Here is a 144179-nt window from a genome sequence, read left to right as displayed (position 1 = left end):
TGCTACGTTATAAATGCTACTAGTGTCGAGTTTTCTATTTCTGTGACTATGTATTAATAATATACTCCTTACATAAAATAAATGCCAATATGCTGTTGATTATAAAACAAATTTATTCAGTCTTAAAATAAATATATGTATACACTTTACACAATATTGACACCGGTGTCAGAGGATACGTGGATTTTAAAAGAAATATAAAATACTTTAAAGTATTAAGTACATAGAATGATGATAAGTAAAATGATAAAAAGATATTAATACATTGGAGTTACTTTTTGCCACAGTGAGTTACAGTGTTATTGACATTCAGTCTACTTCTAATAGTCCGGGTTTTTAAAACGCTTTAACCTTACAGTTTAGGCCGGGTATACGTGATGGTTCACTATATTATATTAGTGCTGATAGTGCTGTATTAATTACGCTTTAAAGTACCTTTAAGTGTATCCGTCTGATGACACTTTGTACGTTGGAGAATACTGCGGTTAAATATATGCCGCTGTTTGATTCCCTTTAGTGTATCCGTCTGATGACACTATTTACGTTGGAGAATACTGCGGTTAAATATATGCCGCTGTTTGATTCCCTTTAGTGACTGGGTTTGCTAGGTGAGTCGTGATGTTAGAACGTTCTAGCGGTTAAATATATGCCGCTGTGATGACTTGTTGCAGTCTAAGTTCAACCTGCAGTAAAAAAGGATGATGTTACTCTTTGTGGTGATTCACACTGACGTAAGAATGTTTCCTGCGGTTCCCGTGACCGCTTAATATGTTGTCGGTCAGTGACTCTTCGTGGTGATTCACACTGACGTGAGAATGTTTCCTGCGGTTCCCGTGACCGCTTAATATGTTGTCGGTCGGTGACCGATTTAGCTCTTTAAAGGATGTTGGTTCCTGATACTTTGTCCGTGAGGTGTGAAATCCTTGCCGCTTCAGTTGTTTGTTCTTCTGCCTCCGTTTACTGCCGGTCAGTGACCGGTCCGGCTATGTTCTTTGATGTTTTGGATGGAAGCGCTGCTCTTGTGTCCTGCAAATCCGTGTGAGGGTGATCGGGTATCAACGCGTTTCGGCTTCAAAGCCTTTCTCAAGATACCTGATGAGTAGATTGGCCAGCTATTTATACCTGTTTCGGTTAACTGTTAAACTCCCAGTAAGATATTATTGTAATTTTCACTTCTAGTCAGTTGGTGAATTCGATGATTTTAACAATCATTAGGAATTGATTCTGGGTAAATTATCTTACATACATACTTTTCAGATATTTGTACTTTATCATTTGTGGATCTTCATTTCTTATTGTGCACGATATTGCAACTTGGCTATAAGGAGTATGTTATTAAACATATATCAAGATTGGATTTTGGGATATTTTTCATACAGACACGTTTTTCAGAGATTTATACTTTGTGGTATGTGAAAATTCATTTATTGTTGTGCACACTGAAGTGTGTTAATGCGTACCCTAGATATTTCTGGATATGCGCTAGTTTGTGTTGAGGCGTAAAAAATCATTATTGGCATAAACTTTGACTTTGGGTAAAATTTAAAGGTAAAATTATGGGTCAAATTTAAATACGATATTTAGTATTTTGAAAATTGATTTAGGATTGTAGTTATGGATCGACCAATTATTCTATGGTGTAGATTGTTATTTTATTAACTTATGCAGATTTTACAAATCATGAATTTGTGGTCAGAAGTTACAGCACCTAAAATTTCAAATATGTGACTTTTTATACTTAGTTGACGGACTCTAACATATATGTATCCCTAACTAAAAATGTTGTTCAATTGTGAAATTGGTACATCATTAACTCCAGGTTTGGAGTATTGGAACGTATAGCGATGAACTGGTTTGGAGTATTGGAACGTATAGCAATGAACTAGTACATCTTTGACTTTGCGTCTGGAATGTTTGGAAGTGTCTTTTATATTATTTCGTGTGTCTAATAAATTGTTAGACATCTTGAATATGATTATTCCTTGATGTGTTTAATATATGACTATTGCGTAATACGGATGTGATTAAAGTCCATAGATAATTTGGTTTGGGGTGTACTACAGGATGGCGTTTAAGTCCATTTCACTGTTTAGACCTTTTGGGTGTAGAGTACCCATTTCGAATATTAATTTGGCTTCTTGGTGTAAAAGTTTTTTCCCTAGATTGCCTCCTCTGCTGTCTGGTTTAATCTTTCTAATGCCCCAAAATAACATTTCATTTGGGTTTCCTTTATGGCATGTTTTGAAGTGTGCGTATAATTTTGTGTTATCTCTTTCTTTTTCAATACTTAGGATGTGTTCTCTCATCCTATCCTTCAACTTTCTACTTGTTTGGCCTAAGTATTGAAGTTTGCAAGTGCATTCTATTAGATATATGATATTGTTATCCGTGCATCTGATAATGTCATTTATTTTTACTTCTTTATTTGTCACAGTTGACCTGACTGATTTAGATTTGGTACTGTGTTTACAAGATTTACACTCATGGCATGGGAAAAAACCAGATATGGTTTCATTATTAAGGTCTCGTTGGGTAGTGTGGTTTTTTTTGTTGTTTGTACTCGCTAGGTGCTAGGATATTTTTCAGACTGGTAGCTTTTCGAAATATAATATCTGGATGTTGTTTTAATCTTTTTCCAAGGATAGGGTCACTTTTTGCAAGATGCCAGTGTTTCTTTATAATGTTTTCTATCTGTTTGTGTTGGCTGGAATATGTGGTGATGAATGGAATGTGATAAGGGTCTCTATCCTCATGTTTCATCATGTTATTTTTATCTTTATCCTCCAGAAGGGCCTTTCTATCTATTGATCTGACTTGTTTTTTTGTGTCTACTAGAATTTTAGGATGATATCCCTTTTCAGCAAATCTCTTGTCTAAAATTTCAGTTACTTTGGTGCAATTCCTTCTTATTCTCGAGTACTGTCCTTTAGGTATATTATTCTTCCACTTTGCATGGTGGCAACTTTTATAGTCAATGTAGCTATTTGCATCTACTTTCTTAAAAAAAGTCGTTGTGGTGATTTCGTTATTTATTATGGCTATCTCTATGTCTAAGAAGCTGATTTTAGTTTTGTTATGTTCATGTGTAAACTTTAGACCGAAGTCGTTATTATTGAAGTCTAGTATGAACTCTTCTAATAGTTCCTCATCTCCTCTCCAAATGATGAATATGTCATCTATGAACCGTTTATAGAGCACGAGATTCGCACCCCACGGAGTGTTCGATAGAAATTGCTCCTCAAAATGTCCTACAAATAAATTAGCGTAACTGGGTGCGAATCTCGTGCCCATAGCTGTTCCTCTTTTTTGTATATAATGACTTCCGTTGAAAGAAAAATAGTTATTTCTGAGTATGAATTCCATACACTGCAATATAAATTCTTTTTGGGGTTTTTCCATTTCGCTGTCTTTCGTTAAAAAGGAATTTGTGGCTTCTAAGCCTTTTGAATGGTCTATGCATGTGTATAAGCTACTTACATCGCAAGTAACGAGAATGTAGTTTTCTTTCCAATTAATATGATCAATTAGATTCAGGAAATGCTTAGTGTCTCTTAAGTGAGAAGGTATGTTTTTGACATATTTTTGAAGAAAGAAGTCAGTGTATTGAGATAGGTTTGATGTCAGTGAATTTATTCCTGATATTATGGGCCGCCCTGGGGGGTTGATTAAATCCTTGTGGATTTTTGGTAGGAAATAAAAGACTGGGGTTCTGGGATGTTCTATTAAAATAAAATTGAGTTCTTGGTTGTTTATTATGCCTTTATCTTTTGCTGAAAGGATCATTTTTTCTAAATTCTTTCTCATTTGCTCAATAGGGTTACCTGTTAATTTATTGTATGTGGTTTTGTCCCCTAACAGTCTATCGGCTTCTTTAAGGTAATTTTCTGTGTCCATAATGACAACTCCCCCCCCCCTTTATCAGCCTGTTTTATAGTGATGTTTTTGTTCTCTTTCAGCTCTTTTAGAACCTCATTTTCTTTTTTACTTAAATTCCATTTAAGCTCCTTATTTTTTTCCAGTTTTTCAATATCCTCTTTTACCTTTTTCTCAAATGTTTCAATCATACTACCTTTTTCTTGAGTGGGGTTAAAAGTGGATTTTTGTTTGAAATTGGTGTGAATGTATTTTGATGTGTAGTTACTATTATTTTCCAGAGGATTTCTCAAAAAATACTTTTTTAAGGCTAATTTTCTTGTAAATTGATTCACATTAATCAGGGTTTCAAATTTGTTGATTTTACAGGACGGGGCAAATGATAGACCTTTGTTGAGTATTGTTTTTTGTTTGTCATTTAGTGTTAATTTACTCAAATTAAAGATACCTTTAGGTTCTATTTTGATTTCTTCGTTGCTTTTTTTGATTCTCCCTCCCCTTCCTCTGTTTCCTCTAATCTTCTTTTTCCTTTCGGTGGGTCGTGTGTTTGATTTGGGCCTTCTTCTAAAAAAGATCTATGGTTTATTGTTTTGGTGGATGTAGTGGGAGTTCTAGATTCTTCTTCCTGACTTAGTGCACTGTATCTGTTCTGGTGTTCTAAATTTCTTTCTGGTGGATGTGTGGTGGTGCTCTAATTTTTGAAATTATCTTTTGTTTTCGGTGATTGTGGTCTCTTAAAATTTTCCTTTGGTGTTTCCCTATCTAGTTTTTCTTTATTTTGATTTCTCCAAGTGTGATTGTGGTTGTAATTATCATAATTTTGGTTTTCAAATCTTCTTTCCCCATGGTTTCTATAATTTTGAAAATGTGAATCCCTATTTTCATCTTGGTAGTGTTCATATCGGTTGAAATGTGAGTTTCTATTTTCACCTCTATAGTGTTCATTTCTATTGTAATAGTGCTCATTAGTATCTCTATAATTATTTCTGTGGTGGTGATTTCTATTTGAATTGTGGAAATTATTTGAATTTTGGTAATCGTGCTGTATATAGTTTCTGTATTCTTGTGTGTGTTCCTCTTCCGTGTTGTGTCTATTATCTTCCTTGTGTGAATGTCCTGTGTTACTTCTTCCTTGTTGTAATTCTCTATTACTATGCCTGTATTCATTATAGGTGTATCCGTTATGTCTGTAGTTGTCACGTCTGTAGTTTCTATTTCTATCATTGTCCCAGTTTCGGTATTGATTATAGTTGTAATTTGGTCTTTGGAATCTATTTATGTAATTTCCTTTGTTATGATTGTGGTATCTATGATAGTTATAGTTACTATCATTTCGTGTTTGATTTAAGGTCTTTCCTGTGTTTTCTTGCTCAACCTGCATGTTCCCTGTCTCAGGTTCATTATTGAATTTTTTATTGCTAAAAAGTAATCTGTAATTAGGTTGTGCTTCTTCATTGCTATGATCTGTTTGTCTTTTATAGTCCTCAATGTCTCTATTGAATTTTTTCCATTTTACTTCTATTATATCTTTGTTCAGTTCACCTAGTTTTTTAGCTATTTCTTGTTGCTTTGTGTTTAAAGAGTCTGTTAGATCTGTATGTTCCAATTTTTCTTTATAGTTTTGAATTTTGATACCTAATTCCTGTGAGGTTATTTCTCTTGATTTAATAATTACTGTTATAAGTTTAAGGGAAGCTGTTTCCAGAATGTCAAACCATTCTTTACTATGTTCTTCGTTTAGTTCGAACGTGCAGTCTTTTTTGAGTCGTAGTCCCCTAGGGACCATATTTTCTTTTATGTATTTATTTAAAAAAGCTAACTCCAATTTCTGTTTTATTTCCTTAAATAGAATATTTTCTAATTCGCTTATAGTGTCTTTCTCGTTTATATAATCTATTTTATTGAAATTTGAGTTCATGGGGTCAATTTTATTTGAAATGTCATCGAGAATGTTATTCCTAGTGTTAAATATGTCCATCCTTCAGATGTTGGTGAACCTTTCTTAACAGTCTAGGGATAAAATATGTATGTGCGTTTGGGATAGTGATTAGACTGTAAGTAAGGAGGGGAATAATGCACACCTTATAAAACTTTATCCCAATGTTTTATAGAAATGAGCTGAGGTGAGGGTAGGTGGCGCAAATAAATGCTGATTCCCTGTAACGACGTGTTACTATCCTAATGTTGTTTGTAAATATCTTTATATTTTTGATTATGTAAGTATCGCTGTGAATTCTATTTAGCCTAAATGCTACGTTATAAATGCTACTAGTGTCGAGTTTTCTATTTGTGTGACTATGTATTAATAATATACTCCTTACATGAAATAAATGCCAATATGCTGTTGATTATAAAACAAATTTATTCAGTCTTAAAATAAATATATGTATACACTTTACACAATATTGACACCGGTGTCAGAGGATACGTGGATTTTAAAAGAAATATAAAATACTTTAAAGTATTAAGTACATAGAATGATGATAAGTAAAATGATAAAAAGATATTAATACATTGGAGTTACTTTTTGCCACAGTGAGTTACAGTGTTATTGACATTCAGTCTACTTTTAATAGTCCGGGTTTTTAAAACGCTTTAACCTTACAGTTTAGGCCGGGTATACGTGATGGTTCACTATATTATATTAGTGCTGATAGTGCTGTATTAATTACGCTTTAAAGTACCTTTAAGTGTATCCGTCTGATGACACTTTGTACGTTGGAGAATACTGCGGTTAAATATATGCCGCTGTTTGATTCCCTTTAGTGTATCCGTCTGATGACACTATTTACGTTGGAGAATACTGCGGTTAAATATATGCCGCTGTTTGATTCCCTTTAGTGACTGGGTTTGCTAGGTGAGTCGTGATGTTAGAACGTTCTAGCGGTTAAATATATGCCGCTGTGATGACTTGTTGCAGTCTAAGTTCAACCTGCAGTAAAAAAGGATGATGTTACTCTTCGTGGTGATTCACACTGACGTAAGAATGTTTCCTGCGGTTCCCGTGACCGCTTAATATGTTGTCGGTCAGTGACTCTTCGTGGTGATTCACACTGACGTGAGAATGTTTCCTGCGGTTCCCGTGACCGCTTAATATGTTGTCGGTCGGTGACCGATTTAGCTCTTTAAAGGATGTTGGTTCCTGATACTTTGTCCGTGAGGTGTGAAATCCTTGCCGCTTCAGTTGTTTGTTCTTCTGCCTCCGTTTACTGCCGGTCAGTGACCGGTCCGGCTATGTTCTTTGATGTTTTGGATGGAATCGCTGCTCTTGTGTCCTGCAAATCCGTGTGAGGGTGATCGGGTATCAACGCGTTTCGGCTTCAAAGCCTTTCTCAAGATACCTGATGAGTAGATTGGCCAGCTATTTATACCTGTTTCGGTTAACTGTTAAACTCCCAGTAAGATATTATTGTAATTTTCACTTCTAGTCAGTTGGTGAATTTGATGATTTTAACAATCATTAGGAATTGATTCTGGGTAAATTATCTTACATACATACTTTTCAGATATTTGTACTTTATCATTTGTGGATCTTCATTTCTTATTGTGCACGATATTGCAACTTGGCTATAAGGAGTATGTTATTAAACATATATCAAGATTGGATTTTGGGATATTTTTCATACAGACACGTTTTTCAGAGATTTATACTTTGTGGTATGTGAAAATTCATTTATTGTTGTGCACACTGAAGTGTGTTAATGCGTACCCTAGATATTTCTGGATATGCGCTAGTTTGTGTTGAGGCGTAAAAAATCATTATTGGCATAAACCACGAAGAGTCACTGACCGACAACATATTAAGCGGTCACGGGAACCGCAGGAAACATTCTTACGTCAGTGTGAATCACCACGAAGAGTAACATCATCCTTTTTTACTGCAGGTTGAACTTAGACTGCAACAAGTCATCACAGCGGCATATATTTAACCGCTAGAACGTTCTAACATCACGACTCACCTAGCAAACCCAGTCACTAAAGGGAATCAAACAGCGGCATATATTTAACCGCAGTATTCTCCAACGTAAATAGTGTCATCAGACGGATACACTAAAGGGAATCAAACAGCGGCATATATTTAACCGCAGTATTCTCCAACGTACAAAGTGTCATCAGACGGATACACTTAAAGGTACTTTAAAGCGTAATTAATACAGCACTATCAGCACTAATATAATATAGTGAACCATCACGTATACCCGGCCTAAACTGTAAGGTTAAAGCGTTTTAAAAACCCGGACTATTAGAAGTAGACTGAATGTCAATAACACTGTAACTCACTGTGGCAAAAAGTAACTCCAATGTATTAATATCTTTTTATCATTTTACTTATCATCATTCTATGTACTTAATACTTTAAAGTATTTTATATTTCTTTTAAAATCCACGTATCCTCTGACACCGGTGTCAATATTGTGTAAAGTGTATACATATATTTATTTTAAGACTGAATAAATCTGTTTTATAATCAACAGCATATTGGCATTTATTTCATGTAAGGAGTATATTATTAATACATAGTCACACAAATAGAAAACTCGATACTAGTAGCATTTATAACGTAGCATTTAGGCTAAATAGAATTCACAGCGATACTTACATAATCAAAAATATAAAGATATTTACAAACAACATTAGGATAGTAACACGTCGTTACAGGGAATCAGCATTTATTTGCGCCACCTACCCTCACCTCAGCTCATTTCTATAAAACATTGGGATAAAGTTTTATAAGGTGTGCATTATTCCCCTCCTTACTTACAGTCTAATCACTATCCCAAACGCACATACATATTTTATCCCTAGACTGTTAAGAAAGGTTCACCAACATCTGAAGGATGGACATATTTAACACTAGGAATAACATTCTCGATGACATTTCAAATAAAATTGACCCCATGAACTCAAATTTCAATAAAATAGATTATATAAACGAGAAAGACACTATAAGCGAATTAGAAAATATTCTATTTAAGGAAATAAAACAGAAATTGGAGTTAGCTTTTTTAAATAAATACATAAAAGAAAATATGGTCCCTAGGGGACTACGACTCAAAAAAGACTGCACGTTCGAACTAAACGAAGAACATAGTAAAGAATGGTTTGACATTCTGGAAACAGCTTCCCTTAAACTTATAACAGTAATTATTAAATCAAGAGAAATAACCTCACAGGAATTAGGTATCAAAATTCAAAACTATAAAGAAAAATTGGAACATACAGATCTAACAGACTCTTTAAACACAAAGCAACAAGAAATAGCTAAAAAACTAGGTGAACTGAACAAAGATATAATAGAAGTAAAATGGAAAAAATTCAATAGAGACATTGAGGACTATAAAAGACAAACAGATCATAGCAATGAAGAAGCACAACCTAATTACAGATTACTTTTTAGCAATAAAAAATTCAATAATGAACCTGAGACAGGGAACATGCAGGTTGAGCAAGAAAACACAGGAAAGACCTTAAATCAAACACGAAATGATAGTAACTATAACTATCATAGATACCACAATCATAACAAAGGAAATTACATAAATAGATTCCAAAGACCAAATTACCACTATAATCAATACCGAAACTGGGACAATGATAGAAATAGAAACTACAGACGTGACAACTACAGACATAACGGATACACCTATAATGAATACAGGCATAGTAATAGAGAATTACAACAAGGAAGAAGTAACACAGGACATTCACACAAGGAAGATAATAGACACAACACGGAAGAGGAACACACACAAGAATACAGAAACTATATACAGCACGATTACCAAAATTCAAATAATTTCCACAATTCAAATAGAAATCACCACCACAGAAATAATTATAGAGATACTAATGAGCACTATTACAATAGAAATGAACACTATAGAGGTGAAAATAGAAACTCACATTTCAACCGATATGAACACTACCAAGATGAAAATAGGGATTCACATTTTCAAAATTATAGAAACCATGGGGAAAGAAGATTTGAAAACCAAAATTATGATAATTACAACCACAATCACACTTGGAGAAATCAAAATAAAGAAAAACTAGATAGGGAAACACCAAAGGAAAATTTTAAGAGACCACAATCACCGAAAACAAAAGATAATTTCAAAAAACAGAGCACCACCACACATCCACCAGAAAGAAATTTAGAACACCAGAACAGATACAGTGCACTAAGTCAGGAAGAAGAATCTAGAACTCCCACTACATCCACCAAAACAATAAACCATAGATCTTTTTTAGAAGAAGGCCCAAATCAAACACACGACCCACCGAAAGGAAAAAGAAGATTAGAGGAAACAGAGGAAGGGGAGGGAGAATCAAAAAAAGCAACGAAGAAATCAAAATAGAACCTAAAGGTATCTTTAATTTGAGTAAATTAACACTAAATGACAAACAAAAAACAATACTCAACAAAGGTCTATCATTTGCCCCGTCCTGTAAAATCAACAAATTTGAAACCCTGATTAATGTGAATCAATTTACAAGAAAATTAGCCTTAAAAAAGTATTTTTTGAGAAATCCTCTGGAAAATAATAGTAACTACACATCAAAATACATTCACACCAATTTCAAACAAAAATCCACTTTTAACCCCACTCAAGAAAAAGGTAGTATGATTGAAACATTTGAGAAAAAGGTAAAAGAGGATATTGAAAAACTGGAAAAAAATAAGGAGCTTAAATGGAATTTAAGTAAAAAAGAAAATGAGGTTCTAAAAGAGCTGAAAGAGAACAAAAACATCACTATAAAACAGGCTGATAAAGGGGGGGGGGGGAGTTGTCATTATGGACACAGAAAATTACCTTAAAGAAGCCGATAGACTGTTAGGGGACAAAACCACATACAATAAATTAACAGGTAACCCTATTGAGCAAATGAGAAAGAATTTAGAAAAAATGATCCTTTCAGCAAAAGATAAAGGCATAATAAACAACCAAGAACTCAATTTTATTTTAATAGAACATCCCAGAACCCCAGTCTTTTATTTCCTACCAAAAATCCACAAGGATTTAATCAACCCCCCAGGGCGGCCCATAATATCAGGAATAAATTCACTGACATCAAACCTATCTCAATACACTGACTTCTTTCTTCAAAAATATGTCAAAAACATACCTTCTCACTTAAGAGACACTAAGCATTTCCTGAATCTAATTGATCATATTAATTGGAAAGAAAACTACATTCTCGTTACTTGCGATGTAAGTAGCTTATACACATGCATAGACCATTCAAAAGGCTTAGAAGCCACAAATTCCTTTTTAACGAAAGACAGCGAAATGGAAAAACCCCAAAAAGAATTTATATTGCAGTGTATGGAATTCATACTCGGAAATAACTATTTTTCTTTCAACGGAAGTCATTATATACAAAAAAGAGGAACAGCTATGGGCACGAGATTCGCACCCAGTTACGCTAATTTATTTGTAGGACATTTTGAGGAGCAATTTCTATCGAACACTCCGTGGGGTGCGAATCTCGTGCTCTATAAACGGTTCATAGATGACATATTCATCATTTGGAGAGGAGATGAGGAACTATTAGAAGAGTTCATACTAGACTTCAATAATAACGACTTCGGTCTAAAGTTTACACATGAACATAACAAAACTAAAATCAGCTTCTTAGACATAGAGATAGCCATAATAAATAACGAAATCACCACAACGACTTTTTTTAAGAAAGTAGATGCAAATAGCTACATTGACTATAAAAGTTGCCACCATGCAAAGTGGAAGAATAATATACCTAAAGGACAGTACTCGAGAATAAGAAGGAATTGCACCAAAGTAACTGACTACGACACACAAGCTGAAATTTTAGACAAGAGATTTGCTGAAAAGGGATATCATCCTAAAATTCTAGTAGACACAAAAAAACAAGTCAGATCAATAGATAGAAAGGCCCTTCTGGAGGATAAAGATAAAAATAACATGATGAAACATGAGGATAGAGACCCTTATCACATTCCATTCATCACCACATATTCCAGCCAACACAAACAGATAGAAAACATTATAAAGAAACACTGGCATCTTGCAAAAAGTGACCCTATCCTTGGAAAAAGATTAAAACAACATCCAGATATTATATTTCGAAAAGCTACCAGTCTGAAAAATATCCTAGCACCTAGCGAGTACAAACAACAAAAAAACCACACTACCCAACGAGACCTTAATAATGAAACCATATCTGTTTTTTTCCCATGCCATGAGTGTAAATCTTGTAAACACAGTACCAAATCTAAATCAGTCAGGTCAACTGTGACAAATAAAGAAGTAAAAATAAATGACATTATCAGATGCACGGATAACAATATCATATATCTAATAGAATGCACTTGCAAACTTCAATACTTAGGCCAAACAAGTAGAAAGTTGAAGGATAGGATGAGAGAACACATCCTAAGTATTGAAAAAGAAAGAGATAACACAAAATTATACGCACACTTCAAAACATGCCATAAAGGAAACCCAAATGAAATGTTATTTTGGGGCATTAGAAAGATTAAACCAGACAGCAGAGGAGGCAATCTAGGGAAAAAACTTTTACACCAAGAAGCCAAATTAATATTCGAAATGGGTACTCTACACCCAAAAGGTCTAAACAGTGAAATGGACTTAAACGCCATCCTGTAGTACACCCCAAACCAAATTATCTATGGACTTTAATCACATCCGTATTACGCAATAGTCATATATTAAACACATCAAGGAATAATCATATTCAAGATGTCTAACAATTTATTAGACACACGAAATAATATAAAAGACACTTCCAAACATTCCAGACGCAAAGTCAAAGATGTACTAGTTCATTGCTATACGTTCCAATACTCCAAACCAGTTCATCGCTATACGTTCCAATGCTCCAAACCTGGAGTTAATGATGTACCAATTTCACAATCGAACAACATTTTTAGTTAGGGATACATATATGTTAGAGTCCGTCAACTAAGTATAAAAAGTCACATATTTGAAATTTTAGGTGCTGTAACTTCTGACCACAAATTCATGATTTGTAAAATCTGCATAAGTTAATAAAATAACAATCTACACCATAGAATAATTGGTCGATCCATAACTACAATCCTAAATCAATTTTCAAAATACTAAATATCGTATTTAAATTTGACCCATAATTTTACCTTTAAATTTTACCCAAAGTCAAAGTTTATGCCAATAATGATTTTTTACGCCTCAACACAAACTAGCGCATATCCAGAAATATCTAGGGTACGCATTAACACACTTCAGTGTGCACAACAATAAATGAATTTTCACATACCACAAAGTATAAATCTCTGAAAAACGTGTCTGTATGAAAAATATCCCAAAATCCAATCTTGATATATGTTTAATAACATACTCCTTATAGCCAAGTTGCAATATCGTGCACAATAAGAAATGAAGATCCACAAATGATAAAGTACAAATATCTGAAAAGTATGTATGTAAGATAATTTACCCAGAATCAATTCCTAATGATTGTTAAAATCATCGAATTCACCAACTGACTAGAAGTGAAAATTACAATAATATCTTACTGGGAGTTTAACAGTTAACCGAAACAGGTATAAATAGCTGGCCAATCTACTCATCAGGTATCTTGAGAAAGGCTTTGAAGCCGAAACGCGTTGATACCCGATCACCCTCACACGGATTTGCAGGACACAAGAGCAGCGCTTCCATCCAAAACATCAAAGAACATAGCCGGACCGGTCACTGACCGGCAGTAAACGGAGGCAGAAGAACAAACAACTGAAGCGGCAAGGATTTCACACCTCACGGACAAAGTATCAGGAACCAACATCCTTTAAAGAGCTAAATCGGTCACCGACCGACAACATATTAATCGGTCACGGGAACCGCAGGAAACATTCTCACGTCAGTGTGAATCACCACGAAGAGTCACTGACCGACAACATATTAAGCGGTCACGGGAACCGCAGGAAACATTCTTACGTCAGTGTGAATCACCACGAAGAGTAACATCATCCTTTTTTACTGCAGGTTGAACTTAGACTGCAACAAGTCATCACAGCGGCATATATTTAACCGCTAGAACGTTCTAACATCACGACTCACCTAGCAAACCCAGTCACTAAAGGGAATCAAACAGCGGCATATATTTAACCGCAGTATTCTCCAACGTAAATAGTGTCATCAGACGGATACACTAAAGGGAATCAAACAGCGGCATATATTTAACCGCAGTATTCTCCAACGTACAAAGTGTCATCAGACGGATACACATAAAGGTACTTTAAAGCGTAATTAATACAGCACTATCAGCACTAATATAATATAGTGAACCATCACGTATACCCGGCCTAAACTGTAAGGTTAAAGCGTTTTAAAAACCCGGACTATTAGAAGTAGACTGAATGTCAATAACACTGTAACTCACTGTGGCAAAAAGTAACTCCAATGTATTAATATCTTTTTATCATTTTACTTATCATCATTCTATGTACTTAATACTTTAAAGTATTTTATATTTCTTTTAAAATCCACGTATCCTCTGACACCGGTGTCAATATTGTGTAAAGTGTATACATATATTTATTTTAAGACTGAATAAATTTGTTTTATAATCAACAGCATATTGGCATTTATTTTATGTAAGGAGTATATTATTAATACATAGTCACACAAAAAGAAAACTCGACACTAGTAGCATTTATAACGTAGCATTTAGGCTAAATAGAATTCACAGCGATACTTACATAATCAAAAATATAAAGATATTTACAAACAACATTAGGATAGTAACACGTCGTTACAGGGAATCAGCATTTATTTGCGCCACCTACCCTCACCTCAGCTCATTTCTATAAAACATTGGGATAAAGTTTTATAAGGTGTGCATTATTCCCTTCCTTACTTACAGTCTAATCACTATCCCAAACGCACATGGTGCAATGAAGTGGAAGTGCTAATCCAGTTCCTAAGGTTTGCGTTCCTGGAAGTGGTCCCTGTGGTTTGGAACGTGAAGGTAGGAGTCCTTCAGATCTATAGTGGCCATGAACTGTCCTTCCTGACTAGAGGAAGGATGGACCTTATTGTCTCCATCTTGAACGAAGGGACATTTAGAAACTTGTTTAAAGGGACAGTCAAGTCCCAATTTTAAACAACTTTCCAATTTACTTTTTATCACTAATTTTGCTTTGTTCTCTTGGTATTCTTAGTTGAAAGCTAAACCTAGGAGGTTCATATGCTAATTTCATAGACCTTGAAGATGCCTCTAATCTGAATGCATTTTGAGCACTAGAGGGCATTAGTTCATGTGTTTCATATAGATAGCATTGAGCTCATGCAGGTGAAGATACCCTGAAGTGAGCACTGATTGGCTAAAATGCAAGTGTCAAAACAAATAAAACAAGGGGGCAGTTTGCAGAAGCATAGATACAAGGTAATCACAGAGGTAAAAAGTGTATTTCTATAACAGTGTTGGTTCTGCAAAACTGGGGAATGGGTAATAAAGGCATTATCTTTCTTTTTAAACAACAAAAAGACTGGTGTTGACTGTCCCTTTAAGCACTTTAGGTCCAGAATCGGTCAGAAATTTCCTTCCTTCTTTGGGACCACGAACAGGTTTGAATAGTATCCCATACCTCTTTCTGCAATAGGAACTGGGACAATGACCCCTAATCAGGACAGATCCTGCACACACCCCAGAAAGGCTTCCCTCTTTTCTGGTCTGGTAGACAGGCTTGAGAGGAGAAATCTGCCCTTGGGTGGATGAGATTTGAAACCTATCCTGTATCCCTGAGCTATGACCTCCAGGACCCATGGATCCTGCACGTCCCTGAACCAAGCACCTGAAAACTGCGACAGTCTGCCCCCTACACGATCCAGCGTCGGATCAGGGGTCGCTCCTTCATGCCGACTTGTTCTCGGGCGAGCTTCTTGTTCTGCTTGGATTTATTCCAGGATTGAGCAGGCTTCCAAGTGCTCTTGGTTTGCTCAGGCTTAGAGGAGGACTGTTGACGTTGGGAATGTTCAGAACGAAAATTAGATCCTTGTCCCTTAGATTTGTTCTTTTTATCCTGCAGTAGGAAGGCACCCTTGCCCCCTGTAACCGTGGACATAATGCACACTACATCAAGTTAACCCTATTCCCTCTCTTCTGCTTTCAGGTACGTGAATAGAGTTCCTGTCAATCTGCACACTATTCACTGCACTCTGGTGTTGTTTCCTCTCCTGTAACTCTCTTTTGGTATGTGTATACGTATATTGAACAAATGATTTTAGGTTGTTAATTTAGTCCTGCATTTGTTGTACAATGTCTTACTTCTAATGTTTTTTTAATTGCCATGCGATATTCAATCCTTATCAATACTTGCTATTATTCTAAAATTTATAGCTGTCATAGTTTCAACCTCTTCCAAATTTTACTGTCTGTTTCCTTAACTCATCTCACCCTGACCAGACCAGAATCTAACTTTACAATTGGCCCTTCATTTGTCTTTGATTTATCAATCAAGTAATTTAGTGGACACAGCTGACTTCCCTGCCTATATATTTAATATTAACTTGGGCTGTGCCTTGCGACAACAGCATAAGTTCACATTTTTTTAAGTGAACATTTTATAAGTGAGGCATTATGAACAGAATTATACAAGAATTGAACAAGGATGGGGCAAGATAAAAGGCAAGTACTTTTGTAATATTATGTTTTATGTACCTAATTGTTTCCTTATGCAACTGTTGCTGTAATACTGTGCCTTATGTGTCTAATTGGTTCCTACTTTTGTAAAAATGCTCACTATCTTCATATTCCTTTTTGCTGCCTCTTGTCTATAACAAACTACATTATTCAATTACTCCTTCTCCCTCTCCACCTGCACTGTTCATTAGCCCATCTCTCTTAAACTCACCTTACTTTTGTACTCATGAACTTTACCTATTCCTAAACACTTTCTCTTCCCCCTGCACCTCATATCAAAAACAGTCTCATTACTGCAAATCTTTATCTCATCTCATGTCACTCTCCCTCTTGCTTTTACTAATTGCTGGTGACATGTCCCCTAATCCTGGTCCCCAAAAACTGCCTAGCCGTGCACATTCATGTGTTCCGTCCCACAGACTCAGGAAACAAAACTCTGCCAACCTTACTCACATTCCTCCTGCATCTAAAGCCACTACCCCTTTCACTTGTGCACTCTGGAACTCTCGCTCTGTTTGCAACAGGCTCACTTCTATACATGACCTCTTCATCTCCCGCTCCCTCAACCTTCTGGCCCTATCAGAAACCTGGCTCTCTCCCCTAGACACAGCATCCACTGCTGCTCTGTCACATGGGGGTCTCCACTTCAGCCACACTCCTAGGTCTGGTAATAGACAAGGAGGTGGTGTAGGTATTTTACTTTCCTCTCGTTGCACCTTTCAACAAATACAACCCATCCCTTCCCTCACATTTTCCTTATTCGAAAACCCACATGATTCGCTTATTCTCTCCCCTCTCTATACGTGTTGCAGTCATATACCGACCCTGGCTCCTCAACTCAATTTCTAGATCACTTGGCTGACTGGCTACCTTATTTCCTTTCATCAGACACCTTTGCCTTCATTCTTGGCGACTTCAACATCCCTCTTGACAATCCCACTGCCTCCTCTGCAAAACAACTTCTGCAACTCACTTCCTCTTTTGTTTTGTCACAGTGGACTGATTCTCTCACTCACAAAGACGGTCACTCCCTTGACCTGATCTTTAGCTATCAATGCACTCTCTCAAACTCCCCTTTTCCTCTTTCTGACCACCATCTCCACACTTGCAACATATCATCCCTCTCTACAACTCTCCCTCCTTCTACTCCTCATACCAAACTTCACAGAAGCATTGTCATTAGATCAGCAACAGCTTGCTAATTCCCTTGAACCTCTCCTCTTATCCTTCTCCTTTTCCTACCCTGACCAATCAATCTGCCACTATAATTCCACCCTTACATCCGTCCTTGACAATTTGGCCCCTCTTACCATAGCTTGCAAATCACACACTCATCCTCAGCCCTGGCATACTCCTCTGACACGGCCCCTACGCAGATGCTCCCGTACTGCTGAGCGGCACTGGAGAAAATCTCGGAGTTAAGCAGATTTTCTTCATTACAAATTAATCTCAAACTCCTAGAATTCTGCCCTTAAAGGGACAGTCTACACCAACATTTTTCTTATTTAAAAAGATAGATAATACCCTTAATAACCCATTCCCCGTTTTTGCATAACCAATACATTTATATTAATATACTTTTAACCTCTGTGATTACTTTGTATCTAAGCCTTTGCAGACAGCCTCCTTATCTAAGTGCCTTTGACAAACATGCAGTGTAGTCAATCAGTGAAGACTCCTAAATAACTTCACGGGAGTGAGCACAATGTTATCTGACACATGTGAACTAGCACAGTCTAACTGTGAAAAACTTTCAAAATGCTCTGAGCTAGGAGGCGGTTTTCAATTGTTTAGAAATCAGTTTGAGCCTAGCTAGGTTTAGCTTTTCAAAAATACCACCAAGGGAACAAAGCAAATTTGATGATAAAAGTAAATTGGAAAGTTGTTTAAAATTGCATGCCCTATCTGAATCATGAAAGTTTAGTTTTGACTTTACTGTCCCTTTAATCTCTATAAGCAACATTACTTCTCTTATCTCTAATCTTTCTTCAAACCCAAAACGTCTGTTCTCAGATTTCAATACTCTTCTCCGCCCACCCCCACCTCCTAATACAACTTCTCTGTCAGCTCAAGACTTCAATAACAAAATCCACTCCATCAGTTCTCTCACCCCCTCAAATGCTCTCAATCAATCACAACCCACATAGCCATAAACTTAGCTCTTTCTCCTCTGTTACGGAGGAAGAAGTTTCAGCACTTATACTGGGCTCTCACTTCACTACCTGTCCCATAGACCCTATCCCCTCTCAGCTACTCCCCTACCTCTCTTCTACCCTTACCCCTATGCTCACACTTATTTTCAACCTCTCCCTCAGCACCGGTATATTTCCCTCATCTCTGAAATATGCACTGGTCACACCTATCCTCAAAAAACCTTCCTTTGATCCAACCTCTCTATCCAACTTCCGCCCTATTTCTCTCCTCCCTCTTGCCTCAAAGCTTCTCGAAAAACTAGTATATACACACCTATCCCATTTCCTTACATTAAACTCCCTGCTTGACCCACTGCAATCTGGATTTCGCCCCCATCACTCCACAGAGACAGCAAATGTTAAGGTTACCAACGACCTACTTACAGCAAAATCCAAAGGCCACTTCTCTCTGCTTATCCTCCTTGATCTCTCCGCAGCCTTTGATACTGTTGACCACCCAAACCCTCCAATCCTTCGGGATCTGTGATACAGCCCTCTCGTGGCTCTCTTCCTACCTGTCAAACCGTACCTTTAGTGTAGCCTTCTCTGGGGCCTCCTCTGCCCCGTCACCACTTTCTGTCGGAGTACCGCAAGGCTCTGTCCTCGGTCCCTTTCTCTTCTCAATCTACACATCATCACTAGGTTCCCAAATAAAGTCCCATGGTTTCCAATATCATTTGTATGCTGACGACACCCAAATCTACTTCTCTGCACCAGACCTATCTCCTTCCTTGCTAATCCGTGTCACGAACGGTCTTTCTCACATCTCTAACTGGATGTCCTCTCACTACCTCAAGCTAAATCTCTCCAAAATTAAGCTCTTTATTTTCCCCCCTTCTTCCAAAATCTCCACCCCCAACCTCTCTATAACTGTCGACAACTCCATCATTACTCCTACCCCGCATGCCCGATGTCTCAGGGTCACATTTGACTCAGATCTTTCTTTCACTCCTCACATTCAGTCCTTGGCTAAAGCCTGCCGTTTTCACCTTAAAACCGCTAAAATTAAACATTTCCTTACACAAGACACAACTAAGATTTTAATTCACTCTCATCCTTTCCCGCCTCGATTAATGCAACTCTGTCCTCTCTGGTCTCCCTACCTGCCGCCTCGCTCCTTTACAATCCATAATGAATGTCTCTGCCAGGCTCACCTCCCTTACATGTCGCTCTTCATCTGCTGCACCTCTCTGCCAATCCCTTCACTGGCTTCCTCTTGCCTCTAGGATTTAACACAAAATTCTCACTCTGACATACAAAGCCCTAACTGCACTGCTTCCCCCCTATATCTCAGACCTTGTCTCCAGATACTCTCCCTCCCGTCCCCTTTGCTCTCCTCCTCTCGTTACCTCCTCCCACTCCCGATTACAGGACTTCTCCAGACTGGCTCCCGTCTTTTGGAACTCTCTGCCTCGCTCCAGAAGACTCTCCCCTAGAAAGTTTCAAGCGCTCCCTAAAAACTCTACTGTTCAGGGATGCATACAACCTACACTAACTTTTCTTTATACCCGTTCCTCTCCTCCATTGCTATCCCCTGAACCCCTTTAGCATGTATGCCTAAGAATCCAGCTGTTCGTAGATCACCTTCTTAAGAGCTGACTACAACAGTTCAACTCTTAGCAGGGCCCTCTACAAATGTGATCCCTATAATTGTTTTGTTGTACTCCGCATTTGTTAATAGCGCTGCGGAATCTGTTGGCACTCTACAAATAATATTAATAGAGTCCCGGCTTGGACCAAATAAAATATTTCCCTTAAAGGGGAGGGAAAGTAATCTAGATTTAGAAGTCATTTCCGCAGATCAGTACTTCAGCCAGAGCGCCCGACGGATCTGTACTGCGAAATTAAAGATCTTAGCATTCAGGCAAATAATCTGCATGTTTCTCAATGCTTTAATTCTTTCTTGGATAACATCAAGGGGACCCTCCACCTCGATCAAATCTGCTAAGGAGTCGCACCAGTAGGCCGCTGCTCCAGCAACCAAGGCAAAAGCCGCTGCCAGTTGAAATAAGTATCCTGTATAATGAAACATTTTTCTGAGAAAAGTTTCCATCTTCTTATCCATCAGTTCTCTAAATGACAAGGTATCCTCAAGAGGGATAGTAGTACGCTTGGCTAGAGTGGAGATAGCACCATCCACCTTTGCGACATAACCCCACAACTCCAGCTGAGATTCCGGGACCGGTAATACATTTTTTTTAAAGGCAGACGAAGGGGAAAAGGAAGATCCAATTCCATTCCACTCGTTCTCCATTTTTAAAGGTACAAGAAAAGTTAGCGGCACTACCCTGTCCTTGTACATTCTATCTAATTTAGGGATCAAAAGTTCATCAGGCAACTTGGCTTCTGGAACCTCTAATAACGACAGAACCTCCTTTAAAAGAAAACATAAGTGATCAATTTTAAATCTAAAGGCTGGCTCCTCCGCAGCTGGAGGCCTAGAGGTAGCAGATTCCGATCCAGAAAGTTCACCCTATGAAGACTCAGCTTGTGACCCGTCTTTGAATACTTGAAAGGCAGACAAATCTAATGTATCACTGGATGTACCCTGGCCCGGAGAGCTATGTTTAACCTTTCGCTTGGCAGGGCGAGGTAAAGCACTAAGAGCCTCATACAACGCTGTCTTTAACTGCGCGGTAAAGTCAGATGATAAAAGGCTCCCTCCAGATGGAGGATCAGGCGTGCTACGGGACACTGAATGTGATGGAGATGACTGATGGGTATGCACCTCACAGGACGGCGAGTCCTCAGAAGGTTAACCCCTTTAGTACTACTAAGCCGTCCACCTCTTAGACATAATAATCTTGTTGATGCATATGGAACATAGTTGAGAGGGCGGGCACACTAAGGCCTCCTCACAACATATTCAGGTATTACTATTAGGAATAGAGGGAGTACCCTCAAGCAAATCAGAATCCTCCATAGTTAACAGCAGCTATTGCATTAAATATAACCTCTATGCTGATGATACCCAGATCTACCTCTCCACTCCTGCTTTCTCTCCCTCTGTACTTTTTCACATCAGCGAATGCTTATCTGGCATTTCTTCCTGAATGGCCTCTTACCACCTAAATATTAACATGTCCAAGACTGAGCTCCTTCTAATCCCCACTCTAGCTCTACCCCGATTTCTGCATGATCTATCCCTGTCAATAGCATCAGTATCTCCCCATCACCCCAAGTCCGCTGCCTTGGAGTTACACTTGACTCAAATCTGTCTTTCATCCCCCACATCCAATCACTTTCTTTATTCTGCCTCAACCACCTACGCAATATTTCTAAAATGCATCCTTGAGTGCTGACACCGCACAAAGCAAGTAGTCCACTCCCTTGTAATTTCCCAACTTGACTACTGCAAACACCTACTTACTGGCCTTCCTCTTTCCCGCCTCTTCCCCATTCAGTTCATCCTAAATGCGTCTGCTAGGCTAATCCACCTTTCCAGTCGTTCTGTATCTGCTGCACCTTTCTGCAAGTCCCCTCATTTGCTCCCCATTCACAACAGAATTAAAACCTCTTGCCCTTACCTACAAAGCCCTCACTACCTATCCTCTCTAATCAACAAATATATTCCAGCCCACCCACTAAGATCCAACAATGACCTGCTCCTTGCACCTTTCACTATCACCTCTTCCCATGCTAGACTACAGGATTACTCTCATGTGACACCTAACCTCTGGAACGCTCTCCCACATGCTGTCAGACTTTCCCCTAATCTGCCTTCTTTTAAATGCTTCCTGAAGTCTACCACCCAACTCAGTAATAAATGAATTCCACTTACCAAATATTTTCCCTCATCTAACTCTTTAACACCATTCTCACTCTTGCAGTTCTCACTTCCAGTTTAACCTCCTACCCTTCTAGATTGTAAGTACACACAGGAATAGGGCCCTCAATTCCTTTTTTATGTGTTTGTCAAATTTTGTCTCATCTCTTACAAGTTTTATATCTTTGTTTTATTTAAATGAATTATACCAATGGACAGTGCTGCAGAATATGCTGGTGCTTCCTAAATAAAGTAGAATAATGTTGGGTGCTGTGCATGGAAAAATGGAAGTAGGCATAATTCTCAGCCAGTTCTAATATTGCAATCATAATCCCACATTAGCATCACAAAGATGGCATCATCTGATGCCTGACACATACCTAGGGCTGATTAGGCATCAGGAACATCTTGTAAACTAAAAGAATAATCACTGATCATCATCTGAAAAAAACTGAATTTATGCGTACCTGATAAATTACTTTCTCTTACAGGTGTATTCAGTCCACGGATTCATCCTTACTTGTGGGATATTCTCAATCCCTACAGGAAGTGGCAAAGAGAGCACACAGCAAAGCTGTCCATATAGCTCCCCTCAGGCTCCGCCCCCCCAGTCATTCGACCGACGGCTAGGAGAAAAAGGAGAACCATAGGGTGCAGTGGTGACTGTAGTTATTGTAAATTAAATTTGAACCTGACTTAAATATCAGGGCGGGCCGTGGACTGAATACACCTGTAAGAGAAAGTAATTTATCAGGTAAGCATAAATTCTGTTTTCTCTTACTTGGTGTATTCAGTCCACGGATTCATCCTTACTTGTGGGATACCAATACCAAAGCAATAGGACACGGATGAAGGGAGGGAACAAGTCAGGTAACCTAAACGGAAGGCACAACTGCTTGCAAAACCTCTCTCCCGAAAATAGCCTCCGAAGAAGCAAAAGGATCGAATTTGTAAAATTTGGCAATTGTATGCAGTGAAGACCAAGTCGCTGCCTTACAAATCTGTTCAACAGAAGCCTCATTCTTGAAAGCCCATGTGGAAGCCACAGCTCTAGTGGAAAGAGCTGTAATTCGTCCAGGAGGCTGCTGTCCCGCAGTCTCATAGGCCAAACGGATGATGCTTTTCAGCCAAAAGGAAAGAGAGGTAGCAGTCGCTTTCTGACCTCTCCTCTTACCAGAATACACAACAAACAAGGATGATGTTTGTCTGAAATCTTTAGTTGCTTTTAAATAGAGTTTTAAAGCACGAACCACATCAAGATTGTGCAACAGTTGTTCCGTCTTAGAAACTGGATTAGGGCACAGAGAAGGAACAATGATTTCCTGGTTAATATTCTTATTAGAAACCACCTTTGGAAGGAAACCAGGTTTAGTACGCAAAACAACCTTATCTGCATGGAACACCAGATAGGGTGAATTACACTGCAAAGCAGACAATTCTGAAACTCTTCGAGTAGAAGAAATAGCTACTAAAAACAAAAACTTTCCAAGATAATAACTTAATAACTATGGAATGCAAAGGTTCAAACGGAACCCCTTGAAGAACTGAAAGAACTAAATTTAGACTCCATGGAGGAGCCACAGGTCTGTAGACAGGCTTGATTCTAACTAGGGCCCGTGCAAACGCCTGAACGTCTGGTACAGCTGCCAGACGCTTGTGTAACAGGATAGACAGAGCAGATATCTGTCCCTTTAAGGAACTAGCTGACAGACCTTTCTCCAAACCTTCTTGGAGAAAAGACAATATCCTTGGAATCCTAACCTTACTCCACGAGTAACCCTTGGATTCACACCAACAAAGATATTTCCGCCATATCTTATGGTAAATTTTCCTGGTGACAGGCTTTCTGGCCTGGATCAGAGTATCTATAACTGATTCAGAGAAACCCCGCTTAGCTAAGATTAAGCGTTCAATCTCCAAGCAGTCAGTTGCAGAGAAACTAGATTTGGATGCTTGAAAGGACCTTGGATTAGAAGATCCTGCCTCGATGGCAGTTTCCATGGTGGGACCGATGACATGTCCACTAGGTCTGCATACCAAGTCCTGCGTGGCCACGCAGGCACTATCAGAATTACCGAAGCCTTCTCCTGTTTCCTCTTCTCCCTCTTCTAATAGCCAGAATCAAACGGTGGAAAGACATAAGCTAGACTGAATGACCAAGGCGCTGTTAATGCATCTATCAATGCCGCCTTGGGATCCCTGGATCTTGATCCGTAAAGGGGAAGTTTGGTGCTCTGACGGGACGCCATCAGATCCAACTCTGGAATGCCCCAAAGCTGGGTCAGCTGAGCAAAAACCTCCGGGTGGAGTTCCCACTTCCCCGGATGGAAAGAGTGACGACTTAGAAAATCCGCCTCCCAGTTGTCTACCCCTGGGATGTGAATTGCAGATAGATGGCAGGAGTGCTCCTCCGCCCATTTGATAATCTTGGATACTTCCTTCATCGCTAGGGAACTCTTTGTTCCTCCCTGATGATTGATGTACGCTACAGTCGTGATGTTGTCCGACTGAAATCTGATGAATTTGGCCTCTGCTAGTTGAGGCCACGCCTGGAGCGTATTGAATATCTCTCTCAGCTCCAAAATGTTTATCGGGAGAAGAGATTCTTCCCGAGACCATATTCCCTGAGCCTTCAGGGAGTTCCAGACCGCACCCCAGCCTACCAGACTGGCATCGGTCGTGATGATGATCCACTCCGGTCTGCGGAAACTCATTCCCTGAGACAGGTGATCTTGAGACAACCACCAGAGAAGAGTCTCTCTGGTTTTCTGATCCATTTTAATTTGAGGAGACAAATCTGCGTAATCTCCATTCCACTGTTTGAGCATGCACAGCTGCAGTGGTCTGAGATGGATTCGGGCGAAAGGGACTACGTCCATTGCCGCAACCATTAAACCAATTACTTCCATGCACCCACGGAAGGCCGAGGAATGGAATGAAGAACTCGGCAAGTATTCAACAGTTTTGACTTCCTGACCTCTGTCAGAAAGATTTTCATTTCTACCGAGTCTATTAGTGTTCCCAGAAAGGGAACCCTTGTGAGTGGGGAAAGAGAACTCTTTTCTACGTTCACCTTCCACCCGTGAGACCTTAGAAAGGCCAGAACGATGTCCATATGAGCCTTGGCTCTGTGAAAGGACGACGCCTGTATTAATATGTCGTCTAGGTAAGGTGCTACTGCAATGCCCCGCGGTCTTAGTACCGCTAGAAGGGACCCTAGCACCTTTGTGAAAATTCTGGTAGCGGTGGCCAACCCGAAAGGAGGGGCCACAAACTGGTAATGTTTGTCCAGAAAGGCGAACCTTAGGAACTGATGGTGATCTTTGTGGATAGGAATATGTAGGTACGCATCCTTTAGATCCACGGTAGTCATATATTGACCCTCCTGGATCATCGGCAAGATTGTCCGAATGGTTTCCATCTTGAAAGACGGAACTCTTTAGAATTTTTAGGTCCAGGATTGGCCTGAAAGTTCCCTCCTTTTTGGGACCTACGAACAGGTTTGAGTAAAAGCCCAGTCCTTGTTCTGCAATAGGAACTGGGTGTATCACTCCCATTTTTAGAAGATCTTCTACACAGCGTAAGAACGCCTGTTTCTTTATTTGATCTGAAGACAAATGAGAAATGTGGAGCCTTCCCCTTGGGGGAAGAATCCTTGAATTCTAGAAGGTACCCCTGAGCAACTATTTCTAATGCCCAGGGATCTGGAACATCTCTTGCCCAGGCCTGAGCGGAGAGAAAGTCTGCCCCCTACTAGATCCGATCCCGGATCGGGGGCTACCCCTTCATGCTGTCTTGGTAGCAGGAGCAGGCTTCTTGGCCTGTTTACCCTTATTCCAGCCCTGCAAGGGTTTCCAGGTTGCTTTGGGCTGGGAAGCGTTATCTTGCTTTGCGGCAGCAGAGGTAGGGGCAGGTCCGCTCCGGAAGTTGCAAAAGGAGCGAAAATTAGCCTTGTTTTTGGCCTTAAACGGCCTATCTTGTGGAAGGGCATGGCCCTTGCCCCCAGTGATATCCGAAATAATTTCTTTCAGCTCTGGGCCAAATAGGGTCTTCCCCTTGAAGGGAATATTTAACAGTTTCGTTTTGGACTACACATCGGCCAACCATAATTTGAGCCAAAGCGCTCTTCGCGCCATGATGGCAAAACCTGAATTTTTAGCCGCTAGCTTAGCTAATTGGAGAGCGGCATCAGTGATAAAAGAATTCGCCAGCTTTAGAGCATGAATTCTATCCATGACCTCATCGTATGAAGTCTCCCTTTGGAGCGACTCCTCCAAGGCTTCGAACCAAAAAGCCGCAGCAGTAGTTACCGGAATAATGCAGGCAATTGGTTGAAGAAGAAAACCTTGCTGAACAAAAATTTTCTTCAGCAATCCTTCCAATTTTTTATCCATAGGATCTTTGAAAGCACAACTGTCCTCTATTGGTATAGTTGTACGTTTAGCAAGTGTTGAAACAGCCCCCTCTACCTTAGGGACCGTCTGCCACGCGTCCTGCCTAGGGTCGTTTATGGGGAAAATTTTCTTAAAGATAGGTGGGGGAACAAAGGGTACACCTGGTCTCTCCCACTCCTTAGTCACAATATCCGCCACCCTCTTTGGGATCGGAAATGCCTCAGTGTATACAGGGACCTCTAAAAACCTGTCCATTTTACACAATTTTTCAGGGACCACGATGGGGTCACAATCATCCAGCGTAGCTAAAACCTCCTTAAGCAGGACGCGGAGGTGTTCCAGCTTAAATTTAAACGCTAAGGAATCTGACTCTGCCTGCTGAGAAACTTTTTCCTGTGTCAGAAATTTCTCCCTCAGACAGACCTTCCCTCACTGCTACCTCTGAGTTTTGTGAGGGTACTACAGATAAATTATCCAAAGCTTCAGATTGCTCATCCTCTGTATTTAAAACTGAGCTATCGCGCTTTCTTGGAAAAACTGGCAGTTTGGATAAAAATGCTGCAAGGGAATTATCCATTACTACTGCTAAAATGCTGCAAGGGAATTATCCATTACTGCTGCTAATTGTTGTAAAGTAATAGGGGCCAATGCGCTAGAGGTACTAGGCATCGCTTGCGCGGGCGTAACTGGTGTAGACACGTGGGGGGAGGAAGAAGGACTATCCTCATTACCCTCCGTTAAGGAATCATCTTCGGCAGCATTTTTAATTGTCACTGGATGATCTTTAGATGTTTTGGCACACTTTAAACATAAATGCAATGGGGGTACTGCCATGGCTTTTGAACATAAAGAACAAGGTCTATCTGAAGGCTCAGACATGTTTGACAGACTCAGACAACACAAAAATATCGAAAAAAAATACTTTTTGAAAAAACGTTACTGTGTCTTTAAATAATAAAAAGCACACTTTTTTACCAAATCATCAAAAAACATCCGATCTTAATGAAATTTTCACCACATGATCCTAATGCTTTGAAATGATTGCACACAAATTTATTAATCAATTAACCCCTTAATGCCCAAACCGGAGCAAAATGAAGTAAACAACCGGTTTAACCCACTACAGTACAATGCCACAGTCTTTGCTGTGGCTTTACCTTCCTTTAGGGTTATTTGTAGGTGCAAATTAAGCCTCCCTGAAGTCCTCCTGTACTCTTAAGGCTCTACACGTGAAGCTGCATGGAGCTGTGTTGCAAATCAACTGCGCAATTGAGGCGCAAAAATGAGGCCCCCTCCTTCATTACTCCAGCGTTATGGGGCCTTTCTGAGTCAGATTAGGTGTCTTACAAAATGCCAGGCGTAATAAAGTCCCTAAAAAGTGTTTCCAACGTCTAAAACGTTTCATAAATATAAGATTACCTTAATAAAGTAATCGATTTAGCCCATCACAGTGTCTGTCAGTATTAAAGCCCTTAACTGAAGCCATCATTCTATACTGTGTCTCAGAAAATGGCTTACCTTCCCTCATGGGATTTCTGTCAGTCTTCTAGCACTACCAAGTCTTGTTAGAAAAAATTACTGAGCATACCTTAAAGGGACACTAAACCCAGAAAAAAACTTATCTTCAATCAAAATATCGATATATTTTGAATAGTTATGTAATTAGCATTGTTTGTCAAATTATTACCGTTTATTAGCAATCCGATATAGAAAATCAATTTATTTCCAAACCCACTGCTGGCTATTGTTTTCTAAACTCTAATCCTGAACGATAACCCAGGTTATCAAAATGGCGATTTTTGGACGCTATGCGCATGCGCAATATCCCGGCACATCACTCACAGCAGACAGGAAGACCCTGTATCTAAATCAGACATAGCTGATGAATACGCTACACATAGCAGGTAAGAGCTGAGTGCTGCGCTGCGATGCGAGAATCAACCCTAACAATAACGAACATTAAATCTTTATAGCACAATATGAAAAATGATCAATTAAACACATATTAATTTCATTAGAATAGACACTTTGTGGATATTATGACGATTACTCTGATGGAACCAAATACTATTGTTATGGACACTTTATGTGCAAATATGCTTGCCACAACGGATCGCAACTCGCATGCGCATGGTGACTACATTGTCACATAATGATATGCACGAAATAGGAAATTGGGTTTGGTCGTGCACGGCCCATATTAGAGGGTTGGATATAATGACGTCATCTGCAAAAAAATTTATTTAATTTTATAGCGTTTCTAAAGTTCATTGGACTGTAAAATTAAGTTGTTGAATAAATGTACACCTTATTGATTGGAAATTGATTTTCAGGTTGTGGCCAAAAACGGAAAGTTTTGGAATCCTTTAAGCAGTATAAGCCTGCAAACTGTTCCCCCCAACTGAAGTTCTCCGGTACTCAACAGTCCTGTGTGGGAACAGCAATGGATTTTAGTTACGACATGCTAAAATCTTTTTCCTCTCAGCAGAAATCTTCATCACTTTCTGCCTCAGAGTAAATAGTACAAACCGGCACTATTTAAAAATAACAAACTCTTGATTGAAGAAATAAAAACTACAAATCTAACACCACAAACTCTTTACCCTCCCGTGGAGATGCTACTTGTTAGTTAGAGCGGCAAAGAGAATGACTGGGGGGGGCGGAGCCTGAGGGGAGCTATATGGACAGCTTTGCTGTGTGCTCTCTTTGCCACTTTCTGTAGGGATTGAGAATATCCCACAAGTAAGAATGAATCCGTGGACTGAATACACCAAGTAAGAGAAAACAATTTATGTAAGAACTTACCTGATAAATTAAATTTCTTTCATAGTGGCAAGAGTCCATGAGCTAGTGACGTATGGGATATACATTCCTACCAGGGAGGGGGCAAAGTTTCCCAAACCTCAAAATGCCTATAAATACACCACCAAAAATAGGGTGGGTCTCATGGACTCTTGCCACTATGAAAGAAATGAATTTATCAGGTAGGTTCTTACATAAATTATGTTTTCTTTCATGTAAGTGGCAAGCTAGTGACGTATGAGATATATTAATCAAGATGTGGAAATCCACGAGTCAATATACAGGGAGTGCAGAATTATTAGGCAAATGAGTATTTTGACCACATCATCCTCTTTATGCATGTTGTCTTACTCCAAGCTGTATAGGCTCGAAAGCCTACTACCAATTAAGCATATTAGGTGATGTGCATCTCTGTAATGAGAAGGGGTGTGGTCTAATGACATCAACACCCTATATCAGGTGTGCATAATTATTAGGCAACTTCCTTTCCTTTGGCAAAATGGGTCAAAAGAAAGACTTGACAGGCTCAGAAAAGTCAAAAATAGTGAGATATCTTGCAGAGGGATGCAGCACTCTTAAAATTGCAAAGCTTCTGAAGCGTGATCATCGAACAATCAAGCGTTTCATTCAAAATAGTCAACAGGGTCGCAAGAAGCGTGTGGAAAAACCAAGGCGCAAAATAACTGCCCATGAACTGAGAAAAGTCAAGCGTGCAGCTGCCAAGATGCCACTTGCCACCAGTTTGGCCATATTTCAGAGCTGCAACATCACTGGAGTGCCCAAAAGCACAAGGTGTGCAATACTCAGAGACATGGCCAAGGTAAGAAAGGCTGAAAGACGACCACCACTGAACAAGACACACAAGCTGAAACGTCAAGACTGGGCCAAGAAATATCTCAAGACTGATTTTTCTAAGGTTTTATGGACTGATGAAATGAGAGTGAGTCTTGATGGGCCCGTGGCTGGATTGGTAAAGGGCAGAGAGCTCCAGTCCGACTCAGACGCCAGCAAGGTGGAGGTGGAGTACTGGTTTGGGCTGGTATCATCAAAGATGAGCTTGTGGGTGGGGCCTTTTCGGGTTGAGGATGGAGTCAAGCTCAACTCCCAGTCCTACTGCCAGTTTCTGGAAGACACCTTCTTCAAGCAGTGGTACAGGAAGAAGTCTGCATCCTTCAAGAAAAACATGATTTTCATGCAGGACAATGCTCCATCACACGCGTCCAAGTACTCCACAGCGTGGCTGGCAAGAAAGGCTATAAAAGAAGAAAATCTAATGACATGGCCTCCTTGTTCACCTGATCTGAACCCCATTGAGAACCTGTGGTCCATCATCAAATGTGAGATTTACAAGGAGGGAAAACAGTACACCTCTCTGAACAGTGTCTGGGAGGCTGTGGTTGCTGCTGCACGCAATGTTGATGGTGAACAGATCAAAACACTGACAGAATCCATGGATGGCAGGCTTTTGAGTGTCCTTGCAAAGAAAGGTGGCTATATTGGTCACTGATTTGTTTTTGTTTTGTTTTTGAATGTCAGAAATGTATATTTGTGAATGTTGAGATGTTATATTGGTTTCACTGGTAAAAATAAATAATTGAAATGGGTATATATTTGTTTTTTGTTAAGTTGCCTAATAATTATGCACAGTAATAGTCACCTGCACACACACAGATATCCCCCTAAAATAGCTATAACTAAAAACAAACTAAAAACTACTTCCAAAACTATTCAGCTTTGATATTAATGAGTTTTTTGGGTTCATTGAGAACATGGTTGTTGTTCAATAATAAAATTAATCCTCAAAAATACAAACGTGCCTAATAATTCTGCACTCCCTGTAAAAGGAAGGGATACAATAACAACAGCTAAATCAACTGAGAAATTAAAGCCCCCAAAAAATTTCAAAAAAACTCAAATCATAGGCACAAGAATCAAACTGAGACAGCAGCCTGAAGAACCTTTCTACCAAAGGCTGTTTCCGAGTAAGCAAACACATCAAAATGGTAAAATTTTGTAAAAGTATGCACAGAAGACCAAGTTGCTGCTTTGCAAATTTGATCAACTGAAGCTTCATTCTTAAAAGCCCAAGAAGTGGCAACTGATCTAGTAGAATGAGCTGTAATTCTCTGAGGCGGTGACTGCCCCACCTCCAAATAAGCCTTGTGAATCAAAAGTTTCAACCAAGATGCTAAAGAAATAGCAGAGGGTTTCTGACCTTTCCTGGGACCAGAAAAAATAACAAATAGACTAGAAGTCTTTCTGAAATATTTAGTAGCCTCTACATAATATTTTAATGCTCTTAAAAACATCCAAAGAATGTAAAGATTTTTCAAGAGTATTCTTAGGATTAGGACACAGTAAAGGAACAACAATTTCCCTATTGATGTTAGAATTCACAACTTTATGTAAAAATTTAAATGAAGTCCGCAAAACAGCCTTATCCTGATGGAAAATCATTTAAGGAGACTCAAAAGAGAGATTAGACAATTAGGACTCTTCTAGCAGAAGAGATAGGATATTAAACTACTTTCTTGGAAAGTGTTTATTTTGACTAAGAATGCATAAGCTCAAAAGGAAGAGCCTGCAAAATCTTCAAAACCAAATTGAGACTCAAACGAGGAGAAAGAGATGTAATAACAGGTTTGATACGAATCAAAGCCTGAACAAAACAGAGAATGTCAGGAAGTTTAGCTATCTTTCTATGAAATAAGACAGAAAGAGCAGAAATTTGTCCTTTCAAAGTATTTGCAGACAAACCCTTATCCAAACCATCCTGAAGAAACGGTAAAATCCTAGGAATTCTGAAAGAATGCCAGGAATAATTATGAGTGAAACACCTTGAAATATAGGTTTTCGAAACCGGATAATAACATTTTCCTTGAAACAGACTTACGAGCCTGTATCATAGTGATAATCACTGAGTCAGAGAATCCTCTATGACTAAGCACTAAGCTTTCAATTTCCATGCCATCAAATATAGAGTTTTGAGATCCTGATGGAAAAACGGTCCTTGAGACAGAAGGTCTAGTCTTAAAGGAAGTAGCCAAGGCTGGCAGCTGGACATCCGGGCCAAAGATCTGCATACCAAAACCTGAGGCCATGCTGTGGCTATTAGAAACACATGAGATTGTTCCATTATGATCTTGGGAGATCACCTTTGGAAGAAGAACCAAAGGAGGAAAAATATAAGCAGGTTGGTAAAACCAAGGAACTTCTAAGGCATCCACCATCTCCGCCTGAGGATCCCTGGACCTGGAAAGGTATCTGGGAAGCTTCTTGTTTAGACGAAAGGCCATCAGATCTATTTCCTTGAAGACCCCACATCTGTACAAGATAGAAAAACACATCTGGATGAAGAGACCACTCCCCCGGATGTAAAGTCTGACTGCTGAGATAATCCGCTTCCCAATTGTCTACACCTGGGATATGAATGGCAGAAATTAAAGAGTTGGATTCTGTCCAAGAAAGTATCCAAGATACTTCCTTCCCTGCTGATGGACTGCGAGTCCCTCCTTGATGATTGACATATGCCACTGTTGTGATATTGTCTGTTTGAAAATGAATGTAAAGTTCTCTCTTCAATAGAGGCCATGCCTGAAGAGCTCTGAAAATAGTACAGAGTTCTAAAATATTGATTGGTAACCTCGTCTCTTGAGGTTTCCAAACCCCTTGTGCTGTCAGAGACCCCCAGACAGCTCCCCAACCTGTAAGACTTGCATCTGTTGTGATCACAGTCCAGGCAGGACGAACAAATGAGGCCCCTTGAACAATAAGGTGATGATTTTACCACCAAGTCAGAGAGTGTTGAATGTTGGGATTTAAGTATATCAACTGTGATATCCGAGTATAATCCCTGCACCATTGGTGCAACATGCAAAGTTGTAGAGGTCTCATACGAAAACAAGCTAAGGGGATCGCGTCCGATGCTGCAGTCATGAGACCTAAAACTTCCATGCACATAGCCACTGAAGGGAATGATAGAGACTGAAGGTTAAGACAGGCTAAAACTAACTACATTCGTCTCTTGTCTGTCAGAGAAGGAGCCATGAATCTATCTGGAAACCTAAAAAGGTGACCCTTGTCTGAAGAATAAAGAAACTCTTTGGTAAATTGATCCTCCAACCACACTAGTCATTTCGTGTGAGATTTGGCTAAATGAAAAGATTGAGCTACTACCAAGATATCATCCAAATAAGGAAACACCGCAATACCCTGCTCTCTGATTACAGATAGAAGGGCACCGAGAACCTTTGAGAAGATCCTCAGAGCTGTCACTAGGCCAAAGCGGAAGAGCGACAAATTAGTAATGCTTGTCTAGTAAAGAGAATCTCAGAAAACGATAGTGTTCTGGATGAATCGGAATATGAAGATAAGCGTCATGCAAGTCTATTGTGGACATGAAATGACCTTGCTGAACAAAAGGCAGAATAGTCCTTATAGTCACCATCTTGAAAGTTTGGACTCTTACAAAACGATTTAGAAATTTTAGATCCAGAATTGGTCTGAACAAACCTTCTTTCTTTGGGACAATGAATAGATTTGAATAAAAACCCAAACCCCGTTCCTGCAGAGGAACTGGAACAAACACCCCTGAAAGTTCCTGCAGAGGAACTGGAAGAATCACCCCTGAAAGCTCCAGGTCTGAAACGCATTTCCGAAAAGCTTGAGCCTTCACAGGGTTTGTTGGAACATGAGAAAGAATCTTCCCATGGGAGGGATTATTCTGAAACCTATTCGATACCCTGAGAAACAATATTCTGAATCCACTGGTTTTGAACAGAGACTGTCCAAATGTGTTGAAAAAAATTTAATCTGCCCCCCACCAGGTGAACTGGTTTGAGGGCCGCACCTTTATGCAGTCTTAGGGGCTGGATTAGTTTTTTGAAAGGCTTGGATTTATTCCAATTCGGAGATGGTCTCCAATTAGAGCCATAGGCCTTAGGGGAAGTAGAGTTTTTTTTGTTCTCTATTCTGACGAAAGGAACGAAAATGATTGGGAGCTTTAAATTTACCCTTAGATTTCTTATCTTGGGGCAGAAAAACTCCCTTTCCCCCGGTGATAGTGGAGATAATAGAATCCAATTAAGAATAAATTACTACCATAAAATGATAAAGATAGTAATCTAGATTTAGACACCATATCAGCATTCCAAGATTTAAACCATAAAGCTCTTCTAGTAAGAATAGTTAAAGACATAGATTTAATATCAATCTTAATGAAATCAAATATAGCATCACAAATAAAATGATTAGGATGTTGAAGTAAAATAACAATGCTAGATAATTCAGGATCTATTAACTGTTGAGCTAAACCTTCCAACCAAAATGTTGAAGCAGCAGCAGCATCAGCCATATAAATGGCAGGTCTAAGAATATAGACAGTATGTAAATATGCTTTCCTAAGATAAGATTAAACTTTCCTATCTAAAGGATCCTTAAAAGAAGTACTATCTTCCATAGAAATAGTAGTAAGTTTGGCCAAAGTAGAAATAGCCCCATCAACCTTAGGGACTTTTCCCTAAAACTCTAAATTAGCCACAGGTAAAGGATATCATTTTTTAAACCTAGAAGAATGGTTAAAAGAAGCACCAAGTTTAGACCATTCCTTAGTAATCATATGAGAGATAGCATCTGGAATAGGAAAAACTTCAGGAGTAACCTCAGAAGTTTTAAAAACAGAATTCAAACGTTTGCTATTCTTGTTATCAAGAGGACTAGATTCCTCAATACCCAAAGTAAACAACATTTCCTTTAATAAAGAACGAATATATTCAATCTTAAAAAGAAAGGTTGATTTATCAATTTCAGACTCTGAAAAAGGATCCTCTGAGCCAGAGAAATCCTCATCAGCAAAAGATACTTCAGTATGCCGACAATCAATACACGCTTCATCAGATTTATGAGAAGTAAGTAGAGACCTTTTATGTTTATTTGAAGGCTGAATAGCAGTCATAGCCTTCTCTATGGCTGCAGCAATATAATCTTTAACATTTACAGGAATATCATGTACATTAGACTGTGAAGCAATAACAGTAGATGTATTTGTACTTATAGAAACATTATCAGCATGTAAAAGCTTTTCATAACAAGTGCCACATATTTGAGCTGAAGAAGTAAGCCAATTTGCAACATACACACTTAGCTTTGGTAGAATTGTGTTCAAGCAGCTTAGTTCCTACAGTAACATCAGAGGCAGGATCAGTCAGACATCTTGCAAAATGTAACAAAAAAGAAAAAAATAACATTTAAACCAAATATCCAATTTCCGCAAATAGCAGTTTCAGGAATGGGAAAAAATGCTTTATGATAATTTTTTTTATACAAAAGTAAAATCAAAAGCAAGCAACCTAGCCCAAGATCAAATGAGAGCAGAGAGCAAAAAGAGGGGCACAACTTGCTTCACCACCTCCACAAGGAAGCAAAGTTTGTAAAACTAAGGTATGAGTGAGGTGGGAGGTGTATTTATAGGCATTTTGAGTTTGAGTAGGAATGTATATCTCATTTGTCCCTAGCTTATGACTCTTGCCACTTGTATGAAAGAAAAGAGATGGACACACAGGTTGGCTATACATATAAAATGTTAACAGCTTTCTTTTATTTCTTTTTTTAACAGGCCTTTATTACTGTTCTAGAGGTGGTCCATGTAAGCCAGAGGGTGGCAAAATGTACAAACTCTGACCTCAATATAAAATATTAAAGGGACGGTCTAGTCAAAATTAAATTTATCATGATTCAGACAGGGCATACAATTTAAAAAAAAAACAACTTTCCAATTTACTTTTCTCTTTAAAATTGCTTTGTTCTTTTGGTATTCTTTGTTGAAAGCTAAACTTAGGTAGGCTCAGACTAATTTCTAAGCCCTTGAAGGCCACCTCTTATCTCAGTGCATTTTGACAGTTTTTCACATCTAGACAGTGCTAGTTCATGTGTACAATATAGATAATATTGTGCTTACTCCCGTGGAGCCATTTATAAACCAGCACGGATTGTCTAAAATGCAAGTCTGTCAAACCACTAAGATAAGGGGAAGGTTTGCAGAGGCTTAGATACAAAGGTAATCACAGAGGAAAAACATAATTTATGCTTACCTGATAAATTCCTTTCTTCTGTTGTGTGATCAGTCCACGGGTCATCATTACTTCTGGGATATAACTCCTCCCCAACAGGAAATGCAAGAGGATTCACCCAGCAGAGCTGCATATAGCTCCTCCCCTCTACGTCACTCCCAGTCATTCGACCAAGAATCAACGAGAAAGGAGAAACCAAGGGTGAAGTGGTGACTGGAGTATAATTTAAAAGATATTTACCTGCCTTAAAAAACAGGGCAGGCCGTGGACTGATCACACAACAGAAGAAAGGAATTTATCAGGTAAGCATAAATTATGTTTTCTTCTGTTATGTGTGATCAGTCCACGGGTCATCATTACTTCTGGGATACCAATACCAAAGCAAAAGTACACGGATGACGGGAGGGATAGGCAGGCTCATTATAAAGAAGGAACCACTGCCTGAAGAACCTTTCTCCCAAAAATAGCCTCCGAAGAAGCAAAAGTGTCAAATTTGTAAAATTTGGAAAAAGTATGAAGCGAAGACCAAATTGCAGCCTTGCAAATCTGTTCAACAGAGGCCTCATTCTTAAAGGCCCAAGTGGAAGCCACAGCTCTAGTAGAATGAGCTGTAATTCTTTCAGGAGGCTGCTGTCCAGCAGTCTCATAGGCTAAACGAATTATGCTACGAAGCCAGAAGGAGAGAGAGGTAGCCGAAGCCTTATGACCTCTCCTCTGACCAGAGTACACGACAAACAGGGAAGACGTTTGTCGAAAATCCTTAGTTGCCTGCAAGTAGAACTTGAGGGCACGAACTACATCCAGATTGTGTAGAAGACGTTCCTTCTTTGAAGAAGGATTCGGGCACAGAAGGCACCACGATCTCTTGATTGATGTTCCTGTTAGTGACTACCTTAGGTAAGAACCCAGGTTTTGTACGCAGAACTACCTTATCTGAATGAAAAATCAAATAAGGAGAATCACAATGTAAAGCTTATAACTCAGAGACTCTCCGAGCCGAAGAAATAGCCATTAAAAATAACACTTTCCAAGATAACAACTTTATATCAATGGAATGAAGGGGTTCAAACGGAACTCCTTGTAGAACGTTAAGAACAAGGTTTAAACTCCATGGCGGAGCAACAGTTTTAAACACAGGCTTGATCCTAGCTAAAGCCTGACAAAAGGCCTGGACATCTGGATTTTCTGACAGACGCCTGTGTAACAAGATGGACAGAGCTGAGATCTGTCCCTTTAATGAGCTAGCCGATAAACCCTTTTCTAAACCTTCTTGTAGAAAGGACAATATCCTAGGAATCCTAACCTTACTCCAGGAGTAACCTTTGGATTCGCACCAGTATAGGTATTTACGCCATATCTTATGGTAAATCCTTCTGGTAACAGGCTTCCTAGCCTGTATCAGGGTATCAATAACCGACTCAGAAAACCCACGTTTTGATAAAATCAAGCGTTCAATTTCCAAGCAGTCAGCTTCAGAGAAGTTAGATTTTGATGTTTGAATGGACCCTGTATCAGAAGGTCCTGTCTTAGAGGTAGAGACCAAGGCGGACAGGATGACATGTCCACTTGATCTGCATACCAAGTCCTGCGTGGCCATGCAGGCGCTATTAGAATCACTGATGCTCTCTCCTGTTTGATTTTGGCAATCAATCGAGGAAGCAGCGGGAAGGGTGGAAACACATAAGCCATCCCGAAGTTCCAAGGTGCTGTCAAAGCATCTATCAGAACCGCTCCCGGATCCCTGGATCTGGACCCGTAGCGAGGAAGTTTGGCGTTCTGGCGAGACGCCATGAGATCTATCTCTGGTTTGCCCCAACGTCGAAGTATTTGGGCAAAGACCTCCGGATGAAGTTCCCACTCCCCCGGATGAAAAGTCTGACAACTTAAGAAATCCGCCTCCCAGTTCTCCACTCCCGGGATGTGGACTGCTGACAGGTGGCAAGAGTGAGACTCTGCCCAGCGAATTATCTTTGATACTTCTATCATTGCTAGGGAGCTTCTTGTCCCTCCCTGATGGTTGATGTAAGCTACAGTCGTGATGTTGTCCGACTGAAACCTGATGAACCCCCAAGTTTTTAACTGGGGCCAAGCCAGAAGGGCATTGAGAACTGCTCTCAATTCCAGAATGTTTATTGGCAGGAGACTTTCCTCCTGACTCCATTGTCCCTGAGCCTTCAGAGAATTCCAGACAGCGCCCCAACCTAGTAGGCTGGCGTCTGTTGTTACAATTGTCCAGTCCGGCCTGCTGAATGGCATCCCCCTGGACAGATGTGGCCGAGAAAGCCACCATAGAAGAGAGTTTCTGGTCTCTTGATCCAGATTCAGAGTAGGGGACAAGTCTGAGTAATCCCCATTCCACTGACTCAGCATGCACAATTGCAGCGGTCTGAGAAGTAGACGTGCAAAGGGTACTATGTCCATTGCTGCTACCATTAAGCCGATCACCTCCATGCATTGAGCTACTGACGGGAGTTGAATGGAATGAAGGACACGGCATGCATTTAGAAGCTTTGTTAATCTGTCTTCTGTCAGATAAATCTTCATTTCTACAGAATCTATAAGAGTCCCCAAGAATGGAACTCTTGTGAGAGGAAAGAGAGAACTCTTCTTTTCGTTCACTTTCCATCCATGCGACCTTAGAAATGCCAGAACTAACTCTGTATGAGACTTGGCAGTTTGAAAGCTTGAGGCTTGTATCAGAATGTCGTCTAGGTACGGAGCTACCGAAATTCCTCGCGGTCTTAGTACCGCCAGAAGGGCACCCAGAACCTTTGTGAAGATTCTTGGAGCCGTAGCCAATCCGAATGGAAGAGCTACAAACTGGTAATGCCTGTCTAAGAAGGCAAACCTTAGATACCGGTAATGATCTTTGTGAATCGGTATGTGAAGGTAAGCATCCTTTAAATCCACTGTGGTCATGTACTGACCCTTTTGGATCATGGGTAAGATTGTCCGAATAGTTTCCATTTTGAACGATGGAACTCTTAGGAATTTGTTTAGGATCTTTAAATCCAAGATTGGCCTGAAAGTTCCCTCTTTTTTGGGAACCACAAACAGGTTTGAGTAAAACCCTTGTCCTTGTTCCGACCGCGGAACCGGATGGATCACTCCCATTAATAACAGATCTTGTACACAGCGTAGAAACGCTTCTTTCTTTATCTGGTTTGTTGACAACCTTGACAGATGAAATCTCCCTCTTGGGGGAGAGAATTTGAAGTCTAGAAGGTATCCCTGAGATATGATCTCTAGCGCCCAGGGATCCTGAACATCTCTTGCCCAAGCCTGGGCGAAGAGAGAGAGTCTGCCCCCCACTAGATCCGGTCCCGGATCGGGGGCCCTCGGTTCATGCTGTCTTTGGGGCAGCAGCAGGTTTCCTGGCCTGCTTGCCCTTGTTCCAGGACTGGTTAGGTTTCCAGCCTTGTCTGTAACGAGCAACAGCTCCTTCCTGTTTTGGTGCAGTGGAAGTTGGTGCTGCTCCTGCTTTGAAATTCCGAAAGGGACGAAAATTAGACTGTCTAGCCTTAGCTTTGGCTTTGTCTTGAGGCAGGGCGTGGCCCTTACCTCCTGTAATGTCAGCGATAATTTCTTTCAAACCGGGCCCAAATAAAGTTTGCCCCTTGAAAGGTATATTAAGTAATTTGGATTTAGAAGTTACATCAGCTGACCAGGATTTTAGCCACAGCGCCCTACGTGCCTGAATGGCGAATCCTGAGTTCTTAGCCGTAAGTTTGGTTAAATGTACTACGGCCTCCGAAATGAATGAATTAGCTAGTTTAAGGGCTCTAAGCCTGTCCGTAATGTCGTCCAGCGTAGCTGAACTAAGGTTCTCTTACAGAGACTCAATCCAAAATGCTGCCGCAGCCGTAATCGGCGCGATGCATGCAAGGGGTTGCAATATAAAACCTTGTTGAACAAACATTTTCTTAAGGTAACCCTCTAATTTTTTATCCATTGGATCTGAAAAAGCACAGCTATCCTCCACCGGGATAGTGGTACGCTTAGCTAAAGTAGAAACTGCTCCCTCCACCTTAGGGACCGTTTGCCATAAGTCCCGTGTGGTGGCGTCTATTGGAAACATCTTTCTAAATATTGGAGGGGGTGAGAACGGCCCACCGGGTCTATCCCACTCCTTAGTAACAATTTCAGTTAGTCTCTTAGGTATAGGAAAAACGTCAGTACTCGCCGGTACCGCAAAGTATTTATCCAACCTACACAATTTCTCTGGTATTGCAACAGTGTTACAATCATTAAGAGCCGCTAAAACCTCCCCTAGTAATACACGGAGGTTCTCCAATTTAAATTTAAAATTTGAAATATCTGAATCCAATCTGTTTGGATCAGAACCGTCACCCACAGAATGAAGCTCTCCGTCCTCATGCTCTGCAAGCTGTGACGCAGTATCAGACATGGCCCTAGTATTATCAGCGCACTCTGTTCTCACCCCAGAGTGATCACGCTTGCCTCTTAGTTCTGGTAATTTAGCCAAAACTTCGGTCATAACAGTAGCCATATCTTGTAATGTTATCTGTAATGGCCGCCCAGATGTACTAGGCGCCACAATATCACGCACCTCCCGGGCGGGAGATGCAGGTACTGACACGTGAGGCGAGTTAGTCGGCATAACTCTCCCCTCGCTGTTTGGTGAAATTTGTTCAATTTGTACAGATTGGCTTTTATTTAAAGTAGCATCAATACAGTTAGTACATAAATTTCTATTGGGCTCCACCTTGGCATTGGAACAAATGACACAGGTATCTTCCTCTGAATCAGACATGTTTAACACACTAGCAATAAACTTGCAACTTGGTTACAATCTTATTTAACAAAAACGTACTGTGCCTCAAAGAAGCACTAAACGATTAAATGACAGTTGAAATAATGAACTGAAAAAACAGTTATAGCATCAATCCTTAAAAACAACACAACCTTTAGCAAAGGTTTGTTCCCATTAGTAAAGTAACAATAATTAAATTTGAAGCATAAAAATTACAGAGCAACGTTTTTAATCACAGTCAATATATAAGTCTCACAGCTCTGCTGAGAGAATCTACCTCCCTCCAAAGAAGTTTGAAGACCCCTGAGTTCTGTTAGAGATGAACCGGATCATGCAGGAAATACAAGAGTAACTGACTGGAAATTTTTGATGCGTAGCAAAGAGCGCCAAAAACGGCCCCTCCCCCTCACACACAGCAGTGAGAGAGAAACGAAACTGTCACAATTAAAACAAGCAACTACCAAGTGGAAAAATAATGCCCAAACATTTATTCACTCAGTACCTCAGAAAATGCAAACGATTCTACATTCCAGCAAAAACGTTTAACATAATAAATACCTATTAAAAGGTTTAATGTACTTTTAACAGAGTAATTCCAGTGAAATACCATCCCCAGAATACTGAAGTGTAGAGTATACATACATGTCATTATAACGGTATGGCAGGATTTTCTCATCAATTCCATTCAGAAAATAAAAACTGCTACATACCTCAATGCAGATTCATCTGCCCGCTGTCCCCTGATCTGAAGCTTTTACCTCCCTCAGATGGCCGAGAAACAGCAATATGATCTTAACTACTCCGGTTAAAATCATAGTAAAAACTCTGGTAGATTCTTCTTCAAACTCTGCCAGAGAGGCAATAACACGCTCCGGTGCTATTGTAAAATAACAAACTTTTGATTGAAGTTATAAAAACTAAGTATAATCACCATAGTCCTCTCACACATCCTATCTAGTCGTTGGGTGCAAGAGAATGACTGGGAGTGACGTAGAGGGGAGGAGCTATATGCAGCTCTGCTGGGTGAATCCTCTTGCATTTCCTGTTGGGGAGGAGTTATATCCCAGAAGTAATGATGACCCGTGGACTGATCACACATAACAGAAGAAAGAGTATTCATATTTCAGTGTTGGTTATGCAAAACCGGGGAATGGGTAATAAAGGGATTAACTTTGGAAACAATAAAAATTCTGGGAGTAGACTGTCCCTTTAAAAGGACAGTAAACACCTTGAGATTTTGATATAAAAGGTCTTGTTATATGTAGAAAAACAAACTTAGCTAAATTATATGAAAAGGGGCAAAATAAATAATGAAATATTGAAATGAAAACTAGGGATTTTCTATTTTTTAGAGCTTGAAATGCACCCTTACTGACTAAGGTTAAACTTGCTACATACCTTTTTCTAAGTGGCTTTATGAGGTAAAAACTGCTAAACAATGTGCTTTATATTAAAATAATGATTGGCCCTGAATCTGAAGAAGACCAGGGTCCTTCAAATGTGGTTGGTGGGGATTGGCCATTGAAAAACAATTGCAGCAAGATTTAAAATTTTTTTTTTTTTTATGTGTAGACTTGGTTGATTTGTTATTCTATAGCAAGACAACAAAAATGACTTGAGGTGTTTACTGTCCCTTTAAATAAAAATATCAATCAAGCAGCCTGATTATTCAGATGGTGGGGATGAAACTGTCCATAGTAGGAAGATTGATACATTGAGCTTTTATGAAGTCGCAGATTTAGAAAAATAAAATAAATAAAATTGATGAGTCTGAGGTTTTGTTTCCGTCTCCACAGCCCTGAATAAAATACATTTCTAAAACTTTTTATATCCAATTATCTGCACCACATACAAAACGGCATGTCTCAGGTTTTATGAAAGAGATACTACTTTTAATAAGCAGAATTTAATATATTTTACTTTGGTATAATCATGGCATTTTTTTTTATACATTATGAAAAATCAAGCTGTACAAGGAGAGTGCTACTTAGATAGGAAGCAGTGTGGGGGACATGATTGTTTGATATGCAGAATGTGCGGACAAATGAAGCTTTGGTATCAAGATACAAAGTGTACATGCAAATAATATAATAAAAACAAATCTGTACATGGTTGATTGGATAGGGAACAACAGCATTTTGTAAATAGTAGAACGTTTGTGCACTTTTTCCCGCATCTTGTCTAATCTCAGATTAAATGTTTTTTAACCTTACATGTAGTAAACACATCTCACACATGTTTACAATACCTTTTCAATGTATGCATCATAATCTCATGTAGACAAATGTCATTTTAAAAATCATATGAAAAGCATTGTTCCACAGAGGATTCTGTAGAGTGGAAATTGTACAGCATAAAGAAGGCTCTGCAGGGGCAGAACTATCTGACAAGGGAGGGGTTAAGACGCAAAACATATATATTGCACATTTCTCTGTCGCTATGACCAAGGGAGAAACATCTCAGGAAATATAAGGCCTAGAATACGACAGATATTCCCGCTAACGATGGACATATTAGAAAACATGATGGCTGTGGTATAGTGATACACAGTATGATTACACAGTTCCACATATTCTACAGTTATTTTGCCCTGTTTAGAAAAAGAGGAAGATTAGGAACCTATTTAAAATACAAGCCCTAATTATATTTGGGTTAAAAAAAATTTTTTTTAAGGAAGCCACTACAATAAATAAATGTAGCAGGACTAATTAGGAAGTTTGGTTTGGGAAACATGTAATCTTACTTTACTACAAAACGGGGACTGAAAAGTGGCGTTTAAAAGTTTTGACCACATGGGCCTCTGATGGAAAAGAACACAGGTCAGAGTGCAATCGGGCTGAACTGTCGTTAAGGCAAAAGGTGTGTAAGGGCAGAAGGGAGTGTGCAGTAATGGAGGCGAGTAGTGAACCACACCCTGCATTGCCAGAGAACTATGAGGTTATAAGGACTTTCAATTCTACCAAACGCCTCAAGACACTACACCTAACCCATAAGCTACCATAGGGCTAAGCAAACTAAAAGCGGTTTTGCAATAGCTCACTGGTAGAAATAAGTTAAAAACACCCAAACAGCTGGAGTGGCTGAAATATATTGCAAGATGTGCAGCATCACCCAAATCTGGGACAGTCATTTGGGACAATGGTGTACATGAACCTAAGGATTCCTCAATCATTTCCCTGACCTTCAAGTTGGAAGATCAAAAGCCCAGCTCAACCACATGACAAGTTTGATCTAGATTTGAGGGAGTAGAGGATTTTGGAATCTGTCACAGCACTCCACTGCCTACTTTTTGTACTTTTAAAGATGGCAGCACTAAACACCTGTGGCAACCATAAGCACTTGGCTTTCACGGTTTAACATTGCTTATTGCCATTAAGTACACACATTTAACTAAATTGTAACCTGTTAAAATGCATTTTACCCAGGAGTGTTTCTCTGTTACCATCAACAGTCTAAGGTAAAATGTTTCATGGCGTCCAGGAGTGATAGTAAACACACACAATACAATATTGTAATTGTCTGGCAGAGGAAGAATTACTTGTGAAACAGTCTCCAACCAGCAGCCAGAGCCCAACCCCCCCCCCCCAAAAAAAAGTAGCCAGGTAAAAGGCACAAGTCATCCAGCTGCAGTGAAGAGCGTGTGCTTTCAGAAGTGGAAACCCGTCTTGTACTTGTGCTGATTGAGAGTTCAGCGGTTGCTGCAGAGAAGAGTGTGGTCCTGGTGTTCCCACTGTGTGTTCTGCAAAATCCAAAGCTGGAATAGTCTTATTGTCCTCCATTGTTGTGTGTGCGCATTATAATCCTTTAGGTCACATGTATCTTAAGGATGCTCAGAAGGGACCTGGACAATAGGGGATTCTTTGTTGGCTCATCCCCGCCCCTATTTGTGTGGCAAGGGAGAGGGGACAACAACTGGGAGAACCCCTCATACAAGAAACTCTCCCTTTCAAAAGCTGAGCAAAGAGCAGTGGTGGATGTGTTGACGGCTGTCACAGCCTCCGCTCCACCGGCTGTTGCAGACACAACTCACTCCCAGCAGAAATTATAGGTAAGTGATTGTCCATGTGATAGCTGATAAGGTGACTCACACTTTCAAACCTGTGATCTTTTGTCCGCACCTGACAAAGAGAAAGACACAGAGCTGTTCAAGAAGACAGAGAGACTATACCCACCCTTAACTCTGCAAATAATATGTCTTAAAGGGACACTAAACCCAAATTTCTTCTTTCATGATTCAGATACTAATAAGTTTAATAGGCACAAGGGTTTGTCTCTCAACGTCTAACTCACCAACCATTTCCACACAAGCTATGTATGGAGTTCAGATTATCTAAAATGTTCCTCATTCTTCTCCAATAAATACATATAAAACTAAAGCCTTTCTTATCATTTCTACTGGTGCTTGTGTTTATGACACTATCTGAATTTTCATTTTCTCTAAACTCCCCTGTTGGTCTCTAGAACCCTAAACAAAATATCACTAAATTCTGGGACCCTTATGGGCTAAATATACCCTTCCCTTAGTTTACTTGTAACCCCCATACAATGCTTACAGTCTATACAGGTTTAGTAAAACCTATACATGTATACAGATTTAGGTAATTTTCCATTATCACTCTACCCGAACCACTTTTTCTTTTTAATTAGGCCACGGTAATCTACTCACCACACCTTCAGGGTCCACAAGCAACAGGTGTTTTGGTTGTCCATTCTGCAAACCTGTCAATACATATTGCCCCGGGGTAGTTGTGCTCTCCCGCACCAAAAAATCCCCATTGACTCTCAGCTGTTTCTCTGCTTCTTTTCTGTTCATTTTACCATGGTACCAGGGTTCCTGTCTTAGTTGCTCCTCCATGCTGGTCACACCTTGAGCAGATGGAAGAGCATCCTCAAACGGCTCTATATAGGAAGAAGACAAGCCAATAATTAGGTTTGCTATACTAATGAACTTATCCAAGTTATAACAACTGATCCTTACTTGGGGAATGGACAAGGAGAGATGGTGCTGGAAGGGGCTGAAGAAGCAGAAAAAAATGGGAGAGGACTTAAACACATTACTGATATTAGCACATACCGAAACTACCATCAGTACACTTAGTTCCTTGACCTCATAAAACAGGTCAATATAGAATATATTATTAAAATCACAGCACAACCGCATAGAAAAATAATTATCAGAGATTGACATAATGAACATCAGGCTGTGCTCTTATACTAGTTTACTAATATGGGAGACTCACTCATATCAAAGATATCCCTCTGTCCATTTGTGACCCTCTGAGGCTGCCTAGATTTCTCCAGATTCTGCACATTAACATAGGATGGGTCATCAAAGAGGTCAGGACGGTTCTGGGGTTTGGCACCAGGGACTGGGAATCTCTCTCTGCCTGCAAGACAAAAAGGTACCAGTCACATATGGGAATCTCTGCATCTCTCTATCTGCCCGACTCACTCTCTCTCTCTCTCTTTGCCTCTCTCTCGCACAATACTGTGCAAAACAATTTAAAAACAAAACAACTTTCCAGTTTACTACTTCTGTTATCAAATGTTGCATGCTCTCTTGGCTTGGTGAAAAGCATACTTAGGTAGGCTCAGGAGCAGCAATGCACTACTGTGAACTAGTTATTAATTGGTGGCTGCACATATATGCATCTTGTCATTGCCTTACCTGATGTGTTCAGCTAGCTCCCATTAGTGCATTTCTGCTCCTTAGACAACAGATTATTATTATTTTATTATACTGTATTTATGAAGCGCCAACATATTCCGCAGAGCTGTCCATGGGTACAATTTATTTAAATAAAACAATGATATAAAACTTGTAAGATACAGGACAACATTTACAAACACATACAGGAGGGATTGAGGGTCCTATTCCCGTGGGAACTTACAATCTAGAAGGGTAGGAGTTTGAGAAACAGGAGGTGAGGACTGCAAGATTGAGAAAGATGCTAATACAGAGTTAGATGAGGGAATATTAGGCAAGTGGAATTAATTTATTATTGAGTTGGGTGGTAGGCTTCCCTGAACAGAAAAGTCTTCAGGGAACATTTAAAGTAAGAAAGATTAGGGCAAAGTCTGACAGCACGAGGGAGAGTGTGCCAGAGGGTAGGTGCTGCACGACAGAAGTCCTGCAGTCTAGCATGGGAAGAGGTGATAGTTGCGAATGCAAGGAGCAGGTCATTGTTGGATCTTAGTGGGCGGGCTGGAGTATACTTGTGTATTAGAGAGGATAGGTAGCTGGGAGTGGCGTTACCAAGAGAATGAAGCAAATTTGATAATAGAAGTAAATTGAAAAAGTGTTTAAAGTCGCATATTCTGGGTGAAACATGAAAGACACAGTTTCATGACCCTTTAAATAAATCATATTTTTTTAGATGAGTTTATAAAACATTACTAACACCCTTGTTAAAAGGTATAAAACATTTAAAAAAAATAATTTTGTCAAAATATACAGGATGGGTCTTCTTGTGTTGTCATTCCTAAAGGGGCATTAAACTGCTGGTTACAACTACAGTAGGATGTTTACTACTTACCTTGGTATTGTTTTCCTCCTGTACCTGCAACCCTTTTAAACAAATGGTTGTAAAGGCTTATCTGGGATCACCTTTGTTCAGAAATAGCAGACATATATGGCTTTGCCATTGCTTTTTGGTAATTAGAAGACCGCTAATTGCAGCTGCGCACCACACTTATCCCCAGCAGTGAAGGTGTTATTCAGGTAGCTTGTAAGGTTAATTTTAGCTTTAGTAGAGATTACCCTCCCACTTGACACTTCCCACCCCCTGATCCCTCTCAAACAGCTCTCTTCCCTCGATCAACCCCACCCCCCCAATGGTCACCCACATCTTAAGTACTGGCAGAAAGTCTGCCAGCAAGAAAAAAAAGCCTTATATTTTCTGCAGTGTAAGATCCCACTTACCCACCCAACCAGCTCTCTAAACCTCCCCTGCTACCCATTAGCCGCCATCTCCGTTTGCTATAATTTATTTTTTATAAAAAACACAACATTTTTTTCTGTAGTGTAGCTGGCCCCCCCCATATTACCCTACTCCTCCCAGATTGCTTTCCCACTCTCTAATCTCCCTCCACTATAGGAGCCCCCTCTCCCTCCTTCCCCCTCCCATTCACTGCCACTCTAAAAAAAAAAAATTAAAAAAAAAATTCCGTAGCATAGCAGTCCCACCTGCTCCCTCCTCCCTTTAGTGATGGGCCACCCACCCACCTCTCTCCTAACCCTCCCACACAACCAACAATCGGCACAACCGCTGTTCGATGTGGAGAGTGGCCCTCTCGGCATCAGTCTATCTTATTTAGGGTTTCAAGGTGTCCAATATATAACTGGGAGGGAGGGGGTGGCGGCGCAGCAGCGGGAGAAGCCACCCCCCTGAAATTAATTTTTGCAGGTTGGGATGTCTGTCACTGGCAATAGCACGTTTGACCATTTTCCTTCAATTTCCATTGGGACAGAGATCTATGCTGGTATCCTATAATATAAAAGGCCAAGTGTGTTTGTCTGAAGCCGTCATGCGCAGTAGAGACTGCGCACGAGGACAAATACACCTGGCCTTAATCCAACTGACCTGGCATCTGATCCGCCGCAAGAATGGTAGGTGTGACGGGGCCAGGCGGGCTGATGTGGGCGGGGGCGGATGCCATGGCAGACTGGCCATGAGAGAGCAAAAGAGAGGGGGGAAAGAGAGAGCAAAAGAGAGGGGGGAAAGAGAGAGCAAAAGAGAGGGGGGAAAGAGAGAGCAAAAGAGAGGGGGGAAAGAGAGAGCAAAAGAGAGGGGGGAAAGAGAGAGCAAAAGAGAGGGGGGAAAGAGAGAGCAAAAGAGAGGGGGGAAAGAGAGAGCAAAAGAGAGGGGGGAAAGAGAGAGCAAAAGAGAGGGGGGAAAGAGAGAGCAAAAGAGAGGGGGGAAAGAGAGAGCAAAAGAGAGGGGGGAAAGAGAGAGCAAAAGAGAGGGGGGAAAGAGAGAGCAAAAGAGAGGGGGGAAAGAGAGAGCAAAAGAGAGGGGGGAAAGAGAGAGCAAAAGAGAGGGGGGAAAGAGAGAGCAAAAGAGAGGGGGGAAAGAGAGAGCAAAAGAGAGGGGGGAAAGAGAGAGCAAAAGAGAGGGGGGAAAGAGAGAGCAAAAGAGAGGGGGGAAAGAGAGAGCAAAAGAGAGGGGGGAAAGAGAGAGCAAAAGAGAGGGGGGAAAGAGAGAGCAAAAGAGAGGGGGGAAAGAGAGAGCAAAAGAGAGGGGGGAAAGAGAGAGCAAAAGAGAGGGGGGAAAGAGAGAGCAAAAGAGAGGGGGGAAAGAGAGAGCAAAAGAGAGGGGGGAAAGAGAGAGCAAAAGAGAGGGGGGAAAGAGAGAGCAAAAGAGAGGGGGGAAAGAGAGAGCAAAAGAGAGGGGGGAAAGAGAGAGCAAAAGAGAGGGGGGAAAGAGAGAGCAAAAGAGAGGGGGGAAGAGAGAGCAAAAGAGAGGGGCGAAGAGAGAGCAAAAGAGAGGGGCGAAGAGAGAGCAAAAGAGAGGGGGGAAGAGAGCAAAAGAGAGGGGGGAAGAGAGCAAAAGAGAGGGGGGAAGAGAGCAAAAGAGATGGGGGAAGAGAGCAAAAGAGATGGGGGAAGAGAGCAAAAGAGAGGGGGGAAGAGAGCAAAAGAGAGGGGGGAAGAGAGCAAAAGAGAGGGGGGAAGAGAGCAAAAGAGAGGGGAGAGAGAGAGAGCAAAAGAGAGGGGAGAGAGAGAGCGCAAAAGAGAGGGGGGGGAAGAGAGAGAGAGAGAGAGAGAGAGAGAGAGAGAGAGAGAGCAAAAGAAAGGGGGGGAGAGAGAGAGAGCGCAAAAGAGGGGGGGGGAGAGAGAGCAAAAGAGAGGGGGAGAGAGAGCAAAAGAGAGGGGGGAGAGAGAGCAAAAGAGAGTGGGAGAGAGAGAGCAAAAGAGAGGGGGGGGGAGAGAGAGCAAAAGAGAGGGGGGAGAGAGAGAGCAAAAGAGAGGGGGGAGAGAGCAAAAGAAAGGGAGAGAGAGAGCGCGAGCGCAAGAGAGGGGGGAGAGAGAGAGCGCAAAAGAGAGGGAGAGAGAGAGCGCAAAAGAGAGGGAGAGAGAGCAAAAGAAAGGGGGAGAGAAAGAGAGCAAAAGAAAGGGGGAGAGAAAGAGAGCAAAAGAAAGGGGGAGAGAAAGAGAGCAAAAGAAAGGGGGAGAGAAAGAGAGCAAAAGAAAGGGGGAGAGAAAGAGAGCAAAAGAAAGGGGGAGAGAAAGAGCAAAAGAAAGGGGGAGAGAAAGAGAGCAAAAGAGAGGGGGAGAGAGCAAAAGAGAGGGGGAGAGAGCAAAAGAGAGGGGGGAGAGAGCAAAAGAGAGGGGGGAGAGAGCAAAAGAGAGTGAGAGATAAAGCAAAAGAGAGAGGGGGGGAGAGAGAGAGAGCGCAAAAGAGAGAGGGGGAGAGCGCAAAAGAGAGAGGGGGAGAGAGAGCGCAAAAGAGAGAGGGGGAGAGCGCAAAAGAGAGAGGGGGAGAGAGAGCAAAAGAGAGAGGGGGAGAGAGAGCAAAAGAGAGAGGGGGAGAGAGAGCAAAAGAGAGAGGGGGAGAGAGAGCAAAAGAGAGAGGGGGAGAGAGAGCAAAAGAGAGAGGGGGAGAGAGAGCAAAAGAGAGAGGGGGAGAGAGAGCAAAAGAGAGAGGGGGAGAGAGAGCAAAAGAGAGAGGGGGAGAGAGAGCAAAAGAGAGAGGGGGGAGAGAGCAAAAGAGAGGGGGGGAGAGAGCAAAAGAGAGGGGGGGGAGAGAGAGCAACGGGTGGGTCCACTGTACTGCAAAAAATGGCCCGTGTGAAGGGGCTTTAGGACTAGTAGTATTATATGCTGTTATTTTCTCCTCCCCATTTTAAAAGGTTTCTTTGTTTAATTTTTTTTATTAATTCATTTTTTATATAAAAGCACTGTGACTTGTTTTTTTCTAATAAATATTCCTAATTAAGTTTTGCCTTAGTCTAATATTTGAACTATGTTACAGAAGAGATTATAGCAGTATAGTGTTTTTAGTCGATTTGTGCCAAATTGTGTGTTTTAAAAAAAAAAATTAAATCTAGTCTGGGTTTTTCTTAGTACTTCTCATTTAATAATTATGTGTGGTGGCAACAGGCAGATAGTTTAATGTGGGCAGCATTAAAGTGGAGTTTTGGAAATTTTTCTAGGTATAGTAAAGACTAGAGTGTTTTTTTAACCCTTGCAACCAATGAACTAAGTCACAGACTTGGCTGTGCTAATCTGATTAAAGTAGAAAGGGTTAGTTAACCCTCTATGCCACAAACTGGTGACAGCTGCAAAGTTGGCTAGCCTTTTCTGTGACACTATTTATTTATAGATAAAAACCGTCTGCAAAGTCATCAATTAAAATCCACCTGTCCCTATCCCAGAGATTTCCCTGAACTGCCATACAGATAACACCAACTTTTATATGTTAGGTCATGTCTATCACACATGCATTAAAGTTGGCACTTTATAAGTAGTAGGTATTAGATAATAATAGAATGGAGAATAATCCCTTCCCAAAAACAGTAAAAGGTTGCATCTATGAACTCCCACCAGATAAACTATTGTGCCTTGCCACTTTCAACCAACAGAGGTTTCCTTTAACACTTCCCAACAGACTGTCCTACTCTAACCGGCTAGAAAACATCTCATTCTCTAGTCTAGAGACTACGATGCAGAGGATTTAGTTTTAAACATATTTTCACGTCTGTCTTCCACAATTACCATGCAATTAAAGGGATATTTATTACTCATTTGTTCTCATGAGATATGCAAACTCATATATACAGCATGCAATAAGTGGGTCATTGCAAAATAAGTGAATAAGTCGTTAGTGTGAGGGCACTGGGACACACCTTGTACAGATGGCTGCTGCAGCTTCCTTGATTCCTGTTCACCTCCAAAGATTTGACCCACAGGCTGTGTAAAGAGAAGACAATTAGTCCCTGTACAGTTAGAGTCCAGTTTTAGTATTCTAATATTCTGTTCATCTTACCAGTGTGGCTCCCATGTGATTTGGACTTTGCCTCAAAACAGCGGGTGCAGCACCATCTCGTAACCTCATGTCCACAACACCTCCAATTGGAGGTTCTTTGCCTGGAAAGTCATTGTAATACGCATGGTCTGGGAGCTCCTCCTCTTCTTCATCCCATGCGGAGCCATCAAACCCAGCCATCCTGAAACAAGATGAAAAAAGAAGGGGAGGAGAGGGTGAGCCACACTTATTGTTAACAAAAAAAAAACAAACAAAAAAAAAAAGAGAGAGAGAATGATCAAAGACAAAACAAGGAATGGATTGGAGCCAAAATATGACAGGACCAAAAGGAGCGGGTAAAAACTGAGGAGGAGACAGAAAGATGATTGACAGTGAAGAAAAGACAAGACAGTGAATAGAGACAAGATAGAATGCAAGAAAAGAGAGTAAGTCTGAAACAAAAACTACAGGGAAAGAAATAGATAGAGCAGGTACAACAAATTATACATCTAGAATTCTTAATTCCCATAATAGCATTTATCAATAATGAGATCTGGACAAAAACATCCAATTAGTATATAACTGCATTTGCACACTTAACTGATACCAATAATGTTGCAGGTGTGTGTGTGTCATATATATATATATATATATATATAGGTTTTCACTACATTTAATTCTTGCCAATTGTTGTGAACAGGTAGTTTTGTTTATAACCAATGAATTATTCATTTATTTTAGTAAGCATATAAAAGTTAATTCGGTCACAAATGTTTTAAAATAACATATAAAAAACATTTTTTTTAATCTAGTATGACTGTTTACAATATAAAAGATCATAACAGATACCATCTAATGTTACATTTAATACCCGGTCAATAGAGAATTTACTAATGGTAAAAAGCCTTATACCCTTTTTAAAGATGGCGACCGAGGGGCTATCAATGGCTAATTGCCAGTAGCACTAACGCATAAAGCTTTCAAGGCAGGGGGGGCGGCCCTTACCTCTGATGAAGCAACCCATTGGTTGTGAAACGCGTAAGGCTTCGCCGCACGTTACAACTATACTCCTCTGATACACGGAGCAAAATAAGGCAACAGCTGCTGCACATTTGGATATAGTGCAGCAGCAGCGTTTCAAAACCTTACTCGCTCCATAGCTATTTCATGCTGCATATACAGAGCAAATTAGTGAGCTTGTGACAGGAAGACAAAACACCTTGTTACCAGCTATTTGACTACGGCTCAAATTTTCTTTGTTCTCTCGCATCATTCTGTTAAGAGGCAGCCTTGCCTCATGTGTGTTGGACTTTTTATGTATTATAGATTTTACATTTGTTATTAAGCTATTAAACTATTACATTTTTAATACACAACATATGTGTTAGTACATTCCTTTCTTCAGTGAACCCTGCACCCCTGTTTTTGCCAGTAGCAAACGTTTTAACCGCTTATAGCCCTTGAGTACTTTTCAACAGTATTTAGTGAACATCACTTCTGAGGACTGTGTGAAACACTTGGGCCAATACAAGGGAGACAGGAGGAATCCAGATCTAAAGGATCATCTTTAAACTAACACAGTGCTGCAAAGAGACCTCAGAGTGAATGAGGTAGAACAATGTGAGTACGGATTAACTCCTTTTTATACACATATATTTTAGCAAAAAACATATTACACTAGGAGTGCCTTTGGGCGCTTGTCTACTTCTATAATTGTTTCTCTCTTTCTATATATATGTATGTATCTGTATATGTATGTGTGTGTGTATATGTGTGTGTGTGTATATGTGTGTGTGTGTATATGTATATATGTGTGTGTGTGTGTGTGTGTATGTATATATGTGTGTGTGTGTGTGTGTATGTATATATGTGTGTGTGTGTGTATGTATATGTGTGTGTGTATATGTGTGTGCGTGTATATGTGTGTGTGTATATGTGTGTGCGTGTATATGTGTGTGTGCGTGTATAAGTGTGTGTGCGTGTATATGTGTGTGTGCGCGTGTATATGTGTGTGTGCGTGTATATGTGTGTGTGCGTGTATATGTGTGTGTGCGTGTATATGTGTGTGTGCGTGTATATGTGTGTGTGCGTGTATATGTGTGTGCGTGTGTATATGTGTGTGCGCGTGTATATGTGTGTGCGCGTGTATATGTGTGTGTGCGTGTGTATATGTGTGTGCGCGCGTGTATATGTGTGTGCGCGCGTGTATATGTGTGTGTGCGTGTATATGTGTATGCGTGTCTCGGATTTTATCACAACTTTACCAAAAACGTAAATTATGCTTACCTGATAATTTCTTCTGATGGAAAGAGTCCACAGCTGCATTACTTTTGGGAAATAAGAACCTGGCCACCAGGAGGAGGCAAAGACACCCCAGCCAAAGGCTTAAATACTCCCCCCACTCCCCAGTCATTCTGCAGAGGAACAAGGAACAGTAGAAGAAGAAATATCAGGGTGAAAGGTGCCAGAAGAAAAAAAAAATAAGGACGCCATACAAAAAAATTACAGGTGGGGAGCTGTGGACTCTTTCCACCAGAAGAAAAGAAAATGATCAGGTAAGCATAATTTATGTTTTTCTTCTTAAAGGGACAGTATACACTCATTTTCATATAACTGCATGTAATAGACACTACTATAAAGAATAAGATGCACAGATACTGATATAAAAATCCAGTATAAAACTGTTTAAAAACTTACTTAGAAGCTGTCAGTTTGGCTCTGTTGAAAAAGGTAGCTGGAAAGCCCACTGCAAGTGGCAAATAAAAAACTCCCCCCCCCTTCCCCTTCTTTTACATATGTAAAGACCCTTTACACAATCAGCAGCAAGCTGGAGAAGGTAGCTGACAGTATTCACATAAAACTTTGGGGCTTGGTTAGGAGTCTGAAAATCAGAGCAATGATATTTAAAAATAAGCAAAACTATACATTTATTTTTTTTAAAAAAAACTTTATGGGCTATATAAATAGATCATCTACATAACATTTATGCAAAGAAAAAATGAGTGTATAATGTCCCTTTAAATTGAAAGAGTCCACAGCTGCATTCATTACTTTTGGGAAAACAATACCCAAGCTATAGAGGACACTGAATGCCAAGATGGGACGGTACAATAGACAGCCCACTCTGAGGGCACCAAGCCTGAAACCACTGCCCCCAAAAAACCATGCTTCATCCGAAGCCAAGAAATTTTTGAAAGGAAAGGCCCAGAAGACACTGACCCGCAGGTAGTCCAGAGCCTAGCCAGAGACCGCAAAATCGGACTCAACTGAGCCAACAGGCCTCCAGGAGACACCATCTCACAACAGACGGTCCCTCCCCACTCACCCCTCACTAAAGAAGGGAACACCAGCCTAAACTCCCAAAGGGAGAGGGCCAGGAAGAACCGAAGGACACAAGATCCATAAAAGGAACCCCCCCCCCAGAGTGAGCTCAGCTTACAAGGGCCCAAATGGGTCCCGACAGACAAGGGCAGACTATGCCTAGACCAGAGGAACCAGAGGTATAGGACCAGGGCGTAGAAACAGAGAAAACTTTCTCTCAAACGTCGTACAAAAGCACCAAAAGACAACAGAAGGCAGAGTCCTCACATAGTCCGAACTTGGAATACTGAAGTATTCCGCTACAAAAAATGTGCAACAGACCCAGACGAAAAACCTTGAGTCAAGAACATGCCCCCATCCTCAGGATGACAAAGGGAATACTTGCTGAGAGCAAAAGCGGCCAGCAAAAGAACAAATTGCAAAAGACAACTCCCTGACAGAGGGCACACTCTAGGCAATCCAAGCCGCTAGACCTACCACAGGTCTTCCAAAAAAGGGGGAATATAACCTCCACGAGGTCCCCCAAGAAATAGAAGTGACACCCCGACCCGAGGTGGAGCAATCCTAGACCCTCTGCTTGTGAGCTTAGGAAGCCAGCTAGCTACTATGCCCACCTAGATCCAGAAGATGACACCCTCTCTCAGAACCCACTCCCAGCCGGGCCCGCCCCAGCAACGGCACGTCTGAAACAGGGCCAGCAAGACTCCAAATGGAACGTAACCCAGAAAGAAAATCCCTCTCAGCTAGGGAACTCACAGGTCCCAACTCCTGAACCAGGAGAAGCCTTAAGAAAAGGACCACATCTCCATAAAAAGGAAACAAGCCCAATGAGCAACGGCACTCAGAAAACCTGGCCAACCAAGACCAGGTCAAGTAATCCGAGTAAAAGGACATAGCCAAAGTTTCCAGGAACTGGGGAACCCCAAACCAACCCTGGAAGCCTAAGGTCCTGTAACAACCCACAACGGGATCCACAAGGGAAAATGCTGAGTAAAACTCAGCAACCGGGAGCCCCAGGGAGAACAGGTCCGAACCCCCAATTGTTTAAACAAACAATACCCGCAAGCTTAACACCCCGTATGAAATAACAACCCAGATCACAGTGGATACTTATGCAATATCCAGGTTAACCCGGATAACGAGAAAAACTCGCAAGTCCCGACCTAAGGAAGAGACCACCCCTTGCCAAAGTCCCACTATTCCAAAGGAGCCAAGGCGGTAAAAAAGTCGTACAACGACACTAGAGCTTCAAGACTCACCAACAGCCTCAGGACAATAAGGCAAGGGGATACCTCGAGGTCAAAACCACTCGAGCAAAGGCTGGTCTCCACATAACCTCCGTACAAGCGGATGACCACAGGGAGAAAGGGGCGCGAACCAACCCCAGTTTCGAGGAACCCCAAGCAAGCCCAAGGAGACCACGCCCCGTGTCCCTAACAGGGAACAAACATCTCCCAGGCCCCTAAAAGGAGACCCAACATGGAGACCTCAGAGGAAGACCAAAAAGTCTCAGAAAGACAGCTAGACAGTATACAGTTGATGTGCAATAGCTGCAGCTGGTTACATTCTGCAAACCATCCGCTGCAAGGCAGCTGAACTACCCTTCATACTACTAGCTGCTGAGGACCAAGTCCAAAAGGACAATCCCAGAGCCTCAAAAGAAAAAGGCCAAACTGCTCACTCGGCGGTAAGAAGGCGCTAAGCCCTCCAACTCTCCATCACATGGGGGAGGAACTCTAGGGTCCAACAATACCAGACGCAAGAGAGTGATGCAGGGGAACTCCACTGATCCAGTCATCCAAATTGAAGGCTACAAGGACTGAGACAACCCTTCATGCCTGGAAGACCCACAGGTCCTCTAGAATGCTTAGTTGAATGTAAAACAAATGATAACATGAGCACTCGGCGCCACGACCGGACCAGCCAATCAGAATGGCACCACGTCTGAACAGTCACAAGACATAACCGAACCCAACAGGACCAGCCTGCAACATGGGTCCTAACCATCAAGCTGCATAAATGATCCCTCAGAGGGGAAGAATTGAAAACAGACAAACATAGGACTAACATGTCCCCAAAAACACTTCCGCAGAAGTAACCAAGAGTATCGATCCCAGTTTAAGATTCCCCCCAAAAAATAAGGGGGGCGGAGTCAGTCGGGCAGGCGAACAGTCGTACTTACAATGAGCTTTGATATCAAAACGGCACAGTAACAAATTCAGGACCGCTAAATATATGGCAAACAAAGATTCCAGATTGTCTTAACTACTGGAGCTAAAGAGTAATTGGTTAACGGGCTGGTTAGACCTCCCTATGCAGAGCTAAACACACTTTTTGAATCATGGTTGGGGACACGGAAGCATGAAAGGCAGACATCTTGCCTTCAATTATTAGGTACGCAACTCCTTGACTAAACAATGCCCTGCCTGACTACCTACCTAAAATATTCATCGTCATGGATGAGCTTTGCAGCATGATCGGGTTGGTGTTCCAGGACTCTAGGAAAGAGCTCTCTCTTTTGATCATGGACCTTGCTTTTCCTCAATATTACTCCACCGAAGAACAAGCAAGCCTAATGACAGTACCTATCTGTGCTACTGGAGACCAAGTTATGCAGAGACAAAAGGGACCATATACCCTTATCTTACTACTCCAGGATGCAAACCCTGAAATAGAACAAGGGATCAGTGCTATAAGTGAGTTGCAAAGATCCAGCATGGCCCTACAGGTACCTACCCTCTATACAGCCAATGAATCATTGGACCCACCACGATCCCGAGATGAGACAGATGTCACTTTCCCATCAGATGTTAACCGGAGGAGTGAAATGACGAGCAGAGATCTTCTCCACAGTGGCGAGAGTGTAATGGAGGTTACCAGGTCCACATATCTGCTCATACCCGACAAAACTTTAGAGCTCTAGAGTGGCGTGATACTACAGGTGATTTATGCCTCTGGAACAGAGGAGGTCAGCAGCCTGAAAGGAAATCTTACCCTAGAGACTAGCCTGTCACATGGAAACACTCCTGATGTGCCTCGACACGAAGGTACAGATTTAGGGTTCAGTGTGCCATCCTCCTTAGCAGCAGAACATATAGCTCACGCCGCGCAGCAAACCTACTATACTTTTCTGTACAGGCGAGAGTATCCTGAGAAAGCTGCCTGGACTGTACGAATAACTGGGGTAGGATAAGCTACATACATTAAGTAACTATTTTGCAGCTATATACTCCATAAGCGGACATAGAATGGACTCTTGCTGCTTAAAAATCTCTTTACTGTTGTATTCTATGTTGTTTGTATTCTCTTGGATGCTGATTAAATCGTCATCTTCAGTTTTATATGCATTAATAACCTACACCAAACTCCATGCCCTGAGTTGATTGGGAGTTCCATATAATACATATTATATTCATATGTTACATTATTTAACCTATCTGTAGGTATGTTATCTTATATAAGCCACCTCACATGTGTTACCTTTACCTAGATAATATAAGTGTATATTGTTTTACAGACATATTCCGATATATCATATATGGGGACCATCTGTTCTTTTGCCATGTATACTAGGTGGTACTGCCCCTCTATGCCTATTCCTCCCTTTTTACTAGATAAGGGTTGGCCTATTCCTCCCTTTTTACTGGATAAGGGTTAGCTTGCGTATTTCCAAGTTTTACATGTTTGAGTTATGAGATGTTTTATTCCATGTTTACCTTGTAGATTAATGCTATAGTCAAGAATTATGTGACACCCTGAAGGAATTATATACTGTCCTGAACCCACTAGGTACTAGATTCATACAAGTGATAAACGCATAATATATGGTGCTGATTTATAGAAATGTAAGCTCTGTGCAGCAGGGCATAGGGCCCATGCTCGTGTGGCAACCTTGCATTTCCTCTAAATATACCATAAAGCTTAGTTTTGTAGCTAATATATATGAGAGGCTAGAAACAGAATAATTCCTGTTCAGTTGCGCTAAACTTATATTATGCAGGTTCACCAAATACCCATCCTTAACACCTGCACACTTACCCTCACTATTTGCTCATATAGCATGGTTTCCCAGATGCTATCCTCTTCCGAATCCCATATATCGTAAGGCAATATATAGTCATACTAACCTTGCCCCACCCCCCCACACAAACTTATCTTACTTTGGTGAGCGTATTAACACCGCAGAATGTATAGGACACCAGGATAGGGTGAGTTATTATAAACAAATACTCTTAAGAGGGCAAAAATAAGCACCGTTGGATTTGGAAGTATTTAGCCCTTTAAGCATGAATGGCTAACCTGGGAATATGTATTACATCTGAACTTATACAGCTCAGGATAAATTGAGACTACCATAATTTATTTAGTGTGGAAGATAGTACAAATATCTTTATAAGGCTCCAGTTGACTGTTTTGGTTATCACTACTCCATTGCCCACATTTTATCTATATTACTATAAAGTACATGCCTACATTGCTTTCTAACTCAAACACAATGTATACAACACTTATTGAGTGCAATTTTTTTAAGGGGAAGATTATTAATAGTGCTGTTATTAGTTGCACCAAGTAACTGCAATTAGTTCAATGTGTTCACTCTCCTATCATTACTATGTTTACCTGAACGTATATTACCAACTCTACCTCTTCCCCCCACCCATATAGTTTACTTAGTAAGCTATGGAAAACGTATCCTACGACCAATCACCCTAAACTATTATTATTGGAACTTTATACTAATCTTGCATTTACAGTCCCATTCCCCTATACGCTATATTCTATAAAGTACTACTGGTCCAATCTATTTATACCCCAAATATTTATGGTCCAAGAGTGACCGTTAGCCATACTTGGACATAGCCCTGACCTAAATATAAAAAAGAGGCTTCATCTTAATTGTTTGTTACTTATACTTAGATATTTCTACATCCAAGATTGTTATGTTCTATATTGTCGTGGGAATATACATGATGTGTATTGTTAAAAATGTTCCCCATTGAGCTGCTCTGACCCAAAAATGGATACCGTATAGTTCAACAAAATGTAAGACGGATATTAATGGTATATATATATATATATATATATATATATATATATATATATATATATATATATATATATATATATATATATATATATATATATATATATATATATATATATATATATATATATATATATATATATATATATATATATATATTTATATATATTTATATATTCTCTCCAAAAAGCAGGCAGCTCACTGGTCTTTGCAGTAAAACTAGAATTTATTATATCAGTTTAAAAAACAAACGTTTCGGCACTGCATTGTGCCTTTGTCAATGTTATACAACAAAAAGTACAAGGACAGAGTGCACCCAAGCACCCCGGATCACACATCCGGGGTGCTTGGTGCACTCTGTCCTTGTACTTTTTGTTGTATAACATTGACAAAGGCACAATGCAGTGCCGAAACGTTTGTTTTTTAAACTGATATAATAAATTCTAGTTTTACTGCAAAGACCAGTGAGCTGCCTGCTTTTTGGAGAGTATTGTTATGGTATTAGCAGAGCACCGTGGCATTATTTAAGTATGATTGTGCAATCCTATCTATAAATATATATATATATATATATATATATTCACAATCAATCATACTTCCTATATTTATGTAACCTTGTTTATTTTGTATACTATGTAACCTCAATAAAAAAAAATAAAAAAAAAAATACTTGTATAAAATTATCAATAGCAATTTTTTTTAATATTGATATTAACGATTAAATGGAAAAACTGCATTCAATCAATCATATAAAAAAAAAAAAAAAAAAAAAAACAAAACAAAAGCGGAAAAAAAAGAAAAAAAGGCAACCCGTAGAAGAAAACCCAAGACGAAAACAGACCTACCTCAGGACAAGCCAAAACGTAGCCCTAATCTTCAAAAAAAAACTGGGAAGGATCTCAAAAAGAACAGCCAGAAGCAGACTGAAAATTCCTGTATCCGAGAAGGATAGGATCATTCAATAGCTGAAAAACATGTCTGAGTAAGACGCGCCACTCTATAGCGAAAGACACAACATGGACAGTTACACTCACAGGGAACTGTACAGGCTCTCCCCAAGGTGGTAGACCCAAGACAATAGGGCACGAGCACAAACGCGCATAAATGTCTGGACTGTGCAGACGAATAATCGCCAAAAATATGTGAAAGCGAAAACGTGCTGCAACCTCCGGACACACACACACACACACACACACGCTGCCCTGCATGGAGGAATAATCATAAACTGGGTTACTCGCATGTGTAGACGTTTGGAGCGGTAGGGAACTCGCCTCTCGGAGGACGGGATCCCCAGAGGTGGAGGGCTCAGCTGTCCCTTGATTCCCCGAGCCCGAGGAACAATGCGCTCTCATATGGCATACAGAACAAAACTGGTTGACATGTGTCAACGAGGCCAATCCGGATTCTTCACTGGACGCAGTATTTGAATTTAAAACAGTCTCAGTATCAGAATCCTCCATAACTGAATCTGAAATTTGCACGCAGTCTCAGCATCAGAATCCTCCGTAACTGGATAGAGGATATGCAAATATGGACTAAAGAAGTAAAACAAACACGCCACCTGACACTCACAATGGCTGGGGCACTCACCACCTCCTATGACCAGACCCTGCGGACTAGGATTTCTCCTTCGTCACACAGTTGGGAATGCAGAAATGGAAGACGGAGCGTAACCACGCCTGACCACAAGGTGAACCGTATAGTTCAAAAAAGCAAGCCCAACCATAAGGTTGCGTCACTTCCAAAGGTCTCAATGTTCCAACCACGAGCCTCGTAAACACCACACAAAAGGAAGGTTGAATCACATAAACATGATTATAAACTCCCCTGTTCAATAACCCCCCTCAGGAGATATTAACCCTTGATTCCAAGATACTAAAGGAGACTCACTAAGACCCTTATGTTAAGTTAGACCCGCAAGGTGGTAGCCTCTCGGGAACACACTTGTAGTACAGTACATTCATAAAGAAAATAAAATGAAACGATCTTACAGAAATCTACGCCATGGAACAGGAACACGGCCCTTGAAGTGTGACGAACAGTAGCATCGCCTCCGCCATGGACTTGAGAGAAGCAGGTAACGGAGCGAAGTCCGACAACGCCGATTGCTTGAGGAGCTGTTAACATGAGTCGGGATGGTTTCGCAAAAAGACTCTTCCTGCATCTCCGAACTATAACTTTCATCCAAGTCTTCACTGAGAGACTGACAGGATTACTTAAAACTCCTGTCCCATGCCGAAGAGTACTACCCTCCATAAGAGACAAATAAATTCTGACACTTCTCTGCCAACCTCCTGGGACGAAAGGCATAGAATGACTGGGGGATGAGGGGAATGGGAGGAGTATTAAAGCCTTTGGCTGGGGTGCTTTGCCTCCTCCTGGTGGCCAGGTTCTTATTTCCCAAAAGTAACGAATGCAGCTGTGGACTCTTTCCATTTAAGAAGAAAATAATTGTAGATTAATTTTATGCTGCTGATTATTGTACATATAAATCATCCCGGTTATTTCTAAAAATTCTTTAATATATTTTGACTTTAAATAATAATATGGGGGAGGGGGTTTGAAGATATTAAACTTATTATAAGCCCCTATAGATATATTGAGCAGTGAATGATCTGAAAAGTAAATTCCATGATTTCAATCTCTTCTACCTTTGTTATTAAATATTCTGAAATTAGGAATAAGTCTATCCTAGAGATGGTGTTGTGTGATATAAAGATGCATGTAAGTCCCACTCATCAGGGTGTTTTATTTTCCATAGACCTATAAGTGATATAGAGGTAATAAAGAAATTAAAAAAAAAAAATTCTTGGACTGAATTTGTGACTTTTCATATTTGGTCATTTATTCTTTTCTACTCCATCTTCCCTCCCGTCTTAAAATTTAAGTTTGGTATGTAGTCCCCCACAAGAATAATTTTAGCATTTATAAAAGGGATTAGTAGTTCATCTGGGTTTATCCAAAAATGTATCTTGCTCATTTGAGAGAATATATATTACAGATTAAAAGCAAATTTGTGAGAATTGATTCAGTGCCTTCAAAACATCTGCTGAAAAGTCTTGCAAAAAATATTTTTTTTCTCTCTTGACACTATAGACATCCTTCAGTAAGCTATTAAGATTTTGATTATAGATGGACAATTTTAAAATTGAATCTTTTTTTCTTCTGTAGGATTGTTTTTTGTAATATCAAAATTCGAATAGTTGGGGGATTATATTTTCTAAGAAATAAAGGAGTTCAGCTGATTTTACAGTTTCCGGTAGATCTATAATGCATATGTACAGGGCTTCTAGAGATATTGCAAGAGAGGTAGGTCTGATGTTGGTACAAATGGAGATGCATGGTATACAAGGATAGTTTGGCACTGGATGTGAATAATAGCTGGCACAAAAGGGGATCTGATGTGGCTCATAACTGGGCTGCCAGGAACATTAGTTTGACAAGAAGTCTGATGAGGATTGCAGTGCAGATGCACTTGCAGTTATAGTGCAGATGAATTTGGTCTGGTATCCGTCTCGATTCCTAACTGGTATTGGCTGCAGGGACATAAGTAAGGTCCGACATCTGTTGTGGCTTACAGTCGGCACAAAAGCAATAGAAATGAGCCTAGTGTGCAGTCTGATGCAGCTGCAGAAAACATGGAGCTGGTCTGAGGTATGATCTGTCCTGTGTTTCTGAAAAGGTGGTGTAGGCTCACAGGGGTCGACAAATCTGTTTAAAATTTAGGAGGCAGTAAGAAAATGTAAGAGCCAGACAGTGGTATTTGTATATAGATATATGAAGAATAACCCAAAAAAAGTTAGGAGCGAGGGGTAAAATTCTAGGAGCCAGTAGCTCCTTGGATACTGGGTTTGACAAGCCCTGGTGTAGAGGCATAAGGCCCGTAAAGGATCTGCTGTGGACATAGATGGTAGAATAAATTGCTAGGTCAGGTGTCCTGGATTTGACATGTGACCTGTGAGCATAGGTCAGCCCTGTGTTCCCATGTTATTGTATCCCAAACAAAAGGAGCAATCTGGTTAAAAAGAAAATGAAAAGGGAGCAGCCATAAACAGTACTACTCCTGTGCAGAGAACATCTTCCAGTCAACCTCCACACAGGCAAAATAAAAAACCCACTAGCAATAACCCTCAAAAACTCAAGTAATACTCCTATTTGTATACAGTTTCAGGCAAAAAACAGACAATTTACTGTATTAGGAAGTTATAAACAAAGATAAAAAACAAATTATAAGACAGTTCAAACACTGAACAAAAAAACTCTACATTACTACTGACATACTTAGCTTATTCAAAACATCTGAATTAAACACCAATGTTAGGGACTTGTCTTCTACAAAAATTGTATATAGAAACTCCTTTAATATTTTTGTTAACATAAAAGCAAGTTCCTTTGGCAACAACCCATAGAGGATCTAATTTAGACTTCAACAAATCATAGCATTGACCAGTACCTGTCATGAGGGGTGACTAACTTGGGGGGATTTTTGAGGTATTGCTTAAAGCGAAGTTCAAACGCTTGTCCAATGGTGCTGATAACATCCTGAGCAAGACCTTCAGGACACTCCAAGATATGACAGGCTAGAATAAAAGACAAATAGTCATGTTACATGGTAGCGACCATATAGTAAGGACAGGAGAGGCAAACAATGACCCTAGAAAGCAGAGAAAGCGTTAAATAAGGATAACCTTCACTCTGATAAGGGAACATTGTTCTCCTACAGACACACACAATGAAAAATACTAAAGTTTAACTCTTTGGCGACTGAGGACGTGTCAGGCACGTCCTACAAAAAGTGTCAGTTAAAGACCAAGGACGTGCCTGACACGTCCTCTGGGGTTTCAACCGCTGGAAGCGATCGTGATCGCTTTTAGGGTATTGCAGTGATGCCTCTATTTTAAGGCATCCTACAATACCCTTTTTTTTTAGATGGGAGCCATAGCAGGGAAGTGGGTGGGCGGCCCATCACTGGTCCATTTCCTGTCAGGCTGGATGATGGTGTCGGTAGTGGGGGGCAGGAGCACTACACTACAGAAAAGTGTAAGGGATGGAGGGAGAGGGAAATAAAATGTTTGGAATGGGATCTGGGAGGGGGGTAGGGTATTGAGGGGGGGGGGGCAGCTACACTACAGAAAATTGGGGGTTTATTTATTTACAAAAAAAAAAAAAAAAAGAAGGCAGCACCTAGGTAGAGGGGGAAATCAGGGAGGTTGGGGGCTAAGGGGGATCCAACACTGCAGAATAACTATAAAAAAAAAATTCCTTTAATTTTAGTACTGGCAGACTTTCTGCCAGTACTTAAGATGGCGGTGACAATTGTGAGGTGGTGGAGGGAAGGGAGCTGTTTGAGGGGGATGTGTCAGGTGGGAGGCTCTCTCTACACTATAGCTAAAAATTAACCCTACAAGCTACTTAATTAACCCCTTCACTGCTAGGCATAATACAAGTGTGGTGCGCAGCGGCATTTAGCGACTTTCTAATTACCAAAAAGCAATGCCAAAGCCATATATGTATGCTATTTCTGAACACAGGGGATCCCAAAGAAGCATTTACAACCAATTGTGCCATAATTGCACAAGTTGTTTGTAAATAACTTTTTTTTTTATTATTTGATCGCATTTGGCTGTGAAATGGTGGCATAAAATATACCAAAATGGGCCTAGATCAATACTTTGGGTTGTATATATATATATATATATATATATATATATATATATATATATATATATATATATATATATATATATATATATATATATATATATATATATATACACATACATATACATATGTAATAACAAAAAAAAGGTTTGGAAATAGCAAAGTGCTACTTGTTCTTATTATCCTATAACTTACAAAAAAAATGCAAAGAACATGTAAACATTGGGTATTTCTAAACTCAGGACAAAATTTAGAAACTATTTAGCATGGGTGTTTTTTGGTAGTTGTAGACGTGTAACAGATTTAACAAGGTGTAACCGATATTTTACAAAAATGTTTTTATTAAATTATATGATATGATGAAAATAATGGTATCTTTAGAAAGTCCATTTAATGGCGAGAAAAACTATATATAATATGTGTGGGTACAGTAAATGAGTAAGAGGAAAATTACAGCTAAACACAAACACCACAGAAATTTAAAAAATAGCCCTGATCCTTAACGGTAAGAAAAAGAAAAATTGGTCTGGTCACTAAGGGGTTAAAGGTACACTGAGCCCATTTTTTTTTTCTTTCTTTCATAATTCAGATAGAACATGCAATTTTAAGCAACTTTCTAATTTGCTCCTATTCTCAATTTTTCTTGGTTCACTTGATATATATATATTTTTTTTTAAAGCAGGAATGTAAAGCTTAGCAGCCGGACCATTTTTGGTTCAGAACCCTGGGTAGCGCTTGCTGATTGGTGGCTGCATTTAGTGTCACATTCTAATGGAGAAGCCTAACATACCCAAGCAGCCTGACAATCTAATGCTGAAGACTTTTGTAACCAGACAGCCTGACACAATCATACATTGAAGCCTAACATACTCAGACAGCCTGACACGCAATCTAATACTTGATACTTTAAAAAGGGACATTAAACACTTTGAGATGGTAAAATAAAATGATGATATAGATAGAGATGATAGAGATAGAGAGATAGAAAAAGATAAATAGATATAGAGATTGAAGTGCGCAACACTGTTATATTCCACACAGTCCTTGACTGCACACTCTAGTGACCTATTTATAACTGTCCCTAATTGGCCACAGCATAGAAAGAAAACAAATTATGCTTACCTTTTCTTCTGACGGGGAGAGTCCACAGCTGCATTCTTTAATTTGGGGAAATAAGAGCCTGGCCACCAGGAGGAGGCAAAGACACCCCAGCCAAAGGCTTAAATATCTCTCCCACTTCCCTCATCCCCCAGTAATTCTGCAGAGGAAACCAGGAACAGTAGGAGAAATATCAGGGTGAAAAAGGTGCCAGAAGAATAAAAACGAAATTTACGGCCTCCCCAAGGAAAAAAAAACAAAACAACACGGGCAGGGAGCCGTGGACTCTCCCCGTCAGCAGAAAAGAAAATGATCAGGTAAGCATAATTTATGTTTTGCTTCTTAAAACAGGGAGAGTCCACAGCTGCATTCATTCATTTTAGGAAAACAATACCTAAGCTATAGAGGACACTGAATGCAAAACAGGCGGGTACAAGAGGCGGACAATTCGGAGGGCACCACAGCCTGAAATTACCCAAACACCGAAAAAAAAAACAAAAAAACAAAACAAAACTGCTTCACCAGAAGGAACATAAATGGAAAGAACAAAGTAACTGCCCATCAGTTAAAATCAGCAAGGCCCTTGCTAACGACCACTCAGATCGCCAGACTCAACCGAGCACAAAGGCCTCCAAAGAGACAAAGTCCCGCAGGCTCCAAGACCACACTAAAACTCATAAGAGAGTCGAAAAGGACCCCCAGACAAACAACTAGGGCAAAAAAGAACCCCAAGTATAGCTCCAAGAGCGCAAACCAAGGTTGCAAAGGAGAAAGCCATGTAGAGAACGAATCCTACCGACTAAGCAGAGTGAAAGGAGGAAAACTCCCAGATTCCAACTGCATGGAGGTCCAAGGGACGAATAAAAACGCCCCAACCCTAGAAACCTAGAGGGACAAAAAGTAGACCCCCTCCCTTACACAGAGTGCAAACCCGCACTCAGGATAGAGTGACCGAGGGATAAAAACCACCCCCATGAGCCGCTAAAAAACAGCACCATAATATCTTATTATGCTCCAAATGAAGCCACAGGCTTCCCTCTGCGAAAGAGGTCTAAGCGGACGCAAGCCGCCAACACTAGCTAATTAAAAGCTAGTAGACAGCACCAGGACTCCAACAGAGGAAAAACTCCAAGAAATGCAGAGCAATTCCTTCATAAAAGCAAAAAAAACAGGGAAGCAAGGGTAGTACCCAAAAGCCAGCAGCGGAAAACTACCTGCTGGAGGTAAGGAAACACAGCGAAGCCTCCCACCCAAGGGAGTTCCACAAAACCTATTGATGATACGCAGTCAAGCACAACAGAGCAGACAGAACCACTCTGAGGCAAAACCGACCCAGCACCAAGCGACTGGCAATGTCCGAAAGAACAAGGGAATTAAAAAAATTCCTTGAACCACCTTCAGGAAGAAAAAAGAATGGGATTCCCAACCAGCTCCCTTCCCGAAGAAAAAGGGACACTTCCAAAAAGGAGATCCTATAATGAAAACAGAAATGGCATGACACCAGAAATCCAGCTGATATCCTGCACACGAGGCAGGGAAGAAAATACCTCCAGGGCACCAGGTAGAGACTGTGGTATGCCCAATCCTCTCCAAAGGGAGGGGAAAAACAAACATAAAAGCTCACACACCCACAGGCATGGAGCGTAAAGTTGTAGACGGACGGAAAAAAGCAAATACTGATTGTCATCCGGCTAATACAGCTGGCCCAATAGAAATTTCTCCGTAAGAGAGAAAAAAAAACGCCAGAAGGGGCATGAGGCAGGGCGTTCAGGAACCGGAAACATTGGGCCGTCCCGATCCAACCTAAGGGATCTGGACACAGAAAACCTAAAAATGTCCAGTCAAAGATAAGAACAGGACAAGAAAAACCCAGAGGACCAACGGGCTACCCCATCCGGAGAAGACCTTGCACCATAGGTGATACAATCATGGCCACATCCAAGGGTCCTTGGACACTGAACGCTCGAGTAAGATCCCAGAGACGGAGAGCTGAACCCCTAAAGGCTCAAGGGACAACACCAGCCAGGTCTAAAGACTAAGGTAACTTATGAGAGAACAGAGCTCAAAACCTAGAAAATCTAGTTTGAGAAGATAGTCTCCAAAGATCCATTTGGGATCAACCTCCCGGAAACCCCTACAGCTCGAGGAATGTATGATGAATGAGCATCCCAAACTCCTGGCGAGCAACAGATCAAATCAAAACGCCAGGGGGAACCGCAGGTAAAAAAAAAAAAAAAAAAAAAAAAAAGGAGTACACAATCTCCAGCTCCAAAATTATGGTAGAAGACGAGAAACCGTAAGGGGAAAAAAAAAAAAGGCCAAAAAAGGCCCGAGCTTCCAGAAACAGATGACCAGAAAACCAGCCCCAAGATGGGAAAAAAGAGGCACAAACAACCTCGACCCATTAAGGAAGAGGTACAGACGCCAATGGATTAAAAAAAAAGGACAATCCAAGAAAAAATACCTATAGGAGCTGACAAGTAATCACCAACTAAACCCGGTACCACCGATTTCATCTGAACTTCCAACCCTGTCGGGAAGGAGAAAATGCTAGTTCCTGAACCAAAGTCAGGAACCCCCAAAGCAAGCCTTAGCAGGATCAGAGCTCGGTAACCCCGCCAGTCAACAGGAATAGGACATTGAGGACTGAGCGCAATCCCCTCTGATGCCCAACCCAAAGGAATACACGAGGACCGGCCTGACGTCTAGTAATGAACAGGCATCCTATAACATACAAAACCAAGAAAGCAAACTCTTCAGAGTAAGCAACTCAGCACCCCAACCAGGCCAGCCGGTTACAAACTGGCACCACGTGGTAGATACGGATCTCAAGGAACAGAAAAACTAGTGCCCGACCAGGACAAGCCTGATACTTAGGGCACCCTAGAACTTGTCCAAGGCCACAGAAAAGTCGTAGCCCTAAAAGGGAAAGACAAAATAAACGATAGACATAATGTCCTAACATTATTTAACTTCTGCGGAAGTGCCAAAGCGACCACAAAATGGCTAGTATCAAATCCCAGAGTAATAAATGTTTTCCAAAAGGAAAAACTATAACAAACAGGAGCTTTTTCAAAAGAAAAGGAAAGACATTCTAACCGGTTCAAAGTAAATGAGGGCAGCACCCGCAGGTGAACGCCCAAGAAGAATGGACACACAAACAGGACCAGCCGGTCAGAGACCCAATTCTTCCGAAGCTCTGAACTGGAATAAGATACCTCAAAAAATAAAAAATGGAGACAAGGAGATTGACTTCATACCCCTTTGTCTAACCCCGCTTGCCGTCTGGAACGGAAGACAGAGGATCCATCGACCCATTAGGACTGGGATCCTCCAGCACTGCCAAAACATGCCTCAGCAGGACACGAAGGCGCGCCAGTCTATAACTAAAGGCAAGACTTACCTTCGCCGGGGAAACTGCTTCCCCAGAGGGCTGATCTGATCCAGACGACCCCATGCCTGACGAGCCCTGGTTAACAGAACACGGACAGTATCCTGGAAGATGTAAATGCGCAAACGCCATAGATATGGCCAGGAGGAACCGTGCTGTAAACTCTGGAGGAAACAAGCAGCCTTTCGGAGAAGGGGTAAAGACATTTGGGACACCTGCATGCATAGCAAGAGAAGGTTCTAGGGCGCGCGCCTTGCGGGATATGAGATCCTCAGGGGCGGATGGCTCGGCGGATTTTAAGTTCCCAGAATCGGGAGACAAGAGCACTCGAAAGCAGCATTCGGAACAAAACTGATGGGCATGGATTACCCGGGCCATTTCATACTCTTCGCAAGAAGAAGAAGGAGAGACATCTGTCTCCACAAAATCAGAATCCTCCATAACTTGGTTATCGAAATTATAGATAAAAAATAAACGGCACCTTACACCCCCCTATGGCTGGGGCACTCACCACCTCCTATGACCCAGACAACTAGTGAAACAGACTCTCTGCGTCGCCACCCGGTCAGGAATACGTAAATGGAGAACAGAAAACATGATCACATCTGGTTACAAGGAGTACCGTGCAGGCCCAGGAAAAGCACGCCAGTCCACAAGGACCGTGCGACCTGACAAAAAGGCAAAAAGGCCGGTATGTTTCGAACTAGCCACAAGCCCAAGCATCACTACACATTAGCAGACAGAATCACATAACATGATTAAAGTCCCCCCTGTTCAATAACCCCGCTCAGGAGATATTAACCCTTGATTCCATAAAGATAAAAAGGAGTCCCACTGAGGCCCTCTCTTCCTTTACATTACATTCTCATATTGAAAGTAAAATGAAACGATCGTACCGGAATCTGTGCCGTGGAACAAGAACACAGCCCTAATAGTAGCATCACTTCTGACATGGACTTGAGTGAAGAAAGCAGGCAGCAAAACTCGTCAACGATGATTGCCTATGGAGCTGTTAATACGAGTTGGGATGGTTTCGCAGAAACACTCTTCCTGCATCTCCGGACTCTAACTTTCATCCAAGCTCTCACTGAGAGGCTGACAGGACTACTTAAAACTCCAGTCCCATTCCGAAGAGTACTACCCTCCATAAGAGACTATTGAATCTTCTGACACTTCTCTGCCAACCTCCTGTGATGAAAGGCAAAGAATGACTGGGGAATTAGGGAAGTATTTAAGCCTTTGGCTGGGGTGTCTTTGCCTCCTCCTGGTGGCCAGGTTCAGTATTCCCAAAAGTAACAAATGCAGCTGTGGACTGTCCCCATTTAAGAAGAAAACCTAAGTTACAAAATGGCACCTCCCATTGTTTTATAGGCACTAAGGGCTTGATTTATCAAGCTACAGCGGACAGGTGCGTATATTTTCATCCCTGTCCGCCGCAGCTTGCCTCTGGCGAACAGAATTCCAGACGGAATTTAACATTGCACATGAGCTCTACTTTCACCTTGCATGCAATGCTGTCCCCTGCCCGCGCACAGCCAATCACGCACGTGCAGGAACTGATTGAAATTCTCCACCTAAGAGGTGGAGAAGAGGATAGGAAGCAGCGGTCTGATGAACGCTGCTTCATAAATACGGACTGCGGGTTATTTTGTGAGAACCTGCAATCAAAGAGCAGGCAAAGGATTGATAAATCGAGCCCTAAAACCTTACACTTATTTTGTTAATATTTAAACAGCTAATAAAACTTTAAAAAAAAAAAAAAAAAACATCTACATGTTACTCTCAGACTAATCTGTTCTTTGAATGCATCATTCTATCTCAAATTAGTGTTTATTGTCCCTTTAACATTTTACAGTCAAAATAAATATTCTAGTTGCCTGTAACCTCATGGTCCAGCAAAAAATTAATACCAACATCAGTAAATGTATCAAGGAATATTCAGTACGACCTTACCTCTCTGATTAACTGGATCTTTGGCAACATATGCAACATATTCTGCAGTGTCCTTGAAAGAAATAGAAACAAGTTTAGTCTTTCTTAATCAAAATCATTGTGTGGACCCACAACCTCAACATGTTAAACAATAAAATAACAAAGCAGTCCAGGGGGAAAATGTTTTGCATCTCATAAAAATCTGTGAATGACTGTGTCTTTATAGCATCTTGTGCATCACACATGTCTGTATCTACCCATCTATTTTGGGTACACTTAGTTTACCAGTACTGGATTAGTCTTTGCCACCTTGCTGTAAAACTATAGCCTTCCATTTTTCCCCTTAATCTATTTTTTTCTGTTCAACTTTGTTTTTTTAATGTGTAAATTGAATTGAAAACGGATGGCAAACTACACGATGCGCCGAGCTGTGCTGTAAAAAGGTTTATGATACGCCAAGGCTCTCTCCATTTACCATGAGGGCTGCTGCTATATCTATATTAAAAACCTGGGGTAAGATTAACAATGTAAATCATTGTGACAATTTATTATTTATTTATCAGCCTTTTAGTTACAAGAAATAAGTTGGCATCCCCACATCACACTATATACCCCAAAACAACGATGCCTAGCTTCAACAACACATAATAATAATAATAGTATTAACACCCTTGACCATATATACAACAATGTATGTATATCTTCAGCCTTTCAAACACAGACTTACTCTACAATATATATCTCACCCACTCAAATTGCACCTTCTGCTGACAACCACACTAAAACAATCCATAGCCATCACATATGGATGCTGTATACAAAACACCAATGCTCCACAGTGCATTCTCCTGACAGACACACCCCAACCTATCCCTGATCACAAAATACTCCATAGCTTGTGTCTCCAAACCCACAGACGTCAAAGCAGTTCTTACCGGATCTCCACCCGAGGCAAATGATATTGACTGCATGTGATGATTTGCAATGATCTGTTGGCGAGAGGATGCAATGTAAATTACAATAAATTCACACAACTCCAGACACAGCGAAGTGGGTTTGGTAGAAAAGAAAGGGGAAGAGAGTTACTTCCGAAAATAACATTTGTAGTTTTCCCATGTAGTAATTACCATTCTAAACACTTTTTCATCTGCATATATTTATTGTCACTTATAAAAACATTATGCATAGTGACAGGCAAACGTGATCCAAACGTATTTTTATTTTTTGTATTTACCATCCATAATAACTTTATGACTAAGGACGGTCAGAATGAAAACGTGTGGTGCATGTAGAGTAAGAGAGAGTAAGTATTGGTGCTACAGCTTCAACTACGTCATCACCTACCACAGAGCAGAGTATAACTTTATATAGTAGTTTCACTTCATTAAATAATACAAGTAATTACTTGATTGGCTGTTTAAAGTCCCTTTATAATGGGATGTGGCTACTGAGGAATTTTTAAAGAGACTACTAAAGCTTCTCCCGGACCGCAGCCCGGGATCTATTGTCAGTGTACTATCCGCTGGAAAGTGCTAGCTCGCTCTCAAGCACCGGTCACAGTATCTGGTGAGCCTTATTTTATCTGCATGTTCACTTACCAATCTGTCTGTAATACACTATGAGGCGCCCACTTCGTTTGTCTTCAATTTTTAAAAAGCTTCCAATTTACTTCTATTAACAAATTTGTTTAGTTCCCATGATATTATTTGTTGAGATACCTAGATAGGTGTCTGGAGCACTACATAGCAGAAAATAGTGCTGCAATCTACTGCTCTTGCAAATAGATCACATTCTTGTAAAAACAGAATTTATGCTTACCTGATAAATTACTTTCTCCAACGGTGTGTCCGGTCCACGGCGTCATCCTTACTTGTGGGATATTCTCTTCCCCAACAGGAAATGGCAAAGAGCCCAGCAAAGCTGGTCATATGATCCCTCCTAGGCTCCGCCTACCCCAGTCATTCGACCGACGTACAGGAGGAAATATGCATAGGAGAAACCATATGATACCGTGGTGACTGTAGTTAGAGAAAATAATTCATCAGACCTGATTAACCCCTTAATGACCACAGCACTTTTCCATTTTCTGTCCGTTTGGGACCAAGGCTATTTTTACATTTTTGCGGTGTTTGTGTTTAGCTGTAATTTTCCTCTTGCTCATTTACTGTACCCACACATATTATATACCGTTTTTCTCGCCATTAAATGGACTTTCCAAAGATACCATTATTTTCATCATATCTTATAATTTATTGTAAAAAAAATTATAAAATATGAGAAAAAAATGGAAAAAACACACTTTTTCTAACTTTGACCCCCAAAATCTGTTACACATCTACAACCACCAAAAAACAACCATGCTAAATAGTTTCTAAATTTTGTCCTGAGTTTAGAAATACCCAATGTGTACATGTTCTTTGCTTTTTTTGCAAGCTATAGGGCCATAAATACAAGTAGCACTTTGCTATTTCCAAACCTTTTTTTTCAAGATTAGCGCTAGTTACATTGGGACACTGATATCTTTCAGGAATCCCTGAATATCCATTGACATGTATATATTTTTTTTTAGAAGACATCCCAAAGTATTGATCTAGGCCAATTTTGGTAAATTTCATGCCACCATTTCACCGCCAAATGCGATCAAATACAAAAAATCGTTCACTTTTTCACAAACTTTCGGTTTCTCACTGAAATTATTTACAAACAGCTTGTGCAATTATGGCATAAATGGTTGTAAATTTTTCTCTGGGATCCCCTTTGTTCAGAAATAGCAGACATATATGGCTTTGGCATTGCTTTTTGGTAATTAGAAGGCCGCTAAATGCCGCTGCGCACCACACGTGTATTATGCCCAGCAGTGCAGGGGTTAATTAGGGAGCTTGTAGGGTTAATTTTAGCTTTATTCTAGTGTAGCAGACAACCCAAAGTATTGATCTAGGCCCATTTTGGTATATTTCATGCCACCATTTCACCGCCAAATGCGATCAAATAAAAAAAAAAGTTCCCTTTTTCACAAACTTTTTGTTTCTCACTGAAATTATTTACCAACAGCTTGTGCAATTATGACATAAATGGTTGTAAATTTTTCTCTGTGATCCCCTTTGTTCAGAAATAGCAGACACATATGGCTTTGGCGTTGCTTTTTGGTACTTAGGCCGCTAAATGCGCATCACACGTATTATAGCTAGCAGTGAAGGGGTTAATTAGGTAGCTTGTAGGGAGCTTGCAGGGTTAATTTTAGCTTTAGTGTAGAGCTTAGCCTCCCACCTGAAACATCAGACCCCCTGATCCCTCCCAAACAGCTCTCTTCCCTCCCCCACCCCACAATTGTCCCCGCCATCTTAAGTACTGGCAGAAACTGCCAGTACTAAAATAAAAGCTATATTTGGGCTTTTTTTTTAAAAAAAAGAAAAGGCATATTTACATATGCTGCTCTGTAGGACCCGCCTTTAGCCCCCAAACTGACTGATCCCCCACCAAACAGCTCTCTAACTCTCCCCCTCTGTCTTAATGGCCGCCATCTTGGGTACTGGCAGCTGTCTGCCAGTACCCAGTTTAGAATAAAATTGGTGATTTTTAAATTTTTCCCCTTTTCTGTAGTGTAGCACCCTGCCCCACCAAAGACCAACCCCCCACCCCCTCCTAGATACCTTCGATTTATATTTTTTTTCCCATTAAAATACCCCTTTCTCAAACTTTTATACAGTTATATTTTCTGTAGTGTAGCGTTCCCACCCGCTCCCACCCCGTGCACGCGCCCGCCCGCCGCCCCCGTGCACGCGCCCGTGCGCGCCCCCATCGGCTCTGCCCCCGATCCCGCCCCCCTCTACATTACCCGGCCCATCGATGGCCGCCCACCCGCCTCCCAAGTCGGCTCCCACCCACCAACGATACCGGCCATCGATGTCCGGTGCAGAGAGGGCCAGAGAGTGGCTCTCTCTGCATCGGATGGCCATCTAGCGTTATTGCAGGATGCCTCCATATCGAGGCATCACTGCAATAACCGGAAAGCAGCTGGAAGCGAGCAGGATCGCTTCCAGCTGCTTTCCACACCGAGGACGTGCAGGGTACGTCCTCAGGCGTTAACTGCCTTTTTTTTTGAGGACGTACCCTGCACGTCCTCGGTCATTAAGGGGTTAAAAAAAAACCCAGGGCGGGCCGTGGACCGGACACACCGTTGGAGAAAGTAATTTATCAGGTAAGCATAAATTCTGTTTTCTCCAACATAGGTGTGTCCGGTCCACGGCGTCATCCTTACTTGTGGGAACCAATACCAAAGCTTTAGGACACGGATGAAGGGAGGGAGCAAATCAGGTCACCTAAATGGAAGGCACCACGGCTTGCAAAACCTTTCTCCCAAAAATAGCCTCTGAAGAAGCAAAAGTATCAAATTTGTAAAATTTGGCAAAAGTGTGCAGTGAAGACCAAGTCGCTGCCTTACATATCTGGTCAACAGAAGCCTCGTTCTTGAAGGCCCATGTGGAAGCCACAGCCCTAGTGGAGTGAGCTGTGATTCTTTCAGGAGGCTGCCGTCCGGCAGTCTCATAAGCCAAACGGATAATGCTTTTAAGCCAAAAAGAAAGAGAGGTAGAAGTTGCTTTTTGACCTCTCCTTTTACCAGAATAAACAACAAACAAAGAAGAAGTTTGTCTGAAATCTTTAGTGGCCTCTAAATAGAATTTTAGAGCACGGACTACGTCCAAATTGTGTAACAAACGTTCCTTCTTTGAAACTGGATTTGGGCACAAAGAAGGTACAACTATCTCCTGGTTAATATTCTTGTTGGAAACAACTTTCGGAAGAAAACCAGGCTTAGTACGCAAAACCACCTTATCTGCATGGAACACCAGATAGGGCGGAGAACACTGCAGAGCAGATAACTCTGAAACTCTTCTAGCAGAAGAAATTGCAACCAAAAACAAAACTTTCCAAGATAATAACTTAATATCTACGGAATGTAAGGGTTCAAACGGAACCCCTTGAAGAACTGAAAGAACTAGATTGAGACTCCAGGGAGGAGTCAAAGGTCTGTAAGCAGGCTTGATTCTAACCAGAGCCTGAACAAACGCCTGAACGTCTGGCACAGCTGCCAGCCTTTTGTGAAGTAAAACAGATAACGCAGAAATCTGTCCCTTCAGAGAACTTGCAGATAATCCCTTCTCCAAACCCTCTTGTAGAAAGGATAAAATCCTAGGAATTTTTATCTTGTTCCATGGGAATCCTTTAGATTCACACCAATAGATATATTTTTTCCATATCTTATGGTAAATTTTTCTAGTTACAGGCTTTCTAGCCTGAATAAGAGTATCTATTACAGAATCTGAAAACCCACGCTTTGATAAAATCAAGCGTTCAATCTCCAAGCAGTCAGTTGGAGAGAAACCAGATTCGGATGTCCGAATGGACCTTGAACAAGAAGGTCCTGTCTCAAAGGTAGCTTCCATGGTGGAGCCGATGACATATTCACCAGGTCTGCATACCAAGTCCTGCGTGGCCACGCAGGAGCTATCAAGATCACCGAAGCCCTCTCCTGGTTGATCCTGGCTACCAGCCTGGGAATGAGAGGAAACGGTGGGAAAACATAAGCTAGGTTGAAGGTCCAAGGTGCTACTAGTGCATCTACTAGAGTCGCCTTGGGATCCCTGGATCTGGACCCGTAACAAGGAACCTTGAAGTTCTGACGAGACGCCATCAGATCCATGTCTGGAATGCCCCATAATTGAGATATTTGGGCAAAGATTTCCGGGTGGAGTTCCCACTCCCCCGGATGGAATGTCTGACGACTCAGAAAATCCGCTTCCCAATTTTCCACTCCTGGGATGTGGATTGCGGACAAGTGGCAGGAGTGATCCTCCGCCCATTGAATTATCTTGGTCACTTCCTCCATCGCCAGGGAACTCCTTATTCCCCCCTGATGGTTGATATAAGCAACTGTCGTCATGTTGTCTGATTGAAACCTTATGAATTTGGCCTTTGCTAGATGAGGCCAAGCTTTGAGAGCATTGAATATCGCTCTCAGTTCCAGAATGTTTATCGGGAGAAGAGATTCTTCCCGAGACCATAGACCCTGAGCTTTCAGGGGTTCCCAGACCGCGCCCCAGCCCACCAGACTGGCGTCGGTCGTGACAATGACCCACTCTGGTCTGCGGAAGCTCATTCCCTGTGACAGATTGTCCAGGATTAGCCACCAACGGAGTGAATCTCTGGTCCTTTGATCTACTTGAATCGTCGGAGACAAGTCTGTATAATCCCCATTCCACTGTCTGAGCATGCACAGTTGTAATGGTCTTAGATGAATTCGTGCAAAAGGAACTATGTCCATTGCTGCAACCATCAATCCTATTACTTCCATGCACTGCGCTATGGAAGGACGAAGAACAGAATGAAGAACTTGACAAGAGCTTAGAAGTTTTGATTTTCTGACCTCTGTCAGAAAAATTCTCATTTCTAAGGAGTCTATTATTGTTCCCAAGAAGGGAACTCTTGTTGACGGGGAAAGAGAACTCTTTTCTATGTTTACTTTCCATCCGTGAGATCTGAGAAAGGCTAGGACGATGTCCGTATGAGCCTTTGCTTTTGACAGAGACGACGCTTGAATCAGGATGTCGTCCAAGTACGGTACTACTGCAATGCCCCTTGGTCTTAGAACCGCTAGAAGGGACCCTAGTACCTTTGTGAAAATTCTCGCAGCAGTGGCTAATCCGAATGGAAGTGCCACAAACTGGAAATGCTTGTCCAGAAAAGCGAACCTTAGGAACTGATGATGTTCCTTGTGGATAGGAATATGGAGGTACGCATCCTTTAAATCCACCGTGGTCATGAATTGACCTTCCTGGATGGTAGGAAGGATCGTTCGAATGGTTTCCATTTTGAACGATGGAACCCTGAGAAATTTGTTTAGAATCTTGAGATCTAGAATTGGTCTGAACGTTCCCTCTTTTTTGGGAACTATGAACAGGTTGGAGTAAAACCCCATCCCTTGTTCTCTTATTGGAACTGGATGAATTACTCCCATCCTTAACAGGTCTTCTACACAATGTAAGAATGCCTGTCTTTTTATTTGGTTTGAAGATAATTGAGACCTGTGGAACCTTCCCCTTGGGGGTAGTTCCTTGAATTCCAGGAGATAACCTTGAGAAACTATTTCTAGTGCCCAAGGATCCTGAACATCTCTTGCCCAGGCCTGAGCAAAGAGAGAAAGTCTACCCCCCATCAGATCCGGTCCCGGATCGGGGGCCATCCCTTCATGCTGTTTTGGTAGCAGTGGCAGGCTTCTTGGCCTGCTTACCCTTGTTCCAGCCTTGCATCGGTCTCCAGGCTGGTTTGGGTTGGGAAGTATTACCCTCTTGCTTAGAGGATGTAGAAGTAGAGGCTGGTCCGTTTCTGCGAAAGGGACGAAAAACATAATTTATGCTTACCTGATAAATTCCTTTCTTCTGTTGTGTGATCAGTCCACGGGTCATCATTACTTCTGGGATATAACTCCTCCCCAACAGGAAATGCAAGAGGATTCACCCAGCAGAGCTGCATATAGCTCCTCCCCTCTACGTCAGTCCCAGTCATTCGACCAAGAATCAACGAGAAAGGAGTAACCAAGGGTGAAGTGGTGACTGGAGTATAATTTAAAAGATATTTACCTGCCTTAAAACAGGGCGGGCCGTGGACTGATCACACAACAGAAGAAAGGAATTTATCAGGTAAGCATAAATTATGTTTTCTTCTGTTATGTGTGATCAGTCCACGGGTCATCATTACTTCTGGGATACCAATACCAAAGCAAAAGTACACGGATGACGGGAGGGATAGGCAGGCTCATTATACAGAAGGAACCACTGCCTGAAGAACCTTTCTCCCAAAAATAGCCTCCGAAGAAGCAAAAGTGTCAAATTTGTAAAATTTGGAAAAAGTATGAAGCGAAGACCAAGTTGCAGCCTTGCAAATCTGTTCAACAGAGGCCTCATTCTTAAAGGCCCAAGTGGAAGCCACAGCTCTAGTGGAGTGAGCTGTAATTCTTTCAGGAGGCTGCTGTCCAGCAGTCTCATAGGCTAAACGTATTATGCTACGAAGCCAAAAAGAGAGAGAGGTAGCAGAAGCTTTTTGACCTCTCCTCTGTCCAGAATAAACGACAAACAGGGAAGAAGTTTGGCGAAAATCTTTAGTTGCCTGCAAGTAGAACTTGAGGGCACGAACTACATCCAGATTGTGTAGAAGACGTTCCTTCTTTGAAGAAGGATTTGGACACAAGGATGGAACAACAATCTCTTGATTGATATTCCTGTTAGTGACTACCTTAGGTAAGAACCCAGGTTTAGTACGCAGAACTACCTTGTCTGAGTGAAAAATCAGATAAGGAGAATCACAATGTAAGGCTGATAACTCAGAGACTCTTCGAGCCGAGGAAATAGCCATTAAAAACAGAACTTTCCAGGATAACAATTTTATATCAATGGAATGAAGGGGTTCAAATGGAACACCCTGTAAAACTTTAAGAACTAAGTTTAAACTCCATGGCGGAGCAACAGCTTTAAACACAGGCTTGATCCTAGCTAAAGCCTGACAAAAGGCCTGGACGTCAGGATTTTCTGACAGACGCCTGTGTAACAAGATGGACAGAGCTGAAATCTGTCCCTTTAATGAACTAGTTGATAGACCCTTCTCTAAACCTTCTTGTAGAAAGGACAATATCCTAGCGATCCTAACCTTACTCCAGGAGTAACCTTTGGATTCGCACCATGATAGGTATTTACGCCATATTTTATGGTAAATCCTTCTGGTAACAGGCTTCCTAGCCTGTATCAGGGTATCAATAACCGACTCAGAAAAACCACGTTTTGATAAAATCAAGCGTTCAATTTCCAAGCAGTCAGCTTCAGAGAAGTTAGATTTTGATGTTTGAATGGACCCTGTATCAGAAGGTCCTGTCTTAGAGGTAGAGACCAAGGCGGACAGGATGACATGTCCACTAGATCTGCATACCAAGTCCTGCGTGGCCATGCAGGCGCTATTAGAATCACTGATGCTCTCTCCTGTTTGATTTTGGCAATCAATCGAGGAAGCAGCGGGAAGGGTGGAAACACATAAGCCATCCCGAAGTTCCAAGGTGCTGTCAAAGCATCTATCAGAACCGCTCCCGGATCCCTGGATCTGGACCCGTAGAGAGGAAGTTTGGCGTTCTGGCGAGACGCCATGAGATCTATCTCTGGTTTGCCCCAACGTCGAAGTATTTGGGCAAAGACCTCCGGATGAAGTTCCCACTCCCCCGGATGAAAAGTTTGGCGACTCAAGAAATCCGCCTCCCAGTTCTCCACTCCCGGGATGTGGATTGCTGACAGGTGGCAAGAGTGAGACTCTGCCCAGCGAATTATCTTTGATGCTTCCATCATTGCTAGGGAGCTTCTTGTCCCTCCCTGATGGTTGATGTAAGCTACAGTCGTGATGTTGTCCGACTGAAACCTGATGAACCCCCGAGTTGTTAATTGGGGCCAAGCCAGAAGGGCATTGAGAACTGCTCTCAATTCCAGAATGTTTATTGGAAGGAGACTCTCCTCCTGATTCCATAGTCCCTGAGCCTTCAGAGAATTCCAGACAGCGCCCCAACCTAGTAGGCTGGCGTCTGTTGTTACAATTGTCCAGTCTGGCCTGCTGAATGGCATCCCCCTGGACAGGTGTGGCCGATAAAGCCACCATAGAAGAGAATTTCTGGTCTCTTGATTCAGATTCAGAGTAGGGGACAAATCTGAGTAATCCCCATTCCACTGACTTAGCATGCACAATTGCAGCGGTCTGAGGTGTAGGCGTGCAAAAGGTACTATGTCCATTGCCGCTACCATTAAGCCGATCACCTCCATGCATTGAGCTACTGACGGGTGTTGAATGGAATGAAGGACACGGCATGCATTTTGAAGCTTTGTTAACCTGTCTTCTGTCAGGTAAATCTTCATTTCTACAGAATCTATAAGAGTCCCCAAGAATGGAACTCTTGTGAGAGGAAAAAGAGAACTCTTCTTTTCGTTCACTTTCCATCCATGCGACCTTAGAAATGCCAGAACTAACTCTGTATGAGACTTGGCAGTTTGAAAGCTTGAAGCTTGTATTAGAATGTCGTCTAGGTACGGAGCTACCGAAATCCCTCGCGGTCTTAGTACCGCCAGAAGGGCACCCAGAACCTTTGTGAAGATTCTTGGAGCCGTAGCCAATCCGAATGGAAGAGCTACAAACTGGTAGTGCCTGTCTAAGAAGGCAAACCTTAGATACCGGTGATGATCTTTGTGAATCGGTATGTGAAGGTAAGCATCTTTTAAATCCACTGTGGTCATGTACTGACCCTTTTGGATCATGGGTAAGATTGTCCGAATAGTTTCCATTTTGAACGATGGGACTCTTAGGAATTTGTTTAGAATCTTTAAATCTAAGATTGGCCTGAAAGTTCCCTCTTTTTTGGGAACCACAAACAGGTTTGAGTAGAACCCTTGTCCTTGTTCCGACCGCGGAACCGGATGGATCACTCCCATTAATAACAGATCTTGTACACAGCGTAGAAACGCTTCTTTCTTTATCAGGTTTGTTGACAACCTTGACAGATGAAATCTCCCTCTTGGGGGAGATAATTTGAAGTCTAGAAGGTATCCCTGAGATATGATCTCTAGCGCCCAGGGATCCTGAACATCTCTTGCCCAGGCCTGGGCGAAGAGAGAAAGTCTGCCCCCCACTAGATCCGGTCCCGGATCGGGGGCTCTCGGTTCATGCTGTCTTTGGGGCAGCAGCAGGTTTCCTGGCCTGCTTGCTCTTGTTCCAGGACTGGTTAGGCTTCCAGCCTTGCCTGTAACGAGCGACAGCTCCCTCCTGTTTTGGTGCAGTGGAGGTTGATGCTGCTCCTGTTTTGAAATTCCGAAAGGGACGAAAATTAGACTGTCTAGCCTTAGCTTTGGCTTTGTCTTGAGGTAGGGCGTGGCCCTTACCTCCTGTAATGTCAGCGATAATTTCTTTCAAACCGGGCCCAAATAAAGACTGCCCCTTGAAAGGTATATTAAGTAATTTGGACTTAGAAGTAACATCAGCTGACCAGGATTTTAGCCACAGCGCCCTACGTGCCTGTATGGCGAATCCTGAGTTCTTAGCCGTAAGTTTGGTTAAATGTACTACGGCCTCCGAAATGAATGAATTAGCTAGTTTAAGGACTCTAAGCCTGTCCGTAATGTCGTCTAGCGTAGATGAACTAAGGTTCTCTTCCAGAGACTCAATCCAAAATGCTGCCGCAGCCGTAATCGGCGCGATACATGCAAGGGGTTGCAATATAAAACCTTGTTGAACAAACATTTTCTTAAGGTAACCCTCTAATTTTTTATCCATTGGATCTGAAAAAGCACAGCTATCCTCCACCGGGATAGTGGTACGCTTAGCTAAAGTAGAAACTGCTCCCTCCACCTTAGGGACCGTTTGCCATAAGTCCCGAGTGGTGGTGTCTATTGGAAACATCTTTCTAAATATTGGAGGGGGTGAGAACGGCACACCGGGTCTATCCCACTCCTTAGTAACAATTTCAGTTAGTCTCTTAGGTATAGGAAACACGTCAGTACTCGCCGGTACCGCAAAGTATTTATCCAACCTACACAGTTTCTCTGGTATTGCAACGGTGTTACAATCATTGAGAGCTGCTAAGACCTCCCCTAGTAATACACGGAGGTTCTCCAATTTAAATTTAAAATTTGAAATATCTGAATCCAATCTGTTTGGATCAGAACCGTCACCTACAGAATGAAGCTCTCCGTCCTCATGCTCTGCAAGCTGTGACGCAGTATCAGACATGGCCCTAGTATTGTCAGCGCACTCTGTTCTCACCCCAGAGTGATCACGCTTGCCTCTTAGTTCTGGTAATTTAGACAAAACTTCAGTCATAACAGTAGCCATATCTTGTAATGTTATCTGTAATGGCCGCCCAGATGTACTAGGCGCCATAATATCACGCACCTCCCGGGCGGGAGATGCAGGTACTGCCGCGTGAGGCGAGTTAGTCGGCATAACTCTCCCCTCGCTGTTTGGTGAAATTTGTTCAAATTGTACAGATTGACTTTTATTTAAAGTAGCATCAATACAGTTAGTACATAAATTTCTATTGGGCTCCACCTTGGCATTGGAACAAATGACACAGATATCTTCCTCTGAGTCAGACATGTTTAACACACTAGCAATACACTTGCAACTTGGTTATAATCTTTTTTAGCAAAAACGTACTGTGCCTCAAAGAGGTACTAAACGATTAAATGATTAAATGACAATTGAAATAATGAACTGAAAAACAGTTATAGCATCAAACTTTAAAACAACACAACTTTTAGCAAAGGTTTGTTCCCATTAGAAAAATAACAATAATTAAATTTGACATAAAAATTACAGAGCAACGTTTTTATTCACAGTCAATATAAAATTCTCACAGCTCTGCTGAGAGAATCTACCTCCCTCTAAAGAAGTTTGAAGACCCCTGAGATCTGTCAGAGATGAACCGGATCATGCAGGAAATATAAGAGTAACTGACTGGAATTTTTTGATGCGTAGCAAGGAGCGCCAAAAACGGCCCCTCCCTCTCACACACAGCAGTGAAGAGAAACGAAACTGTCATAATTAAAACCAAACAACTGCCAAGTGGAAAATAATGCCCAAATATTTATTCACTCAGTACCTCAGAAATGTAAACGATTCTACATTCCAGCAAAAACGTTTAACATGATAAATACTTATTAAAAAGATTAGTGACTTTTAACAGAGTAGTTCCTGTGAAATACCATCCCCAGAATACTGAAGTGTATACATACATGACATTATAACGGTATGGCAGGATTTTCTCATCAATTCCATTCAGAAAATAAAAACTGCTACATACCTCAATGCAGATTCATCTGCCCGCTGTCCCCTGATCTGAAGCTTTTACCTCCCTCAGATGGCCGAGAACAGCAATATGATCTTAACTACTCCGGTTAAAATCATAGTAAAAAACTCTGGTAGATTCTTCCTCAAACTCTGCCAGAGAAGTAATAACACGCTCCGGTGCTATTGTAAAATAACAAACTTTTGATTGAAGTCATAAAAACTAAGTATAATCACCATAGTCCTCTCACACATCCTATCTAGTCGTTGGGTGCAAGAGAATGACTGGGACTGACGTAGAGGGGAGGAGCTATATGCAGCTCTGCTGGGTGAATCCTCTTGCATTTCCTGTTGGGGAGGAGTTATATCCCAGAAGTAATGATGACCCGTGGACTGATCACACATAACAGAAGAAATTAGGCTTATTTCTAGCCTTAAATGACCTATCCTGAGGAAGGGCGTGGCCCTTTCCTCCGGTGATGTCTGAAATAATCTCTTTCAAATCAGGCCCAAACAGTGTTTTGCCCTTGAAAGGGATGTTAAGCAATTTTGTCTTGGAAGACACATCCGCTGACCAAGACTTCAGCCAGAACGCTCTGCGCGCCACGATAGCAAACCCTGAATTTTTCGCCGCTAATCTCGCTAATTGCAAAGCGGCATCTAGAATAAAAGAGTTAGCCAATTTAAGTGCATGAACTCTGTCCATAACCTCCTCATACGAAGATTCTTTATCGAGCGACTTTTCTAGTTCTTCGAACCAGAAACACGCTGCCGTAGTGACAGGAACAATGCATGAAATTGGTTGAAGAAGGTAACCTTGCTGAACAAACATCTTTTTAAGCAAACCCTCTAATTTTTTATCCATAGGATCTTTAAAAGCACAACTATCTTCTATGGGAATAGTAGTGCGTTCGTTTAGAGTAGAGACCGCCCCCTCGACCTTAGGGACTGTCTGCCATAAGTCCTTTCTGGGGTCGACTATAGGAAATAATTTCTTAAATATAGGGGGAGGCACAAAAGGTATGCCGGGCCTTTCCCATTCCTTGTTTACTATATCCGCCACCCGCTTGGGTATAGGAAAAACATCGGGGGGCACCGGAACCTCTAGGAACTTGTCCATCTTACATAATTTCTCTGGAATGACCAAATTGTCACAATCATCCAGAGTAGATAATACCTCCTTAAGCAGTGCGCGAAGATGTTCTAATTTAAATTTAAATGTTACAACATCAGGTTCAGCTTGTTGAGAAATTTTTCCTGAATCTGAAATTTCTCCCTCAGACAAAACCTCCCTCCTGGCCCCTTCAGATTGGTGTGAGGGTATGTCAGAAGCGTTATCATCAGCGTCCTCTTGCTCTTCAGTGTTTAAAACAGAGCAATCGCGCTTTCTTTGATAAGTAGGCATTTTAGATAAAATATTTGCAATAGAATTATCCATAACAGCCGTTAATTGTTGCATAGTAATAAGTATTGGCGCACTAGATGTACTAGGGGCCTCTTGTGTGGGCAAAACTGGTGTAGACACAGAAGGGGGTGATGCAGTACCATGCTTACTCCCCTCATCTGAAGTATCATCTTGGGCACTATTATTATCTGTGGCATCATTGTCCCTACTTTGTTTGGACACCATGTCACAATTATCACATATATTTAAATAGGGAGACACATTGGCTTTCATACATATAGAACATCGTTTATCTGATGGTTCAGACATGTTAAACAGGCTTAAACTTGTCAACAAAGCACAAAAAACGTTTTAAAATAAAACCGTTACTGTCACTTTAAATTTTAAACAGAACACACTTTATTACTGAATATGCGAAAAAGTATGAAGCAATTGTTCAAAATTCACCAAAATTTCACCACAGTGTCTTAAAGCCTTAAAAGTATTGCACACCAAATTTGAAAGCTTTAACCCTTAAAATAACGGAACCGGAGCCGTTTTTACATTTAACCCCTATACAATCCCAGGAATCTGCTTTGCTGAGACCCAACCAAGCCCAGAGGGGAATACGATACCAAATGACGCCTTCTATAAGCTTTTTCAGTGGATCTTAGCTCCTCACACATGCATCTGCATGCCTTGCCTTCCAAAAACAACTGCGCATTAGTGGCGCGAAAATGAGGCTCTGCCTATGACTAGAGAAGGCCCCCATTTGAAAAAGGTGTCCATACAGTGCCTGCCGTTTTTTAACAACAATCCCCAAGATTATAATAACTATAAAGCGCTATAATCTGTCAAATATGCTTAGCAAGTAATCGTTTTAGCCCAGAAAAATGTCTACCAGTTTTTTAAACCCTTATAAAGCCTTTATTCTTATACTTAATCTAAGAAAATGGCTTACCGGTCCCCATAGGGAAAATGACAGCCTTCCAGCATTACCAAGTCGTGTTAGAAATGTGGCCATCATACCTCAGGCAGAAAAGTCTGCCAACTGCTTCCCCCAACTGAAGTTACTTCATCTCAACAGTCCTGTGTGGAAACAGCAATCGATTTTAGTAACGTTTGCTAAAATCATCTTCCTCTCACAAACAGAAATCTTCATCTCTTTTCTGTTTCAGAGTAAATAGTACATACCAGCACTATTTTAAAATAACAAACACTTGATTAAAGAATAAAAACTACATTTAAACACCAAAAAACTCTTAGCCATCTCCGTGGAGATGTTGCCTGTGCAACGGCAAAGAGAATGACTGGGGTAGGCGGAGCCTAGGAGGGATCATATGACCAGCTTTGCTGGGCTCTTTGCCATTTCCTGTTGGGGAAGAGAATATCCCACAAGTAAGGATGACGCCGTGGACCGGACACACCTATGTTGGAGAAACTGCTGCCATATAGAGCTCCAGAAACGCGCATGCCTCTGAGCTTACGTCCCTGCTTTTTAACAAAAGATACCAAGAGAATGAAGACATTGGATAATAGAAGTAAATGAGAAAGTTGTTGAAAATTGCATGTTCTAGCTGAATCATTTGGGTTTCACGTCCCTTTAAACAATGTTTGGTAAATCACATTGAGTTACTGAATACTTATGCCTATGGCATATATGTACTGTGCAGAGAAGTGAAAAGCTTCACCAGCAGAGTCTTGCTGACCTATGACTTACTTTCTTCCCAAAAAATGGGAACAGGTTAACCTTTTTTCTAGATTAAACCCAGAATGCACGTGAGACCCAAATAAGGCAATGTGTAATCAGAAACTCTTTCATATAATTATATAGTTGTAAGGCTTCCTTCCTGAACTCTGCGACAAGGATGAATAGAACCTTAAAAGGACCACTAAATATAGCAGACTCACATAATTAACAAGTGCATAATAAAAAGACCATGCAAGAACACTAACTCTGAATTTCAAATCAGCAGTAGATTTTAAACTAGCAAATCTATTTTTTCCCCTCCCATTTTCTGGTTCCCTGTATCTCATGTGACAGACATCAGCCAATCACAGACTACTATACATATACCAGGGTGAGCTTATGCACATGCTCAGTAGGAGCTTGTTCCCCAAAAAGTAAGTTTGTGTGTAAATTGGAAAGTGTCTTAAAACTGCATGATCTATCTGAAACATAATTTATTTTTGCCTTGAGTGTCCCTTTAATATACTAAAAGTTAAACTTTACAGAAAGCTATTTTGTTTTTTTTAATTTACAAGTATTGTTTTGCTAACTCTGGTTGCACATGTAAAATAAACAAGATGGCCAAAACTATGTGGACACCCCTACTAATTATTGAATTCAGGTGTTTCAGCCACACCTATTGCCAACAGGTCATAAAATCCAGTAGAGAGCTATGAAATCTCCATAAAGAAACATTGGCACTGTTATAAGATGCCACCTTTGCCAAGTCAGTTAGTGAGATTTTTACTAGATCTGCCCCAGTCAATTGCAAGTGCTATTATTGTAAAGTGGAAGCATCTAGGAGCAACAACAGCCGAGCAACGAATTGGCAGACCATTCCAACTCAACAGAATGGGGCTGCCTAGTGCTGAATCGCGTAGCTCATAAAAGCCTATTTGTTACATGACCCACTACAGAGTTCTAAACTGGCTCTAGAGGCAATATCAGCACAACAACTGTGCATCGAAAGCTTCATGAAATGGGTGTCCATGGGCAAGAAATGATTAGTATAGCAGCACTAACAGCTACCGGGTTAAAGAATAATATCAGTAGGAAACTACAAAATATACACTAGGCAGATTTATATCAATGAATATATGTATTAAATGGGACAGTCAACACCAGAATTTTTGTTGTTTTAAAAGATAGATAATCCCTTAATTACCCTTTCCCCAATCAATTTTGCATAACCAACAGAGTTATAATAATCAGGTTTTACCTCTGTAATTACCTTGTATCTAAGCTTCTGCAGACTGTCCCCTTATTTCAGTTCTTTTGACAGACTTGCATTTTAGCCAATCAGTGCTCACTCCTTGGTAAATTCACGTGCATGAGCTCAATGTTATCTATATGAAACACATGAACTAACGCCCTCCAGTAGTGAAAAAATGTCAAAATGCATTTAGATTAGAGGCGCCCTTCAAGGTCTAAGAAATTAGCATATGAACCTCCTAGATTTAGCTCTCAACTAAGAATACCAAGAGAACAAAGCAAAATTGGTGATAAAAGTAAATTGGAAAGTTGTTTAAAATTACATGCCGTATTTGAATCATGAAAGTGTTTTTTTTGGACTTGACTGTCCCTTTAAGTTAAAGTGAAGGTAAACTTTGATGAATGAAAGACCGTTTTTTAAAAATACTATTAAAAACAGGGGCACTTTCATTCATCAAAGTTTAAAAAGTTTTGATGAAAAAAAAAAACTTACCTCTCTTCTTTGCACAGCCAGAGCAGCTTCCCCCACCCGGAGATCCTCTCTTCACACGTCATCAATGACTAATCCAGCTTCCTCCAATCAAGGCTTTCCCCCCAGGGGAGTCATTGCCTGAGGCCATGCCGTGATTGGAGGAAGCTGGATTAATCATTGATGACGTGTGAAGAGAGGCTCTCCGGGTGGGGGAAGCTGCTCTGGCTGTGAAAAAAAACAAAGGTAAGTTTTTATTCAAAACGGCTGCCTTCTAAACTTTGATGAATGAAAGTGCCCCTGTTTTTAATAGTATTTAAAAAAAACGGGCTTTCATTCATCAAAGTTTACCTTCACTTAAAAAAAAAAAAAAAAAAAAAGAAGCTAACACTATAATAATAATATTATTCTTTAAAAAGTGACCGGTCACATCCAAAAATTAAAAAATGAATACTGGTGAAGACAGCAGGTAAACAACCATCACAAAGAGCTTTGCTGTAGCTCCAGGGTAGTGCGTAAAAAAATTGAAGGGCTAGATAGTCTCAGTATCAAAGGGTTAGTGAAAGTTCTGTATAAACAACTAGCAACCTCCTCTTTGGAAGTAGGTTATATTGGAAGTAGAAAAAAAACACTTCTATGACAGTCCGCTATTAACAAGATTGTTGCCCCAAGATGCCATACATTGGTGTGTTCAGTGATACTTTCAGGGTAATACACCTACATAAAGAATACCATGCTGCTCGATAACCGATTTTCAGGTGTATGCTGAATAGTATTTCCTGGTCCGTCACCATTGCGGCGTCATACCATGTGACTGCCGATAGCCAATCAGGGGTCCCGTTTCTTGGAATTTGTATTTCTGCGCAAAGATTTTGAAAATCAGGTTGAAGGGTGAATATCTATAGTGATCCTTCACAATAGAAGTGTAAGTTGGTACAGCATCAACGCGTTTCGCTGCCTCCACAGCTTTATCAAGACAACTTGGGGAAGGAATCTTGTTAATAGCCGACTGTCAGAAGTGTTTTTTCCATTTCCAAGGAGGAGGTTGCCAGGTAATTATACGGAACTCTCCCTAACCCTTTGAGACTGTCTAGCCCATCAATTTTACGCACTACCCAGGAGCTATAGCAAAGCTCTTTGTGATGGTTGTTTGCCTGCGGTTTTCACCAGTATTCATTTTTAAATTTTTGGATGTCACTGGTCCCTTCTTAAAGATTGTTATTATATTGTTAGCTTAATAAATATTATATTAATTTATATAAATCTGCCTAGTGTATATTTTGTAGTTTCCTACTCATAATATTATTCTTTAACCCTGTAGCTGTTAGCACTACTATACTAATCATTTCTTGTAATCCCTTTTCCTTCTCCTGCTTGTGGGAGCAGGGCTTTATAAGAGCAAGGGTTTCTATCTGCGCAACTCTATGCGTTTCCATGGGCAAGCAGCTGCACACAAGCCTCACTTTAACATGCACAATGCCAGTCGTCGGCTGGAGTGGAGTAAAGCACTGGAACAGTGGAAGTGTTTTCTCTGGAGTGATGAATCACTTCCCTATCTGGCAGTCTGATACAAGGATATGGGTGTGGCAGATGCCAAGTGAAAACTACTTACCATAATGCATAGTGCCTTCTGCAAATATTGGCAGAGGAAGGTAATGGTCTGGGGCTGTATTTCAGGGTTTGGGCTGGTCCCCTTAGTTCCAGAGCAGGGCCATTTAATGATACAGGATACAAATACATTTTAGACAACTGAGTAGTTAAAACCTTGTGGCAACAGTTTTGGGAAGGAACTCAAATAGCCTACACAGAGACCAGACCTCAACACCATTAAACACCCATGGCATGAATTGGAACCTTGATTACGAGCCAGACCTTTTCAACCAAAATCAGTGCCTGACTTCACAAAACTCTCTTTTGTCTGAATGGACACAAATTCCCACATACACACACCAAAATCTTTTTCAAATCCTTCCCAGAAGAGTTGAGGCTGTTTTAGCTGAAAGGGGGTAACACTAGTTAAGGCATGGAATGGACAACAAGCTTAAATAGATGGGACGGTCACATAGTTTTGGCCATACAGAGTATACCAGCACATGTGTCTCCATGTTTTTCCATGTGTGCTTCATAATCTTACCTGCTTGCAATCAGATGCCATTAAATTCAGGCTACTAGTAGAAATGGTCAGATTGATTGGCATTCCAGCAAACTTCAGATTACTCTTCCCTAGTATGGAGCTGAGGGAACGACCACCAGTCTGTGAAGAGAGAAATAGGGTAGCAAAAATGTCACGCTCCGTTATACATAATCTCATTGTTCATTAAATGTAGATAAGGCCTGTAGATTAAGTGTATTCACTGTCTTATTAAAGCAGTCTGTTTTACTAGTGAACATTCCAAAAAGCTGTAAATAAATAGTCCACAAGTCTCCATAAAATTGTAATATCTTCAGATGACTGAGTTTCACCAGAGGCCCAATCAAGAACAGCGGCGTTGCATGTTCCTCATCCACAGAATATAAATTACTTCCAACAACACACTCTCCACTCTAGTTCCAAATCCTAAAATGTCCTCCTTAGCCCTCCGCCCCCCAAAGCTAAATTCTTGACTAACTTATCCTTATATCATACAATGCATATTGCATCCTATTTTGCTCTAGATTCTGCACATATCATTTGTGGATTCAGTGTCCTCATTTAATGCAATTTGTTTTAATCAATATGCTAAACTCAGGGAATAGAAAGGTAACCCTGTAGCTCAGCTCTTATACTGCCTGAACATGCTCACTGCTCCATGTATTTACAGAAAGTTCCTCCTACACTATCGTTTTGAGATATATAAATATATATTTTTTTTTATTATGTATACATATATAAATCCCATCCTCCCTGTGAACTTTTTTTTACATGGACAGAACAGAAATCTTATGAATTAACAAAAGTAACACACATTTGCATATACAGAGGACATTTTTTTATTTTTGTCTGGGTCCGGGAGGAGCCATTGGAGGCTTCTTACGTGAAATATCCTTGATTAGAAGACATATGTCAGTAAGAATTAGTGTCAAGGTCTAGGGCCTGGAATATGTATCAAGGAAAGGAGGGGGAGGAGTGACCATCCATTAGCAGATGGAAACCAGACACAATCTGAGTATTGATCCTCTCTATGGCCCCCTTATTAATCTAATGACTCTCAGCTATTAACTCTTAGAAAGATTGGAAATTCTCATAACATATCAAAACCCTTTGCTCAGACATCACAGGCCTACTAAGACTTGTGTGAGGAATGTTAACCCCCTAGGTGAGTACCTTTCTCCTGCGCAGAGCTCCCTTGGCTCCGGGCACAGCTTCACATACCAAGCTGATGGCTTCCCTGCAAATAGACACGTAGTTAGAGCACACATAAGCACAACAAAGGATTTTATCATTGAAACAAATATCACAATCTACTGCTATACAAATCATAGGCTACCATAAAATATTTAGTGCAGAGTTTAACAGATTGTTTAAAACCTAGAAGCCATACTTTTCTGGATGGGATGTCTACATCATATGCAATACACACTATGTATGTATGTATGTATATATATTTTAAAAAAAATACACACACACACACACACACACACATATATACATATACAGTTTTAAACTAGTCCAGGATAAAAATGGTTAAAAGATTCAGCCTCTATATTAAACAGATCTTAGAATGCCTGCTCCAGTGATTGTCAGCACCCATGCAGGGCCTAGAGGTAAGGTTGGCCTGCCAACAGTCATTGTGTCCCAGTGAAAATGGCTGTAGGGACGTCTATGATTAAGCACCTGTAGTGGGTGCGAAACATGTCAGACGTATCCTGTTAGTCTTCCTGTCATTTTTTGTGCCTTGTTTGTTAGGATTTGCATCATTTTTTAATGTACCATAGAAGTTTGGAATTAAAGTTTTTTTTTTTAAACATACCAGTGAGTTCCTGCTTTTTATTTTTGCTATTTGGAATGAGTAAACCTTGTTTGTCAAAATAATTACACCATTAAAGAAGAAAGCTAAATATTGGTAAGTCTTTATAAGCAGAGACTAAGCATTTTCTGACATAGGTAACCAAGTCAACAAGCTAGCATAAAGTACTTGACAGCTACTGTGCAGTGATTAATTACACTAAGGAACATTCTATATTAAAAGGAGATATTGTATATGAGCTATAAAAAAGTAGGTAAATTAGATAACATATAAAAAAAAATCTAATATCTCACCTTGTGACCTGTGTGCGGGTGTTAAAATCCAGAGCTCTCATGGACTGTAAAACTTCAACACAACCCATGTACTGTAGAAACAAGAGGATGTAGGAGGAAGACAGGTCCAATAATTAGCATATAATATAAATATGATGAGACTACCACAGAACATAACTCCATCTTATTGCAGCAACAGTCACACAATAACATATATACAAATCAACTTGCTCACAATCCCAAAACACACTAACAGCAGCCCATAGAACATTCCATCCTATAACACTACCGACTAGCAGGGAGTACACACTTATTTGAAATTTAGAAGCCAGACAATAATGTTTGTATATAGATTTATGTAGAATAATAAACTAGAAAAAAAAAATTAGAAGCCAAAAGCCTAATTCTAGTAGTCATCGCTCAATGGCAACCAGCATTTGTCAAGCCAGGGCAACCAGCATTTGTCAAGCCCTGAGCTTTCAACATCCAGAAAACAATTCCAGATAACACAGCACTATAAAGATACTTCCAGACCATAGAAAAACATATCCTAAGACAAACCCAGAGCACCTCTAACAACTCATCCCAATAGCACTAAGAAATCATTCTACACATCAACAAAAGTCCCTCAAAACATAAAGTGAATGTCAACTTTCATGATAAAGTGCCTGTTTTTTAAAATAAAAACTATTAAAAATAGGGGCACTTTCATTCATGAAAGTTTACATTGCACCGGATTTTACAAAAACTTACCTTCTTCTCCTCAAACGCCAGATTGCCGATCCCCCCTGCCTGTTTCTTCCTGCTGTACTTACACAGCAATGACGAAACCGGCTTCTTCCAATCATGATGTGGCCTCACCAGATGGACGCTCCTGGGGGGAGAAGCCGTGATTGGAGGAAGCTGGTTTCGTCATTGCTGACTAAGTACAGAGGACCTGCAGGCGGGGGATCGGTGATCCAGAGTTTCAGGAGAAGGCATTTGTAAAATCCGCTGCAATGTAAACTTTCATGAATGAAAGTGCCCCTGTTTTTAATCGTTTTTCAAAATACGGACACTTTTTCATGAAAGTTGACATTAACTTTAAAGTAACATTAAAACTTTTAGACTTTAACATAAATTACAATTAGGTGTTGTAAACAAAATTGCAATATACAGACATTGTTTGCTCACTTTAGTAACATTTATATTTCTCCTTCAATAGCCTAAGGAGAGGAGATAAGGGAAACCTACATTACAATAAAGGCAGTGTCAATTGCCTGAGTCTGAAAAGTTGAACTTTTTTCAATTTTAAACACAACCAATATCAATTTAAAATGTGTCTGCATAATATTATCTGGCTAATTGTTGCTTGGAATACATCATATCTAACATTTATTTTGTGTTTTACATCCCTTTAATACCACCGAGTACATATTATGAAAAGAAACAACCAAGATCATCATTCCACAGCATTACATCTTAAAGGGACAGTCTACTCCAGACTTTTATTGCTTAAAAAGATAGATAATCTGTTTATTCCCCAGTTTTGCATAACCAACACTGTTATATTAATATACTTTTATCTGTGTGTGATTACATTTGTATGTAAGCCTTTGCAGACTGCTTCCTTATTTCAGATCTTTTGACAGACATGCATTTTAGCACATCAGTGCTGACTCATAGGTAACTCCACGGGAGTGAGCAGAATGTTATCCACATGGGACACATAAACTAGCGCTGTCTAGCTGCGAAAAACTGTCACAAAGCTCTGATATAAGATGTTTAGCTTTCAACAAAGAATACCAAGAGAACAAAGCAAATTTATGATGAAATTAAAATTGGACGTTTGTTTAAAATTGCATGCCCAGTCTGAATCATTTAAGTTTAATTTTGACTAGACTGTCCCTTTAAGATTACTAAATAGATCTTGTGAGAATGTGATTACTCCTCACAAAACAAGATGCTAATAACAATAAAAAGCTTCACACAAACAAGACACAAACTAGAAATAAATGGGCAGCAAACACATTTCTATTTCCTTGCTATAAAACATATCAGCCAATTCTAAACACTTTAAAAACAATTGCAGCAAACAATCTGTTTTAAACAGCCAATCTCCCCCACCATTTGCCTTATTTGGGTTAACTAATTCAGGCTGGAATTTGCAGACAAGCATAGTCACTGTCATAATGTAGTACATAATATGCAGCTGATATTAGTTATAGTCAAAAAGATATGTAGCAGAGTTAGCATTGAGAAGTCAGCAGGGTGAATCAAGTTTTGAGGATTATAAAATCTCATACAACCAACATTCTAATATCACCAACACAAACATATCCCCAGCATCACAACTTGTAAACCAGGCAGACAATGTGGAGAATTGTACAGTGTATGCCGACAGGATATGTGCAAAAAGAACAGGACTGTACTTAGAATATTGTTAGCACACAGCAGCAGCGTATAAAGAGCAGAAACGTGCATGTGTTTAGGGAGTAGGGTATCTCCTGTAATTTTGTGAGAGTGTGCAAGAGTGTCAGTTACCTGTGAGAGCTGGAAAGTAAAAATGCCCCCCCCCCAATAAAAGCCTACGGTGAAAAGATAAATACATAAAACAACCCACTGTGACCCTATGTCGCCTGCGAATGAGACTTGGGTAAGAAAGTATACATATGCACATATAAAAGGGGAGCAAGGTGCAAGAATAAAAATCACTTTACGGCAGACTGAGGCACAGCATGTGTATATGAAGACTACATTATCAGCGTTACAGTGACACTTCTGTGTGTGCGCATGCTCATACAGTAGAGGGCTTAAACACAGGAAGGAGAGTTGGATACATTTACTGAAATAGTAAGGAAGTCTTTATGACAGAATGGAAGTATAGCGACAGGGCACTGCGTGTGCTCACAGTAGATATAGTTGAGAGATGCAAGGCAGGGTAAAGGCGCAGTGACAAAAGTGACTGTAGAAGCAGTAAAGGGCTACATGACAGGTTGGTAGTGATGTGACAAGAACTATGTATGTGTAGCTAGTTATTGTAAAGACAGAGCTTGATATGTAGGGTTAATTCAGGAACAGCAGTCATTTTGAAGGACATAGCAGGAGGTTTGTGTCAGTGAAGTGTGTAATTGAGTATATAGTTAAAGGGATATGAAACCTAATTTTTTTTTCTTTCACGATTCAGATAGAGCAAGCAATTTTAAGCAACGTTCTAATTTACTCTTATTTTTTCGTTCTCTTGGTATCTTTATTTGAAAAGCAGGAATGTAAGCTTCAGAGCCAACCTATTTTTGGTTCAGCACCTGGGTAGAGCTTGCTGATAGTGGCTAAATGTAGCCACCAATCAGAAGGCGTTACCCAGGGTGCTGAACTGCTTTTTCAAATAAAAATACAAAAGAGAACAAAGACAATTTGATAATAGGAGTAAATTAGAAAGTTGATTAAAATTGCATGCTCTATCTGAACCATGAAAGAAAAAATTGGGTTTAATATCCCTTTAAGAAAAGAATAGCAAACCGTGTTGCAGGCCATGATAGGGTTTACCGAGAAACATTACCACTTTATACAGTGCAAGATAAAAGGCAGAACAAGAAGGTGATATTAGTTGTAAGAAAAGTAAGGAGTAGAATCGGGAGAACAGGAAAGTTATAAGATACAATGTTTTCACAGCCTGGGTCATTTAAACACATAAAACAGAGTGAAGTATGGCCTTACCCTGACAAGATAAGAGACTCCAGGACCCATGACTTTGTCGTCGGGGTGCAGCCACCCCCGGGTGGGCTTATTGACGAAGCTGCCGTGTCTGGTCCATTCATCCCCAGCCAGCTGCCCTCCTTCCACTCGGGACTTCCTCCCGCAGCTCAGCTTGTTCATATCCTGGGAGAAAACAGTAACAGTTCTTCCTAAGTCAGGACTACCACTGAGTGTGGAAGTCTCTGCTGGGTCACCAGGGCTGCCTGACTCCTTCCCTGCCCCAGAGGAGAAGCTTCGAAGGTTTAGCAGGTTAGCTGGGTTGGACAGCTTTAAATTAGCCATTTTGGGGAAAAAAGAGCAGAGGGTGGTAGGACTGTCCTCCGTTTCAGAGGACAGCTCGCCAAGGGGCAACATGGGGGCCAGAGAAGAAGAGGAGGAGGAGCTGGGCAACGACTGGGTAACCATGATTTCCACAGTGGGGGTGGAGGGTGCAGAGCCTGTTTCATCGATGGAACTAACTGATTCATTGCGCAGGTGGTTGTATCTAGTTTTGGGGAGAAGATCCATAGTGCCTGCTGGCAGCTTGCTTTCTATAGCAAAGAGAGTTCCTGTTCTCATAGTCTGGTAACAAGAATAGAAACACCAGCACAAAGAACCCTACAACCTTACTGACTTAACTGGCATCAGGTGCAGCTCTTATGTCCCAATTCAAAAATGGAAAGATAGTAAAAATGACTTCTCAAATGAAAAAAAAACAGATTTAAAATAGTTAGAATCCCTACTTACTTTACCAGCTTCTTTAACTTTTTTCTACCCAAAACCTTACAAAAGTACCCAAGCAGTCCCTCATTCATACAGATGGATAGAAGTCCACAGACGTTTCATACAACAGACAAGGAAAGAAAAAGGTACATCAAAAAGAGGCAGCTGCCGTTTCTCCCAGTGACCACACATGGCATAGCCCCCTCCTCCCCAAGATCAATAAATTGCCTGCAGCCAAATCAAGGCAGCTGAAGTGGAGGGAGCTTTGTCAGCTGAGTGGGTCAGAATGTTGTACCTCTATCCCAGCGTGCAGCTCATGTGTCCTGCAACAACTAATCACAAGCTTGTTATCTGCAGAATATTTCACAGAGGGTTGCAGAGGGCGTGTGACAGCACAGGGCTGTGTGTTCAAGACGCAAGCAGGAAGGCATAAAAAGGCAATCTAGTGCTCCCACCCAGGGGGAGGAAGCTAGAAAAAGAGAAATGTAATGATAAAAAATGTATTAGCACAGAGAGTGGTAAATGGAGGAGGATGCAAGGAAAGGGACCCCCTGCAGGATACAGGGAGGGATAGTTTGGCGCAAGGGACAGGTCAGCAGGTTGTGCAAGGTTTAACACATCCTGGAGAGATTATCAGGATCTCTTCTCACACAGGATACATTAGGAAATGGAGACCGCCCCCTCTTTGGGCTGCAAAAACTGACATTCCTCTTGAAGAGCAGAGAAGAGTAAGACAATCCATTCAAGAACAGGGAGACTTTGTGTCAGTGCCATTCTCTTCCAGCAGGTTAATGCCACATTGTATTGCCAATCAGTTCAGGTATAACACCACAGCCATAGGAACATCTGCTTGCCTGTCCTTTGCTTGCTGAAGCTCAGGCACTATGAATGGAGCTAGGAAACTGGCTGATTACCTATTCACTGGCTCCCAGGAGAAGAATCTCCTGTCCAATAGCACAAAGCATGCTGACTCACCGAGCATACTGACAGGAAGAGCAGCGAGCAGGCTGGACAACTTACGCATACATTATACCGCTCCATTTCCTCTGCCTGCAACCTGAGCCCGGCACTCTCATTAAATCCTGTTCTAATTAGATTGTATTAGCTACATTGTGATGGCTCCCTGCACAGAGCTTACAGTCTAATCATGGAAATATTCAAGGTTACCGTTTTATGTAATGACCTACTTGAGTTTAACACCTTGCATGGCACTGCAGAATGGATACTGTACACTATGCAGATTCGCTGTACACCTGTATTGTATGAAACATCTGCCCATGTCAATCATATTACCAGCATGGATAGTCAGCTGCCTTTTAAAGAATACTTCTTTAATGCAGTTATAAACAATACTTGTTTAATGTGGAGAGAGTGTGTGAGTGATCCATGTTACCCCTTGTTTCCTCCATGCACAACTATAGAGACACCCTGGGAAGCAGAAAATAACTGGGGGTGACAAGAAGGTTTCATATTTTCAGGAAACTAAGAAATATCAGGTCTGACCTTGTAAGTGGTCAAGGACAGGCCCTGCTATGCACTGGGAGTGGGTAGACAAGGGCCCTGATGAGAACCAGGAGCAGGCAGGCACAGGTCCTGACACTTACCAGGGATATGTCTGACCATAAGAAGGGTGAAAGGTAACAAAATCATTAGTGAAGTTGATAGGCAAGCCTAGCTATTAGAGAGTGTATGTCAGGCAGGTCGGATGATTGGAGAGGGTAACAAGGAAGTCTGATGTGGAGAAGTGGGTGAAAGTTAGTCCTGGTATGGGGAAATGGGGATGGGAAAATGAAAGGAGGCGACAGATGGCAATAACTTGTTGAAAAAGGTGAAATACATTTTTGACTTTGGAGGGGACTACCAGGTAGGACTGAAGAGGGGAGTGTGGTGACATGCACGCACTATGTGGAGAGGTGGGGGACAGGCAGGCCTGATATGAGTTATGACTTGACATAGGAGGGGCCAACAGGCAGAGTGCAGTCTTATGGAGAGCAGGTGGCATGAAATGGGAATTTGATAACTGGCAGGCCTAAAGAAGGGAGTGGGGTTAAAAAGCAGGCTGGACATTGGGGTTAAAGGACAGACTTGTAATAGAAAGGAGCTAACAAACAGGACTGTGGATAAGGAGATGAGAAGTGACAGACAGGACTGACATGAAAAAAGTGGTGACAGGCAAGTCTGACATGTGACAGACCTGATGTAGAGAGGTGACAGGCAGGCGTGACATGTGACAGACCTGATGTAGAGAGGTGACAGGCAGGCCTGACATGGGGATGGAGAATGTGACAGACCTGATGTAGAGAGGTGACAGGCAGGCCTGACATGGGGATGGAGAATGTGACAGACCTGATGTAGAGAGGTGACAGGCAGGCATGACATGGGGATGCAGGAGATAACAGGGCTGATGTAAAGAGGTGACAGGCAGGCCTGACATGTGACAGACCTGATGTAAAGAGGTGACAGGCAGGCCTGACATGGGGATGGAGAATGTGACAGACCTGATGTAGAGAGGTGACAGGCAGGCCTGACATGTGACAGACCTGATGTAAAGAGGTGACAGGCAGGCCTGACATGGGGATGGAGAATGTGACAGACCTGATGTAGAGAGGTTAGTGACAGGCAGGCCTGACATGGGGATGCAGGAGATAACAGGGCTGATGTAAAGAGGTGACAGGCAGGCCTGACATGGGGATGCAGGGGATAACAGACATAATGTAAAAAGATAGGTGACAGGTAAGCTTGACAAGGAGGATGACAGCCAGGCCTGATGCAGAGAGGTAGGTGAAAGGCAGTCCTGACATGGGAAAACAGGGGACAGGCATGACAAGGGGATGGTGGGCCTGATATGGAGAGATGGTGTGAACTAAATCTGGTATAAGGATAGAGGGGGTGACCAGAAGAAGTAGGTTGTCTGACCAGTGTACCAGGGAAGGGTCGTGGTGTCATGAAGTGGTGACCATGAATGTGTACTGGATACACAAGGTTGGTTAAAAGATGGCAACATGCAGAATTAACATGGGGATTTAATGACAAACAAAGCCTAACAAAGGGATAGCGCAGAGGTGAAAGCAAAGCCTGATCTGGGAAGGGCAGGGTGATGGGCAGACAGAAAGACCAGGAGAAGGGGTGACAGTAGGATAATCAATTTAACGAGAGAGGGCAGTTGGACTGCATCACTATCTGGTTAGCTGGCTGTAAAGACATTAGATCTGGCGAGTGGGAATACATGATGTATAATAGAGGGGAGATAAGAGACGTTTGGTATTGTGTGCAGTGAATATCAGGCCGAAAGCACAAGCAAAATCTATTTATGTTTCTTGCCACTCATATCCTAAATACACTGTTATGCCTCCACTCTTTTCCACTGGCTTCCTGATCTGTTGTGCTATTAATTGACCACCCAGTGTCTCCCCTGGGATCTCAAGCTTCCTGCAACCCAGCACTCCCCCCCTCACTCCTGGACAGGAGGCAGCACACAGGAAGCAGAGAGGACTCTGGAGGGATTGGAAGGAGGCAGAAGACGTAAAATCATTAACCCTTTTGTAGCCAAACAGGCAGTGCAGGAAAAAAAAAAAGTTTAATTTACCCTGTAACATTATTATCTTGCATTGCTGCTATAAACATGAATGAAACCAAAGTGTGTGCTACAGAGATCAAGACAAGAAAGAGGGGTTGCAACCTCTAAGTACTACTACAGTATATACATCAAGCTACCATTAAAGGTATCAAAGAGAAAGGCAGATACACAAGAAGGGACATGGATTAAACAAAAGCAAGAGACTGATAGAACAAAGGCAGGAGAGATGCAGTACACAATCTATAATAAGAAATAACAGAACAATGCAGAAAGAGCAGTATTACAGATACTGATAGAAAAGTACTATAAAATAGATCATGTTCCATCCATTTTATTACTACAGACAATGTTTTTACAATATTGTAGGTAACCGGATATTTACCCTGTGACTCAAATACAAGGGGAGCATGGTCACTTCACGTGACGGGAGTGCAGCCACTCTGACCCCAGCTGGCGTCAGGACAAGCAGGAAGTGCAGCCTTCCCCACCCACCCAAAGGAGAACACTAATGTGGGGTAGATAGCAGAGATCGTCTCCCAGCCTCAAAGGATGACTCTGTATTTATAAAATTTAACTATGATATGGTTAGGTCCCATGGGACATAGAAAAGTCACTGTTTGGGTATAGACCTAAAACCTATCCTGATACAGCGCACATATTGAATTATATAAACATACACTGACCCGTGTCAGTAAGCATTCAAAGCAAAACTGCAAAAAGTAAGCAGCACATGCAGCTAGCTCCATTACCAGAAATACCCCTAAGATGATTTGTCAGGTTCAGCCTATCCTACAGAACTGGCACAAAGCAGCATTTTTTCTTCAGCATGCACTATTATTTATTTTTAAAGCTCTAAGAAATTAAAGCTATACTACATAAATTTCATATTACAAAGAGGTAAAAATGATAGGGGGATACTGGGAATACCTGTACACTGTGGATTCTTTTTTGCACTTTTAAACTTTGTTGGCGTTTTATGTTTTTCAAAGATTAAAAACAGATTATTAAATTGCAAAGTGTTACCAAGAGCCCACCACCAGGATCACCACAAAATGCAAAGCATCCTCCACCAACACCACATGGTACTCAGCTTACCACATACTCCATCTCTGGAACCGTGTTCAAAAACACAAATTGGTTCTTCTAGGACCTGTATATTATCAACAAAACAAAAAAACAAAAAAAGGGTTATGAAATTTGGGTGACAGAAGGTAGGAGGGACTTGAGGTGGGTCACCTTGGGAAGGGGAGAGGGCTCTGAAGAGATGTTTACTGTACCCACTTGCTTCTAAACATAAGTAAGTCTCTGTAAAGGATATGAGTCAGAGATTCAATATATTGCCTCAACTACAACAGAAAGGCAATCAAAGATTGGGAAATAAAGCTAGGCTGAGATAACTCAATCCCCTCACAAACAAAAGAAGCACACATGTAATGATTGTGCTCTCATACACATCAACAACCTGAAGATTGTTTGAACAAGAACTATTCAATTAATACAAAACAGAAAAAAAAAAATAAGAAGACACACTCACTGACAGGGTCTACTAATACACAAAAAAAATATAATGGGAAGAACACCCACTTAATACTCTCCTCACACTAAAACTGCAGATATATTTACACAGGGATAGTCAGTACACCACTATTGCCATTCTCTCATGTCCCCAAGCCTCTACTTGCCACCAGCAAAGCATCCACGTATACACAACCAGTGCCCGATTCATATTTTTTGCCAGTGACCACATATACATAACCAATTCGGACTATACCATTACACGTATACACAACTAGTAGCCCTGCCTGATCCACATATACCCAGCCAACGCTAGATATATATACCCTCACTCACACATAACCTGACTGACAGCCAGCTGCAGATATAGACCCTTTACGCACACACAACCTGACAGCCAGCTGCACATATAGACCTTTTAAGCACACACAACCTGACAGCCAGCGGCAGATATAGACCCTCATACACATAACCCGACAGTGAGCGGCAGATATAGACCCTCATACACAAAATCCAACAGCCAGCGTCAGATATAGACCCTTTACACACACATAACCCGACAGCCAGCAGCAGATATAGCTTCTTTGTGCACACATAGCCCGACAGTCAGTGGCAGATATAGAGCCTCATACACATAGCCTGACAGCCAGCAGCAGATAGACACTTACATGCACAAACTGATGTACTTCAATGCGAGTAATGTTCAGACATGCATCTTCTGTCCCTTTCTGGCAGTCAAAGGGTTAAGGGGACAGTAAAGCCAAAACTTGCAGCCCCCTACAAATAAGTTGGACTAGCCTGCTTTAGTGAATATGTTTCATATAGAGAGGATTACATTTCTTTTTAGATGTGGAATGCAGTCTAGAAAGTTGCTCCCAACAAGGTAGAAGAGCGTGTTAAAATTCCAGGACAGATTTAAACTAAAGCTAGGTCGTTCTGATGGACCCTCCATAATTGAAAAAGTCTTCAGCTGAAAAGGAGTAAACTCTGAACCTAATATGGGGTACTGCCTGCTGTGTAGACTGGGAACTTACCTTACGCTTCTCCTCTCTCCCACACTCAATTCCTAAACACTTCCTGGTTCCCAGTACAGCGTTCCTACCCCCATCTATACAGTAGCGCGAGCCCAGACACATAGCAAATTCCTCAGCAGAAGAGAGAGAGAAAAAAAAAAGAAAAAAGAGAAGCAAAGGAAGGATTGGCTACAACTCACACTGCAAACTTGTTTTAAAGTGGTCTGGACCTGATATTTATTCCGATTGCATCTTTTACACAACAAGCAGTGAGCACATCTTTAGAGGTCACATTTTACATCGTTTGAGCTGTTTACATTTTATTTCCTGCACTTCAAGAACTGGATACTATTGCAATCTGCACAAATGTAATGCAAATCTAACAATAGACAAACCACTCACCCCTGTTAACTAAATATTTTTTTTAACTCAAGACAAACTGGAAAAAAAAAGGGAGAGGGGTAGTCAGAGCATAAGGCACGGATGGGGGATTATCAAAATGTTATTCACAGTGGTGGTGGGGTTATCAGTCAGGATGTGGGGCCTGCAAGAATTCACAATGCAAGTTGCGAGGTTGGGTGTCAGGCTGTAGGGCACGTGGCTAGGATGGTCATTATCTGTAAGGAAATGTTGGTAAAGGGCACAAATGTAAGTGAAGGCTAGTGTGTGAATTAGTTTGTGATGTATGGGTTGTAGGGGGGGTGTTGCAAGTGCTGTGTCAGGGTTGGGGCATAGGTTTGGTTACACAGGACATAAAGGCAAGAGGCCAGGGTGTGAGGATTAAATCAAAGAACAGAGAAATGAACAGCAAACCGTGTAGTACAGGATGTCAGACTGACCCTCCCATGGCACAAGAATGTCTCAGTGGAACAGGATGCTCCTAGTGTAAATGCTGCCAGGACCCCCTCCTCCGCAGATTATAAGGCTGTAACCAAACTCCCACCCAAGGGGGAAATCCGCTCACACCCAGTGAGTGAAGAGAGTAGAGGTCAGAGAAAGTTGACCTTTTGCATCAATAAGGGTTAGACAGATCAAACTTGCTACCCAAGGTCTGTACACACTACCAACTACCAATCACAAGCTGTATAAAGTGTGCAAATATTTAAAAATGGAGCAAAGAGTGTTTTTATATATTTTATTTTTCTATTTTAAATGTATTCTATATAAAAAAACAAAAAACAACCTAGCTAGCTTGTTGATCATAGGTTAGATATAAATCGGACACACCCGGGTATAAAACTTCCAGTAAAGACGAGTCACTATGTAAGCAATCAGTGGTAGTGGCCTGACAAAAAAAAAAAAACATCAATGTGATTGTGACACCTTGTGGCTATCCCAGGAAACCATGGAGCCTAAAACAGGGTACTAGACAAATGTATTTCACATTTAGAAACCAATAAGAATATTAAAAGGAACAGTCAATTGTATGCTGGTCTGTACAGCCCCAGCATACTAATGTGACACAAATTTAAATGCAGAGTGTAAAAAACGGCTGATTTTTTTTTTTTTTTTTTTTTAAACACCATGATTAGCAAGCAGCATGTGCATGTTCCTGGTGCCAGTCTAGGAGTTCAAATCAGAGCAAAATTAGTAGATCTGCTTCATACCATTCAGAGATTAAATACACTCTAAGATTGGAACCTTGGTGTTAGTGTTTTATTAAAAAAAAAAAAAAAAAAATAAGGATTATTGACGGCTCGTTAAAGGGATACTAAACCCCAATTTTTTCCTCTCATGATTCAGATGGAACATGCAATTTTAAGTAACTTTCTAATTTACTCCTTTTATAATGTTTTCTTCTTTCTCTTGCTATACTTATTTAAAAAGCAGGAATGTAAAGCTCAGGAGCCGGCACATTTTTGGGCTAAATGTAGCCACCAATAAGCAAGCACTATCCAGCGTGCTGAACCTAAAATGGGACGGCTCCTAAGATTTACATTCCTGCTTTTTAAATGAAGATAGCAAGAGAAGGAGAGAAAAAAATTGATAATAGGAGTAAATTAGAAAGTTGCTTAAATCGCATGCTCTAACAGAACCATGAAACAAAAAAAAAATCTTGGTTTGGTATCCCTTTAAGAAGCCAGACTTATTTCTTTTTGTTTAAGGATCTGAAGGCTAAGATACAGATATCTCCACTTACCACTGTACACCTTTAACATGCATTGTATCTGGTGCAGAATCAAATTGCTATTAACAAAATAATGGATTTTAAAATAGTCTGGATTAGTTGTATAATTACATCTGTAAAATGGGAGAGCTCATGGGACATAAACAACATCATATGTCATTTAGGCAATATTTACAGTTCATGCTACAGCTTATACATGCAGCACAACGCTCATTTTAGATCATTTTTAATACTTCTGTATAAATAGTAGCATCAGAAAAATAGGACAGTACTGTAATCCAGAAGATAATAATAGTTTTTATTTGGTTTAAATAGACTTATTTGCATTTTAGAACACAAACACAGGCGGATAAGATATTGGGGTAGATTTATTAAATGTTGAGTGGACACTATTCGCTACAGCGAATCACGTCCTTTCGACATCACTAAAAGCAGACAGCCTACACTGTCCGCAACTATCATTGTGCAAGCATTTCTGGTGAAATGCTTGTGCAATGCTGCCCACTGGTGGCCAATCAGCTGCTAGCAGGGGCTGCCAATCATCCCAATTGAATCAGATCGGGATGATTTCAATCTGCTACCTATAAGGTTAAGGAGCAGAGGTCTTAGGACAGCTGCTTCTTAACTTCCATTTCAGGGATGGGCCTCCGAAGCAGCATCCGCTGATTAATAAATGGAGTCCTGTGACTTATCTTATGTGTATGTTGTATATACAGCTCTGGAAAAAGAAAAAAAAATATTGTCATTTAAGAGATTAGCAGAAAATGGCAACTGGTCAAAATAACAAAAAGATGCAGCGTTTTCAGTCCTGGAATAATGCAAAGAAAACAAGTTCATGTTCATCTTTAAACAACACAATACTAATGTTTCAACTTAGCAAGAGTTCAGAAATCAATATTTGGTGGAATAACCCTGATTTTCAATCACAGCTTTCATGCGTCTTGCCATGCTCTACACCAGTCTTTCACATTGCTGTTGGGCGACTTAATGGTACTCCTGGCACAAAAACTCAAGCAGCTCTGCTTTGTTTGATGGCTTGTGACCATCCATCTCCCTCTTGATCACATTCTAGAGGTTTTAAATGGGGTTCAGGTCTGGAGACCGGGCTGGCCATGAAACAGTCTTAATCTGGTTGCCTCCATCGACACCTTGATTGGCCTGGCTGTGTGGCATGTAGCATTGTCCTGCTGGAAAAAACAATCCTCAGAGTTGGGGAACATTATCAGAGCAAAAGGAAGCAAGTGGCTTAATTTATGCTTCCTTCACAAAGATAAATCTGCCCAATTCCAGGTCATCTTCTCTGATAAATCCAATTTTCAGCTTTTCCCAACACCTGGTCATCTAATGGTTAGAGGGAGACCTGGAGAGATCAACAAGCCACAGTGTGGTCTACAAGCCACAGTGTCTCGCATCCACTGCGAACTTTGGTGGAGAATAGGTGATGATCTGAGGGTGTTTTAGCGAGGCTGGAATAAGGCAGATTTACCTTTGTGAATCTAGCTACAAGTAAGGTCTTGGTTGCAGATGAAAAATCAGGGTTTTCCCCCCAAATATCGATTTCTGAACTCTTGCTAAGTTAATACAATAGCATTGTTTAAAAAAAGAATATGAACTTGTTTTCTTTGCATTATTCCAGGTCTGACACTGCATCTTTTTTATTTTGACCAGTCATTTTCTGCAAGTAAATCCTCTGACAATATCTTTTTTTAAATTTGAGAAATGTTGACAGTAGTATAAACAATAAAACCAAAACATTCATGTTACTCAAAACGCATACCTATAAATAGTAAACCCAGATAAACTGATCATTTTGCAGTGTTTCCAGAGTTGGACATATCATCTTTGGTTCAATTTTTGGGGTTCTGATGCTTTTAACCCCTTAACACAGCATACCATATACGGCACGTGTCTAAGGAGTTTTTATCCCAGTAATAGTGCAGGTTTCACCACCAGTGGCGAGGCGCGCTATTACTGCTAGCCTGGCGCCAGGAGGAATTTGGCTACAGCGTGGTGGTGTCACTGGTGGTGAGACACGCACTAATGAACCACTTACATTAAAAACATCAACCATCACATAGGGTGTGACAGAAACTTCTGGGAGAGCATAACATTATGAATGGATTAATTGGAATTAATTAACAAAAACAAAAAAAAATGAATATTAGATCCATGAATAATACAGCCTCTTGCTATATAATTAAAAATGAACCTATATTTCAGGATGAATAACCTTTAGATTATAATGTATTTTAAAAAGAAAAGAGAAAAATCCTATTTAAATAAAAATAATCTGATTTTTATCCACCCTACTCAAAATTTAGAGGATGCAATTTTAAACAAATTTGCAATTTACTTCTAGTATCTAATTGGCTTAATTCTCTTTGTTATCTTTTGTTGAGGAGCATCAGGAGCTAGCTGCTGATAGGTAGCTGCACATATAAGCCTCTTGTCATTGGCTCACCTAATGTGTTAATCAATGTTAGTGATTTCCAAATTCAGTCTTCAGGACTCTTAACAGGCCAAGTATTTATTATATTTTGAAAAGGGACATGAACCACTTTCCAATTTGCTTATATTATCACATTTGTTTTGTTTCTCTGCTATTTTGTTCTGAAGAGATATCTAGATAGGTAGCATGCACATGCTTGGTGCATGAAAGGAAACAGTGCTGCCATCTAGTGCTCTTGCTAATGTACAACTTTCTTGCAAAACTGCTGCCATTTAGTATTGCAGACACGTGCACACTTTTGAGTTTAACCACCTGCTTTTCAACAAAGGATAACTAAAAAACAGACAATTCGATATTAGAAGTAAAATGGAAAGTTGTTTAAAATGGTATGTTCTATCTGAAAGACAAAATGTGAGGTTTTATGTCGCTTTACCTAGAGCACAGTTGAAATAATCAGCTCACACATCATATAATGAATATCTGGCCTGTAAGGGTCCTGAGGACTGGAGTTAAGAAACACTGATCTAGGTCCCAGTAGTGCATAGCTTCTCTTTCAAAAGGATACGAAGAAAACTAAGCAAATGTAATAAAATAATTAAATTGGAAAGTTGTTAGAAATTGTATGTTCTATCTGAATCGTGAAATAAAAAAGCGGTTTGTTCCAATGTTTTAAAGGCAGCTAAATTCTACAAATTCAATGCAAGCTAAACATGATGGGAAATGTAGTTCCAAGAATCCAGAACTACCCTGCAGCTTAAGAGGCCAGCACTGTTTGGGAAGGTTAGTGCCCCTGTAAATTAACGCACAGTATCTTAGTTTTTTATTTTCTATTCTTGGGTCCCGACACACATGTGGTTCCTAAATTTTGGACATTTGTTTTATAATATACAATAGTATATATATATATATATATATATATATATATATATATATATATATATACACATATACATATACATACACACACACACACACACACACACACAAGGTGGATATAAAAAGTCTACACACCCCTGTTAAAATGTCAGGTTTCTGTGAAATAAAAAAATGAGACAAAGATAAATCATCTTTAGAACTTTTTCCACCTTTAATGTGACCTATAAACTGTACAACTCAATTGAAAAACAAACTGAAATCTTTTAGGTAAAGGGAAATAAAAATCTAAAATAATATGGTTGCATAAGTGTGAACACCCTTTTATAACTGGGGATGTAGCTGTATTTAGAATTAAGCAATCACATTCAAAATCATGTTAAATAGGAGTCAGTACACACCTGTCATCATTTAACCCCTTAATGACAACAGTACTTTTCCATTTTCTGTCCGTTTGTGACAAAGGCTATTTTTACATTTTTGCGGTGTTTGTGTTTAGCTGTAATTTTCCTCTTACTCATTTACTGTACCCACACATATTATATACCGTTTTTCTCGCCATTAAATGGACTTTCTAAAGATAGCATTATTTTCATCATATATTCTAATTTACTATAAAAAATATATAAAATATAAGGAAAAAATTGAAAAAAAAAACACTTTTTTTTTAACTTTTAGCCCCAAAATCTTTTACACGTCTGCAACCACCAAAAAACACCCATGCTAAATAGTTTCTAAATTTTGTCCTGAGTTTAGAAATACCCAATGTTTACATGTTCTTTGTTTTTTTTGCAGGTTATAGGGCCATAAATACAAGTAACACTTTGCTATTTCCAAACCACTTTTTTTCAAAATTAGTGCTAGTTACATTGGGACACTGATATCTTTCAGAAATCTCTGAATATCCCTTGACATGTATATATTTTTTTTAAAAGACATCCAAAAGTATTGATTTAGGCCCATTTTGGTATATTTCATGCCACCATTTCACCTCCAAATACGATCAAATACAAAAAAATCGTTCACTTTTTCACAAATTTTTTCACAAACTTTCGGTTTCTCACTGAAATTGTTTACAAACAGCTTGTGCAATTATAGCAAAAATGGTTGTAAATGCTTCTCTGGCATCCCCTTTGTTCAGAAATAGCAGACATATATGACTTTGGCGTTGCTTTTTGGTAATTAGAAGGCCGCTAAATGCCACTGCGCACATACGTGTATTATGCCCAGCAGTGAAGGGGTTAATTAGGGAGCATGTAGGGAGCTTTTTGGGGTAATTTTAGCTTTAGTGTAGTGTAGTAAACAACCCAAAGTATTGATCTAGGCACATTTTCGTATATTTCATGCCACCATTTCACCGCCAAATACGTTCAAATAATTTTTTTTTTTACATTTTTCTCAATTTTTGGTTTCTTGCTGAAATTATTTACAAACAGCTTGTGCAATTATGGCACAAATGGTTGTAAATGCTTCTCTGGGATCCCCTTTGTTCAGAAATAGCAGACATATATGGCTTTGGCGTTGCTTTTTGGTAATTAGAAGGTCACTAAATTCCGCTGTGCATCACACGTGTATTATGGCTAGCAGTAAAGGGGTTAATTAGGTAGCTTGTAGGGAGCTTGAAGGGTTAATTTTAGCTTTAGTGTAGAGATCAGCCTCCCACCTGAAACATCAGACCCCCTGATCCCTCCCAAACAGCTCTCTTCCCTCCCCACCCCACAATTGTTCCCGCCATCTTAAGTACTGGCAGAAAGTCTGCCAGTACTAAAATAAAAAGGTATATTTGGTTTTTTTTTGTTTTTTATAGCATATTTACATATGAATCCCCCCTTAGCCCCCAACCTCACAGATCCCCCATCAAACAGTTCTCTAACCCTCCCCCTCTAACTTAATGGGCACCATTCTTGGGTACTGGCAGCTGTCTGCCAGTACCCAGTTTATTAAAAAAAAATATGCTTTTATTATTTTTTGACCTTTTTTGCCATTTTCTGTAGTGTAACTCCCCCCCCCCGCCTCCCAGAACCCTTCGATCGTTTATTACATTAAAATCCCCCCTTTTCTCCCAATTTTTAAATAAATTTTTCTGTAGTGTAGCAGTTCCCACCCGCTCCCGCCCTGTGCACGCGCCCGCCCACCGCCCACGTCCGTGCGCGCACCCGGACACTGCTGCCTCCGATCCCGCCCCCCTCCACATCACAGACCCTTGGCAGGCCGCCCACCCACCTCCCTGACTTGCTCCCACCAACGACGCTCCGGTGCAGAGAGGGCCACAGAGTGGCTCTCTCTGCATCGGAGGCTTGTAAAGGGGTATTGCAGGATGCCTCCATATCGAGGCATCACTGCAATACCCTCAGAGCTGCTGGAAGCGATTGCAATCGCTTCCAGCACTCTGTTAGACAACTGACGTACCAGGTACGTCTATTGTCATTAACTGCTTGTTAATGCATGACGTACCTGGTACGTCAGTTGTCATTAAGGGGTTAAAGTGCCTCTGATTAACCCCAAATAAAGTTCAGCTGTTCTAGTAGGTCTTTCCTGACATTTTCTTAATCACATCCTACAGCAAAAGAAATGGTCTGCAGAGAGCTTCTAAAGCATCAGAAGGATCTCAATGTTAAAAAGGTATCAGTCAGGAGAAGGGTACAAAATAATTTCCAAGGCATTAGATATACCATGGAACACAGTGAAGACAGTCATCATCAAGTAAAGAAAATATGGTGAAACAGTGACATTACCAAGAACTGGATGTCGCTCCAAAATTGATGAAAAGACGAGAAGAAAACTGGTCTGGGAGAATGCCAAGAGGCCTACAGCAACATTAAAGGAGCTGCAGGAATATCTGGCAAGCACTGGCTGTGTGGTACATGTGACAACAATCGCCTGTATTCTTCATATGTCTGGACTATGGGGTAGACGGCAAGACGAAAGCCTTTTCTTACAAAGAAAACCATCCAAGCCCAGCTAAATTTTGCAAAAACACATCTGAAGTTTCCCAAAAGCATGTTGCAAAAGTTGTTCTGGTCTGATGAAACCAAAGTTGAACTTTTTGGCCATAATTCCAAAAGATATGTTTGGCGCAAAAACAACACTGCATATCACCAAAAGACCACCATACCCACAGTCAGCATCATGCTTTGGGGCTGTTTTTCTTCAGCTGGAACTGGGGCCTTAAAGGGACAGTCTAGGCCAAAATAAACTTTCATGATTCAGATAGAGCATGTAATTTTAAACAATTTTCCAATTTACTTTCATCACCGATTTTGCTTTGTTCTCTTGGTATTCTTAGTTGAAAGCTTAACCTAGAAGGTTCATATGCTAATTTCTTAGACCTTGAAGGCCACCTCTTTTCAGAATGCATTTTAACAGTTTTTCACCACTAGAGGGTGTTAGTTCACGTATTTCATATAGATAACACTGTGCACGTGACGTTATCTGGGAGCAGGCACTGATTGGCTAGACTGCAAGTCTGTCAAAAGAACTGAAAAAAGGGGCAGTTTGCAGAGGCTTAGATACAAGATAATCACAGAGGTTAAAAGGTATATTATTATAACTGTGTTGGTTATGCAAAACTGGGGAATGGGTAATAAAGGGATTATCTTTCTTTTAAAACAATAAAAATTCTGGTGCAGACTGTCCCTTTAATCAAGATAGAGGGAATAATGAACACTTCCAAATACCAGTCAATATTGGCACAAAACCTTCAGGCTTCTGCTAGAAAGCTGAACATGAAGAGGAACTTCATCTTTCAGCATGACAACGACCCAAAGCATACATCCAAATCAACAAAGGAATGGCTTCACCAGAAGAAGATTAAAATTTTGGGATAGCCCAGCCAGAGCCCAGACCTGAATCCAATTCAAAATCTGTGGGGTGATCTGAAGAGTGCTGTGCACAGGAGATGCCCTCGCAATCTGACAGATTTGGAGTGTTTTTGCAAAGAAGAGTGGGCAAATCTTGCAAAGTCAAGATGTGCCATGCTGAAAAACTCATACCCAAAAAGACTGAGTGCTGTAATAAAATCAAAAGGTACTTCAATAAAGTATTAGTTTAAGGGTGTTCACACTTATGCCACCATATTATTTTATTTTTTTTTTTATTTCCTTTTACCTAAAAGATTTCGGTTTGTTTTTCAATTGAGTTGTACAGTTTATAGGTCACATTAAAAAGGTGGAAAAAAATTCTGAAATGATTTATCTTTGTCTCATTTTTTTTACATCACAGAAACCTGACATTTTAACAGGGGTGTGTAGACTTTTTATATCCAGTGTATATTATAAATATATATATTAGTTGGTTTGCAATTGCACAAGTATTAGCGTATTGCTTGCTATTGCTGATTATATGTACTGTATAAATACATGTGTAAGGCTTTGTCCTGTTATTGATATACAGTCCTTAGCACTTTTTATTTTTTTATGTTTTATAAATTGTGATAATATGTACCAGATTCAACCTTTAAAAGTATATATTCGTTATTTTTAGAGCGGACTAGATATTTCCCCTAACCTTATAGCTGGTTATTTACCATTGCATATAGATATTCAAGATATTTTTATGTTAGAATGAGGTCAAGGGTTACTTTATTGAGAGGCCCCTTGCCAAGGTAGAAAACACTTAGCATTGGTGAAGAGCTAACACAGATAAATATCCCACTTTGGTGAAATTGGCCAAAACCCTACTTATACACCTCAACAGCCTCTTCTCTGCTGCAGGAAATATAGCTTCATATAGATTCAGATAAAGCATGCAATTTTAAGCAACTTTCTAATTTAATTCTATTATTAATTCTTCGTTCTCTTGGTATCTTTATTCGAAAAATCAGGAATGTAAGCTTTGGATTGTGCTTGCTTATTGGTGGCTACATTTAGCCACCAATCAGCAAGCAGTACCCAGGTGCTGAACCAAAAATGGGCCTGCTCCTAAGCTTTACATTCCTTCTTTTCAAATAAAGATAGTAAGACAAGAAAAAATGAGAATAATAAATTAGAAAGAAAAATTGCATGCTCTATATGAATCATGAAAGAAAAAATGTGGGTTTAGGGTCCCTTTAAGACCAGAAAAAGTTTGGATTGCAGAATATTCGTGTCTTGAAAGGGACATAAACAAGTTGGTATAGACAAAATATGTACTTTTATTACTTTATGTAACTAATTTGGCTTATTTTGGAAAAAAAGGAAATTTATGCTTACCTGATAAATTTATTTCTTTTACGATATGACGAGTCCATGGATTTCATCCTTACGTATGGGATTACGCCTCCTGTTTAGCAGGAAGTGGCAAAGAGCACCACAGCAGAGCTGTATATATATATATATATATATATATATATATATATATATATATATATCTCCTCCCTTCCCTCCCCCTCCAGTCATTCGACCGAAGTTAGGAAGAGAAAGGAAAAGCCAAAAGGTGCAGAGGTGACTGAAGTTTAACAAAATAAATACCTGTCTTAGAAATTACAGGGTGGGCCGTGGACTTGTCATATCGTAAAAGAAATAAATTTATCAGGTAAGCATAAATTTCCTTTTCTTTTACAAGATATGACGAGTCCACGGATTTCATCCTTACTTATGGGATACAATACCAAAGCTATAGGACACTGATGAAAGGGAGGGACAAGACAGGAACCTAAACGGAAGGCACCACTGCTTGAAGAACCTTTCTCCCAAAAACAGCCTCAGACGAGGCAAAAGTATCAAATTTGTACAATTTGGAAAAAGTGTGAAGAGACGACCAAGTTGCAGCCTTGCAAATCTGTTCAACAGAAGCATCGTTTTTAAATGCCCATGAGGAAGCCACAGCCCTAGTAGAATGAGCCGTAATTCTTTCAGGAGGCTGCTGTCCAGCAGTCTCATATGCCAGACAGATGATACTCTTCAGCCAAAAAGAAAGAGGTAGCCATAGCTTTCTGACCCCTACGCTTTCCAGAAAAAACAACAAATAAATGAAGATGTTTGACGAAAATCCGTAGTCGCCTGCAAGTAAAACTTCAAGGCACGGACCACGTCCAAGTTATGCAACAGACGCTCCTTCTTAGAAGAAGGATTAGGACATAATGAAGGAACAAACATTTCCTGATTAATATTCTTATTAGAAACAACCTTAGGAAGGAAACCAGGTTTGGTACGTAAAACCACCTTATCAGAATGGAAGATAAGATAAGGCGAGTCACATTGTAACGCTGAAAGCTCAGAAATTCTACGAGCAGAAGAAAGAGCAACCAAAAATAAAACCTTCCAAGATAACAACTTAATATCTATGGAATGCATGGGTTCAAACGGAACCCCTTGAAGAACATTAAGAACTAAATTCAAACTCCAGGCTGGAGCAATTGGTCTAAACACAGGCTTAATTCTGGAGAGAGCCTGACAAAAAGACTGAACGTCTGGAACATCTGCAGAGATTTGTCCCTTTAAGGAACTTGCTGATAACCCTTTCTCCAATCCTTCTTGGAGAAAAGACAGAATTCTGGGAATCCTAACTCTACTCCATGAGTAGCCCTTGGATTCGCACCAATAAAGATATTTACGCCATATCTTATGGTAGATCTTTCTAGCAACAGGCTTACGTGCCTGAATCAAAGTATCAATGACCGGGTCAGAGAACCCCCGCTTAGATAAAATCAAGCGTTCAATCACCAAGCAGTCAGTTGCAGAGAAACTAGATTTGGGTGTTGGATGGGTCCCTGAATTAGAAGGTCCTGCCTCAATGGAAGCTTCCACGGCGACAGAGAGGACATGTCCACTAGATCGGCATACTAAGTCCTGCAAGGCCACGCAGGTGCTATTAGAATTACTGAAGCCCTCTCCTGTTTGATCCGAGCAATCACCCGGAGAAGGAGAGCAAACGGTGGAAACACATGAGCTAGGTTGAACGACCAAGACACTGCCAAGGCATCTATCAGTGCGGCCTTAGGATCCCTTAACCTGGATCCGTATCTTGGGAGCTTGGCATTCTGACGAGACGCCATCAGATATAATTCCTGTCTGCCCCATCTGAGAATCAGGGTGGCAAAGACCTCCGGATGGAGTTCCCACTCCCCCAGATGAAACGTCTGTCTGCTTAAAAAGTCTGCTTCCCAGTTGTCCACTCCTGGGATGTAGATTGCTGACAGATAACAAGAGTGAGCCTCTGCCCACCGAATTATCTTGGATACTTCTGTCATCGCTAAGGAACTCCTTGTTCCTCCCTGATGATGTTGTCCGACTGAAAACGGATGAATTTGGCCGAAGCCAACTGAGGCCAAGCCTGAAGCGCATTGAATATTGCTCTCAATGCCAGAATATTGATTGGAAGAAGAGACTCTGACCGAGTCCACACACCCTGAGGCTTCAGGGAATTCCAGACTGCACCCCAACCTAGTAGGCTGGCGTCCATTGTCACTATCACCCATGACGGTCTGCGGAAGCACGTCCCTTGGGACAGATGATCCGGCGACAACCACCAAAGAAGAGAGTCTCTTGTCTCCTGATCCAGATCTATCTGAGGAGACAAATTTGCATAATCTCCATTACACTGCCTGAGCATGCTCAGCTGTAGCAGTCTGAGATGAAAACGAGCAAATGGATTGATGTCCATTGCCGCCACCATCAATCCTATTACAGCCATGCACTGAGCCACTGATGGCCGAGGATTGGACTGAAGGGCTCGGCATGTATTCAGAATCTTTAACTTTCTGACCTCTGTCAAGAAAATTTTCATGGATATTATTTATTTATAAAATATTTTACCAGGAAGGATACATTGAGATTTCTCTCGTTTTCAAGTATGTCCTGGATATGGAATCCATCAGAGTTCCCAAGAAGGGAACCCTTGTCTCTGGAATTAGTGAACTCTTTTCTAGATTCACCTTCCACCCGTGAGTCCTCAGAAAGGACAGAACCATGTCTGTATGAGACTGTCAAGACGGTAAGACGCCTGGATCAGAATATCGTATAGATAAGGCATCACTGCAATACCCTGCGGCCTGAGAACCGCCAGAAGGGACCCTAGAACCTTCGTGAAGATCCTGGGTGCTGTGGCCAACCCGAAGGAAAGAGCCACGAACTGAAAAGGTTTGTCCAGGAAGGCAAACCTTAGGAACTGATGATGATCCTTGTGGATAGGAATATGAAGGTATGCATCCTTCAAGTCCACGGTAGTCATATATGGACCCTCCTGGATCAATGGTAGAATTTTTTGAATAGTCTCCATCTTGAAGGATGGGACTCTGAGAAACTTGTTTAGACTCTTGAGATCTAAAATGGGTCTGAACTTTCCCTCTTTTTTGGGAACCACGAAAAGATTTGAGTAAAACCCCTGCCCCTGTTCCAGTATTGGAACGGAACGAATTACTCCCATAGTAGAGAGGTCCCTTACACACCGCGTAAGAACGCCTCTCTTTTTATATGGTCTACAGACAATCGTGAAAGAAGAAACCTCCCTCTTGGGAGCGAATTTTTGAATTCCAGTTGATACCCTTGGGACACGATTTCCAGTGTCCAGGAGTCCTGAACATCTCTTACCCAAGCCTGGGCAAAAAGAGAAAGTCTGCCCCCTACTAGATCCGGTCCCGGATCGGGGGCCACTCCTTCATGCTGTCTTTGGAGCAGCAGTGGGTTTCTTGGGTTGTTTACCTTTGTTCCAAGCCTGGTTGGGTCCCCAGACAGTCTTGGCTTGCGCAAAATTCCCTTCCTGTTTAGCGGAAGAAGAAGCGGGGACTCCTTTGAAGTTCCGAAAGGAACGAAAATTATTTTGTTTACCTCTCAGTTAAGCTGCTTTATCCTGAGGTAGGAGATGACCCTTACCTCCCGTAATGTCAGAAATAATTTCTTTCAAGTCAGGCCCGAATAGGGTTTTCCCTTTGAAAGGAACAGCCAAAAGCTTTGACTTAGATGACACATCAGCAGACCAAGACTTTAACCATAACGCTCTGCGCGCTAAAATGGCAAATCCGGCATTCTTAGCCGCCCGCTTGGCAATCTGAAAGGCGGCGTCAGTAATAAAAGAATTAGCCAGTTTAAGCGCCTTAATTCTATCAAGAATTTCCTCTAAAAGGAGTCTCAGTCTTAAGAGACTCTTCTAAGGCGTCAAACCAGAAAGCCACCGCAGTGGTAACTGGTACAATGCAGGCTGTCGGTTGTAAAAGGAAACCCTGATGAATAGACCCTCCAATTTCTTATACATAGGGTCTTTGAAAGAACAACTGTCCTCAATAGGAATAGTTGTATGCTTAGCCAGGGTAGATATAGATCCCTCCACCTTAGGGACTGTTTGCCAAGAGTCCAGAATAGTGTCAGATATGGGATACATTTTCTTAAAATTAGGAGAAGGTGAGAACGGGATACCCGGTTTTTCCCATTCCCGTGAAATAATGTCAGAGATTCTCTTAGGAACCGGAAAAACATCAGAGTAAGTAGGCACCTCTAAGTATTTGTCCATCTTACACAATTTCTCTGGTGGTACCACAATAGAGGCACCTCCAGAAGAAACAGGCGGAGGTGTTCAAGCTTAAATCTAAAGGACATGACGTCCGAGTCCGTCTGAGGCAACACATTTCCCGAATCAGAAAGTTCCCCCTCAGACAGAAGTTCCCTGACCCCCAAATCAGATCCCTGTGAGGGTACATCGGAAATAGCCAACAAAGCATCAGAGGTCGCAGTATTCAAATTGACTTCTGTCCTGCTGCATTTGCCCTGTAACACTGGCAACTTAGATAAAACCTCTGTAAGGGTAGATGACATAACTGCAGCCATATCCTGCAGAGTAAATGAAGAAAACGTGGCTGAAGAACCCGACGTCGCTTGGGTGGGCGTTAGAGGTTGTGACGCATGGGGAGAAAGTAGCGGCATACCCTGACTCTCAGCAGACTGAGAAGCATCCTTAGACACACTTTCCTTAAAGAAAATCTGCCCTTTATATTGTAAGGCCCTTTCAGTACAGGAGGGACAAAAAGTAAGAGGGGGTTCCACAATGGCATCTAAACACAAAGAACAAGTAGTTTCCTCAAGTTCAGACATGTTAAACAGACTAGCACTAGCAATAATAGTCGTTCTTTAGTTGAAACATTGAGCTCTGAAGTCAATTTACATAGACAAAATATCTGTACTCCCCGTCTCTCTCTCTCTCTCCTCTGTGTCTGTCTGTCCCCCCTGTCTCTCTCTCCCCTGTGTCTCTCCCCTCTGTCCCACTCCCTCTCCTTATGTGTCATTCTCCGCCATGGTCTCTTTCTCTCTCTTCCTCCCCCTCTGACTCTTTCATCCCTTATGTGTCTCTCTAACCCTCTGTGTGATTGTGTCTCTTTCTCTCTAACCCTCTGCGTCTCTCTCTCTCCCTATCCCCCCCGTCTCTCTCTCCCTTTCCCCCCCGTCTCTCTCTCCCCACAAGTATTTGTCTGTGTTTTGGTCTACCTTTTATTTATTTAATGAATTAGTGGTGCCATCTGAGGATGTGGCTTTATTTAAAGGGGTGGGGTCAAGCGCCCCACCATCTTTAAATTTCACCAGCTGCCACTGGATCAAGACATTTTTATATTTACTGAATAATGAAGGAATCTATAAACATAATTTGCAGCATTAAAGTAAAAAGTATGTTTTAAACATATTTTAATGGGCCTGGATTTCTAGATCTCATAATCAGAGCAAGCATTTTGTTATCTGGCAAGAGTTTCTGTTACAATCCTTTAGACTAAAATCAGATGTTTACTAAGTTGACCCGTTTTCCAAGACACCATTTAAAGGGACATGAAACCCATATGTTTTCTTTGAGGATTTAGAAATCCCATGCAATTTTAAATAACTTTCCAATTTACATCTAATATCTAATTTTCTTCATTCTTTGTATATCCTTTGTTGAAAATCATATATAAATATGCTCAGTAGCTGCTGATTGGTGGCTGCATATAGATACCTCATGCGATTGACTCACCCATGTGCATTGCTATTTCTTCAACAAAGGATATCTAAAGAATGAAGGCGTATCCTAGCCACTGCCTCACCAGCCTCTGACGTCACCACACGTCACTGATATATAGCTATGTATATAGAGTATCCTCGGAAATCAATAAGGTGATCTGAAGTCACACATGCAGCATAAACATTTGGTTGTTTGACACACAGATAAAGAGTCTACATTATCATTTTGCTGTGTGTGTCAGTAAGGGTATCTGTTAGTCAAAAGCCTAATTTCTATCTAGTAGACAAAAGTTACGGTAATTTTCTGCAAAGTTTAATTCATTACATATATAAAACATCATACAGTATTAAGGTAATTTATATAGATAACAAAAGTGGCGACACTCGCCAGGCTCTTAAGTGGATCACTCTGACACACATAGTACAGTATACACATACAATACATTCAGTAAAACTCTGGTACTTTTTGTGACAGAACCATTTGGGTAACAAGGTGTCTGGTATAGAAAATGACAGACCAGGATTACATTATATAACCAGGGTATACATCTAAATCTTTATTTTTTTTTAAATGCATAAAGGAATGTTTAATTCTGCAAATTTGTATCATGCATACAAAACAGTACTAACAAAATGTGATAGAAGATCATTCTTTTTTTTTAATGAAAAAAAGATAAAACCACAAAATATTTTCTTCCATGATTCAGATACAGCAAACAATTAAAAAAATACTTATATTATTGTAAAGTTGTTCAAAATTGCATTATCTGGTTTAGTAAGGTTTAATTTCAACATTAATATTCATTTAAAGGGACACTAAACACAATTTTTTTCTTTCATGATTCAGATAGAGCATGGAATTTTAAGCATCTTTCTAATGTACTCCTATTATCAAATTTTCTTTGATTTTTTTTCTATCTTTATTTAAAAATCTGGAATGTGATGCATTATAAAATAAGTTGTCTACCGCGTAGGAACGTGTCTATCACGTCACTTCCGGTGACATGAATCAGCTGCTTGAGGTTGTGGCGCTCACTGTGCATGCCCATAGGAATGTGGTGGACACATTCCTATGGTAGACAACTTATTTTAGAACACCGGCCCATTTTTGGTGAGAACCTGGGTTATGCTTGCTTATAGGTGGGTAAATGTAAGCCATCAATAAGCAAGTGCTTTCCATGGTGCTGAACCTAAAATGGGCTGGCTGCTAAGATTTACATTGCTGCTTTTAAAATAAAGATAACAAGAGAACAAAGAAAAAAAATGATAATAGGAATAAATTAGAAAGTTGCTTAAAATGTCATGCTCTATCTAAAGCATGAAAGAAAAAATGTGGGTTCAGTGTCCCTTTAAAGCTGTTCTTATTTTGGGATAAAATTGCAGGTCTGTGCATTGCTGGGACAGAAGCTCATTGGCTGATAAGTCTCCTGAAATTCTATTGGTAGCCACTGACATGCCCCACAAGCATAACAACTAAAACTGTTTATTTTTCAGCACAGGAACTTCTGTAAAACATATTAGAACATGTTAAAATAATTGTAGTCCTGTTGGATATTATGTTTACAAATAACAGGGCAGTGCTGGATCCCGGAGTAAAATATGTGTATAAAAGTTAGTTTGTAAAACAAAGGAGTCTGATGTGATCATGGCTCTACCTAAGCAAAGATTGCATCCCTACAAATATTACACATTAAAAGAAATGAGCTATTGAGAGATAACACTCTTCTTGAATGAGTATAATATATATATATATATATATATATATATATATATATGTATGTGTATGTATGAACACTGTCTCGTAATCATGCAAACAGTAGTGATCAAAGTAGCTGTCATGTTTAGTTCTATATCGGGAAAGCAGGACACACTGACGGCAGCTGTCCTAAACTCCAGGTACACATAACGAGCTGTCAATCTTTGCTAATTACAATCTTGTCAATAAAATAAACATTAAAAACCGTACTCACCAGTGCAGCATGTGCATGAGATGGTGTGCCCGAGACTCTGTTCTGCCGTAATGTAAACTTTCCGTAGTTTTATTTCTCCTCCCCACAGGGGACAAAACTTTCGCTCTACTTCCGGCTCCGCCGAGCTGTCGCATCACGGAGGGTGGGGACGTGACGTCAGAAATGACTAGACACCTCCATATTGGATGTGGTTGCGTCTAATAACGTATTCTACTTTGGAACTAAGCCACGCCCCGGCTTCAGTCTGTTTGCGAATGAGAGTTTAGGGATTTCAGCACTTCCGTGCGTGGTTGGTTGTCACTTTTTGACCAATGGCAGAGCACCGCGCTGAAGTTTGAACAGTTGGGTTTGAGGTAAGGAGGTAACGGTCGTTTTGCAGTTCCTGGGAGAGTCGGCTGTTTGCGATATGTCCACCAAGCAAATTTATTATTCAGACAAGTACGACGATGACCTGTTTGAATATCGGTGAGTTGTTGGTTGAAGGAATTTGTTTTTGCGCACATTTGAGGAGTTTAGTGACATACAGGAGTTTATATTGTTAGTCGTGTTGAAAGGACGCGATACTTTACTGGGCCACGGTTCACAACTCCGCGTACTTTACATATAGAAGGAAAATAGGGGTAAACTACATTACAAATTTGACAGCCCTTTTTATAACGTTTAATAGGCCATTAAAACATAATTTTAATTTATGTTGGTTGGTTGGTGGGCAGTGACATTACTATGTAGTTATGCTGAAAGTGACACATATTGGGATATTTTCTAATACTTTGTAAGAGCTTGTCAAATTATGCATACAATAACTATGTCATTACTGGTAGAAGATGGGGTTTTCTAAAGGATTATACCACTTTGGTGGACATTTTTCCGTCTTTAGCTTTCTAGTGATTGCATAGTACTGAGTATTGCTCCACAATGTATAGCAGGATTCTCTAAAGTACCACTACACCTTCCATGCTCTCCTCAGAACAGTACTTATTTGTTCCTTGGCACTTATACCTCCTGTCATGTGGGTGAGACAGTGACAAGCAGCTAAGTAACAGTAATACATGTCATTTTAAGACACTTTTCTTTAAATTCACTTCAATTTTCAAATGTGCTTCATTCTCTTGGCATCCCTTGTTTAAAAGAATATGCACATATCCTACACTAGTGGGAGCTAGGTGCTGATTGGTGCCTGCACACATTTTGTCTCTTGTGATTGGCTAAATAGATGTATTCAGCTAGCTGCCAATAGTGCAATGCTGTTCCATCAGCAAATGGTAACGAGAATGAAGCATATTTGGTAAGAGAAGTAAATTGGAAAGTTGTTTAACATTGTATGTTCTATCCCAGTGTTTCTCAACCTTTTTGTAGCAAGTACCCCATGTAGGCATTCATTTTATGTCTATGTACCCCAACTGTAGCACAAATATTATTGATCTTTTACACAAGCAAAACTGGAAATCATGCATACTCGCACTCTACCATGCTAGGAGTCCTTGCGGGTAGAAATGAGAAACACTCCTTTCTTTGATATGTCATGTCTACTATAGCTACATTAGGGGGAAAAATAACAAAGGCCAAGCCCTGGAGTACCCCCTGCTAATGCCCCAAGTACCCCCAGGTGAACATGTACCACAGGTTGAGAAACTAGGTTTAATCCGAATCATGAAAGAAAAAGTTGGTGTTTTTGTGTCCCTTTTTAAAGTGAATGTAAATTTTTATGCTAAAGTGCCCGGTTTTGAAAACTTTGATTAAAATCAGGGGCACTTTAATTCATCAAAATTTACATTTCACTCCTGTTATGACAAAAAAACTTAACTTTTAAACTAAACAGCAGCTCCAGCTTCCTCCGGTCTCACAAGCCATTTCTGATGTCAGAAATGATTGAAAGGTCATCCTCCAATCACAGCTCCCCCCCCCCCCCGGGGGGGATTCAGTGTCTGATTCACTGCTGTGATTGGAGGAAGCCGGGTGCCTCATTTTAGACCCAGGAAGAGGCTTTCAAACGGGTGGAGGAAGCTGGAGCTGCTGTGAAGATTAAAAGGTAAATGGTTTTTTTTTTTTTTTTTTTTCACAACAGGAGTGAAATGAAAATTTTGCTGAATTAAAGTGCCCCTGTTTTTAATCTAAGCATCAAAATTTACATTCACTTTAAGGTAATTATTTTTCTCCTTCCAATAAAGTACAGCTGAAAATTGATCAAATATGAATGATTAACCAATTAAACTGGAGACAGTTTGCATTCCTTCCAATAATTTCATTCATTTCAATTAGTTATGCATATCTAATGATATGTAATCAAATCATAGTCTGATATAACCGGAAAATAATCTGAAGTTTTTGTTCTTAAAATGAAAACCATGATCCAAATACACACTAGTTTAATTCATATTTGTTATATAAATACACTGGCCTCCCCCCCGTAATGTTCCTATTGTTAGTCAAAATTAAACATTTCTTCATATAGAGCATGCATTTTTAAACAACTTTCCCATTTATTTCTATTATCAGTTTTGCTTAGTCCTGGTACAAATGTCCTTGGCTGTCAGGCAAGTGTTTGCAAAAATGCTTTAAAAAATAGTTGGAAACTCTGCAGTCAGTGTCTGTAGCAGCTATGTATAACATTGCTATAAACATTTTTGCAAACACTGCTGCCAGATGGCTAAATTACGGGTAGTTGGGTGAAAATTAGAGGGCGCTAAAATAAGCAGATATGAGACCCTAATAGTAAATCTCAGTTCTTAAAAAAAACAAAACCAGTTTTTAAAATTAAAAGGCTATTACCACTTAATCAAAAATCTATATAACATAGATCGTAGCAGAAAATAATCTACTTATGTTAAAATCGGTTTAAGTGGATACAATTAAATACAAAAATATTACGGTTGAATGTTGCAATAAAATTGTGGCAAATATAAATTGACAGGTTTAAAAAACGTTTCATATAATAACAGATTTATTATGACACACACAATGTACACAAAAAATATAATAGTTAATAAAACAATATATGAATATCAATAAAAAGGCAGCCCCTTACTTGGGGACTTACTGACTAAATCTTTAGAATTGATTGATCAAATAAAGCAGCTTTATGTTAAGTTTCCGTTAGAATATACTAAAAAGCATCAAGTGGTTATCCCAAAATAATGGGTGTAGAAAAGTTAATTATAAAGTGCACATTTCATAGACAATGTGTCTTCGTTAGCCAACAATTTTATATTTGATTTCCCTTCTGATTTTTAGGTATACCAAGATCAATTCTGATTGATTGTGTTTATTTACACATAATACTTGTACAGCATTCCTTTAGGATTGAACCTGATTTATGTGCAATCTTACCGGTTCACCTCCCGGTTTTCTGAGGATGGACCTTGCAAGTCAGGTTCTCTTATAAGATCTCTCTGTATCAAATTTCCTTACCAGACCTTTCTGTATAGTATATTGCCTCTGGTTTTAGTTATGGGTCCGTCTGACTTCTGCTTATCACAAACCCGCTGGTTCAGTCGCGGTTTGTCAGTTTCAGCACGGCAACGGCTTCCTAGTTCCAATAGGGGTTAATTCGCTATGACGTTTGCAATATGTCGGCAAATTTGAATTTTCAGTGTCCTCCTAATTACTTGCGCACGTTTTCTGTAGAAATGAATATGTACCCCTCACCGCTGTCTGCTAGTTTCAATTGGGTACTGCACTTAAGTACTAAAAGTACTCAGGTCTCATTAAGTTTTTTGCAAACACGGATCCTTTGGGTTTAGCAGGTTGTAACAGGTCGCTCACAGCTTCTACGCGTTTCACCCTGTGGTTCAGGCTTTTTCAAGATACATCCGCATCTTATCTTCGGACTAATCCTTTTCTTTGAATGCATCATTCTATCTAGCATTTATCTAGTGTTCAATGTCCCTTAAAGGTGGTGGCAGCAGAGATAGTTTAGTGTGGGTGGCATTACAAAGGAGTTTGGGCATTTTTTGGGTCTAGTACAGACAAGTATGACCATTAAACCCACAGATCTAAGTCACAGGTTTGCCTGGAGTGGCAAGTAGTAAAAATGAAAGTAAAAACGGCAATGCTGTCCTTTTTTAGTTAAAGGGATACTAAATGCAATTTTTAAGCAACTTTCTAATTTACTCATATCAAATTTTCTACATTCTCTTTGTATCTCTTTTTGAAAAAGCAGGAATGTAAGCTTAGCAGCCGGCCCATTTTTTTTTAATTTTTTTTTTTTTTTTGTTTCAGCACCCTGGCTTGCTGATGACTGCATTTAGCCACCAATCAGCAAGTGTTACTCAGGTGCTGAACCAAAATGGGCTGCCTGCTAAGCTTTACATTCTTACTGTTCAAATAAACCAAAAGAACGAAGAAAAATTGATAATAGGAGTAAATTAGAAAGTTGCTTAAAATGAAATGCTCTATCTGAATCATGAGATAAAAAAATGTTTAGTATCCCTTTTTAAGTAGAACTTTTTAAATTGTTAAAGGACATTCCATCCAAAATTGGAATCCACATGGATACATTTCAGTTTTGAATAGAAGCATTTTTGTAATATACCTGTATTAGCAAAACTGATTTTGATAGTAACTATCTGTAACCAAAGTAAAAGATGGGCACTTTCATTCATGAAAGGCATTGTAAACGCTTTTTTTTTTTTTTTTTTTTTTTATAATTACCCTTTCATGTTTTTATATACAGTATTTCCCTGTTCTTCTGCCCGTAACGGATACTCTTTCTGCCTTCACTGACGATTCAGGCTGTAGCCAATCGTATTGCAACCCCGTTGGCGTCTGCATATGAATATGTACATCCACACTAGTTAGAGATCTAGGTTTTTTCCTCACTCTAACTAGTGTCCTTAAAGCCAGCCCCCATGCAGAATCTGTGTGTGTAATGTGGAAGCATTTGAAAAGCTGCTGATAAGAGCAAACAGCACTCAGCTGTATCTCGTTCCCCCTCTCTCCTTACCATTACTACAGCATTCTGCAGACACAGAGCTAAACATTTCACACACAGCTCTGTAAACCGATCTCAGGATATATTTCAGACTTGTGTGTGAAGTGTTCAGCTAGTAAACAACAAAGTGCTCCCAGATAAGATGCATAAGGGTTACCTAAGTGAGCTGAAGATTTCACCCACAAATGTGGGCGGCTGGAGCCTCTAAGTTTAGCGAGGAGGCCGCGGCACCAAAAATGGGTAAGTTTAGCAGCAGTACACATTTTTTATAAAGTGATGACTGAAAGTCCTATTTATTTTTACTGATGGTAAATCCTAGCACTTTTGAAACGCTAGGATTTACCATGACTTTAAGTTTAAAGGGCCACTAAACCCAAAATCTTTCATGATTCAGATAGAGAATAGAAATTTAAACAACATTACAATTTACTTCTATTATTTATTTTGCTTCATTTTTTAGATATCCTTAGTTGAAGAAAAAGCAAAGCACATGTTGAGCCAATCACACGAGGCTTCTATGTGCAGCAACCAATCAGCAGCTACTGAGCATATCTAGATATGCTTTTCAGCAAAGAATATCAGGAGAATAAAACAAATTAGATAATATAAGTAAATTAGAAAGATGTTTAAAATTGCATTCTCTTTCTAAATCCTGAAAGGAAAAAATGTGGGTTTTATGACCCATTAAATTCAAGCAAATTTTTAATTAACATTTTTATGAAGAAAATCATCATATGCTTAGTCTATGACAGTGCTTGACAAAAGTTTAAAAATTAGGAGCCAGACACTATGATTTTTAAATAGATATATGTAGAATAACCCAAAAAGTTAGGAGCCAGAGGCTCCTGGGTTTGTTGAGCCCTGGTCTAAAATGTCCATTTAATGCCTGCATTACTTCTGATTTTTCCTTTTGGCTTAAGCCACTGCTCCGTTAACTATCATTTCTCATTCTGCAACTATGATATTGCTAGGCTAACAAAGTACTATATTTTTTATATGGGGTAAGTTTTGTCCTGTAAATGGTGGTTGATGCCAGTCATATTAGTGAATTACAGAATGCGCTAATTTAACAGAGCTCTTAAAGACTTACATCTGTATATGACTTATCTTGCAGGCATGTGATGCTGCCAAAGGATATAGCAAAGATGGTGCCTAAAACACATCTAATGTCTGAAACGGAATGGCGGAACCTTGGAGTCCAACAAAGCCAGGGTTGGATACACTACATGATCCATGAGCCAGGTAAGTTACAGACCTGCATAATCCTTCCTTTTTTTTTTTTTTTTTTTTTTTTTTTTTATGGTCAGTCACACTAGAATGGACATGGCTGGAGATATGCTATTAGGAAATTACATGGTTAAATGGGTCTTGACACGCATCAAGAACATTAAAAATCTTTCTGTTTCTTTCCTTTTTTTTTTATATATTCATTAACATTTTATATAAAATCATTCCCTGGAGATTATTGTATGTTTATGCCTGTAAGTGTAGCTATATTTAAAGCCCACATATAATAATGGCATCTTTTAATTATTTTGACTGGATGAACAGATCATTCTTCTGTCTGAACTGATTTTTGTAATGGAAAGAGAATGTTAAGCTTTTTGCCTCTCTTGAGGGTGCAGGACGCGCACTAATTCTTATGCAAATGCATAAGTTGTCAAAATGTCCCTTTAATGTACGCGTATGTAGATGTTTTCAGTGCTGTACCCTTGTAACCCAAGGAGCAGTTAATTATACATGTGGCATTTATTGATTTGAAGTAGCTAATCTGATTTTCTGTGATAATCACGTTTAGTTTTGAGCTCTGGCTTATGCCTAGATTTTGGGTACAGACTGTACAGACTAATCAAATTATTTCAAAAAAAAAAAAACCTAGTTGTGGTCCCTAAAAGTTCTATTTACAAAAGAAAACCTAAGGTAGGTATTCCACTAATATAATAATTTTTTTTTTTTTTAATTGTACATTTTTATTATCTGAATCATGAAAGAAAAGTTTCACGTCTCTTCCCCCCCCCCTTTTTTTTTCTCTCTAAATCAGAGGAAACTTGATTTTTTTTTTTTTTTAGTTGGGGTTGTTACCTTTCCTAGCTGCACCAATATGTTTTTCTTTAAAAGCACCTTAAAGGGACCGTAACCGCATTGAGTTTTTAACACATTTTTTGTTTTGCTAAAGAATAACAAACCATCCAAGTCTTAACAATTTTAAACAAACTGACATCCTTTTTACTGCAATTTTTTCAATAGCCAAACTATACCCACCATTTTGCCTTATTAGGAGCAGCCAATCTGGGCTTTAGTAAGCAGACAATAAGGCTAGTCATTGTCATAAAGTTTAGTATAAAGTGAATTGTTTTGCAGTTATCAGTTAAAGCCAGTTAGGGACAGAGTTAGCCTTAAGAAGTCAGCTGTGAGTGCATTTCAAGATCTGAGAGTTAGAAATTGTTTTATTTTCAGAGCTAAATTGCTTAAAAGTGGGGCAAAATAAGGAAAATATATTGCAAAGTTGTTTTATTATGCATAATGTTCATCCATTATTTTATCTCTCTCACTTTAAGTGCATGCAAACTTATTATATAACTTTTTTTTTTTTTTTTTCTTTTTACATCAAATATTTATATATAAACTCTAATTTTATGAGTAATTGTGAGAATTTAAGACATTGTGTTTTCCCAGCAATTTTATTGTGACTGTCATAATCCCAATAGTTTCCTGCCATAAGACATCCATATTTGTTTTCAGCAATGTCCCACATGTACGTTACCCCCCTCCCCATGTATATGTTTTATGTGGTTTTAGAAACGTACAGGGCAAAATTTTGGGCCTGCCTATTTATGTGGAAATTGTGCACATTGATTTTATGAGCCTGTGTAGCCTTTGAGGCATTATGGCAGCCCAGGAATGAAAATTACCCTCTCTATGCCCATTGAAATTAATACGTTTTGGGCAATGACAGATAGGTCAGTGGGGTTGCCAGGTATTTTTTCTAACATATTGAGATTAGAGACTGACATAAATTTGTTTGAGCAACTATTCTAATACACATTATCTGTCAGAAACCAGTTGAAATAATTAATTGCCTCACAAACTGTAATGTTGGCTGTGATGCCAGGTGTTTATGTAAATGAGGGTATTACAGGGTCAGTTAAATTTGGTGTAGACAACTTTATTCAGATATTGTTGGACGCCTCCTTTTTTAGTTGGTGGTAGGCAAGGAGCACCATTACTAGATGCATCACTCGGCCTCTCTATCTGATGCTATAAGAGTTTTGCTATCAGATAAGGTTTCACTCCCTGTACAAGAAATGGTGTAGGTCTCTTCTGCTGTACAGAGTGATATTTTTTTTTTTTTTTTTTTTGTTAGGTTAATGTGCATTTTTCTTTAGTTGTTAGCTGATAAAGCTAAATAGGGACATATATGTAGCAGGTTAGTCTTGCACAGTCAGCAGGGTGCATTTCAAATTCTTAGAATTGGAAATTGTTTAAAGGGACATGAAATCCAAAATTTTTATTTCATGATTCAGATAGAGAATACCATTTTAAACAACTTTCTAATTTACTTCTATTACCTAATCTGTTTAATTCTCTTGGTATCCTTTTGTTAAAGGAGCAGCAATGCACTAATGGTTTCTAACTGCTCACATGGGTGAGCCAATCAAAATATATATATATATACATACATACATACATACATACATACATACATACATACATACATACATACATACATACATACATACATACATACATACATACATACATACATACATACATACATACATACATACATACATACATACATACATACATACATACATACATACATACATACATACATACATACATATACACACACACACACACACACACACAGTGAGGCCTCGGTTTACGAATTTAATTCGTTCTCCGGGTCGTTTCGTATTGCGAAAAATTCGTAAACCGAAACACGTTTTCCCATAGGAATGCATTGAAAATCAATTAATGCGTTCCGGAGGTCCGAAAAAATTCAAATAAAGTGTCCAAAAAATGCTCCAAAAGGCTCCACAACTTGCTGCAAATGGCTCCAAAAGGCTCAACAACTTGCTGCAAAATGGCTCCAAAACCTCTCCAACACCTCCACACTGGTACCCAAACTTCATTAATTCAATCATACTTGAGTATGCAGGGGGCACAGGGGCCACTGGTTTCGTATTGCGAAAAATATTCGTAAACCGAGGGGGGCAAACCGGCATTTTGTTTCGTATTGCGAAAAAAATTCGTAAACCGAGTCAATTTTTCTTCAAATTTCGATTTCGTAAACCGAAATTTCGTATACAGAGTCGTGCGTAAACCGGGGCCTCACTGTGTGTGTGTGTATGTATGTGTATATATATATATATATATATATATATATATATATATATATATATATATATATATATATATATATATATATATATATATATATATATATATATATATATATATATATATATATATATATATATATATATATATATATATATATATATATATATTTTGTGTATGTGTGCACATCCACCAATCAACAGCTAGAACCTAGGTTCTCTGCTGCTCCTGAGCTTGCCTACATAAACCTTTCAGCAAAGGATAACAAGAGAAGGAAGGAAATTAAATAATAAAAGTAAATTGGAAAGTTGTTTAAAATTGTATTCTCTATCTGAATCGGGAACGAGTTTTTGGGTTTCATGTACCTTTTAAGTTTCAACGCTAAATTACATAAGAGGATGCAATAATGAAAATATGCTAAGTTTTTATTACACATAACTAAATATTTTATACTAAAATGTCAAAGCATTTTACTGTCTCTTTAAAACATGAGAGGGAAACCACTTTTTTTTTTTTTGTGTGTGGAAAGTGTTTCCTCTATGGAAGGATAACCAAGCCAACAGTGCCCCAGTCACCAAGGATGGTGTACAAAGAGTACCCCTCATATTGCCTTAAAGGGACACTGAACCCAATTTTTTTTTTTTCTTTATTGATTCAGATAGATAATGCAACTTTCTAATTTACACCTATTAATTTTTCTTCGTTCTCTTGCTTTCTTTATTTGACAAAGATAGCATCTAAGCTATTATTTTTTGTTCAGGACCATGGAAAGCAATTGTTTATTGGTGGGTGAATTTATCCACCAATCGGCAAGAACAACCCAGTTTGTTCACCAAAAATGGGCCGGCATCTAAACTTACATTCTTGCATTTTCAAATAGATACCAAGAGAATGAAGACAATTTGATAATAGGAGTCAATTAGAAAGTTGCTTAAATGGTTAGAAATCTTTGCAAAGTATTAGCAAAACAAAATACATAATTATAATTGGAGATATATATATATGAAATAAAATTAGCTGATTTTTTTTTTTTTTTTTTTCCCCTGAAAATTAATCTTTTAAATATCTTTAATTTAACTTTAAAATTCACAAGCAACAAGCAGTAACAACTGCCCATTAAATAGGCAGAGTTTATGCAAAATTTATTGATCATCAACATCCAATAGGCAATTGTTTCTGCCTATCTTATTTAAATATTAAAAGGATGCTCTTTATTAAAGTCAATAGTTTCCACATACTACAGGGGCTTATACTTTAGGTTAGTATAATAAGTATCCCTAGTTTAACAAGCTAGTTAATTTGATTTTAGTAAAAGGAAGTCAACTCCTAGACTAACGAGCATGTTGGTTTTTATTTCTTAAAGTAGACAACCCGCAAAGTGACCAGTAATTATTTTTAACCCCTAGACTAACGAGCAAGTTGTGTTGTTCTAATTAACAGATTAATCGCAGGAGCTGCAAAGATTAAAAGCAACAGCAATTTAGGATGTTAATAATTAACTTTAGTCACATCCTAAATTGCTGTTTCTTTTGTAAGAACAAAAAAACTGTTGTAAGAACAAAAAAACTTGCTCGTTAGTCTAGGGGTTAAAAATAATTGCTGGTCACTCTGCAGGTTGTCTACTTTAAAAAATAAAAACCTACATGCTTGTTTATCTAGAGGTTAAAAATGCTCGTTAGTCTGAGTTTATTTCCTTTTACTAAGATCAAATTGAATTGCTCGTTAGCCTAGGGGTACTTATTATACTTGCCTCAAGCAACCTAATTTCCACCTGCGTTCATTGATTCTTCAACGTTCCAGTGCGCCACTCCCACCAACGTCGACGTCACTATTATGAAGTCTGCCCTGCTTCCCATGTAAGTATAGTGACATATCGCATTAGCTAGGTATGAGGGGCCAAGATGCTCATGCGTTACTTTTAAAATTATATGCGCGTGCGGATCGCCATGATGATTCTACCTAGGTAGAACATCATTATAGGGTCCACGTAAGGATATACAAAATGGGTTTGGCAAAATAAATACTTTTATTGAGGAATAACTAGAAAAGAAGTGAAAAAGTTTAACAGGTACTTATTTGAATTATGCAATATATATAATGAACTTTCAAAAAATATTAAACGTTTTTGGGTTTACTATCCCTTTAAAATTGCATGTTCTATCTGAATCGCAAAAGAAAAAAATTGTGTTCAGTGTCCCTTTAATTTAAATAGTTCTGTTTAAAGAAAAATAACATTTACCTTTAATTTTAAATAGCTTTATTTAAAGGGATAGGAAAGTTTAAACTTTCATGATTCGCATAGAGCATGTAGTTTTGACACTTAAATTCAGTTCTATTTTGAAATGTGGTTTGTTCTTTTGGTTATCCCTTGTTGTAAAAGAATACACACTTCTTACACTATTGTACGCTAGCTGCTGATTGGTACCTGCACACATTTTCTCTTGTGACTGGCAAACTAGATGTGTTTATCTAGATGCAAGTAGTGCATGCTGTTCCTTTAGCAAAGGATAACAAGAGTGTTAAACAAATTTTGATAATAAAAGTAAATTGGAAAGTTGTTTAAAATTGTATGTTCTATCCAAACCATGACAGAAAATTTTGGGGTTTCCTATCCCTTTTAACTAAAACATTTCATAATTGATGCTTGACCCTCCATATTTACACTTAGATAAATGTGCAGGTATATTTCACTCCAAACAATCTTATATTTATTGCTTCTTGAAGCTTAATATGGGTTGATTCAGTGTACCTAGATTATGCAGGGGAGCAATGGCATTAAAGTGACAGTAAAGTTAATCTTTCTTGATTCAGAAAGAGCATGTGATTTTTAACAATTTTTCCAATTTTCTTCTCTTATCTAATTTGCCTTTGTTCTCTTGGTATTCCTTGTTCAAAAGCATACATACGCTCAGAAGCAATGCTCTACTGTGAGCTAGCTGCTTGTCACTGTCTCACCCAATGTGTTCAGTTAGGCCCCAGTAAAGCATTGCTCTCCAACAAAGGACACCAAAAGAATGAAGCAAATTTGATAATAGAAGTAAATCTAAAAATTGTAAGCTCTGTTTCTTAACCGCGGTACTCAAGTAGTCCCAACAGGCCAGGTTTTTATTATAGCTGAACTAGAGCACAGGTGAAGTAAATCCACTGATCAGTAACCATGGTTACTAACCTGCTCTCACCCATCCGTTGATTTTTTTCACATGTGCTCTAGTTCAGCTATAATTAAAATCTGGTCTGTTGGGGGTATTTGAGGACTGCGGTTGAGAAACGCTATCTGAAACCCAAAAGTTTTCTTTCATGAGTCTATTTCTCAACTCTTTATTTTATAGCATTTTTTCTGTGAAGGGGCATGTTTGTTCAGATGCACATTCAGTTTTGAGAAATACAAAACCAATAATATGTGATATCTTCAAGATAGAAATGTTGCTCAAAATAATCGGACAGAAACCTCTGGGAACATTACTGTTAATAGATTAATGGAATTAATTTACAAGAAAAAATAAACATTACAGCCATGAATATAAAGCACCTTGCTATATAATTCAAATCAACTCTATTTTAGCAGTGTTCACCACAGAAAATTGTGCCGGCTCATAAGCTTACATTCCTGCCTTTTTAAAATAAAGATTCCAAGGAAACAAAGAAAATTTAATAGGAGTAAATTAGAAAGTTAAAGGGGTAGTCTAGTCAAAAAAAAACTTTCATGATTCAGATAGAGCATTCAATTTTAAGCAACTTTCTAATTTATTCCTATTAATTTTTCTTTATCTTTATTTAAAACGGCTGGAAAGTAAGCTTAGGAGCCGGACCATTTTTGGTTCAGTACCTGGGTAGTGCTTGCTGATTGGATGGCTACATTTTAGACACCGGCAAGCACCAGAAATGGGCAGGATTCTAAGCTTTACATTACAGCTTTTTAAAATAGATACCAAGAGAACAAAGACAAATTAATATGATTCAGATAGGAAATGCAATTTTTAGCAACTTTCTAATTTACTCCTAAGTTTAATTTTGACTATACTATCCCTTTAAATTAGAAAGTTGCTTAAATTTGGATGCTCTATCTGAATCATGAAAGGAAAAAAATTGGGTTCAATATTCCTTTTAAATACACTATCTAGATGGTTTTCCTCCAAAAAGCATTTTATTTAAATTTAATAAAATAAATTTTATTTAAATATATATTTTTTAACTGGTACCTTTTTCTCTCTACAGAGAAGTTGTTGCGCACTTTCTTTTCAGTCTGGTCACGTGTCACCCGCACTTCCGGTTTAGTTGAGCTGTGCCGTTGTGACCGGACTGATTCGCAGTTGAATTCAGCTTTTCAAGTGGAAGCTGCATTTGGTGTTCGTATCAGATCGTATTACTGAGCAAGTCAGACTCCATTTCTATTGCTAGTGGGGTATTTCCTTGCCGGTAGGTACCTCAGGCATTCTGAGGTATTTTTGGTATTAGTTTTTTCTTTCCCTCCATTTAATTTTCAAGCTTTATTACGTTTAAAGCCTTTTACTTTTCTGTCATAGGCAATCTGTTATTTTTGATCTAGGGTGTCTAAGGATTTTTACATTTAATAAATTTTAAAGCATTTTATTTTTTCTCATTGCCTATTACTTGTGGGAATTATTAGCTATGGACTTAGAGTAGGATCAGTCCAGCTCCATGGATAAATGTTTACTTTTAGAAGCCCAAATTGTTTTGCTCTTCATTGTTTATCTAAGACTTAAAATTTAATGACAAATTACTTCTTTCTGAACCTAATGTCTCTCAGGATAATGCTGTGCGTGATATGCCGCCTCTTTCTCCTCAAACGTCCCAAGCCTTAGTTGTTTCTCATACTATGCCTTCTGTGTTCTCTCATTCACCTAGGAGCGTTTATTTACCTGGGGATTTTGCAGCTTTGGTTTCTTCTGCAGTAACGGCCGCTTTGTCAGCTTTCCCTTTATTGGGTAAGCGTAAGAGAAAATCTAAACACTTGCCTAATGCTAAGGTTTCTGATTCCAGAACTGCATTAGCCACTCTTGCTCAGATGTCTGATAATACTTCAGTAGCTTCTGAAGGTGATATTTCAGACTGACACTTTAGCAGAAAAATCTAAAGAATCTGAAGAAGTTAATTTTAGATTTAAGCTTGAACACCTCTGATTTACTTTTGAAGGAGGTTCTAGCTACTTTGGATGACTCTGAACCGGTGGTTGCTATCAACCACACGAAGTCCTCAAAATTGGATAGTCTATGATTCACCATCTTTTGAGGAGGTTTTTTCTGTACCAAGAAAGATGTCTGAAATTATTGCTCAGGAATGGGACACACCAGGGGTTCCTTTTTCCCCTTTACCTGTTCTTAAGAAAATGTTTCCTGTGGCTGACTATTTGTGACTCATGGTGCTCTGTTCCTGAAGTAGGAGCTATTTATACTCTTGCTAAGAGAACTACAATTCCTATAGAGGATAGTTGATCTTTTAAGGATCCAATGGACAAAAAGCTAGAGGCTTATTTAAAAAAGATGTCCAAGGGTTACAGTGGCAACCAGCAGTGAGTATTGCTACAGGTGCTGCATCATATTGGTGCAATGCGTTATGATCTTATTAAATAGGAAAATATTTTAGAGGAGATCCAGGATAGGATCAAAGCTCTTAAATTGGCCAACACTTTTATCTGTGATGCCAAGATGCAGATAATTTTGTCTGGGAGCTAAGATGTCTAGCTTCACAGTTTTAGCTCTCAGGGCTCTGTGGTTAAAATCTTGGTCAGCTGATGTCTCTTCTAAGGCCAAGCTTTTGGCTTTGCCAGACCAGGTCCAAACAGAGTCTTTCCCTTTGTAAGGCAGAGATCATTTCAGAGATTATGGGTGGAAAGGGATCTTTCATACCTCAGGACAAGAAGAACAGAGCTAGAGGTTGTCAGACTTCTAATTTTTATTCTTTTCGTAACTTTAAGGGACAAAAGTGCTCCTCCTTCCTTATCTAAACTAGATCAACCCAAATCTTCTTGGAAATCCAACCAGCCCTGAAATAAGGGAAAACAAAACGAGAAGCCTTCTGCTTATTCTAAATCGGCATGAAGGTTCCGCCCCCGATTCCTGTGGGGGCAGGCTTTTTCTTTTTCGTCAAGCCTGGATACGCAATGTCCCAGACCCTTGGGCGGTGGACATAGAATCTCAGGGTTACAGATTGGAATTCCAGTCTTGCCCTCTCAGGGGCAGATTTCTCCTGTCAAGACTATCCTCAAATCAATTAAAGAAGCCTTCTTAAACTTTGTAAAATACCTATTCTTTCTGGGAGTTATTGTTCCTGTTCCTCTAACAGAACAGGGTCTAGAATTCTACTCAAGTCTATTTGTTGTTCCCAAAAAGGAGGAAACTTTTTGGCCAATTTTAGACCTCAAGGGTTTAAACAAATTCCTCAGGGTTCCATCTTTCAAGATGGAAATTATTCGTTCCATTGTTCCTTTGGTACAGGAAGGTCAGTTTGACGACCATAGACCTGAAGGACACAAACCTTCATGTTCCCATACACGGGGAACACCATCATTATCTGAGGTTTGCCTTTCTGGACAAACACTTCCAATTTGTTGCACTTCCTTTTGGTCTGGCCATGGCTCCCAGAATATTCACAAAGGTTCTGGGGCTGCTTTTGGCTGTGATCAGATCCCAGGGAATTGCTGTAGCGCATTATCTAGGCTACATCTTAGTTCAAGTGTCATCTTTTCAACTAGCCCAATATTATACAGATACAGAGATGCTGTTGTGTGTTCTATGTTCCCATGGATGGAAAGTGTGTTTTCTAGGGACTATACTAGATTCCATGTCCATGAAGATCTTTCTGACAGAGGTCAGAAAAGACAATATTGTTGCTTCCTGCCTTTCTCTCCAGTCTGCTTTTTGTCCATCGATGGAACGGAGATCATTTGGATTTAACTCAAAGGATAAATCTGGACCCTCTGACAAACTCTGTCATGGTGGGTGTCATAGGAACATCTGTCTCGGGACACTTGCTTTCTGAGACCTTCCTGGAAAATTGTGACTACGGACGCCAGCCTGTCTGGTTGGGGTGCTGTTTGGGGCCCTCTAAAATCTCAGGGCCTCTGGTCTCGAGAGGAGTCCTTTCTTCACATAAACATTTTGGAGTTGAGAGCTTTCTTCAATGCCCTATTAGCGTATCCTCGACTGTCGTTGGATTTCAATCGAACAACATCCTCAGTAGCTTACATCAACCACCAGTGAGGAACTCCGAGTTCCTTAGCCATGAAGGAGTTGACTCAAATTCTGCTGAAGCCCACAGTTGACTCCTATCTACCATCCTCTTTCCAGGAGTGGACAATTGGGAGGCAGATTTTCTGAGCAGACAGACTTTTCATCCAGGGGAGTGGGCTCTCTATCCGGATGTGTTCTCTCAGATAACCCTCAAGTGGGGAGTTCCAGAGTTGGATCTAATGGCGTCCCGCCAAAACGCCAAGGTTCCAAAGTACAGTTCAAGGTCAAGAGATCCTCAGGCGGCTCCTTGGAGGTTTTCATTGACATGTTTGCTCTCCTTCCACAAGTCATTGCTCGTATCAAACAGGAGAGAGCATCGGTGATCCTAATAGCTCCTGCATGACCTTGCAGGATATGGTTTGCCAATCTGGTGAGAATGTTTTCTCTACCTCCTTGGCAGTTACCTCCTGAGGAAAGACCTTCTACTTCATGGTCCTTTCCTCCATCCAAACCTAGATTCTCTGAAGCCAACTGCTTGGAGATTTAAACGCCTAGTTCTGTCTAAACGTGGTTTTTCTGAAGATGTCATTAATACTATGATTCCAGCTCGGAAGCTGGTTACTCGCAAGATTTACTATAAGATATGGTGTAAATATCTCTTTATTGGTGTGATTCTAAGGTGTTCTCCTGGAGCCAGGTGAGTATTCCCCGGATTTTCTTTTCTTCAGAATGGACTAGATAAGGGTTTATTGGTCAGTTCTCCAAAGGGTCAGATTTCAGCGTTATCTATCCTTTTGCACAAACATCTCTGTTTAAGCCTATGCATGTTGATATAAAACTGTTATCCTGGAAGGTTTTGTTTCTTGTGGCCATTTCATCCGCTTGCAGAGTGTCTGAGCTTTCAGCTCTGCAGTGCGATTTCCCCCTACTTTTTTATTTTTTTTTATGCTGATAAGGCGGTCCATAGTACTAAATTGGGGTTTCTTCCTAAGATAGTATCTGATCGAAACATTAATCAGGAAATTGTTGTTCCTCCTTTGTCCTAATCCCTCTTCTCAAAAGGAACGTCTTTTGCGTAACTTGGATGTTGTGCGGGCTCTAAAGTTTTTACTTACAAGCGCCAAAAGATTTTAGGCAATCTTCTGCCATGTTTTCTCTGGTAAACGTAAGGGTCAGAAGGCCACTTCTCTCTCTTTCTCGCTGGACAGCAGCCTCCTGAGATAATTACGGATCATTCCACTAGGGCTGTATCCTTGTCTTGGGCTTTCAAAAATGAAGCTTCTGTGAAACAGATTTGCAAGGCGGCAACATGGTCCTCTACATTCTTTTTCCAAATTCTACAAATTTGATACTTTTACCTCGGCTGAGGCTTCTTTTGGGAGAAAGGTTCTTCAAGCGTTGGTGCCTTCTGTGTAGGTCCTCCTGCCTTTTTTTTTCTCCCTCCCTGTTCATTCCGTGTCCTCTAGCTTGGCTATTGGTTCCTACTAGTAATTGGAATGGCGTCGTGGACTCCATGTCATAGGGAAGAAAACAAAATGTATTCTTACCCGATTTTCTTTTTTTTTCCGGACATGGAGAGTCCACGACCTCGCCCTTTTTTAATTATAATTCGGCAGTTTTTTTGTGTAAACTTCAGGCACCTTTTAATCCTTGTTTCTTCCTTTCCATTTCCTTCGGCTGAATGACTGGGGGTTATGGGTAAGGCAGTTACACTTAACAGCTTTGCTGGGTGCTCTTTGTCGCCTCTTGCTGGCCAGGAGTTGAATATCCCACTAGTAATTTGAATGACGTTGTGGACACCATGTCCGGAAAGAGAAATTTATCAGGTAAGCATAAATTTTGTTTTCCACCCCTGTGCTGAACTGTTTTGCAGTTTTTACATGCTGTTCACATTTAGTCCCCTTCCCACTCTGGGCCATTTTTCAGTGAGAAAACCACATGTGTGGGGACACTTCCCTAGACCACCAGGGATTAGGGAAGAGTATGGGGGGGGGGCACAATGAGCTCCAATTGTCCCTTTATTGATTTTTTTTTTTTTTTTTTTTTTTCAAATTTTACAGGATAAGCAGGCAAAATATCACCATGCATACATGTTGTCATTTTAACAGTTTGGTTGAGGGCATTTTTTTTTTTTTTTTTTTAAATAAAAAAAACAAATTCCATTTATTATAGACTTTACTGTTGCACGCAATCATAAAAAAGGGGGGGAAATTCCTGGCTTCAGCATATTGGAATATTGAAACTGTAACCCCTGTCCAGTCCTGAATAGGGCGTTTTTTTTTGTTTGTTGTTTGTTTCATTCTTGAATGCAGCATATAGTCTAACTCTTAATTTGTTTTTTTCTCTTCCAGAGCCTCACATCTTACTATTCCGAAGGCCACTACCAAGCAAGAAATCTTAAATACTTTATTCTGTCTGTGTGTATATATTCCCTCAGCTATTCATGTTTCCACTGAAAGCACCTTTCTCTTCATTATTTTGATTTCGTTTGTTTACTCTACCTTGAAGATATCGCTGTGGCATGTAATACTGGTTTCTGTAGTGACCATGACCTTCAAGAAGTATCATCACAGAAGAAAACTTTGTTGGAACAGATATTTATGCTATATTAGGAAAGGAAGGATACCACTGGAATAGACTTTGTGGAATTTTTATTCCTGTGTATGTTTAGTGATGGGTAGGACTCCTTCTCGCCTTTTTTTTTTTTCTTTTTTTTTTGTCTATCTATGTTGTATATATTTTTATACTGACTGTGGTTTTTTTTTTTTTTTTTTTTTTTAAACTTCACTTGAATAAAGTGATTTTGTTTTATGTGGCCTTCTATTTATTGTATGAAAAGCTCAAGTAAAGAAAATTGTATACTTAAGTGATGTTTCCTTATGTATGTCAAGGAATAGTGTTTTATTTGTGTTCTTATATCTGTGCTTTATAGGCATGAGTTTGTCCTTGGTTTCTGCACCAGCATCCCTTAAAGGGATACAATAGTTAAATTAAACTGCTTTAACTGAATAGAATTTTTTTTTTTTAAATAAAATCTTGATAAATTCCCTTCTGCCCTTACTATTTAACCCCTGCTAAATGGCACTACCATACTGACTGCAGGAAAGGATGTGCAGATCTATCGGTTTCTGTATTGTGTATTAGTTGATAAAGGGAGAGCAATGTTTTTTGTTTTTTTTTGTGTGTAGCTACACAGTATCTAGCCAAAGGTGGACTAAAACTGTGTAGCCAGGCAAGTAACTAAAGTAATGAATACAGGCATAGCTCGTTTTATAGCACTTCACAGCTATTGCTCTTTTTACAAATTGAAGATTACTGGCAATCCTGTGTTGAGCAAGTCTATCTGCCATTTTTCCACCATATATACACATATATAAATACACTTGTACACATATATACACTCCTATGTATACACACCACCAGCAAATAGATTATGGCTTTCTGAAGGCTCAGATGATGATTAGCATTTTTTAGCAATAAAGTATTTCCCTTGTTAATACAGGTAGAGTCCACAGCTGCATTCATTACTTCTGGGAATACAGAACCTGGCCACCAGGAGGAGGCAAAGACACCCCAGCCAAAGGCTTAAATATGTCCTCAACTTTGCTCATTCCCCAGTCATTATTGAGCTTTCGTGTCAGGAGGTTAGCAGAGAAGTGTCAGAAGATTACAGAGTAGTTCCTTAGGAAGGGTATCTGCCCTTCGAGATGGGACTGGAGTTTTAAGTAGTCTTGTCAGCCACTCAGTGAGAGCATTGATGAAAGTTAGTCTGGGGATGCAGTCTTTCTGCAAAACCATCCAGACTCATATTAACAGTTCCTTAAGCAATCAGCGTTGACTAGTTTCGCTGTCTGCTTTCTTCTCTCAAGTCCATGTGTGAAGCGCTGCTACAATCTGTCAAACTTGAAGGACCGTGTTGCTGTTCCACGGCATAGATTCTGGTAAGATCGTTTCATTTTTTACACACATGTTAATGATAGAAGACAGGGTCACAGTGGGACTCCTTTATCTTTAT

At 40.2% G+C, this 144179-nt stretch overlaps 2 protein-coding genes across 5 annotated transcripts; one reads left to right on the top strand and one right to left on the bottom strand.

Moving 5' to 3' along the window:
• Positions 1-43422: 43422 nt before the first annotated feature.
• SHC1 (SHC adaptor protein 1) lies at positions 43423-123829 on the bottom strand. Of its 4 annotated transcripts, none has more exons than XM_053703605.1 (14): positions 123698-123823; positions 103950-104004; positions 98537-98698; positions 94862-94932; positions 93926-93989; positions 92756-92875; positions 73902-73955; positions 72988-73039; positions 65338-65464; positions 52541-52721; positions 52401-52464; positions 46793-46939; positions 46219-46451; positions 43423-45670 (listed from the first exon to the last, which is right to left on the bottom strand). In XM_053703605.1, exons 2-14 carry the CDS (start codon positions 103959-103961, stop codon positions 45542-45544), a joined length of 1416 nt encoding a protein of 471 aa, XP_053559580.1. In that variant the 5' UTR covers positions 103962-104004; positions 123698-123823; the 3' UTR covers positions 43423-45541. The 4 variants fall into 4 exon arrangements, with proteins under 4 accessions (XP_053559580.1, XP_053559589.1, XP_053559599.1 ...); XM_053703614.1 differs by lacking the exon at positions 123698-123823 and adding an exon at positions 105038-105134; XM_053703624.1 differs by lacking the exon at positions 103950-104004 and having other exon boundaries at positions 123698-123829.
• Positions 123830-124016: 187 nt separating this feature from the next.
• Positions 124017-142937, top strand: CKS1B (CDC28 protein kinase regulatory subunit 1B). Its single transcript, XM_053703587.1, has 3 exons — positions 124017-124162; positions 129742-129869; positions 142516-142937. The coding sequence occupies exons 1-3, from the start codon at positions 124104-124106 to the stop codon at positions 142563-142565; spliced, it is 237 nt and encodes a 78-aa protein (XP_053559562.1). The 5' UTR covers positions 124017-124103; the 3' UTR covers positions 142566-142937.
• The last annotated feature ends 1242 nt before the right edge of the window (positions 142938-144179 follow it).

Source organism: Bombina bombina, chromosome 1, assembly GCF_027579735.1.
Source record: "Bombina bombina isolate aBomBom1 chromosome 1, aBomBom1.pri, whole genome shotgun sequence".
Lineage (NCBI taxonomy): Eukaryota > Metazoa > Chordata > Amphibia > Anura > Bombinatoridae > Bombina > Bombina bombina.
This window is presented reverse-complemented; position numbering and strand designations above follow the sequence as displayed.

What these genes read in the sequence shown, in the direction of transcription:
- SHC1 (XM_053703597.1), bottom strand. Translation starts at nt 99,133, where the DNA reads ATGAGAACAGGAACTCTCTTTGCTATAGAAAGCAAGCTGCCAGCAGGC. An exon ending in GAGTCTCTTATCTTGTCAGG is followed by an intron (nt 94,933 to 98,536) that starts GTAAGGCCATAC and finishes TTGTTTCTACAG; the next exon opens with TACATGGGTTGTGTTGAAGT. An exon ending in ACCCGCACACAGGTCACAAG is followed by an intron (nt 93,990 to 94,861) that starts GTGAGATATTAG and finishes GTCTATTTGCAG; the next exon opens with GGAAGCCATCAGCTTGGTAT.
- CKS1B (XM_053703587.1), top strand. Translation starts at nt 124,104, where the DNA reads ATGTCCACCAAGCAAATTTATTATTCAGACAAGTACGACGATGACCTG. An exon ending in GATGACCTGTTTGAATATCG is followed by an intron (nt 124,163 to 129,741) that starts GTGAGTTGTTGG and finishes CTTATCTTGCAG; the next exon opens with GCATGTGATGCTGCCAAAGG. An exon ending in CTACATGATCCATGAGCCAG is followed by an intron (nt 129,870 to 142,515) that starts GTAAGTTACAGA and finishes TTTCTCTTCCAG; the next exon opens with AGCCTCACATCTTACTATTC.